At 45.1% G+C, this 117264-nt stretch overlaps 1 protein-coding gene and 2 long non-coding RNA genes across 42 annotated transcripts; 1 reads left to right on the top strand and 2 right to left on the bottom strand.

Annotated features, from left to right (window-relative positions):
- Positions 1–22145: 22145 nt before the first annotated feature.
- Positions 22146–94920, bottom strand: ATP2A2 (ATPase sarcoplasmic/endoplasmic reticulum Ca2+ transporting 2). Of its 40 annotated transcripts, none has more exons than XR_013401385.1 (23): positions 94165–94262; positions 93606–93749; positions 92890–92907; positions 92725–92807; positions 83366–83470; positions 78700–78838; positions 52221–52301; positions 48496–48581; positions 46928–47392; positions 42455–42543; positions 41862–41964; positions 40689–40820; positions 35083–35205; positions 34765–34983; positions 33167–33502; positions 31695–31915; positions 30703–30905; positions 28232–28317; positions 27823–27956; positions 27091–27208; positions 26885–27005; positions 25406–25800; positions 22146–22938 (listed from the first exon to the last, which is right to left on the bottom strand). XR_013401385.1 is itself a non-coding variant. In XM_077955006.1 (23 exons), exons 2-22 carry the CDS (start codon positions 93721–93723, stop codon positions 25781–25783), a joined length of 3000 nt encoding a protein of 999 aa, XP_077811132.1. In that variant the 5' UTR covers positions 93724–93834; positions 94103–94262; the 3' UTR covers positions 22146–22938; positions 25740–25780. The 40 variants fall into 40 exon arrangements, 38 of the variants coding, with proteins under 38 accessions (XP_077811132.1, XP_077811135.1, XP_077811161.1 ...); XM_077955006.1 differs by having other exon boundaries at positions 25740–25800; positions 93606–93834; positions 94103–94262; XM_077955009.1 differs by having other exon boundaries at positions 25740–25800; positions 93606–93834; positions 94118–94262.
- LOC144333057 (uncharacterized) lies at positions 53838–74922 on the bottom strand. Its single transcript, XR_013401399.1, has 2 exons — positions 72028–74922; positions 53838–54743 (listed from the first exon to the last, which is right to left on the bottom strand). It is a non-coding gene; the product is annotated as an uncharacterized LOC144333057 (long non-coding RNA).
- Positions 58860–62003, top strand: LOC144333061 (uncharacterized). The gene is made up of 2 exons (XR_013401403.1): positions 58860–61221; positions 61528–62003. It is a non-coding gene; the product is annotated as an uncharacterized LOC144333061 (long non-coding RNA).
- Positions 94921–117264: the final 22344 nt, after the last annotated feature.

The raw sequence follows: 117264 nt of genomic DNA, 5'->3' as shown, positions 1-117264 counted from the left end.
AATCCAGAGGCCTGGCCCAGGCCCAGCGGTCTGCAGCTTTCACTTCCCACCCTGACTTCTATTCTATGCAGGTGTTCCCTGAACAAATATTGAGAAACCTGGGAGAGGGGAGCTCGAAGTTCCCAGCAGCTGCAGGCCTGACCCCAGAGGGCCCTTAGGAGATACACTCTGCAGCTGCCCGTGGGTGGGAAGAACCGGCCTCCGAAGGCCTCACCTGTGGCTTCCTGCGTTCCCAGTCCTACACCGGCTTACCTGTGGCAGGCCAGGGCCTGTGCGGAGCTGCTTCCCAGAGCTCAGGTGAGCTGGCCCTGTGAGCAGCTCTCTGGGGTTGTGCTCAGGCCTGCATTCCCTGCTGACGACAGGCAGTGAGTCCAGACTCCACATGCACCTCACCTTGTCCTCCAGGCACGGCTGTGGCCAGGTCACCAGGAAGCCCTGTGCTGGGAGGGGCCATTGAGGTAAGTGCCTTCCTAAGGTTTTCCACTTTCTGCAGGAGCCTCTCTGCCCCAGGGCAGCAGGAGTGGCCTCAGTTGTCACCTCCCCTCTTGGGGTGCGGTGCAGGTCTGCCGTCCAGACGCCTCCAGGCCTGGGCAACCTCAGCACCCCTGCCCCTGCCGCACCTGGGCCACCACCAGCCTGGTCTAGGGTGTGGGGTTTTCCCAGATTGCTGTGGAAGGTCATTGGCAGCACAGCACTCGGCACCAGCAAGGTCAGAAACAAACCAAGAAGCCCACAGTGCAGCCTCCACAGCAGCCATGAAAAGAAAACATGAATTTTATTTTATTTTATTTTTTTATTTTTATTTTATTTTATTTTTTTTTTTGAGACAGAGTCTTGCTCTGTCGCCCAGGCTGGAGTGCAGTGGCGCAATCTCGGCTCACTGCAAGCTCCGCCTCCCGGGTTCACGCCATTCTCCTGCCTCAGCCTCCTGAGTAGCTGGGACTACAGGCGCCCGCCACCGCGCCCGGCTAATTTTTTGTATTTTTAGTAGAAACGGGGTTTCACCGTGGTCTCGATCTCCTGACCTAGTGATCCGCCCGCCTCGGCCTTCCAAAGTGCTGGGATTACAGGCGTGAGCCACCGCGCCCGGCAAAAACATGAATTTTAAAATAACAGTGCCACCATGCACTGCTGGTGGGAATTTAAGGTGTTGCAACCACTGTGGAGAACAGTCTGGCGATTCAGAAATTCAAACAGTACTACCTTAGGATCCAGCGTTCCACCTCCAGGTGTATACCCAAAGAAGTGAGAGCCGGAACACCAAAAGATTGCACATCCATGTCCACGCAGCACTGTCCACAGTAGCAAAAGTGGAAACAACCCACGTGTCCTTAGATGAGTGGATAAACAAACCAAGGTGCGTCTTTCGGTACAATGGAATATTACTCAGCCTTGTAAAGGCAAGTGACACATGCTACAACGTGGAGGAACTTTGAGAACGTTATTCTAAGTAGTAGAAGCCAATCACAAAAGGACAAATGCTGTATGACTCCATGAATCTGAGGTGTGCCTGGCACAGTCAGATTCATAAAGACAGAAAGTAAATTAGAGGCTGCCAGGAGCTGAGGGGAAGGAATGACTTAGTTTCTAATAGGGACAGAATTTCTGCTTAGAATGTTTAACAAGTTCTGGATATGGTGCAGATGGTCGCACATTTTATGTTATATATGTTTTATGACAATTAAAAAAAAATGGCCTGTAAGCCTGCCATCTGGATAACCCCAGTGAACACATCTTAATTTATGTGAAATATGGTGTGTACTTGTAATATATATGTGTTACATAAAATTACACATGGTTAGGCCGGGCGCGGTGGCTCAAGCCTGTAATCCCAGCACTTTGGGAGGCCGAGACGGGCGGATCACAAGGTCAGGAGATCGAGACCATCCTGGCTAACACGGTGAAACCCCGTCTCTACTAAAAAAAAAAAAATACAAAAAAAAAACTAGCCGGGCGTGGTGGCGGACGCCTGTAGTCCCAGCTACTCGGGAGGCTGAGGCAGGAGAATGGCGTGAACCCGGGAGGCGGAGCTTGCAGTGAGCTGAGATCCGGCCACTGCACTCCAGCCTGGGTGACAGAGCGAGACTCCATCTCAAAAAAAAAAAAAAAAAAAAAAAATTACACATGGTTTAAAAAATTCAGGCCAGCTGCAGTGGCTCACATCTGTAATTCCAGCACTTTGGGAGGCCGAGATGGGCAGATCATTTCAGCTCAGGAGTTCAGGGCCACCCTGGGCAACATAGTGAGACCCCATGTCTACAAAAAAATTTTTAAATTAGCTGGGCATGGTGATACATCCCTATGGTCCCAGCTTCAATGCACACGGGAGCTACTTAGGAGGCTGAGGTGGGAGGATCGCTTGAGCCCAGAAGGTGGAGGTTGCAATGAGCTGTGTTTGCACCACTGTACTCCAGCCTGGGTAACAGTGACACCCTCTCCAAAAAAAAAAAAATTTAAACCATGAAAGGCATAAAATTAGAAATACATGTACTTTCCAATCCACTGAATTTATTGTCTCTCCCCAAAATAAGTTTCTGGTTCTACTTTTGTAAAAATAGTTTTGTGCTTTTTCTTAACTATATATATTATAAAAAATATTCTGCCAGGCACGGTGGCTCATGCCTGTAATCCCAGCACTTTGGGAGGCCAAGGCAGGTGGGTCACCTGAGGTCAGGAGATTGAGACCATCCTGGCTAACACGGTGAAACCCCGTCTCTACTAAAAATACAAAAATTAGCCGGGTGTGGTGGTGGGGGCCTGTATTTTCAGCTACTTGGGAGGGTGGGGCAGGAGAATTGTTTGAACCCAGGAGGTGGAGGTTGCAGTGAACCGAAATCGTGCCACTTCACTTCAGCTGGGATGACAGAGTGAGACTCCGTGTAAAAAAAATAAATAAGTAAGAGGCCGTGCTGTGCATAGGGACATTCTGTGCAGTGTCAGTGCACCCCTTAATCGTCGTACTGCAGAATCCATTCTGCAGAAGGAACAATTTCTGCAACCCTTCTGCTACTGGTGAACACTTATTTTCCAGTCTTGTACATAATTATTTCAGTCTGTGCTGTCATGAACATGTTTTGCCATAATATTCCAGGGATATGCATAAGTCAAGTTCCTTGCAGTGAAATTCCTGGGTCTCAGAGTGTGTGCATTGACATGTCTCATGGGTGCTGTCGGGTTACCCTCCAACAAGTAACAGGTGTGAGTGTCTGTTTGCATGCCCCTCATCAGCACCACTGTCATTAGGTGCTTTCGTTTGGTTTTTATTGTTTTTCCAACCTCAGATTTGATCAGTACTCCCTTGCTTTTATTTGCTTTAGCTACTATTCTTTTTTCTTTCTTTCTTTCTTTCTTTCTTTCTTTCTTTCTTTCTTTCTTTCTTTCTTTCTTTCTTTCTTTCCTTCTTTCTTCTTTCTTTCTTTCTTTCTTTTTTTTTTTTTTTTTTTGAGACGGAGTTTCACTCTCTCTCTGGCACATGATTACAGGCATGTGCCACCACGCCTGGCTGATTTTGTATTTTTAGTTGAGATGGGGTTTCTCCATGTTGGTCAGGCTGGTCTTGAACTCCTGACCTCAGGTGATCTGCCTGCCTTGGCCTCCCAAAGTGCTGGGATTACAGGCGTGAGCCACTGCACCTGGCCTTTTTTTTTTTTTTTTTCCTAAGACAGTCTTGCTCTGTCGCCCTGGCTGGAGTGCAGTGGCACAATCTTGGCTCACTGCAACCTCTGCCTCCCAGATTCAAGTGATTCTCCTGTCTCAGCCTCCTGAGTAGCTGAGATTACAGGAATGTGCCACCACACCCATCTAATTTTTGTATTTTTAGCAGAGATGAGGTTTTGTCATGTTGGCCAGGCTGGTCTCAAACTCCTGACCTCAAGTGATCTATCTGCCTCGGCCTCCCAAAGTGCTGGGATTACAGGTGTCAGCCACCACGCCCTGACTAGCTGCTATTTTTTTGTGTGTATGACAAGAGTCTTGCTTTGTCACCCAGGCTGGAGTGCAGAGGCGTGATCTTGGCTCACTGCAACCTCTACTTCCCGGGTTCAAGCGATTCTTCAGCTTCAGCCCCCTGAGTAGCTGGACTACAGGCTTGTACCACCATGCCTGGCTAGTTTTTGTATTTTTACTAGAGATGGGGTTTTACCATGTTGGCTGGGCTGGTCTCCAACTCCTGACCTCAGGTGATCCGCCTGCCTTGGCCTCCCAAAGTACTGGGATTAGAGGTGTGAGCCGCTGCACCTGGCCCCTAGCTGCTATTTCTTTCTTTTTTTTTTTTTTTGAGACAGAGTCTCACTCTGTCACCCAGGCTGGAGTGCAGTGGTGCTATCTCGGCTCACTGCAGCCTCCACCTCCTGGGTTCAAGCAGTTCTCCTGCCTCAGCCTCCCGAGTAGCTGGGATTACAGGCATGTGCCACACACCCGGCTAATTTTTGTATTTTTAGTAGAGACGAAGTTTCACCATATTGGTCAGGATGGTCTCGAACTCCTGACCTTGTGATCTGCCTGCCTTGGCCTCCCAAAGTGCTAGGATTACAGGTGTGAGCTGTGGCGCCCAGTCCCTAGCTGCTATTTCGTGAGTACTGCTCTGAGCAAGCCCACGAGACATGGCCTTTGCCTACATTACCACATCTCAGCCTCATACCCCCTGAAGTTGGAGAGGTAGAATTGGCCCCTTTCACAGATGAGCACACTGAGTCTCAGATGGACACATTAGCTGTTTTCGTCTGTCCAGAGCCTCCTGCCCTGGAGCTTTAGTATGGTCTTAATGGATCTCTCCACAATTGTATAATATATTCTGTTCCTGAGAAAACAGCCGCACTGAGCCCGCCTCACCGTCTGTTGCTGCAGGCCTCAGCCTTGCTGTGTCTAAAGGCTGCAGACAGTCTGGCAAGGACAGCGTGTCACGACACAGCTCTCGCTGGCCCCTTAAATCTTCCAGTGTCTCTCTCTTTGTAAACAACCCTCTGGTGACCTCCTTTGTGCTATTTTTTCTCCTTCTTTGGGTAAATTCTCAGCAGGGGAATTTTGGAGTGACAGTATAATCTTCTTTGGAACTTTCAAGGGGCCTGACTGGCTTGTCCTCTCTGTGTGGCAAACCCATACGCCCAGGTTGGCCCGGCAGCCTCCCTGTCTACCCAGGGAGCCCCTCCTTGGGCTTCAGGTTAGGGGCAAACCAGGAGCTCTGCAGTCTCTGAGCGTCTACCATGCTTCCTTTTGCTGGAGCTGGGAGCTTGTGCGCTCTGCGGTCCTCCCAGGCCTCCCCCTTAGGCTTCTCCAGGCTGTGGGATTTGGGGTCCCTCCCCCTTGCCTGGCTCTGCAGTTGGGGTGTTTCCTGGACTGAAGTCAGTTCCTCCCCTGTTGAGGGGTGAGGGAGACTGCGCTTGATGAGGTTTTGTGGGGGGGCAGGAGCTGGCTGCTTGTATCATCCCTGAGTCCCCCTCCTTCTTTCAGTGCCACCTCCTAGGTACCCACCCTCCCCACTAGGAGGGCTGAGGCCTGGGGGAGGGCCTCTCTCCACCCTCAGGGGAAGCCTCCACCTCATGGCCTGTCACTGGCTGTGTGGCCGTGGGCAGCTCCCTTAGGTTCTCAGTGCCTCCGCGTTCCTTTGGTACAGGACTCAGAGAGTTGGGTCCCCCACCCTGTTGTCAGGTGGGGGCATAACATGAAAGGGGATTTGTAGCAGGGGTGGCAGCACTTGAAGCCCTGGGTAGGGAGCAGCCTCTGAGGGCTAAACCTTCGTCCTTGTCAGAACAGCATCCCTGAGGATGGTGACCTTGCCTTCTGCCCCGTGGGCTAGGACCCCTTTGGCACTAGATCAGTGGATTTGACCTGAACCCCTAAGTGCTGGGCCTGGTCTTGCATAAGCAAGAGGCCCAGGGAAGTTATTTTTTTCATTTTTGGGTCATCCTCTACCCATGACCTAGTCAGCTGGCCCCTCGGCCCCCAGGCCCATCTTCCCTGTCTGTCTCCACGGGGCAACAGAGGTTTGGTCTAGAAATTGAGTAGGAACCACAGCCAGCAGGGGTCTGTCCTTCAGAAAAGGTGGCTCCCAGACTGAAGCCCCAGCCTTGAGGGGCCCAAACGAGCTGACCCCAGGACCCTTGCAGGCCCAGGCCACTCCCAAATCTGTGCTCCTGCTGTTTGGTGAAGCCTACTAGTGTGACAGGAAGGGCCAGAGGTGACCCCGTGTACATCCCCCTACTGGAACTTGTTCCAGAATGTTGGGCATATACACATGCCACGCAGTGACCTGGGGGCAGCTTCTGTCCTCCTAGGGGAGGCCAGGGAGGGGCCCTCTCTGAGTCAAGGCTGTGTGGAGACCCCTGGGCAGATCTGGGAGAGTGGTCCCCATGCATAATGAACCTCCAGTGAGCCCAGGCCACGAGCCTGCCTGGGGCCTGGCAGGGATTTCTTGATTATTTTAATAAAAATGGGACATTGGTGAAATACAGCGTACATACAGAAACATGTGAAAGCATAGTAAAAGTATTTACAAAACCACAGGAAAAATGTACACCGCCACTTAGGTAACAAAACAGAACATTTCCAGGACCCCCACAGGCCTGTGCACCAGGCTGATCCCAGCTGGCCCTACCCCTCTAGCCCCACCCCTGCCAGAAGTACCCATGAGTCTGAATTTTGTTTTATTACTTCCTTTATTTTGTGACCCTGAAAGTCTTTTGAAGCTTGAGTAAATAACAACCTCATTTCTCTTGTCTGTAAAAAAATACCATTATTCCCTTGTTTCATTTTTATTTTTACCACATTTTTATCCTAAACAATGCTTTTTTTTTTTTTTTTTTTTTTTTTTTCCTTTTGTGGCAGAGTCTTGCTCTGTCACCCAGGTTGGAGTACAGTGGTGTGATCTTGGCTCACTGCAACCTCTGCCTCCCAGATTCAAGCAATTCTCCTGTCTCAGCCTCCCAAGTAGCTGGGATTACAGGTGCCCACCCCACCATGCCCAGCTAATTTTTTTTTTTTTTTTTTTTTAAGGCAGAGTCTCAGTCTCTCGCCCAAGTTGGAGTGTTCAGTGGCACGATCTCGGCTCGCTGCAACCTCTGCCTCCTGGGTTCAAGCAATCCTCCCACCTAAGCCTCCCAAGTAGCTGGGATTACAGGTGTGCACCACCATGCCCGGCTAATATTTTTTTTTTTTTGTATTTTTAGTAGAGACAGGGTTCTACAGTGTTGGCCAGGCTGGTCTCAAACTCCTGACCTCGTGATCCACCCACCTTGGCTTCCCAAAGTGCTGGGATTACAGGCATGAGCCACTGTGCCCGGCAATTATTTGCTTGTTTTGAACTTTGTTGTATGTTGTTCCATGGTATCTTTTATGTATGTATGTATGTATGAGATGGACTCTAGCTTTGTCACCCAGGCTAGAGTACAGTAGGGCGATCTTGGCTCACTGCAAACGCCACCTCCCGGGTTCAAGTGATTCTCCTGCCTCAACCTCCCAAGTAGCTGGGATTATAGGCATACGCCACCACACCAGGCTAATTTTTATATTGTTAGTAGAGATGGGGTTTCACCATGCTGGCCAGGCTGGTCTCGAACTTCTGGCCTTAAGTGATCTGCCCACCTCAACCTCTCAAAGTGCTGGGATTGCAGGTGTGAGCCACCGTTCCCGGCCCCTATTTTTTTTTTCTTTTTATTAAAAAAAAAAAAAAAAAAAAAAGCATCTAACAGAGATGGGGTCTCACTATGTTGAGCAGGCTGGTCTCAAACTCCTGGCCTCAAGCAGTCCTTCATCTTAGCCTCCCAAAGTACTAGCATTACAGGCATGAGCCACCACATCTGGACTAATGTTTTGTAGAAATGGGCTTTCACCATGTTGGCCAGGCTGGTCTCAACCTCGTGAGCTCAACCAATCTGCTTGCCTTGGCCTCCCAAAGTAATGGGATTATAGGTGTGAGCCACTGTACCCTGCCTAGACTATTTTTAATAGATTATTTTTAGAACAGTTTTAGATTTGCAGAAAAATTGGGCACATAGCACAGAAAGTAACCACGTTCCCTCCACACAGTTTCCCCTATTGTTAATATCTTACAGTACCATGGAACATTGATTTATCACAATTAATTAACCAACATTGATACTTTTTTTTTTTTTTTTGAGATGGAGTCTCGCCCCATTGCCCAGACTGGAGTGCAATGGCGCAATCTCGGCTCACTGCAAGTTTCATCTCCTGGGTTCAAACAGTTCTTCTGCCTCCCAAGTAGCTGGGATTATAAGCGCCCACCACAACGCTCAGCTAATTTTTGGTATTTTTAGTAGAGACGGGGTTTCACCCTGTTGGCCAGGTTGGTGTCGAACTCCTCACCTTGTGATCCACCCACCTCTGCCTCCCAAAGTGTTGGGATTACAGGCGTGAGCCACCATGCCCGGCTGATACATTATTATTATTATTTTTTTTTTTTTTTTTTTTTTTTGAGACGGAGTCTCGCTCTGTAGCCCAGACTGGAGTGCAGTGGCCGGATCTCAGCTCACTGCAAGCTCCGCCTCCCGGGTTCACGCCATTCTCCGGCCTCAGCCTCCCGAGTAGCTGGGACTACAGGCGCCCACAACCGCGCCTGGCTAATTTTTGTATTTCTTAGTAGAGACGGGTTTTCACCGTGTTAGCCAGGATGGTCTCGATCTCCTGACCTCGTGATCCACCCATCTCGGCCTCCCAAAGTGCTGGGATTACAGGCTTGAGCCACCGCGCCCGGCCGATACATTATTATTAACTGAAGTTCATGGTTTATTCAGATTTGCTTTTTTTTTTTTTTTTTTTTTTGAGATGGAGTCTCGCTCTGTTACTAAGGCTGGAGTGCAGTGGTGCCATCTCGGCTCACTGCAACCTCTACCTCCTAGGTTCAAGCGATTCTCCTGCCTCACCCAACTAATGTTTTGTGTTTATAGTAGAGTCAGGGTTTTGCCATGTTGGCCAGGCTGGTCTCAAACTCCTGACCTCAGGTGATCCACCTGCCTCAGCCTCCCAAAGTGTTGGGATTACAGGCATGAGCCACCACACCCAGCCCAGATTTACTCAGTTTTTTTCCTAATGTCCTTTTTCTGTTCCAGAATCTCATCTAAGATTCCACATTAGTCATCATGTCTCCTTAGGCTCCTCGTGGCTGTCAGTTTCTCACACTTGTTTTTTTACTAACTTTGTCAGTTTTGAGGAGTACTGGTCAAGGGTTTTGTAGGGTGCCTTATTCATTTTTCATTGCGATATAAGAATCTGCGTGGATATAAGGTATCCATTTTATTCTGTTGATGGACTTTTTTTTTTCTAACTTTTTGTTTAAAACTGCTTCTGCTATGTATTTTATTTTTACAGAAATATGTAATGTACAAATCAGCATGCTCACCTGGAGCACTTGGTTCCATTTCCTCACTGGCTTTGGGTCTTACTAATAATTTTCTCCAACACACTGTGTGTGAGATGACATAGTTACTGTAATTTAGATTTTCCTGTTCTGTAATGATATTTAACAATATTTTATATATTTAAGAATGATTTTGCAGAGGAATGATTTCCTCTTCTCTGAAATTCCTGTTGTTTTGCCTACCTTTCTATTGGATTATCTTGTTCTCATTCATAGTCATTCTTTGTATATTCTAGATATAGTTTAGAACACGAGTTGGCAATATCTTCTTCCAGTTTATGGCTTGTCTTTGTCATTCTCTTTATAGTATCTTTTGGTTAGCAGAGGGTTTTAATTTTAATATAGTTGAATCTTTCTTTGTGGTTGCGCTTTACAATTTTTTTTTTTTTTTTTTTTTTTTGAGACGGAGTCTTGCTCTGTCGCCCAGGCTGGAGTGCAGTGGCACCATCTCAGCTCACTGCAAGCTCCGCCTCCCGGGTTCACGCCATTCTCCTGCCTCAGCCTCCCAAGTAGCTGGGACTACAGGCGCCTGCCACCACGCCTGGCTAACTTTTTATATTTTTAGTAGAGACGGGGTTTCAATGTGTTAGCCAGGATGGTCTCGATCTCCTGACCTTGTGATCCACCTGCCTCAGCCTCCCAAAGTTCTGGGATTACAGGCGTGAGCCACCGCACCCGGCCACAATTCTTTTTTTTTTTTTGAGATAGAGTCTCTGTCCCCCAGGCTGGAGTGCAGTGGTGTGATCTCTGCCCACTGCAACCTCCACCTCCCAGGTTCAAGCAGTTCTCCTGCCTCAGCCTCCCGAGTAGCTGGGACTACAGGCATGTGCCACCACACCTGGCTAAGTTTTTTGTTTGTTTGTTTTTTTGTTTTTTTTTTTTAGTAGAGACGGGTTTTCACCGTGTTAGCCAGGATGGTCTTGATCTCCTGACCTCGTGATCTGCGTACGTCGGCCTCCCAAAGTGCTGGGATTACAGGCGTGAGCCACCGTGCCCGGCCTGTGTTTTACAATTCTTAAGAAATCCTTACTTACTCAAGGTCAAAATGTACTCTCTATAATATGATGTAGGGATTCAATTTTATTGGTTATTATTATTATTTTTTGAGACAGAGTATTGCTGTGTTGCCCAGGCTGGAGTGCAGTGGCGTGATCTCAGCTCACTGCAATCTCCTCCTCTCAGGTTCAGATGTTTCTCCTGCCTCAGTCTCCCGAGTAGCTGGGATTACAGGTGTGCTCCACCACACCCAGCTTATTTTTTTGTATTTTTAGTAGAGATGGGATTTTGCTATGTTGGCCAGGCTGGTCTCAAGCTCCTGCCCTAACGTGATCTGCCCACCTCAGCCTCCCAAAGTGCTGGGATTACAGGCATGAGCCATTACTCGTGGCCTATATATGTGTCCTTTTAAGATTCACACATAATAAGTCAGAACAGTTTTCTTTTTTTCTTTCTAAATAGACTAGACAGCAATTTTCAAAAAGGGAAATTATGAAATTTCCCCACCCTGCCTACCTTCTAGTTGCCTCTCTAGAAGCAACCATAGTTACTAATTTCTCATGTATTTTTCCAGAAATAATTTGAAATCACGTAAGTGGATATGCATATGTCACCCCCCTTTTATATTTGCACAGTTAATCAGCAGAGTTTACAAAAAGTAAAGTCTTTTTTTTTTTTTTTTTTTTTTGAGACGGAGTCTGGCTCTGTTGCTTAGGCTGGAATGCAGTGGTGCACTCTTGGCTCCCTGCAGCCTCTGCCTCCTGGGTTCCAGTGATTCTCCTGCCTCAGCCTCCCAAGTAGCTGAGATTACAGGTGCCTGTCATCATGCCAGACTAATTTTTGTAGTTTCAGTAGAGACGGGGGTTTCACCATGCTAGCCTTGCTGATCTTGAACTCCTGACTTCAGATAATCCACCCGCCTCGGCCTCCCAAAGTGCTGGGATTACAGGCTTGAGCCACCACGCCCAGCCAAAACTCTCATATTTTTTTTCTTTTTTTGTTTTTGAGACAGTGTCTTACTCTGTCACCCAGGTTGGAGTACAGTGGCGTGATCACAGCTCACTGCAGCCTCAACCTCCTGGGCTCAAACCATCCTGCCACCTCAGTCTCCCACTTAGCTGGGACCACAGGCAGGTGCCTGCACATCTGGCTAATTAAAAAAAATTTTTTTGCCAGGCACAGTGACATGTGCCTGTAGTCCCAGCTACTTGGGAGGCTGAGGTGCGAGGATCGCTTGAGCCCCCGACTTCTGGGCTGCAGTGCACTATGCCAGTCAGGTGTTCGCGCTAAGTTTGGCATCAATATGGTGACCTCCGGGGAGTAGGGAGCCACCAGGTTGCCTAAGGGGGTGTGAACTGGCCCAGGTCAGAAACTGAGCAGGTCAGAACTCCTGTGCTGATCAGTGGTGGGATCATGCCTGTGAATAGCCACTGCACTACAGCCTGGGCAACATAGCGAGACCTTGTAATTAAAAAAAAAACTGTGGCTGGCCATGGTGGCTTATGCCTGTAATCCCAGCACTTTGGGAGGCCGAGACGGGCAGATCACAAGGTCAGGAGTTCAAGACCAGCCTGATCAACGTGGTGAAATCCCTTTTTGTCTCTACTAAAAGTACAAAAATCAGCTGGGTGTGGTAGCACGTGCCTGTAATCCCAGCTACTCAGGAGGCTGAGGCAGGAGAATTGCTTGAACCCAGAAGGCGGAGGTTGCAGTGAGCCGAGACTGCGCCACTGCACTCCAGCCTAGGCGACAGAGCGAGACTCTGTCTCAAAAAAAAAAAAGGCTGAGGTGGGTGGATCACCTGAAGTTAGGAGTTTGATACCAGCCTGGCCAACATAGTGAAGCCCCGTCTCTACTGAAAATGCAAAAAATTAGCTGGATCTGGTGATATGAACCTGTAATCCCAGCTACTCGGGAGCCTGAAGCAGGAGAATTGCATGAACCTGGGAGATGGAGGTTGCAGCGAACCAAGATTGTGCCATGAGACACAATCCTGGTTAAGTCTCAGTTTTTAATAGAATCTATTTCTTAATAGATTATGATTGATAAATATCAAAAAATATAAATGTTAAAGTTTGTACATTCTTAGTCACAAATCAAGGCATTTTGAGTAATTTCCAAACTTAACAAAATACATTTTTATGATTTCTACTTATTTATTTTCTTGAGACAAGGTCTCACTCTTGTGCAAGCTGGAGTGTAGTGGCATGATCGTGGCTCACTTCAGCATCAACCTCTCGGGCTCAAGTGATCCTCCTGCCTCAGCCTCCCTAACAGCTGCGACTACAGGCACACGCCACCACACTCGGCTAATTTTTTTTTTTTTTAAGACGGAGTCTTGCTCTTTCACCTAGTAATTTCCAAACTTACAAAATTTTTTTTTATGATTTCTATTTATGCGCCACCATGCCTGGCTAACTTTTGTATTTTTAGTAGAGATGGGGTTGCACCATGTTGATCAGGTTTACCTTGAACTCCTGACCTCGTGATCTGCCCACCTCAGCCTCCCAAAGTGCTGGGATTATAGGCATGAGCTACTGCATCCGGCCTTGGCTAATTTTTTGTAGCGACAAGTTTCTCACTATGTTGCTCAGGCTGGTCTCAAACTCCTGGGCTCAAGTGATCCTCCTGCCTCGGCCTCCCAAATTACTGGGATTACAGGTGTTAGCTACTGCGCCCAGCCTCTACTTATTTTGATGGAAAAACATCCAATTTAAACTTTACCAACACTCACTGGCTCACTACTGGACGTGTTTTTCTCTCCTCCCCCTGCAGGGAGCCCTGTTAGAAGTACAGATGCTAGGCTGGGCGTGGTGGCTCACACCTGTGATCCCAGCACTTCGGGAGGCTGAGGCGGGCGGATCACAAGGTCAGGAGATCAAGACCATCCTGGCTGACACAGTGAAACCCCGTCTCTACTAAAAATACAAAAAGAAAATTAGCCGGGCGTGGTGGCGGGTGCCTGTAGTCCCAACTACTTGGAAGGCTGAGGCAGGAGAATAGTGTGAACCCGGGAAGCGGAGCTTGCAGTGAGCCGAGATGGTGCCACTGCTCTCTAGCCTGGGCAACAGTGCGAGACTCTGTCTCAAAAAAAAAAAAGTAGTACAGATTGCTTTCCAAAATAGGAACGTCTCAGGCATGCTAAAATCATTCTCCTGGAATAGAGGAACAGGAATAACATATTTAGTATATTCTTAAAATGTTGTTATTGATTATATTTGAGGTTGGAATCTATCATCTTATCCTTTCTATTCTGTAATTTTACATTCCTTTTTTCCTTCAGCCAGCTTGCTAGTCTTGCCTGTGTTTCTGTTCCTTTAGTGGTTATCTTAGGAATTGCAATGTACTTATTTAACGTAGCCACACCTAAAGTTAACTGATGTCTTTACTGTCTGTCCTCTTGGATGACAAAAGCTCTCAGATCATTTAGACTCTGTTTACCTCCATCCCCATCTGGAGTTTCCCTTAGTGTGGGTCTGCCAATGAAGAATTGTTTGTTCCTTTCCTTTCCCCTTTCCTTTCCCCTTTCCTTTTTCCTTTCCTTTTTCTTTTCCTTTCCTTTCCATTCTTGACAGGGTCTCACTGTATTGCTCAGGCTGGAGTGGTGTGATCTCGGCTCACCATAACCTCCATCTCCCAGGCTCAAGTGATTCTCCTGCCTCAGGCTCCTGAGTAGGTGGGATTACAGATGTGCATAACCACCGCCCAGCTAGTTTTTATATTTTTAGTAGAGATGGAGTTTCACCATGTTGAGCCAGGCTGGTCTCAAACTCTTGACCTCAAATGGTCCTCCCACCTCAGCCTCCGAAAGTGCTGGGATTACAGGCATGAGCCACTGCGCCCGGCCTGAAGAACTCTGTTTTTGTCTGAAAATATCTTTATTTCACCCTGAATACTATATGCTTAAATACTACATACTCTCTCCAGGTTGCCATTAATCGCCTTCAGCACATGAAGCTGTCATCCCGTTGGTTTCTGGCTTTCATTGTTACTGCTCTAACGTCAGTCTCCTTTGAAGATGATGTTTACCCCTGCCCCATCCCGTCCCCTACTGCTCTTAAGATTTTCTTTGGTTTTCTGCAGTTTATTATACTATGTCTAGGGCTGGAATGATTGACTTCTCTCTCTCTCCTTTTTTTTTTTTTTTTTTTTTTTGAGATAGGATCTGGCTCTGTCACTCAGGCTGGAAGTGCAGTGGTGCAATCTCAGCTCACTGCAACCTCTGCCTCCCAGACTCAAGCCATCTTCCCACTTCAGCCTCCAAAGTAGCTGGGAATACGGAATACAGGAATGTACTACCATGACCACCTAATTTTTTTTTTTTTTTTTTGGTAGAGATGGGTTTTTGCTCTGTTTCCCAGATTGGTTTCAAAGTACTAGGCTCAAGCAGTCCTCCCACCTTGGCCTCCCAAAGTGCTGAGATTACATATGTGAACCACTGTACCCAGCCTGGATTTCTTTTTATTTATCCTGTATCCTGGACTGAAGCGATCCTCCCACCTCAGCCTACTGAGTAGCTGCACAGGCATGCGCCACCACACCTAGTGAAAAAAATTTTTTTTTTTTTTTTTTGAGACGGGGTCTCGCTCTGTCACCCAGGCTGGAGTGCAGTGGCCGGATCTCAGCTCACTGCAAGCTCCACCTCCCGGGTTTACGCCATTCTCCTGCCTCAGCCTCCCGAGTAGCTGGGACTACAGGCGCCTGCCACCTCACCCGGCTAGTTTTTTGTATTTTTTAGTAGAGACGGGGTTTCACCGGGTTCGCCAGGATGGTCTCGATCTCCTGACCTTGTGATCCGCCCGTCTCGGCCTCCCAAAGTGCTGGGATTACAGGCGTGAGCCACCGCACCCGGCCGAAAAAAATGTTTTTTAATTAGCCAGATGTGACAGCATGTGCCTGTGGTCCAGGCTGGAGTGCAGTCATATGCTCATGGCCATTGCAGCTTCCACCTCCTGGCCTCAAGCGATCTTCCTGCCTCAGCTTCCCAAGTAGCCAGGACTATTCTCATACTCCTGGGCTCAAGTGATCCTCCAACTTCAGCCTCACAAAGTGCTGAGATTACAGGCATGAGCCTCTGTGCCTGGCCCCCTTTTGATGGTACAATGAAATGTATATTTGACTTTGTCATTTTTCTCAGTCTGTCTTCTAGATATCTTACCTTTCTTGCATGTTTTCTAGCCTTTTCCCCCATCCTCACCTTCTGCTGCGTTCTAGTTAATTTATTCTCATCGACCGTTTCATTATTATTATTATTATTATTATTATTTTTTTTTTTTTTTTTTGAGACGGGGTCTCACGCTGTTGCCCAGGCTGGAGTGCAGTGGCGCAATCTCGGCTCACTGCAAGCTCCGCCTTCTGGGTTCACGCCATTCTCCTGCCTCAGCCTCCTGAGTAGCTAGGACTGCAGGCGCCCGCCACCGCGCCCGGCTAATTTTTTGTATTTTTAGTAGAGACGGGGTTTCACTGTGGTCTCGATCTCCTGACCTTGTGATCCGCCCGCCTCGGCCTCCCAAAGTGCTGGGATTACAGGCTTGAGCCACCGCGCCCGGCCCTCATTATTATTATTATTATTATTTTTTGAGACAGAGTTTCACTACTGTTGCCCAGGCTGGAGTGCAATGGCACGATCTCAGCTCACTGCAACCTCTGCCTCCCAGGTTCAAGTGATTCTCCTGCCTCAGCCTCCCAAGTAGCTGGAATTACAGGCTTCTGCCACGATGCCGGGCAAATTTTGTATTTTTAGTAAAGACAGGGTTTCTCCATGTTGGTCAGGCTGGTCTCAAACACCCCACCTCAGGTGATCCGCCTGCCTTGGCCTCCCAAAGGGCTGAGATTACAAGTGTGAGCCACCACACCCAGCCTCATTCATTATTTTGCTCTGTCAATTCTGTTGCCACATACAACCATGAAGTTGTTTTTTTTTTTTTTTTTTTTGAGACAGGCAGCGTCTTGCTCTGTTCAGGCTTGAGTCCAGTGGTCCAATCAGCTTACTGTGACCTCAAATTTCTGTGCTCACATGATCCTCCCGCCTCAGGCCCCTCAGTAGCTGGGAGTACAGGCATGTGCTACTATGCCAGAATAATTTTTAATTTTTTTTATTTTTTGAGATGGAGTCTCAATCGCCCAGCCAGGCTGGAGTGCTGTGGTGCGATCTTGGCTCACTGCAACCTCCGCCCCCTGGGTTCAAACGATTCTCCTGCCTCAGTCTCCCAAGTAGCTGGGCTCACAGGTGCCTGCCACTTCACTCGACTATTTTTTTTTTTTTTTTTTTTTGGTATTTTTAGTAAACACGGGGTTTCCTCATCTTGGCCAGGCTGGTCTTGAACTGCTGACCTTGTGATCCACCCTCCTCAGTTTCTCAAAGTGCTAGGATTACAGTCGTGAACTACCGTGCCTGGCCAATTTTTAAATTTTTTGCAGATTCGAGGTCTCACTATATTGGGCTGGCCAACCTTTTTTTTTGGTGAGACGGAGTCTCCCTCTGTTGCCCAGGCTGGGATGCAGTGGTGCAGTCTGGGCTCGCTGCAAGCTCCACCTCCCGGGTTCACGCCATTCTCCTGCCTCAGCCTCCCAAGTAGCTGGGACTATAGGTGCCCACCACCACGCCCAGCTAATTTTTTTTTTTTTTTGTATTTTTAGTAGAAACGAGGTTTCACCATGTTAGCCAGGATGATTTCAAACTCCTGACCTTGTGATCCGCCCACCTTGGCCTCCCTGTGCTGGGATTATAGGCATGAGCCACCATGCTCAGCCTTTTTTTTTTTTTTTTTTTTTTTTTTTGAGACAGAGTCTCTCTCTGTCGTCCAGCCCAGAATGCAGTGGCTTGATCTCCGCTCACTGCAACCTCCATCTCCGGGGTTCAAGCGATTCTCCTGCCTCAGCCTTCCAAGTAGCTGGGATTACAGGCATGTGCCATCATGCCCAGCTCATTCTTTTGTATTTTTAGTAGAGATGGGGTTTCACTATGTTGATCAGGCTGGTCTTGAACTCCTGACCTCAAGTGATCCAACTACCTTGGCCTCCCAAAGTGTTGTGATTACAGGCGTGAGCCATTGCACGCGGCCCCATTCATTTTTACATTCTGATGATTATACTTTTCTCACTTTCCTGGTTTGATGACCTCAACAATTTTGAGGAGTACCACTCAGGGATTTTTCGTTTGGGGATTGGTCAGGTGTTTTCTCGATGATTAGACTGAAGTTGTGTATTTTGGGAGGAAGACCACAGAGGTAAAATTCCGTTTTCATCACTTGAGATCAAGGGCCCATGCTTTCAAGATGACACCTCTTGGCTGAGGTAGCATGTCAGGTCTCCACAGTGACGGGCACTTTCCCATCCCCACTGTATGTGCTCTTTGGGACATTGCGCAGCCCACAGAGGAGGCGAGCCTCCACCTCCTGAGGCAGTGTCCATGTAAATTACTTGGAATTCTGCATGGAAGATTTGTAGTCACCCCCATTTATTTATTTGTTTATGTCAGCGTGGACTCATGGATATTTATACTTTGGATTCTAGTCTAATACTATATTTTGTTGCTCACGTTCTTCGGCTTTGGCTGTTGTGGCTTTTTCAGTTGGCTCCTGTGTCCCTTTCACATAACCACATGTTTTTTGCTGTTTTTGAGCCCTTCATTTCTGGCGCTCCGGTATTCTCCAGGCACGTGCTGTACGTTTTCTGTCCCATCTCTAGAATCAGCCATTTCTCCAAGGAGCCCTTTTTTATTGGAGAATGGCATTAGAAACCTAACACTGGGGCCGGGCGCAGTGGCTCACGCCTGTAATCCCAGCACTTTGGGAGGCCGAGACGGGCGGATCACGAGGTCAGGAGATCGAGACCATCCTGGCTAACCCAGTGAAACCCCATCTCTGCTAAAAAATACAAAAACTAGCCAGGCGAGGTGGCGGGCGCCTGTAGTCCCAGCTACTCAGGAGGCTGAGGCAGGAGAATGGCGTAAACCCAGGAGGCGGAGCTTGCAGTGAGCTGAGATCCGACCACTGCCCTCCAGCCTGGGCGACAGAGCAAGACTCTGCCTCAAAAAAAAAAAACAAAAAAAAACAAAAAACTAACACGGGAAGCCCAGTGTGTTCATTGCCGTCTGAGCTGACAGTACAAGGAAATGCATGTGTGCAGTGACCTGTGTATATACACATCAGTCAGCAGTTTTTCTTTTTTCCTTTTCTTGAAACATGCTCTCACTGCATCAGGCTGGAGTGCAGTGGTGTGATCTTGGCTTCACTACAGCCTTGTTCTCCTGGGTTCAGGTGATCCTCCTGCCTCAGCCTCCAGAGTAGCTGGGACCACAGGCATGCACCACCATGCCTGGCTCATTTTTAAAATTTTTCGTAGATACGGGGTCTCATTGTGTTGCCCAGGCTGGTCTCAACTGCTGGGCTTCTTATCCTCCTGCCTCAGCCTCTTAAAGTGCTGAGATTATAGGCATGAGTCACTCACTGTGCCTCATCACTATCAGTATTTCTATATGAAAACATCCATACATATGAAGCTAAATATGACTTCATCCTGTATCTCCAGCTCTAATTCATTACCACATGGATTATTCTAGCCTCCTCCCCTTGCTTATCTTAGCTTCTCCCCTTGCTTCCTATTTCCTCCCACTCCAACAGAGAGAAACCTGGCTTCCACCATCTGCCATCTATATGCAGCATTTTGTTATTCTCAGCAACTGTCATTACTAGAAACTGTTAACTTCCGTTTTTTTAAAATGGTAGATAATAATACAAACTACTCTGTAATTGAATATTTCCCTGGGCAGACAACGTATATCAGACATCATTCCTTGCTCGTACACACGTGTACCTTGCCTTTTTCAAAGGCTGCATGGTATTCCATGGTTTGAATGCTCTCTTAACTTATTCAGTTCTTGCCTCTTGATGAACATCAGCTTATTTCCAATCTTCTGCTACAAGCGTACAGTAGGGATTATACTTTTTGAACATAAGGGAGGATTTCAGGAAAGTGAAATGCTTGATCAAAGGATACAGATGTTTAAAAATCTGAAATCTGTGTGTGGTAGCTTATGCTTGTAATCCCAGCAACTAGGGGAGCTGACATGGGTCACTAGAGGCCAGGAGTTCAAGACCAGCCTGGGCAAGTAGCAAGATCCCATTTCTAGCAAAAATTATAAAATTCGCCAGGTGTGGTAGTACGCACTTAGCAACCCAGGAGGCTGAGGCAGGAGGATCGCTTGAGCCCAGGAGGTTGAGGCTGCAGCGAGCCATGATGGCACCATTGCACCCCAGCCTGGGAGAGAGACTGTCACCTCCCACCCTCCCCAAAAATGAAAATCTGACACACAAACAGGCATTAATGAACACCTCCATCTACACCTTCCTGATAGGTAAAAGCTCTACCTGCCTTTCCTCGTCTCAGCCCGTCTCCCTCACTGAATTAACCACTGTCGACTCGGGCTTTCACAGCCTCTGGCTGATGTTCACAAACTCGTTACCAATCTGTTTGGTATCAGTCCACGTTGACGTACGCTCTGGTGTACATGCTTTCTCTCCTTAGCTAGCTTGGCCTGTGGGCCACGTTTAGAGAATATGACGTGGTATTATTGTGCATATTGATATTTTGCTGCACTTGGCTTCACTGTTCAGGATTTAAGTTGATACTGTAGTTCTAGCTTATTTCATAGCCGAGTATCATAGGCCTGAATGTACTCACCCATTTTCCTGCTGGTTTCATTTTTCTCCAAAAACTCTGCTGTGGCTCTTCCCCATGTGTGATTCTCTAGGCGTATCTAGGAGTGGACCTGCTTAGGGTGGGGGTGGGGGTGAGGGTGTTGAGAGCACGTCTAGGCTGAGTGATTTTGGTCATTCTTTAGAATGCACGCTCGCAAGCTGCTCCATCCTTGGCATCAGAAGACCCACTTCTCGAGATGTTACCTCGTGATTTTGCCAGTGGAGTTGAGCATCTTCTCACATGAGCTATTCATTTTCTCTCATTTATACCATTTAACCATGTTTCTTTTGGGGGTGTAGTTGCATTTTCCAAATATTTTGATCCATTTGCAATTTATTGGGTATAAGGGATACAGCTTTTTCTCAAGATGACCACCCACATAATAATCCAACTTTTACCTACTAAACTGAACCACCACCCTTCTCAAGTGATGCATTGAATTACTATAGCTTTAAGAGTTTGGTGTGCTTCCTTGGTTTTTGTCTGCCTGACGTTTGTTAGGATCGGCCTAAGGCCACCACTGGTATTCTCATATATCAGTATGAATTATGTGTCACTCCCATTCAGCTGTCAATTTTCCCTGAATCATTAAACATTTTTTTTTTTTTTTGAGACGGAGTCTGGCTCTGTCACCCAGGCTGGAGTGCAGTGGCGCGATCTCGGCTCACTGCAAGCTCCGCCTCCCGGGTTTACACCATTCTCCTGCCTCAGCCTCCCGAGTAGCTGGGACTACAGGCGCCCGCCACCTCGCCCGGCTAGTTTTTTGTATTTTTTAGTAGAGACGGGGTTTCACCGTGGTAGCCAGGATGGTCTCGATCTCCTGACCTCGTGATCCGCCCGTCTCGGCCTCCCAAAGTGCTGGGATTACAGGCTTGAGCCACCGCGCCCGGCCAAACATTTCTATATAGGAACAAGATAGTTCCTATCTAGGAACATTGACCCAGTATGACCCCTGGTTGTTTTTTGTTCATTCCAAGGCATTTTTTCCTTCTCATGCCCGATTGTACTGACTAGCACCTCTAGAACAGTGTTTGGTAGTGGGCAACAGTGGACTTGGAATGCAACTCTAAAGCGTTAACACTTTTGGTTTCTTGTTATAATAAATGGTACATAGGGATAATTTTTAGAAGATGGATGTTAAATTTTATCAAATTTTTTTTTCTCCATCAGCAGAACTGATCAGTAGTCTCTAGCTGTGTCACCCAGGCTGGAGTGCAGTGGCACGATCTCGGCTCTCTGCAAGCTCCACCTCCCGGGTTCATGCCATTCATTCTCCTGCCTCAGCCTCCTGAGTAGCTGGGACTACAGGTGCCTGCCATCATGCCCAGCTAATTTTTTGTGTTTTTAGTAGAGATGGGGTTTCACCGTGTTAGCCAGGATGGTCTCGATCTCCTACCTTGTGATCTGCCCACCTCAGCCGCCCAAAGTGCTGGGATTGCAGGCGTGAGCCACCGCGCCTGCCCAGAATGGATAGTTTTAAAAATTAGATTTATAATCATCCATCTATCCTTGTATCCTGGTATTTTTAAAAGTGATAAAAGAATCATCTTAGGGAATTTGCAAAACCAGAAGCCCAATCCCAAACCCATCACTGCCAAATAAGCACTAAAGTAACCAGTAAATGAATTCAGTTCTGTTCACCTCTCCATCCCATACCTGTCAGCAATGGGGAGTGTGGAAGTTTTGGATCTGAACAGCCTAAGAAGCATCTCTCCGTTGCTAGTCTCCAAATCTTTTCAGGCTGCTAACAATGTAGAGCGCGGAGTCTTGGCTTTCTTCACCACACTGACGAGTGAGGCCTTGTGTGTTTAAGACCCCACTGGTGACACTCAGCTTCCCTATCCTTAAAGGGCAGGGAGCCAGGGTGGGCTTCACATGGGCGGACCTGCTACCAGTTGGCCTGTCTACTGTGTAGTCAAGTCCAAGAGGTTCCCGTCCCCTCCAGTCACACGGCCTCCCTGCCCAGTGTGAGCCTCCCCTGCTTCCCCACAGAGGGGCAGGCCCGGGTGTGGAGTGGAGGCCCTTGGTGCTCATCACTCCCCCTCCCACAGGAGAACAGTCACCACCACACTAATAATTTATTATAGAATAGATTTATTTACCTGAAACCATGTCTGTGCCACGCTCATTGTTACCAGCACAGAAAGAAACAAACTGATCTCTATTTACAGTCTAAAGTCAAACATGCGTTGTGATAAATTGACATTTAGCATTTTATTAAGATAAATGCATCACAATATTTGTATTGCACCAACCTGTCTACTTCTGATTTCATTAAATAAGTTACATTTAATATAGTGCGAAATAGCTGTCTACACACTCAGAAAATAACTGAAAACTGGAGGCCTACACTTTAACCATTCAACACCTGTAGTGTTTTTAATGAATTTATAAATAAGCAAACTGTACAGGGCCAATTAAAAAGTAGCATGTTCCAATGTCACTGGAGAGGAATCTGGCTACTTACAACTGAAGGCATGCATTACAATTGAATACTGTACATTTATATAAACTATGACATTTTGCAGAGAAATGTGGCGACTTGGCTGACGGCTTCCAAGTTCTTAGATAAGGTTTCAGAGCCTCATTCCTCTTGCAGCAAAGAAACCAAACTTCTCTGGAGAGGCTTTCTGATTAAGCTAAATTGTACATTTGTAATCATTATTTTGATTTAAAAGCTAACAACCCCATTGGTAATACACATTTCCTCCACATAACACACAGTAAGTTGGGAACTTTTTTACTTTTCTTTTTCCCCAACATCAATCATGCAGAGGGTTGGTAGATGTGTTGCTAAAAACGCACATGCACGCAACCGAACACCCTTACATTTCTGCAAAATGGTTTAGGAAGCGGTTACTCCAGTATTGCTGAAAAGGAAAGAGAGAGGAAATCAGCTTCATGAAATACAGGGAGGAAACGTTAGAATACCTATTTAAATAGATGAAGATCAATAGCGACAGATGAAAAGGAACATTCAGCTTGATCTTTTCAAGGTTTCAAGACCAGCATTTCTGATTTACTGTCCCTGAGGCGCCGCCCACACAGGGTAGCATCTAGAAGCACTGGCTCAGTGACACAGACTCCTCGTGTCGTCTGGCTACAGAATAAAGGTTCTGGAGGAAAATCCCATGAGGCAGACACAATCATTGCAGGTATGAAAGCAGCGAGACAGGCAAAAGGACAAGGTCTTGGTTAGTGGTGCAGAGGGTGAGGTTGATGAAGTGAGCAGCCAGTAGCAGCACAGCCTTCCTGTCCCTACCCCGTGGGCACCCGGCCTCTGGCTGCTGGCCTGCCTTGCCTAGCCCTAGAGGGGCAACTCCTCCACATCATTCTCCTCAGTAAGGGAGGGTGAAGCCTACCCTTCTTGCTAACTGCAGGGGGTGTTTGGACAATTTGGTGGTTACAGTCACAGCGCAACTGCTGCCTCTGCTCACAGGCACTGCAGACGTGGTATGCTCTGGACCTGGGCAGTGGCTAGATGCTTGGTAGACACTGAGCTAACGCTTGTGGTCTCAGATCTCCTGAGGTCTGCCTGCCTCAATCAAGGCTGAGGCTCCAGTCCGGGGGGATGTGGGAGCAGCTGTTGTGAGGGAAGTCGGCCAGATGCCCTGCTTGCCTGGGAGCTCACTGAGCTCAAGGCACGGCTTCCTCCAGAATGGATCATCTGCATTCTGCAGTAATGATTTCCCAGTTAGGTTATGTATGAGATTGTTGTTGTTCTGGGCAAAGCTCAAAGAGGCCAGGGGAGGCACAGGGTGGCAACAAGTGACACTGATGGCTGGGCCTTCAGCCACCTGCCCATCAGGAAAGAATGTGGAACTGAGTTTCAAACAAGAGCCGCCTGACAGTAGGCGCACTGTGGGGCTGGGCAGTTGCTGCCTCACTGCTGGGTGAGGGCCTGAGGCCAGGGATGTGCTAAGACCACGGTGCTGGACCTGGTCTTTATGGATTGACCTGAGGAGGAGATGCTGAAATGTTTTCACCCGGCAAAGCCTTACAGTGAAATGGACCAAGTGGCCCTGCTCAAAGCAGCAGTGGGCCTAACCCGCTCCCAGCTGTCTGGGCCAAGGGAAGTGGGTCCCTCCATGGGCTCCTCTGTGGGCGGGAGGGGTCTGAAGCTGAGAAACCATGAAGCTAGCCAGGGGCTGTGTGACAGCAGGCCACACTACACTTTTTGTAAAGGCCACTAGGTTAAGGAACTGAGTCAGGAAAAGCTGAGTTTTGTTTCCACTGAATAGTAATAGTGCAGCACTCAAGTCAGTTTGCAGCCCAGAGATGCATTCCTTGCATTTGGCCCATTCAACCCATTTCTTGTTACATCTCATGATGCTCAAACTGGCAAAATTTACCCCCTGCCCCAAATGTTCCCTGCTGGGCAAAGCAGCCTCCCTTCCCGAGAGCCACAGCTGCCTGCAAGCAGCCTTGGAGGCCTCACAGTAAGCCTGATTTGCCTTGAATACCTGGGCTCAAGCAATCCTTCTGCTGTGGCCCCCAAAGGGCTGCAACTACAGGCATGAGCCACCACATTTCCAGCCACGGAGTGTGCTTTTAAGAGTTGGTCTCCAGGTTCCACCTCCACCCCTTGAACATAGCCTTCTGAACTAAGCAGCACCTTGTCCTGCTTGATGTCTCCTAACCCTCCCCAAACTCCATCTGCATTACATCTACTGGTCATCCCAGTAACCAGAGCCTAAGTACATTTTCAAGAATATAGTCGAGGCCTCACACCCTGGCCAAGGAGTAAGTTGGTTTTTGGGCTGTGCAGAGCCATGTCCTACTAACTGTGCTTTAACATCCCCTGGAGTGATACGTCTTAGCCACAAAGGACAAGACCAAGCAAGGGGGGTGGGGGAGTGGGGAAGTGGCCTATTTAAGATGAACCCATTGATACCCAGAGTTCACTGGTTCAGTTACTTGCTTTCACTAGTTTTTAGCTTTTTAATGAACAAGTAGCAATGTTCTGGGATGATTCCTGGCAGCTGTGAACCCTCATTTTAGCACTACAGACGGCACAGCTCCTTCAGCCTGTTGGTTTGGCTGAAATGCCTCTCCCCACTCTGGCTTTTGCCTGGCTTGGGCCCTCCCGGTCATCTTGTGGAGCCGCTGTCCTAGGCAGCCTGTGGAGGTCTATGAAAGCCACACCTCCAGCCAGCTGATGCCGCACCCAAGTCACATGGCAGGTGCCACAGGCAACCCCGCTGCTCACAGGACATCAGGGAGCACAGCAGCCTCTGACATGGGGGTGGCTTATAAGTTAGTGACATACAGTTATCTCACTTGGTAGCAGTCACCTTTAGGCTAAAGCATCCAAATCCCAGGGAAGAAAATACTCACGTTAGTTGATGGATGTTGGAAGGCATTGGAGGAAAACACCACAGTTAGGACTGTTAATGACTTACACACTGTTGGTGAGACTCATCTTGAACATGCGCAAACATTGATCGTAGTAACGGTGGTGGTGGTTAGTGCCACATTCAAATAAAAATAGTTCTATACAATATGTTCATTTGGTCATGTGCTATTTACAGATTTTACAAAACACACACATACACACGCACACTTGCCCTTATGTTCTCTACACCAGGCCAGCAGAAACTTGCATAAAATGTACACCACAGATGACAATTAGTGCCTGTACATTAAGAATACAATTCCTATGACTACCTACGCAGCAGAGCAGGAGCCTTCTTCCCCTCAAGCAGAGTACAACTAAAGTTCTGAGCTAAGAACTGGAGAGAAAGTTGGACATGTCTGTTAGTCCCAGGTAAGCCACTTAAGAGTTAAAGACAAGACAGTTATTTTTCTCTGTCCATTTAAAATGTTTTATTTTTTTAAAACTAGATTGTGATGTGCCACTGAAATAGGCAATGTTGGCAAAACAATGTCTGTTACAATAAAATACATTAGACATTTAAATAAATAACCTTAAAAACTATGTGAAGGGACATAAACCCAGTCGATTGAATCTGAAACAATGTTTTCTGCACAAGCGAGTACAGGCATACCTCTCATTAAAACTGATGTAAACTGAACAAACCATTGCAATCCTAAAGAAGCAGCCAAGCAGGGCAGGGGTGAGGTGGGGAGAGGTGGGGGGGGGGGTGGGATGGGGTGAATGGAGGCCGAAGTGGGTGAGGGAAGTAGCAAACCAAAACAATACTGACTGAGGTAGCAAGACTCTGCTCAGTGCAGAAAAATTGGCTTATGAATAAAAATTAGACTCTGATACCAAATTAAATCCAGATCATCATGCAAAAGACACAATACATGCTATTTAGTTTTAGGAAAAAAACCACACACATTCATTTCCTAAAATCTGCTGCCAATTAATTTGCTGACAATGTCTGCTGGCTCAACTATTTTTTTTTTATACAAGGATGAGTATTAAACAGAACACTGTACATGCTTTTTCATCTACAAAAAAATATTTGCATAAAATAGTGTTAGTTCTCTGTACATGTCAATGGACACTTTAATTATGTGTATAAAAAAGGAAAATCTTGCCCCACTGGAGTCAGAAAAAGCAAAACAAAATCTAGAGTATGAAACCTCCATCACCAGCCAGTATGTTCATGTGAAAATTCAGCAGAAATAGACAGTTGCTTTAAACAATAAAAAAAATTAATTGATTAAGTTAAACATCTTCTTTATGGAAAACTGTCAGTCAAGACCAGAACATATCACTAAAGTTAGTGTCTGTGCTATAGACCCAGATCACCAGGGGCATTATGAGCAGCACAAACGGCCAGGAAATCCCATCGGTGCATGCCGAGAACGAGCAGGATTTGGTGGCAGGCTGCACACACTCTTTACCAGGTTCCAGGTAGTTGCGGGCCACAAACTTGAGCGTCTCGTCCATGAGAATCACGGGCAAGGAGATTTTCAGCACCATCAGCCACTGGGTCACGTTCAGCGGTGTGATCTGGAAGATGAGCTGACACACAGAGAAGATGCGTCATGCCTCCAGTCTCCCCAGGAAGGTGGCTGGTCCCCAGCCCAAGCCTCACCCAACCACTTACTGGCAAGGGTTCGACATAGAGGATCAGGAAGTGGAGTGACATGGACAGGCAGATGGAGCCCACGAGCCAGATGTTCTCCCAGGGGGGCATCCTCAGCAAGGACTGGTTTTCGGACAAGCTGCAGAGCAAGGAGAGGTGGGGGAACGTACCCTCAAAGGCAAGGCATATGTCACAGTGGTAGTAAGACCCTGTTGGACTACACTTCAGTAAGGTGGCTATTAATCTGGCACCATCCACTGACCTAACTCCACTAACTTTCTACAGTGGCAAAGCTGAAGAGAATGTCCTAATGTAGGACAAACTGAGTTGTATGTCTATGTTCTGGCATAGCAGACCCCATCTTAGTGGGTTCAAAGCTGTTCCCAATTGCCCTGGAGACATGGGCTATTTAGAAATTTCCATTTTTGTCACGGGCTTAATTGGATGGTACCATTTGTGTGAAGGGGTGAGGTTCCTTCCCTGTGGGTGCTGGCATACAGGGGTACCAAAGTTCCTATTTTTGGCCCCCCACGGTTTCTTTTAAGGAAGAACTCCAAAGAAACACAGGGCTAAGCACTCCCACTACTTCCTGGAGGTGACGACAGCTCATGCTTTTAAAACTGGTGTTGCCTGTTCTCCTTTCTTTTTGGAAGGGAAGAACTGTCCTGTGATCCTTAATCAACCGTGACTACACACAATTCCCCAGTGCCCTGGCAGCATGCTCGCCTCAGCCTGCCGTGAAGGTGCACTAACCTGTTGAGGGCATTACACATTTCTATAGTTACTAGAACAGAGAGCGCCATTGTCATCGGGTATGGGGATTCAAAGATTGCACAATCCACGCCTTCAAAGTCCGGGTTGTCCTCTTTACACTGTAGGAAATGACTCTGCAAGAAAATCCAAATTCCTATCAGCCTAGTGTATTTTCCAAGTCCAGGCACCAACCCCATACCAAGCCTAGCACACAGACCAGCCTGAGTGCAGAGCCAGCCAAAAGGTTCACCCCAATTTCTCAGAGAAGCCCTGGTCCTTCAGAATCATCTTAGATGTAACTGTTTATCATTTGAGTCTTAAGATGATTTGACAGATACCCAAACTACAAAAAGGTCAAGGCCTCACAACACTTCTCATGTAAGGTACAAAAAGAAAAGTGACTGAGTACCAGCTGGTAGAAGGTCACTCTTGGACCACCGTCAGCAGCAATGAACCACCATGCAGCAGCACCCACGGTAGCAGCGCCGACGTAACCTGGGAACAAATAACGACGCTGATGCACTTGCCTCTGCAGGGCTCGCTGCCACCGAGGCCATGCAGGCCAATCCCCACAAGGATGAAGATTAAAGACATGGGACGGTAACGGTAACCAGAGCCTGTGGTGATACCACCATCTGCTCACGCCTGGTAGCCAGAGCAACTAGAGCCTGGTTTCTGAAGGATAGGGGTATTTCTGGTACGTAAGAACTGGATAACTTTTCCTCCAGAATGTGTGAGAAAAAGCACTTGCTCCATCCTGTGCCAACCTTTCCCCTTGCCATGCCTTCTCCTCTCAGCAGGTAGTACTTCTTTTTTTTTTTTTTTTTTTTTTTTGAGACGGAGTCTCGCTCTGTCGCCCAGGCTGGACTGCAGTGGCGCGATCTCGGCTCACTGCAAGCTCCGCCTCCCGGGTTCACGCCATTCTCCTGCCTCAGCCTCCCGAGTAGCTGGGACTACAGGCGCCCACCACTGCGCCCAGCTAATTTTTTCTATTTTTAGTAGAGACGGGGTTTCACCATGGTCTCGATCTCCTGACCTTGTGATCCGCCCGCCTCGGCCTCCCAAAGTGCTGGGATTACAGGCGTGAGCCACCGCGCCCGGCCTAGCAGGTAGTACTTCAAGGCTGCAAGTGTGTGTGTGTCCTCCACGTAAGGCTGCACAGTGTTGGGGGACTAGATCACACCATGACTTTTGGGCAAACTAATGCTGCTACTTGTACACAGATTTATTTGCTCCATTAGAGGGCCAGCAACAGCTTTCTAGGGAAATGCCGTCAGGAGCTAGGGTGGAACACTGAGCAGCATGGCCCTGCCCTCAGCAGCTCCTGGGATTTCCCCCAGTATTAGCTTTGAGTTTAGGAAGTTTACTGCAAAGAAACAACAAGGTACAGCAGAGAATACACAGAATACAGACGAGGTGAATATCCCCATGTGGTAGCACCAAAAATAACAAGTGCATATACCCACTAACCCACGAATTATAATGGAGCATGAAGGCTGCTGGCTGCAAGGATGAGGCGCTACGCATGTCCAGATATGGAAGAATCTGACAAGCAGGAAGAAGGCAAGACAAGGGTCAGCATGGAGGTGTGCACAGCATGCTGCAATCTTTCTGGAAGGGCACAGGGTACATGAGCACCTCAACGCCAGAGGGAAGTGACTGGCCCAAACCCTTTCAACTCTATGCCATTGTGTGCTTTTTGAATTTTAAGTCATGTGAATATATTATGAAAACACAGTGCCTTCCTATGGGATCCCAGGGAAGTGGTTTCACCTTACTTTCCCAATCTATGAAATGTGGAAGAACCAACGGCACCTGGGGTGAGGAATATGAGGGCTAAATAGATGATCTATGTATAAAAGGGACCAGCCACTGCGCAGTCCTTCTTTACTTATGGAAACAGGGACTACATTTTTTTTTTTTTTTTTGAGATGGAGTCTCGCTGTGTCACCCAGGCTGGAGTGCAGTGGTGCGATCTCGGCTCACTGCAAGCTCCGCCTCCCAGGTTCACGCCATTCTCCTGCCTCAGCCTCCGAGTAGCTGGGACTACAGGCGCCCGCCACCACGCCCGGCTACTTTTTATATTTTTAGTAGAGACGGGGTTTCACCATGTTAGCCAGGATGGTCTCGATCTCCTGACCTCGTGATCCACCCGCCTCGGCCTCCCAAAGTGCTGGGATTACAGGCTTGAGCCACCGCGCCCGGCGGGACTACATTTTTTTTATCTTGGTGACAATTATCTATTCAAATCCCACCTATGAACTCTTAGAAGGCAGAACCCAGCATGAATCTTTTTTTTTTTTTTTTTTTTTTTGAGACGGAGTCTCGCTGTGTCTCCCAGGCTGGAGTGCAGTGGCGTGATCTCGGCTCACTGCAAGCTCCGCCTCCCGGGTTCACGCCATTCTCTGGCCTCAGCCTCCCAAGTAGCTGAGACTACAGGCGCCCGCCACCTCGCCCGGCTAGTTTTTTGTATTTTTAGTAGAGATGGGGTTTCACCATGTTAGCCAGGATAGTCTCGATCTCCTGACCTCGTGATCCACCTGCCTCGGCCTCCCAAAGTGCTGGGATTACAGGCTTGAGCCACCGCGCCCGGCCATCATTCTTATCCCTTTGCACACAGGGCTAAATCTGAAAATGCTGATGTTTAATTGCTCATTCACAAAAGCCCAAGTAAGGGCAGGATGCTCAAACTGGAACTAACTGTGAAAGGACTTTAGTAAATTGGGTGTATAGTTCATCGAACTGTAAGAAGGCATCTCTGTCTTTTGCTACCCTATACAGGGATAGAAGAAAAAATATGCTTTTAAGGGATGAATTTACAAAATTTCAGATCACAAACATTTTGTTTAAACATCAGTAATATAAAAAAATTGTACTCACAGCCAATAGCCAAGTAACGGAAAAAGAGCCATCCGCTGATCAATGGTTCCTTTGGGTTCCGGGGAGGTTTATTCATGATGTCCAGATCAGGAGGGTTGAACCCCAGTGCAGTGGCAGGCAGGCCATCTGTCACCAGATTGACCCAGAGCAGCTGAACAGGAATCAAAGCCTCGGGAAATCCAAGGGCTGCTGTCAGGAAAATACTGTTTCCAATCAAGAAAAGAAGACAGAGAGCCCAAATGACTTCTGGCCACTATTTAAAGAGCATCATCACCCCCTCCTCCTCCAGAAAAATAAATGACAACAACGATTAAATAACTTCAGGTAATCCGTAAAACACTTATACCCAATTTTGAATTAAAGTTCACTTTTACTTAGTTTATTACTTAAATTCAGATGACTGAGGCCGGGTGTGGTGGCTTATGCCTATAATCCCAGCACTATGGGAAGCCAAGATGGGCAGACTACCAGAGCTCAGTAGTTAAGAGACCAGCCTGGGCAACATGGTGAAACCTCATTTCTACTAAAATACAAAAAACTGGCCGGGAGTGGTGGCACATGCCTGTAATCCCAGCTGTTTGGAAGGCTTGAACCTAAGAGGTGGAGAGGGCAGTGAGCTGAGATCGTGCCACTGCCTGAAGCCTGGGTGACAGTGAGACTTGTCTCAAAAAGATAAATAAAAATTAAAAAATAAGCTGACTGAGATAAAGCCAACTTTTGGAGGGCAAGAATTTCACATGACTGTCTGGTTAATTTAAGCTCAGTTTCATGTTAAAGAGGATTCTTTGCATGTTGCGGCAGCTGCAGACAACCCTCCCGAGGGCCAAAGCACCACTGCTTCCATAAGGCATTTCTGTCTTGCCCACTCCCCTCTTCCAACTCAGGCACAAAGACCAAAGCTGCTGCAATCTGGAGAGCAAACTGGGAGAACTGGGCTCCACGACCCATTTAGATAAAGGCATACAGTAAGTGATGCTGTCACAGAGACCTACCAGACAACTTCCCCAACGTTGGACGAGATGAGGTAGCGGATGAACTGTTTCATGTTGTTGTAGATTGCCCGCCCCTCCTCAACGGCAGCCACTATGGTGGAGAAGTTGTCATCCGCCAAGACCATCTCAGAGGCAGTTTTAGCCACCGCAGTGCCAGAGCCCATAGCAATGCCAATCTCAGATTTCTTCAGAGCAGGAGCATCGTTCACGCCATCACCAGTCTGAAAGGGAAAGCAATGGTTGGGTCAGCCAGTTGGCATGGCACACTCACACCCCTGGGCAAAAGCCCACTGAATGGGAACCAGGAGGAAAATGAATAGAGCCGTAGGTCTCTTGACAAAGAGTTATAGAATTTTTGTTTCTTAAGTTGGTGTCACAAAACACATTTTACCTAGGAAATGTAAAATTACCAAATAAGTTTACTGAAGTGGGACAAAGGGGACTTCAAATTTATCTGTATTATCTTACTAAAAACAAAAACAGAACCTATGTGGCAGTCAAGAGGAAGTACTTGTATCCACATGGATAAATTTTAAGTAGAAAGGTGAAGATTGCAAAAATATGCAAATTTTTATGTTTCTGAGATGGAGTCCTACTCTGTCGTCCAGGCTGTAGGGCAGTGGCACACTCTCGGCTCACTGCAGCTTCCGCCTCCTCGGTTCCAGTGGTTCTCCTGCCTCAGTCTCCCAAGTAGCTGGGATTACAGGTGCCCACCACCACACCCAGTAATTTTTTGTATTTTCAGTAGAGACGGGGTTTCACCATGTTGGCCAGGCTGGTGTTGAACTCCTGACCCTAAGTGATTCACCTGCCTTGGTCTCCTAAGTGTTGGGGTTACAGGCGTGAGCCACTGTACTCGGCCAAAAAATATGTCTTCAAAAACATGCAAAAATAATATTGTCTACAGACACAAAACCAGCACTCCCATGTTTTTAATATTTTTGCTGAATTCCAACTTCAGTTACCTCTGGGGGAGAGGAGAGTACACTTACAGTATGTTTCAAAACTAGTATTTTTTTTAAAGAGAAGAAAGTAAATTTAACATAATATATCTGGATGAAAATCAGGTGAGGGGAAGAATACTGGAAATGCTTCATTAACAGCCAGCTCTTAAAGAACATCCAACTTAAAAGCAGGGCAATCCAAACACAAGGTGACAGACTGATTACATCCTCAATTTTTGGAAAACTTAAGATAAAAACACGTCTCCTTTAAAAAAGAGACTAGGATCACCAGATTGTTCCTCTGGGACTGATCTGGAAGGCCCTTCAGGGTTTTAAATGACTCTAGGATCTTCCCTGCAAGTAGCACACAACATGCCAATCACTGATTCACTGAATTCTAGAGAAAATACCCAAATCATGACAAATTCCAAATTAGGGAACTATGACAAAAAAATCCAGTGGTCAAAATTAGAGTTCACTGTGTGCTTGTGTAGCCCGAGTCACCTGTACATGTTCAAACATGCTCACCATAGCTGTAATCTCATCAAAAGACTGAAGAAATTCTACAATTTTAGATTTGTGGGAGGGTTCAACTCGAGCAAAACAGCGGGCGTTCAGGCAGGCATCTCGCTGGGCAGAGGGGTTGAGTTCATCAAACTCCCGGCCTGTGAAAGCTTTTGACGTCACATCCTCATCCTGCCCGAAGATGCCGATGCGGCGACAGATGGCCACAGCAGTGCCCTTGTTGTCCCCAGTGATCATGATGACCCGGATGCCTGCTTGCCGGCACAGCTTCACGGAGGAGGCCACCTCGATTCTTGGAGGATCCAGCATGCCCACGCAGCCAACGAAGGTCAGATTGGTCTAAAATAAGAGCATCACTTTAAATAAAAGTGGCAAATTCTAGGTTTTGTCCCCCAGTTTGAAAAATGCCCAGTTAAACATTGAGACAGGCTTCTGCATTTTCTTTTCTTTTTTTTTTTTCTGAGGCGGAGTTTCACTCTTGTTGCCCAAGCTGGAGTGCCATGGCACAATCTCAGCTCACGGCAACCTCCGCCTCCCGGGTTCAAGCAACTCTCCTGCCTCAGCCTCCAGTGTAGCTGAGACTACAGGTATGCTCCACCACACCTGGCTAATTTTGTATTTTTAGTAGGGACGTGGCTTCTCCATGTTAGTCAGGCTGGTCTCGAACTCAGGTGATGTGCCAGCCTCGGCCTCCCAAAGCGCTGAGATTACAGGTGTGAGCCACTGCGCCTGGCCAGTTTCTGCATTTTCTTTTTTTTTTTTTTTTGAGACGGAGTCTCGCTCTGTAGCCCAGGCTGGAGTGCAGTGGCCAGATCTCAGCTCACTGCAAGCTCCGCCTCCTGGGTTCACGCCATTCTCTGGCCTCAGCCTCCCGAGTAGCTGGGACTACAGGCGCCCGCCACCTCGCCCGGCTAGTTTTTTTTGTATTTCTTAGTAGAGACGGGGTTTCACCGTGTTAGCCAGGATGGTCTTGATCTCCTGACCTCGTGATCCACCCGTCTCAGCCTCCCAAAGTGCTGGATTACAGGCTTGAGCCACCGCGCCCGGCCAGTTTCTGCATTTTCTTATGAGGAAAAAAAAAAACAAACCACTACACTCCTGTTACCAAACCATTCTTTAACTCTTGTGCTATTCTGAGCCCACTATACCAAAGCTTCTTCATTTTGTTCACAGCTTTAGGATGTCACATCCTTGATCTTAAAGAATTCTATTCTAAGCAGAAAAGTGGAAGGAATCTCCAACTTGGACCTTTTGACCTTCAGTAACTAATGAATATTCTAGAAATATCCCCACTTAAAAAAAAATCATGATTTAGATGAGCTGCAAAATGGGGTTTACAAGCTTATTTAAGCTCATCTTGATTATTCTACTTTGAAAATATTCTACTTTGAAAATAACAGACTTTTATGAAATTATTAACTATGTATGTTTGAAGCGGCAATCTAAATTTTAAGGGTGACACAGCTGGCATGGAGAAAAACAAATAACCACACCTCTTTCTTGGCAAAAGTGAGAACTGTTTGACCTTTTGCTTGAAGGAGTACTGTTTAAACACAATGAATCGTGCCGGGTGTGGACAAAGAAACTTTTCATTAGCTAACCTCATATTTAATAAAGTTGGCAGAGTCTTCAAGGTGCATTTCTTCTCTTCTCAGTGGGTTGTCGTGAGTGGCCAGGGCCAGGCATCGCAGGGTGTCGCTGCCACTACCCCACTCTCGAATGACAGACATGATCTTCTGTTTGACTCCAGAGGTCATAGGAACCTTAGTACTTCCAACTCGAATGTGGGTGCACCTGTCAATGACACCTTCAGGAGCACCCTGGAAATGTTACAGATTTAGATCAACAATTTTGTTTTACTGGTTCACCAGGATCTTAACCCTGGTAAGAACATCTCAATTGCAATCTGCCATACTTGCCTTCACAAACATCTTGCTCATTGATGTCCTGCTTGGTTTATTTGGTGTACAATAAACCGACATTGACTTTCTGTCACGTGAAAACTCGAGAGTGAATTCCTTTTTCATCAGCTGTTTAATGACCTACAAAGGGAACAAATATGGAATACTACTGGGTGGCAATTTCTGAACTTTTTTACCTAACAAACAGTAAGCACCTATTACATGACAGATGCTAGGGATATAGCAATAAACAAAATGGACAAGTTTTTGCCCTCATGAAACTTGTCCCCTATTTTAGGGGAGAGAGACTAAGATGCAAAAGTAACACAAGTGCTATGGAGAAAAAGGGAAGGGGGAGAAAATTTGCGTATGTACAGATCATACTGTTACCTAAAGTGGTCAGAAGACAGTGACATTTGAATAAAGATGGCCCCATGGGGCCTGAAAAGATGTGCATGAACCCGTTGGGTGGTGGTGAAAACCCACCAGGCAGAGAACGGGAAGTGCAGCCTGGCAAGTCCTGGAATGGTGAAGGAGTGCCAATGTGGCTGGAACAGAGTTTACATGAGCAAAAGGTGAGACAGGTAATGGCAGAAGACGGTAGAAGCAGGTCATAATACTTCAAAAGTCATTATGGGGCATTTGGCTTTTATGACAAGTAAAAAAGGAAGACAATGGAGGGTCTCAAGCTCTAGTTGTCAAGAATTGGCTGAAGGTGGTCAGGTGCAGTGGATCACCCGAGGTCAGCGGTTTAAGACCAGCCTGGCCAACATGGTGAAACCATCTCTACTAAAATTACAAAAATTAGCCAGGTGTGGTGGCAGGCGCCTATAATCCCAGCTACTCAGGAGGCTGAGGCAGGAGAATCGCTTAAAGCCAGTGGGGGCATAGATTCTAGCGAGACGAGATTGCGCCACTTCACTCCACCCTGGACGAAAGAGCAAACTCCGTCTCAAAACACAAAAGAATTGGCTGAAGGGAGACAAGGAATGCCATTCAGTACAATGACACTGACTTGAACTAGGTAACATCAGAGGTGAAGAGATGGCCCCAAGCAGAGCTGTCCACCAGAACTTCTGAAAGATGGCAGTGCTGTGGCCACTGTTCATGTGGCCGTCACATGTGATGGATAAACACTTTAAGTGAATATGGCTAGGGCACCTAAGGAAGTGTTTTTAGGTATTCTAAGTAGTTTTTTTTTTTTAAAGTATTCTAAGTAGTTTTAGATAGCTAGTGCCTACTGATTATAGTCATGAGACCAGAAGAGATCATGGGAGTAACTATACACAGAAATGGCTGAGGACTATGGGGCCTTCACCTCCTGGTGCTATGTGAAAGACCCAGCTAAGAAGACCTCGAATGAGAGGCCAGAGAGGGAGAGCAAGTGTGGGATCATGGAAGATAAGTGAAGAGGTGCTTCAAAGAGGGAGCGAGTGACAGCACCAACAAAATAGGTAAGATGAGGACTGAGAATTAACCTTTGGCTTTACACCATTACCTACAACTAAAGATACCCCTTCTCTTCCAGTTTTTATACTTTTCTTGCCCTATTACACAGACCAGGAATGCCAGTATAATACTGAGTAGAAATGGTGAGAATTCTGTTGTGTTAGCATGGTCTCTGTATAAACACACCATCAGCGTTGAAGACATGCTTTTACAGTCTCAGTTTGCTGTGATAGATGAGTTTCATCATATGCACCTACTGAGGTGATCTTACCATTTTTTTTCCACCTTAATTTGGTTAATGTAGGGAGTTAATTACATTAATTTGCTCCCACTGACACACATTTAAAAAATCATCACAGAAATTCCCAAGAACATCAGCATCTAACCTAGGACGCTACAAGAGGACTGAAACCTGCTGAACTGACTAGACGGGGATCAGGGCCCTGCAGCAATCCTGCTGGACTGCCAGCCACTGAACTGCCTCAGGCAGCAAAGGAATGGGTATGAGTGCTACGCTGGATTCTGTATCATCTCAATCACATGTGTGTTTAGTTTCAATTAAGCATTTGCACTAATGGCACTGGGATGACTAGAAGAACACACAATGCTTCTGAGGAAGGCGTGGACCTACCCAGGTGAGAGGTCTTGGGAGTGGGGGAGGGAAATCACTTTCTTTCAGTACTATGCTGGCCAAGAACCACGGACCTAGTCAAACAAGCCATGGGGCCAAAACACTGGACCTGCTCTCTCTGCTTCTAAACTACACATGGGCTCCTGCTGTCTCAAGTGGGAAGGGAGGCAAAGAGCTTGTGTTTGGAACTCCTTAGTGAACGAGCAGCATGACAGCTGTTTCTGATCCCTTGGTGAAGGGATGTGAAAAAGATGGGACAAGGGAGCTCTGGAGCAGGGAGACATGAGGATGACAGTGTTGCCCGTACTTGTGTGGTCACTGGCTAGTGAGCCAGTGCTGGTTCAGCCCTATGACATGACTTGTTTCCCATCACTGGGCAGGAGTAGTCAGAGGTCTAGAATCAAACGACTCAAACCCTCAATCTGTGAACTGAGTTTTCAGGCTGCCTCAGATTTTTAGTTACACGAACTAATAGATCACAGGCAGCGTGGCTCTGCCAGGATCCACCTACTTGCTTACTGGCAGAGTGAATGGTCTAAAATGGAGGCAAGGAGCCTGGACTGCTTCGGGTTCATGGAAGACACATGGGTAAAGGGAAGAAGCCAAAGGAGTGGTCCAAGGCCTTCATGGCTCTGAGATTGCTATTTGCGAATTGTGTATCAGTTTACTGAAAAGGAAATCTGTACTTCAGCTGAGACAGTCAATTCCAGTGTGAGTTTTGTTTTCTCAGGACAGTACAAAGGAGACAAAACGCTGCCTCACACTAACTGGAAGACCATGCCACACAGGTCATGGAAGGGCTCGGTGTCCCTAACTGCAGGCTGGACAGGAAGCTCTAGAACTTTTCATCCTGAGATTCTGTGTGGTCACTAAAATGCTTGACATCTGAGGTTATGAAGAAAACAGGTATACTCCTCCCCCACCCAACTCAGGCTGTACTACCCCCCAATGACACAATGCCTCCTCATTTACCGTTATTACTCAGGAAGGGATGAAACAGTTTATGACATACAAAAAGCATTAAACGTGGTGACAATTGATCATTTTGCTAAATGAGGCCTGCCTTTATACAGCTTTGTATGACAACTAGAAAAGGCTGAGTTTTACCTCTCCTTCCCCAGACCTGTTCCTTCAGGCCTGCAGGACCTCTCCCCTTCCCATCGCTCCTTATTCTACCTGGGAACCCTAAGTTACAACAATGTCCTATAAAGAGGCCGCAAGTACTGACTGGCAGCCCCATGGTGATGACAGACAGGTAGGTCTGACGCTAAAAAGAGGTATGTTCGGCAGAACCCAATTCCATGGGAATCCAAGCTCCACAGCTAGGAGACAGTGGGCACTGAGGATGAGGCTCTTTGTAGGCAAATGGTCTGGTGGACCTATTAGAGGACCATGTGGCTGTGCAGACCCTGGACTGCAGACAGAGGGTATTCACTCTTAAGATAGTGTAGGAGGGCTCTTGCCCAACAAGCAATCAGCCTATCTGCCATATAAAAGGAGCAGCTGCTGCCGCCACACAGCCCAGGAATGATGTTTCCTGAGTGGTGGTATGTGGGGGTCAAGAACCAGACATAGACTTTGGGAGCCTGACTTGTGTCCCTAAGCTCCTTCTGCTCCTCCTTGGCTGCTTTGAGGGCATCACACTCCTTCCTCCAACACATCCAGCTTCCACAGTTCCCATTCTTGAGCTGCTTCTGTAGCTTGCTACTTCTCTCCCACCTGTCCCTGGCACCCACATGACTGACTGACCCACACAGACTTTGTGTATTGTAACATCTTTTTTTTTTTTTTTTTTTTTTTTGAGACGGAGTCTCGCTCTGTCGCCCAGGCTGGAGTGCAGTGGCCGGATCTCAGCTCACTGCAAGCTCCGCCTCCCAGGTTGACGCCATTCTCCTGCCTCAGCCTCCCGAGTAGGTGGGACTACAGGCGCCCGCCACCGCGCCCGGCTAGTTTTTTGTATTTTTTAGTAGACACGGGGGTTTCACCGTTTTAGCCAGGATGGTCTCGATCTCCTGACCTCATGATCCGCCCGTCTCAGCCTCCCAAAGTGCTGGAATTACAGGCTTGAGCCACCGCGCCCGGCCGTATTGTAACATCTTATCCGCATATCGCTTCTCATCCAAGCAATCATCTACCACTTTGGCCAGGATAGGATAAAGGGAGTTACCCTTCAAGTTGAGCCACTTCAGGCCTTAGTTTTTTTTAGATGGGGTCTGGCTCTGCTGCCAACGCTGAAGTGCAGTGACGCTGCAACCTAAACTCTTGGCCTCAAGTGACTCTCCCGCCTCAGCTTCCCAAAGTGTTGGGATTACAGGTGTGAGCCACTGCACTCGGCCCATTTCAAGTTCTTAAGCTGAGCCAAGTGACAGGCAGGGGGATGAGACTTTTAAGGAGACCCAGGTGCTAGAGACTCAATGGATGGCCAGTGTCCACCAGCAGCCATTGCAAAGTGTTTCTACTGAGGTCTAAGCTCCCTAGGCTTGTGAGGCCACAGAAATCTAAGGGCAGTACTGCAGGAGTAGCAGCTCTCTGACAGGAACCTCACACTCAGGTCCAACTCACTGTGGAGACTACCATCCTTGCTACTGGCCCTTGTCATAGTGATGCTGGTCGAATGAGCCCTGGCTCAAAGACTCTGACAGGCAGAAAGAAAAAGGCTCAGAGGCCACTCATTTGTTCAGTGTATAGTGCACAATGTCCGTGCCCTCTGCCACTGCCACCACCACCACCACACTGACCTTTGGTATTTGGTTATGCTGGTCTCATCAAATGATTTAAGAAATGTTTGATGCCCAGGCACGGTGGCTCATGCTTGTAATCCCAGCAGTTTAGAAGGCCGAGGCGGGTGGATCACCTGAGGTCAGGAGTTCGAGACCAGCCTGGCTAGCATGGTGAAACCCCATTTCTACCAAAAATACAAAAAATTAGCCAGGCGTGGTGGCGTGTGCCTGTAATCCCAGCTACTAGGGAGGCTGAGGCAGGAGAATCACTTGAACCTGAGCAGCGGAGGTTGCAGTGAGCCAAGCACTCCACGCCACGGCACTCCAACCTGGCGACAGAGAGAGACTCCATCTCAAAAGAGAAAAAAAAAAAAAAGTTTAACTGAACAGGAAAAGAAAGTGTGGTAGTGTCATAGCTGTCAGGGGAAATAAGGTCAAAGGAAAGTTTTAAGATAGAAAGACACTATTATTTCCTCTATGCTGAAGAACATCTAGTAGAGATGGAAATCAATAATGCAGCAAAGATGTTGGGAGGAGGTGGCTTCTGCTAGGAGCAAGAACACTGTTCACAGCACTATGGGAGAAGGCAGCCCCTGTGGGCACAGATGGTCGCTCACGGAAATTAGCTATTCATTGCTTTTATTTTCTTGTCAAATACCCAGGAAGAGCATCTTACGTGAGAGGGAATATGGGGAAGGAAATATTGTAAGTTTGAGAAGATAAGGTATAATCAGTTTTCTAAGAGAGTAGGACAGTGCAGACACTAAGTGTATATAGTACGACTCATAAGCAGCATGAACAATAAACCAGGCTCAAATACTTACTGAGTTGCAGGCATTTGCACGTTCTATTTTAGAAAGACCCTTCAATTCGGTATCAAATACATTCATCTTCTCTACTAGGCAAGTGAGAGCAGTCTCTGTAGCTTCTCCAACTTTTTCATATACACCCTTTGCCTGTATTGGTTAAAGGCACAGAAAGTAGAAACAAGGGAGAAGTACATAGATAAATTTCTCTTTAATATTTTTTTCCACAAAAGCACAATCTGCCCTCTATTACAACCTTTTTTTTTTTTTTTTTTGAGAGGGAGTCTCGCTTAGTCGCCCAGGCTGGAGTGCAGTGGCGCGACCTCTGCTCACTGCAAGCTCCGCCTCCCTGGTTCACGCCATTCTCCCGCCTCAGCCTCCCAAGTAGCTGGGACTACAGGCGCCCGCCACCATGCCCGGCTAATTTTTTGTATTTTTAGTAGAGATGGGGTTTCACCATGTTAGCCAGGATGGTCTTGATCTCCTGACCTCGTGATCCACCCATCTCAGCCTCCCAAAGTGCTGGGATTACAGGCGTGAGCCACTGCGCCCGGCCCTATTACAATATTATTGTAAGGCCATTTTTATCCTTCTCTGGAACAGGTAACCCAGATAATTAAAAACATACTCAAAGTACAGGTATGCATGTGATCTTACTCTAATAAGTAGGTTTTTCATTTCCCTTAAACATAAGATGACATCAATAACAGTATTTATTATTTCACCCAAACATAAGAAGCCACTGATCGCACTATTAATTCAAAGAGCGCCTTCACATAATAATGTAATTCCATGTCACTGCTTATCATTCTGAAGAGTTCACATTCTGTCTCTGACAGGGACTGGCTTGCCTTTGAGACAGAAACATACCCTTTGCTTTCAGGACAACATTTTCTATCCTGGGTTTTATTCATTTATAGTAAGTATGCTATCAACAGATAAGAACATCACATAATACTACAACTTTTAGTTAACTAACTGCAATGCTCAGTCACAGAGGATATGTGAAAGGCTCTCAGCTTTCTTTGGTGAGGTCATGCTGGCCCCGCCATAAGGTCCTGAATGGAAAGGGGAAACAAAATCAGGCACCCGTGACTTTCGAAAGGGAGGAAGGAAGGCTAGACTTTCATTCCACCCACCCCACCCCTGAACTAGGAACAGCCATTTCTTCTAATTTATGAAGAGACTTACCTCATTGTAATCCAAAGCAGAGTCATTACAAAGAGCACAAATTGTTGCTAATTCTACCAGCCCATCATACTGGTGACATTTCACTGGTTTATCATCTTTATGCCTGCCCAAAGAGAAAACACTCTTAGAGCAGGGTGTGGTTGCCGCTATTGATTCCCCCCCGCCCCCCAATTGTTTAATAATGAAAACAGAATTTTTGGGACAATATACTGGAAAAAATTCCAAAGAATCTGATGCCAGAGCCAATATTAGACAAAAACAAAAGAGAGAATGCATCTCTGATATCAGAAATCAATCAGTAAAAAGACCAGAAATTCTTAGTCAATTCAATTCTTCTATCACTGGCATCAGCGAGTAACAAACACAGATCCCTCTTGAAAGTTTGGAGCCCAGAAGATGCAAAAAGATGACTGGATTATAACCTTTGTTTCGTCTTTCAAAGTTTCTGTTTTAAAAACATTTACTACTTTAGTAATAAGTGTTGTCTTGCGCCACATTCAGAAAGCTGTCTTAACTTTGTAGACATGCTGCAAATCGACACAAATACTAAACTGCCACACGGGATCCTTTAAATAAGGAGGAGGGTTACTCACACTTCTCCAATAGGTGCATAAGTTGATCCAGTTATGGTAAATTCATTAAGGGAACAAGTATCACCTTCCACTCTGTCCAGAATGAACATCTGTAGGGGTAGAGGGCATCACAGTATTTAAAAGGGATTTTAAAGAAATACTACACAAATAAACTACCTTTGTTAGCTTAAGACAAAGGCAAACAACCTTTTTCATTTACAAAAACAACTTTAATAAAACTCACTGAGGCTCACTCAGCATCAGCAGTACTGTCCCTTACTCTAACTAGCTTAATTATATTAGACTGCCTCACCCATCACACCCCCGACCAATCAAACAGTATGAAAAACAGCATCACTGAGGTGCTGAATGAATGAGCAGCAGTGGCACCAAAGACAAAACAACCCACACAAAACCCAAGTTATGAGGACTACCGGTCAGCAAAAAGGTCAGTTCCAGAGACAAGTTACTCTTTAGATTGCTCAGAACTCCAGATTTCAAATGGCTGGCTTTGAGAGTGGTATTAGGCAGTCCTGCCTTAGAGCTAAGCACAAAAGCTTGGGAAGAATAAACTCACATTTCAGAGTTGCATAAACATTTCCCGAGTAAAATAAGACAAAGTGCTTCTCTGCTCCTTCCCACTTATTTTTATTGTGGCAATAGCTCATGTTCTATGAAGCTGCATAACTATATGTATACAGTAAGGAGCCCGCAGAGCTGAATGAACTGATGTTCCCTAGACAATACAGATGGAAGCATGCTTAGGAAAGGATTAATTTTATTTTTTAAAGTGACATAAGCTATTTTCTTAAAGATAATTTTTCCACTGCTTGATTTGCAATCACAAATTATAATTCAGAAGCCCAGTTTGGAAAAGTAAGATTTAGGCTTGCTTGTGTTTTCTTTGCAAATGAAAAGTTTTAAAACCTCCTCTAAAAAGAAAAAATTACAGAAAGTGATGTCAAAACTATAGTTTCTCATGCTTTCTCTGAAATATGAGCAATTAATAATCTGATCAAATCATTCTCTAAGGGGAATTTTAAAAATGTAAAACTCAAGTTAAAAAGGCCATGTTGAGCCGGGCGTGGTGGCTCACGCCTGTAATCTCAGCACTTTGGGAGGCCAAGGTGGGTGGATCACGAGGTCAGGAGCTCAAGATCAGCCTGGCAAAGATGGTGAAACTCCCTCTACTAAAAATACAACAAATTAGCCGGGCGTGGTAGTGGGCACCTGTAATCCCAGCTACTCGGGAGGTTGAGGCAGAGAGGTGCTTGAACCCGGGACGCGGAGGGTGCAGTGAGCTGAGATTGCGCCACTGCACTCCAGCCTGGGCGACAGAGTGAAACTCAACACCACCACCACCACCACCAACAAAAAGCTATGTTGTAAACATCATTTCAGAGCAATTTGTCTTGCATTCAATAAGGAAATTAATCTTTATTTTAAAATAACTCTTTTTTTGAGGCGGAGTTTCGCTCTGTCGCCTAGGCTGGATGGAGTGCAATGGCATGACTTGGCTCACTGCAACCTCCACCTCCCAGGTTCAAGTGATTCTCCTGCCTCAGCCCCCCAATAGCTGAAATTATAGGCACCTGCGACCACGGCTAGCTAATTTTTGTAGTATTAGTGGAAACAAGGTTTCCCTGTTGGTCAGGCTGGTCTCGAACTCCTGACCTCAGGTGATCCACCCGCCTCGGCCTCCCAAAGTGCTGAAATTACAGGTGTGAACCACCGCGCCCAGCCAAAAATGTGAAATTCTCTGAGTCTATACCAAAGCCCAAAATATTCTAAAAGACATTCAGAATTTGAATCTACATGAGCTAAATCTAAATGTACTTAGACATTTTTGACTGTGAGCAAGTCAACCATTTAGGATATGCAGGATGAAAATCTTCCTAAGTCAAGGGCAGTTATGCAATACCCACTGCAAGAAGCCTCCTGCAGAATACCAATTAGCACCAGCTTTCTGTTGTGAGGTAAAGCTTCACTCAGAACAGGCAAGCTTTTTCTTTATTAAAACATTTAAAGTCAAGTCATTCAAGGGAGAATAGAACAAAAGAATTTTTATAATGAACTGGGAAACTGACATTTTAAAAATTACAGTTTTATACATGGCTTACTTTCATGGACATAAAGACTATTCTGAGGAATTAACACTTTCAGGCTAAGTGAGACACAAAATAGTAAATAAGAAAATTCCCTTTCTCTTCCTGAAACAACCAGTATGATAAACCTGACTTTTTAGCCAATTCATCCAACCTTTTGGTTCCAAAAAGTAAGAACTTAAGTAGCTCAGTCAAACACCTTAATATCCTGGAGAAACCTAAGACAAACCTAGAAGCTTTTCACTTTGAAAGTTGGAATACCCCAGTTCTGTCAATTCTAAATGTGGGTTTGGACTCACAAGGAGCTTGCGGGGGAGGGAGAACCTGTATCTAAAAAATCATCATGAACTTAAAATTGGCAAGATAAAAATTCACAGGGCTTCACTGATTATAAAACAATTTCCGATGTTAAAAATAATTATCTAAAACCTGACGATAAGGCCAAGATAACTACATCCTTTCAATATCATACAGAAGCATTATTTAACAAGCCCATTCTAAGAAAACATAACACTGTGCTATTAAATGCTCATATTATATGAGGTTTCCCTATAATTCAGCTGTATAATTATTGCATTTATTCAGTTGTTACTTTTCTAACAGCAGGTTTAAATCATTTATTTTATCCAAGGGTGGTCAAAAAATATACGATGGCCAGGCAAGGGGACTCACGCCTATAATCCCAGCACTTTGGGAGGCCGAGGAGGCGGGTGGATCACTTGAGGTCCGGAGTTTGAGACCAGCCTGACCAACATGGAGAAACCCTATCTCTACAAAAATACAGAAACTTAGCCAGGCATGGGGGGCACATGCCTGTAATCCCAGCTACTCGGGAGGCTGAAGCAGGAGAATTGTTTGAACACAGAAGGCGGAGGTTGTAGTGAGCTGAGATTGGGCCATCACACTACAGCCTGGGCAATAAGAGTGAAACTCTGTCTCAAGACAAAACAAAACGAAAACAAACTATATATATATATATATATATGTGTATATATATATGTATATGTATGTATATATATATACACGTATATATATGTATAAACTATATATATGTATGTATATATGATGAATACACACAATAAAGCAAGTTAAAAGCAATTTTAGTCAGCCCTCTGTATCTGTGGGTTCCACATCCACTGTCAACTAAACAGCAGATAGAAAAATAACTGCGTCTATACTGAACATGTACAATTTTTTCTTGTCATTATTTCCTAAACAACACAGTTTAACTATTTACATATCATTTATAATATTACGTTAGGTATTATAAGTAATCTGGAGATGATTTCAAGTATACAGGAGGATGAACAAGGTTATATGCAAGTACTGAAGCATTTCATTTCAGAGACTTGAGCATCTGCAGAGTTTGGAATCTGAGGGAGGTCCTGGAACCAATCTCCAGTGAATACTGAGAGATGACTGTATCTACTTTTTAGGAAAAAGCATGCTTCATTCAACATGTGATAGAAAAACCAACTAGGACTTCAGGTAGAGAGGTTAACTAGCAGCTTTCTCTAGAACTTGTCTGTTAACATACACCTAGAGACAGAGGATCAGGAAAATAACAAAGGAGGCTGAGTGTGGTGGCTCATGCTTGTAATTCCAGCTCTTTGGGAGGCCAAGGCAGGAGGATCACTTGAGCCCAGGAATTCAAGACCAGCCTGGTGACATAGTGAGAACCTATCTCTACAAAAAAAAATAAAAATAAAATAAATAGTGGGGCATGGTGTCATGCACTTGTGGTTGTAGCTACTTGCAAGGCTGGGGTGGGAGGACTTGAGCCTGGGAGGTTGAGGCTACAAGTGAGTCACAGCTGTGTGTCTTTTTTTTCTTTTCTTTGAGATGGAGTCTTGCTTGTCGCCCAGGATTGAGTGCAGTGGCATGATCTTGGCTCACTGCAACCTCTGCCGCCCAGGTTCAAGCAATTCTCCTGCTTCAGCCTCCTGAGTAGCTGGGACTACAGGTGCATGCCACCACACCCAGCTAATTTTTGTCTTTTTTGTAGAGATGGGGTTTCACCATATTAGTCAGGTTGGTCTCAAACTCCTGACCTCAGGTGATCCATCTGCCTTGGCCTCTCAAAGTGCTGGGATTACAGGCGTGAGCCACTGTGCCCAGTCTTTTTTTTTTAATTAAAGGAAAATATAATTTCTCTAATTCTCTTACATCTAATACAAGTACATCAGCCATGCAGATGTCCTGTATTTCGTGAAACAGTTTTAGGAATTAAAGATTAGATCCTCTCAAATATTAGAAATTAAGCTCAGGCTATACACACAGCCCACAGAAAGGTATGAAATTACAAATCAAAAGTTTTGATGGCATGAAGGCATATTGGTAGGATGAACAAAGAAACACCACAGGGAATATTCTAAACTACTCCTCTTACCCTGCAGACTGACATCTGGTTTGTTGTAAGTGTACCAGTCTTGTCCGAGCAGATAACAGAAGTACAACCAAGGGTTTCCACAGACGGGAGGCTTCGAACAATAGCATTTTTCTTTGCCATTCTGCGAGTTCCAAGAGCCAGGCAGGTGGTGATGACTGCAGGCAGACCTTCAGGAATGGCTGCTACAGCCAGGGCCACTGCAATTTTAAAGTAGTAAATAGCACCTCTGATCCAGGACCCTCCATGAACTGGGTCATTGAAGTGACCGATATTTATGATCCAGACTGCAATGCAAATAAGGGAGATGACTTTGGAAAGCTGTTCCCCAAATTCATCTAGTTTTTGCTGAAGCGGTGTTCTCTCCTGTTCTGTTGCCACCATTTCATCCCGGATCTTGCCAATTTCAGTGTTAACTCCAGTTGCTACCACCACTCCCATAGCTTTCCCAGCAGCAATGTTTGTACCCTAGGACAGAAGTAGAGAACTGGTCACAAGATGAATACCACATCCCAACTTAAATACTGACACTGGATTTTGACTAGGGCACCCAGATTCTCAACACATTCTACTAGGCCTTCCACTGGCTACTGTTCAAGCAACCAGCCATACAACTGTGACAACAGGCAATGCTCCATGTGGTACTTACTTATACCAGGCAGCTCTGTAATGACCCACCTAGATTTCTATTTGCAGACCATCTTCAAGCAGTGCTCTAACCCTTCTGTGTTCCCAATTTTTCCAACTCGTATAGTTCAACTCTAAGCATTCTCCACCTCTGGCTCCAACAACTCAAGGCCCCTACTTTTCTCACTGTAATAGGAAAGGCAACTAGCCCCATGGGCTATCTTGAGAACCCCTAATCATGTGCCAGCATCCAAAAACCAATGAAATTAAGTGCGAGCAGTCTCTCCTATGCCATTTTAATTTCTAGTGTTATAAGAGAAGGACATGGCTTCATTATTTTCAGGGTAACTCTATTTACTTACTATGGGTAGTAGTCAGGCTCTCATACAAACCCACAAATGTCCCCAACTTAAAATCATTACAGATTCCAAACCAAAAATCCATGCATTTCCTCACTCTTCAAAAAATTTTTCTCATCAACAGAAAAACTGAAATAGTAAAATGAACATTCATATACTTTGCACTTTGACTCACCAGTATTGTTTGCCACATTTGCTTTCTCTCTCCCTAAACACACACCTTCTTATTGTGAACCACATACAAATAGCAGCTGTCATCTACATAATTTTGAAAATACCCTTTATTGGCTAAGGCTTTTCCAAACAAATCTACTTTTCAACTATGTTTGCAAGTAAGAGTTGGAAGATGTTTGAGCTGGTCTTTTTTTTTTTTTTTTTTTGGTCCCCCAAAACTTGCCAACTAAAAGACATCTAACTCACATGTTATGTTACTGCCATATTCTGACAGCTAAGACTGACCATGAAAAGTGTGATTATCCTTTAGAATGATAGCCAGTGATGGCTGGCAGTGAAAAACGTAACATTTGTGGACCATGAGGCTTTAGAAATGTCTCTAATTAAAAACACATTTCATAAAGTACTTACAGAAAACAGCATGTTCTTTTTATCTTGGTTGACAGCTCGTGGGTCAGGGACGGGGTCAGTGTGCTTGATGACAGAGACAGACTCACCTAAGCGGGTTGTGAGACAGAAAAAACAGATCTCTGCGACCCACACTAAGAACCTAGACTCTCATTCATGCCCACCCATTACCACTCTTGGGATAATGTCAGTGTGAGAAAAGGGGCAAAAGGCCAAATTCATCCAAAGGAGGTAAGCTGGGAAAATTTAGTAATGGAAATTAATACCAGACCAAAGGGTGTCAGGATAAAAATCAACACAATTCCAAAATAAAAAAGTGAATTTTCAAGTAGAATCCTCACTGATTACCTTTATTTTCTGGAGTAACTGTTCAAATTAATTCATTTTTCGGTAATCATTTTATACTCTGATACTGTGACTATATTATTTACATATTTGTTGTATACTTTAATAAATACTTTAACATGTATACTGATACTTCTTTCCCCGCCCCCCCCGAGACAGAGGTCTTGCTCTATCACTCAGGCTGGAATGCAATGGCACAATCACAACTCACTACAGGCTCAACTTCCCGGGCTCAAGCCATCTTCCCAACGTGGCTTCCTGAATAGAAGGGCACCCAATACCATGCCAGGTTAATTGTTCGGTATTTTTTTGGAGAGACGGGGTTTTACTCTGTTGCCCAGGGTGGTCTCCAACTCGTGGATTCAAACAATTTGCTCATCTTGGCCTCCCCAAAGTGCTGGAATTACAGGTGTGGGCCACCACATCTGGCTATACTCTGAAGTAGCAATTAGCAAGTGTACTGGAAAGATCACACGGTAAATAAAGAACTACTTCTTTTTTTTTTTTTTTTTTTTGAGATAGAGTCTTGCTTTGTTGCCCAGGCTGGAGTCCAGTGGCACAATCTCGGCTTACTGAAACCTCTGCCTCCCGGGCAATTCTCCAGCCTCAGCCTCCTGAGTAGCTGGGATTACAGGCATGTGCCACCATGCCCGGCTAATTTTTGTATTTTCAGTAGAGACGGGTTTTGCTATGTTGGCCAGGTTGGTCTCAAACTCCTGACCTCAGGTGATCTACCCACATCCGCCTCCCAAAGTGCTAGGATTACAGGCATGCGCTACCATGCCCGGCTGATTTCAATTTAAAAATCACGTCACAGATATACAATTAGGGTCAATCTGAGTAAAATATGTCTCTAAATAAGTCACAGGTAGCAAACTTCACTCTCAATATTTGACCAAAAAAATTGATTCCACAAGTTAGCCAAAAACTACATTATGATTACTTAACAAGGCCGGACGCGGTGGCTCAAGCCTGTAATCCCAGCACTTTGGGAGGCCGAGACGGGTGGATCACGAGGTCAGGAGATCGAGACCATCCTGGCTAACACGATGAAACCCCGTCTCTACTAAAAAATACAAACAACTAGCCGGGCGAGGTGGCGGGCGCCTGTAGTCCCAGCTACTCGGGAGGCAGAGGCAGGAGAATGGCATAAACCCGGGAGGCGGAGCTTGCAGTGAGCCGAGATCGTGCCACTGCACTCCAGCCTGGGTGACAGAGCCAGACTCCGTCTCAAAAAAAAAAAAAAAAAAAAAAAAATGATTACTTAACAAAAGAAAATATTCGAGAACCTCTATGAAGTTCAAAAATTTTTTTTTAAACTTTTAAAGTTTTTTATTATAGGCTGGGTGTGATCACTTATGTCTGTAATCCCAGCACTTTGGGAGGTTGAGGCGGGCAGATCACTTCAGGTCAGGAGGTAAAGACCAGCCTGGCCAACAGGGCAAAACCCTATCTCTACTAAAAATACAATTAGCCAGGTGCGGTGGTGTGCGCCTATAATTCCAGCTACTAGGGAGGCTAAGGCATGAAAATTACTTCAACCCCGGAAGCAGAGGTTGCACTGAGCTGAGATCGCGCCACTGGGCGACAGAGTACAACTCTGTCTTAATTTAAAAAAAAAAAAAAAAAAAAAAAGTTTTTCATTATAGAGACTATAACTGCTCTCTCAAACGCTTGGCCACAAGTGATCCTACTGCCTCAGCGTCCCAAAGTCCTGAAATTACAAGCATGAGCCACCGTGCCCAGCCTAAAAAGTTTTTAAATGCCTGTAATCCCAGCACTTTGGGAGGCCAAGGCGGGCGGATCATAAGATCAGGAGTTCGAGACCAGCCTGACCAACACAGTGAAACCCTGTCTCTACTAAAAATACAAAAATTAGCTAGGCGTGGTGGCGCACGCCTGTAATCCCAGACACTCAGGTGGCTGAGGCAGGAGAATAGCTTGAATCCAGGAGGCAGAGATTGCAGTGAGCCGAGATCGCGACACTACACTACAGCCTGGGCAACAGAGCGAGACTCTGTCTCAAAAAAAAAGTTTTTAAATGGCAACTATGTCTTTAGGGCACACTATGAGAATTTCACAAATATAACCCAACCATTTCCCCAACATTTTATGGCTTAATTGGCCTCCAGTTTGTTGTTGCTAATGAGAGTTTTAATAAGTAAGCTATTTATAAAGAAACAATACCAAAAAAAAAATAGAGCCCAGGTTACTCACATCACTGTCTCCACGACATTAGTTGTTTTTCAAAACCGATAATCAGATAAATCTTGAGAGCCTTTAGACTTTATATTTACTATTTAATCCAAGTTAGCATTGTATTTAAAGTTAATTCTTCTGATAAACTTACTTCCAGTTAATATGAACCCTCCACCCTACACTGTACTTTTATCACACAAAAACGGGAAAATGTTTCAAACAATTGTGCAAACTCCAGGTAGTACAACTTTCATCTCTTATGGGGCTAACTTTTGTTAACTGTGTATCTGGATATTGTAAAGACGGACGCAACATTAGCACTCCTCCAATGAAAAAAATTACAGCACTGGAGTCTATTTTTCTTGCCTGGAAAAAGGACATCGAATAAGTAATTTGCTTTCCACAAAACAGACAATTCAACCTTAAGATTATTACCAATGGTAATGAACAAATTACAACTTTTTTTTTTTTTTTTGGAGACAGAGTCTTGCTCTGTTGCCCAGGCCGGAGCGCAGAGGCATAAGCGTGGCTCACTGTAGCCTTGACCCGGGCACAAGTGATCTTTTCACCCAGCCTCCTGACTAGCTGGGATTACAGGCCTGGCTAATTTTTGTATTTTTTGTAGATATGGGCTTTTGCCATGCTGCCCAGGCCGGTCTTTAACTCCCGGGCTCAAGCCATCTGCCCGCTTCAGTCTCCCAAAGTGTTGGAATTACAAGCGTGAGCCACCGTGCCCAGCCATTTTATTTTGTTTTTAAATCATGCCTTTAAAACCATATTGGCAGCCAGATGCAGTGGTTCACACCTGAAATCCCAGCACTTTGGAAGGCTGAGGCAGGTGGATCACCTGAGGTCAGGAGTTCAAGACTAGCCTGACCAACAAGGTGAAACCCTGTCTCTACTAAAAATACAAAAATTAGCTGGGCATGGTGGCAGGAGCCTGTAGTTCCAGCTACTCAGGAGGCTGAGACTGGAGAACATCCTGAACCTGAGAGGTGGAGGTTGCAGTGAGCCGCAATCACGCCACTGCACTCCAGCCTGGGCAACGGAGCGAGACAAAATAAGTATCTTAGAGAGGATTAAGATGGGATACTATAAAGGGACAGTGAGGCAAGAGCCAACTCTATTGGCATGGGACATGAGAAGGTCTTCAGAAATTCAATGACCTAATACATCATATTTACCTGTGAGAATCGACTGGTCAACTCTTAGTGTGGTAGATTTGATGGAAGTTAACCTTATATCAGCAGGAACTTTGTCACCAACTAATTAGGAGAAAAAAAAAGGCAGCTGAAATGAGCAACTTTTACAACTATGTTATCTAAAGATGAATTTGTCTCCAAATCAATTTTTAAAGATAATAAATGATCTGCATATAATACAAATACATAAAATTCTGTTAAAGCAAGCAATGTGATCAGCCTTTCTTGGGGTAATAAAAAGCTTTAGATGGATTCAAGATTTGAATTAGGAAGGAAGAGAATGAGGCTTAAGGAAACCTAACTACATACATTATTCTAACAAGTTTTGCTCTGTATCTTCAGAGAGGCCTTTAAGCTTTCACTTTAAAGAATACTTTCCTAGTTAGCAATAAGAAGTGACATATTTTCTTAGGTTTACTACATATATGCAAGGCACAGCAAAGAGAATAAAGTTGTGTATGCCATGATTCATTCCATCAAAAAGGCTAAATTATTGCGAACAGGAAGCAAATGGCCCCCTTTAAAAAAGATACTCGGCCGGGCGCGGTGGCTCAAGCCTGTAATCCCAGCACTTTGGGAGGCCGAGACGGGCGGATCACGAGGTCAGGAGATCGAGACCATCCTGGCGAACACGGTGAAACCCCGTCTCTACTAAAAAAATACAAAAAACTAGCCGGGCGAGGTGGCGGGCGCCTGTAGTCCCAGCTACACAGGAGGCTGAGGCAGGAGAATGGCGTAAACCCGGGAGGCGGAGCTTGCAGTGAGCTGAGATCCGGCCACTGCGCTCCAGCCCCGGCGACAGAGCGAGACTCCGTCTCAAAAAAAAAAAAAAAAAAAAAAAAGATACTCGGCCGGGCGCGGTGGCTCACGCCTGTAATCCCAGCACTTTGGGAGGCCGAGGCGGGCGGATCACAAGGTCAGGAGATCGAGACCACGGTGAAACCCCGTCTCTACTAAAAATACAAAAAATTAGCCGGGTGCGGTTGTGGGCGCCTGTAGTCCCAGCTACTCAGGAGGCTGAGGCAGGAGAATGGCGTGAACCCGGGAGGCGGAGCTTGCAGTGAGCCGAGATCGCGCCACTGCAGTCCAGCCTGGGCGACAGAGCGAGACTCCGTCTCAAAAAAAAAAAAAGATACTCAACGAAACACATGGCAAATGCAAAATCAAACTATACTAACACTTTTTTTTTTTTTTTAAAAGACAGGGTCTTGCTCTGTCACCCAGGATGTAGAGATCAGTGGGGCAATCGCAGCTCACCGCACCCTTGACCTCCCACTTCAGCTTCCCAAGCAGGACTACAGATACACATCACCTGGGCAACAAAGCTACTCTCCATCTCAAAAAGCAATATAAAATAAAATGTTTATTTCCAAGTTAGTCTTAGCTCTTTCACTGTTTCAAACCCTTTGATATGCTCGTATAACACGTAATTAATCATACTAAAATGACAACTTCCAAAGGTATAAAGAAACACCTCTGGGAAGGTGTAGCAAACTAGTAACACTGGGCAGCTGGGGCATATATCCTTTGATACCTTTTGAAATATCAATTAATGGGAGGCTGAGGCAGGAGAATGGCGTGAACCCGGGAGGCAGAGCTTGCAGTGAGCTGAGATCGCGCCACTGCACTCCAGCCTGGGCGACAAAGTGAGACTCCGTCTCATTAAAAAAAAAAAAAAAAAGAAAAAAAAGAAAAAGAAATATCAATTAAATGAATAATAAACCTCTTGCATAACCTGAAGATCTTTAAGTCAATTGAGTCTTCTTTCCTAGGCCAACAAGGTCCTTTAATAGCTCTAAAAGGGCCCAAATCTCAGCCCCTTTCCTTGATGTGTATCAAGTGAAATGCCACAACATAGCCCAAGTAACAGATAAAGCTATGCACCTTGAGAATAGTGCCCAGCCCTCTGCTGGTATTCAAATATTGCTTAATGAGTGCACAATCACACGAAGCAGCTGGGACATAAAACAGCTGTCCACTAATCCCAACACTTTGGGAGGCTGAGGCAGGAGGATCACTTAAGGCCAGGAGTTCGAGACCAGCCTGGCCAACATGGCAAGAACCCATCTCTACTAAAAATATAAAAAATTAGCCGGGAGGAGTGGTGGTGTGCCTGTAGTCTCAGCTACTCAGACGGTTGCAGTGAGCCGAGTTCACACCACTGCATTCTAGCTTTGGAGACAGAGCGAGACTTTGTCTCAAAACAACAATAACAACAAAACAGCTGTCTGTGATTTTCTGAAAGATAATTAATGTGGTTTTCTAAGTCTTATGCAAGGGCAGCTACAAATTAGGTAAGCAAATTCTCCCATACTTGCAGATGGCATTTTTAAGTCAAATCATTTTTCAGACTTACTCTCCATACTGAATTGCATGTTACCAGTCATATACAAAATGGCAAAATAACACTCCTGTCCAAGAAGTAAACATTGAACTTCTTATTTTTTATTTTCTTTTCAGAGACAGTCTTGCTCTGTCGCCCAGGCTGGAGTGCAGTGGCATGATCTCGGCTCACTGCAACCTCCACCTCCCGGGTTCAAGCAATTCCCTTGCCTCATCCTCCTGAGTAGCTGGGACTACAGGCGTGTGCCACCACACCTGGCCTAATTTTTGTATTTTCAGTAGAGACAGGGTTTTGCTACATTAGCCAGGCTGGTCTCAAATTCCTGACCTCAGGCAATCCACCCGCCTTGGCCCCCCAAAGTGCTGAGATTACAGGTGTGAGCCACCACACCCGGCCAACATTGAACTTCTTAAACCTTCAAATTAGTTCTGATTTTTCTCCACTTCGGAGCTTAAGTTCTGGGAGAATATGATTTATTTTTTAAATTTGAGTGCATAGAAACAACCCTATAGCCTAAGTAAGCAATGTGGTCACAAGGTGGCACAGAGTTTGTCAATATATAATCTCAAGAGGCAAAGATCACCCTTGCATTTGACTGCAGGGACACATAAGCTAAGGTGAAATTCCTGCTGGAAGTGCTTATGCAATGAACAGCAATATTCAGACTGAATCAATGAGAACCTTTCATTTTAATATAATTCTGCTCTAACTACACTGAAGAGAGTACATCTAACAGATAATTTACGACAACAAAGTAACTATATTCTAAACTTTAGTGGTCTTTAACAGCTAACACGCCCTATACTGCACTATTTCTGCCCGTCATGATTAACCTGATCTTACATGCCCTCAAACGTTTCAAAAAGAGGACAAGTACAATGATGAATATTATGACCCTAAATGGAAAATTTATTTCCAAATGTTCATTTGGTGTCTGAGGATCTGATTTATGTCAATGTCATGATCCTATGGAGTAGTAGAAGACTTCTGTCCAATGTGAGATAGTGGTCGTCAATCTATAAACACTATTTTATTTCTGCACTGTAACTGATAAACACAGATTTAAACAATTCAATATATAAACCCTAGCTCATACTCTCATATACTTGACAAATTTTAAAAGACCAACAAATCTAATATTTAAATTGAGTACAACCTACAAGAGGATGCAAAAGCAATGTTTTGGCATGTATTTTGCTGTGTTTCAGCGGAAGCTCAGAGGATTTGAAATAAATAGAAAATGTATTTTTCAGGTAAGAAACACCAAGGTTAAATTTCCCGGATAACACTGCCAACATATTACAGGTTGAGTATCCCTTACCCAAAATGCTTGCAACCAGAATTTTAAAATTGAAATTTGGAGTGTTTGATTTATATTCTTACTATTGAACATCTCTAACAAAAAGCCCAAAATCTGATATGCTCCAATAAGCATTTCCCTTGAGCATCATATGTTGGTGCTCAAAAAGTTTCTGATCTTTAAGCTTTTCAGATTAGGGATATCCAATCGTTATCTAACAATATAGTACATATATACTATTATATATATATTTAGTATTGGTCCTACCTAACACTAATAGTTACACCTACAGGACCAACAGGTAGTACAGGACTATAGGTCTTACCTATTGGTTGTATAGTATAAATATACAGTATGTGTAGTATATATTTATTATATACAGTAAGGCCTGACACGGTGGCTCAAGCCTGTAATCCCAGCACTTTGGGAGCCCGGGGCAGGTGGATCACGAAGTCAGGAGATCGAGACCATCCTGGCTAACAGTGTGAAACCACGTCTCTACTAAAAATACAAAAAAATTAGCCGGGCGTGGTGGCGGGCACCTGTAGTCCCAGCTACTTGGGAGGCTGAGGCAGGAGAATGGTGTGAACCCGGGAGGCGGAGCTTACATTGAGCTGAGATCGCGCCACTGCACTCCAGCCTGGGCGACAGAGTGAGACTCCATCTCAAAATAAATAAATAAATTATATTCAGTATTAATATATACTATATATTATGTATATGAAAAATTATATTTATACTGGCATTATAAGGAAACCAACATGTACTCTTTCCCTAAGGGTCTACTAAAATATATGAAAGGTGTTTCTTTGCTGTGCAGAAATTGTATTGATACACATTTAACTGTTGGCCAAATACTGAGGAACATCTTAAATGCCAACGCTAGAGGAACAAATGCCAGAGGAACAAATGTCAAATGCCTGGGAAGCCTTTAAATACTGACCACAGCTGTTGTGAATGTTTCCATCTTACAACTTCCATTCTAATTAAGTGGCAATTAAATATTTAGAAACAACAAGAAGAGTTTTCTGGGGGTCTTTTACAAATTCTTTAAGAGTATGATTAAATGCATTTGGAGTGGGGTCTAGGAATCCACATTTTTTTTTTCATTTTTTATTCTTACAGACAGGGTCTCACTCTGTCACCCAGGCTGGAGTGCACTGACGTGATCATGGTGAACTGCAGCCTTGAACTCCTGGGCTCAAGTGATCTTCCCACCTCAGCCTCCCAAGTAGCTAGGACTACTGGTATGTGCCACTGCACCAGGCTAATTTAAAAATTAAGAATCCATATTTTTAAAAAAGTTCTACAAATATACTAGAAAAATTAATACAACAGAAAAATGTAGTAACTAGGGTCATGGATCCTATGAACCACTTTTCTGTTTGCTGTTTCTCATCTACCAGGCACACCAACTCGAAGCTAAAAAGCTTCAAAGCCTCCCAACACTTGGGAAATGTGCTACCTTAGAGTTTCTATGTTTAATTGGCTTCTATTAGAAACTGATCTTTGTAGAAAGATACTGAAGAAATGTAAATCCAAACCGGTTTTAAAAACCTGCCATAGACTGGGCGCGGTGGCTCACGCCTGTAATCTCAGCACTTTGGGAAGCTGAAACAGGCAGATCACCTGAGGTCAGGGGTTCGAGACCAGCTTGGCCAACATGGTGAAACCCTGTCTCTACTAAAAATACAAAAATTAGCCAGGCGTGGTGGTGGGTGCCTGCAATCCCAGCTACGTGGGAGGCTGAAGCAGGAGAATCGCTTGAGCCCCGAGGCAAAAGTTGCAGTGAGCCGAAGTTGTGCCACTGTACTCCAGCCTGGGTGGAGGACTCCATCTCAAAAACAAACCAACCAACCTGCCATATTCTAGTATTTTCTTAGCTAGAAGGACCATCACATCATCTTGACCAATCAATGTCCTCTTCATTTTATGCACATGAACTCAGGCTAGGAAGTAAAAGGAGCCTTCTCTAAGGAAGCTCAATTAATGAAAACCTTTGTTTAACTTGCTGTGTGACTGTTATATTCCTTTTGTTGATATTAGAGTCAATTTAGGGTTGACTCTATTAGGAAAACAGGTTCTCTTAGAGTTAAAAGATCCATGAAAGTAAAGGTCCACTGAATACTTTTAAAGTGAAGACACAACAATCTCCCTTTGTCTGGAGAGGCTTCTGTGAATTTCAGACAAAGGATTTTGTACATGAAGAGCAGGCAAGGCTGTTCCGATGATCACATCCTGTAACATTTCCCCAGTGAGGCATGTCAATGCCCTTAGGGCAAGTGGTAGTGGAAAATTCTCACTCTTGCCAAAGGGATGCTCCGCAATTTTTTCTTTCAAAAGTTTTTCTCTGACTCTTTGGATGGAGGCAGGTATAATAAAAGAATAAATAAACTCTGAATTACCTTCCATTTAACACCTGACACCTTTCAAATTCAGCTCTTGAAAATCCACAGCTCTTTAATTTGCTATTACAATAAAGATTTCCAATCTGAACAAAATCCTCACAGTATACTTGAAGTTGGGTTACCAAGGGTGCAAGTAAGAGTTCATTAAATTATCAGTTTGCCACATTTTAGAACTCAATGCAAGCGTTCTTTTAACCTTACAAGAAGTGTTTATAAGCCATGATACTTAAACATTTTGTGTACCACTTATGTCAAATATAAATACTAATGGTTAAAACTAGCATTATTCACGCCGGGCATGGTGGCTCATGCCTGTAATCCCAGTACTTTGGGAGGCCAAGGGGGATGAAGCACTTGAGGTCAGAAGTTTGAGACCAGCCTGGCCAACATGGTGAAACTCTGTCTCTACTAAAAATATAAAAATTAGCCTGGCATGGTGGCTGGCGCCTATAATTGTAGCTACTCGGGAGGCTGAGGTTGCAGTGAGCTGAGATTGCGCCACTGCACTCCAGCCTGGGTGACACTGTGAGACTCCATCTCAAAAAAACACAAACAAACCAAAAACCAGCATTATTTTTTTTTAAATTCTTTTTACTAATCAATTGTATTATGCATTTAAAAAAACCTAATTTATTGTGGCAAATACCAGAGTTATTAAAATCTTTTATAAGAAAAACACTATGTAAGACCAGAAATTACCTTCTAAATACCACTATTGTTTTTGAATCTAAATGGCTCCTAGTTTAAAGCAAGCCATAACAGAATTATCCTAAACTACTTAAACATTTGTGACTCAAACATTTTCACTGTGTTTCCAATTTGAGTCATAAATTTTGTAGTTTAGCAGACTGAATGAAATTCTTCATTTGAGAAGCTCTACTTGACTACTTTAAACTACTTCCAGGCCTCACGGTGAACAGGGAAGGAACATTACACAATACCATAGTATACTACTATGGTTTGCTTCCAATCTGTTTCTTAGACAGTACTGTCTTTAAAATGGCAAATGTGATCTCCTCCTGTTCTAAAATCTTTCAACAGCTTCTTTGGCATCCCAACCCGGGCTTATAACAGCCTCCACGACCCAAGTGCTGTTTGCATCTCACCCTCTCACCTCCCTCTGAGCATCACACACTATGCTCTTCAGTTCCCCTAACTTGTTTCTGGGCCTTCACATACCCTTCCTTCTCCCATAAATAGTAAGGCTTTCCTCTAACTCCCAGATTAGGCTGGCATCCCTCACTGTGTGCCCACAGAGCATCCTGTCCTCTCCTTACACTCACATGGTTTTCATGAATCTTCCCCACTAAAACCAAAAGCTCCATAAAGGCAGAGTCACTCAGACACCAATGATTTCCTAGCCCTACCACTATACCTGGCACACAGTGGATGTCGAATAAAATATTTGTCAGTGAATAAAGTACTTGGTACACATATTTCCTTTAGTATACATGTATCAAAAGACTTCTAATTACCAAGTTGAAGAACACACAAAGCTAGAAACAATAAAAAATTAGGGTCCAAAGAGATAACAGCTTTGGTTAAGCTAAATGAGGTTCAATAATGGTAGTTGTTTAAATTCTACAGTTAGACTAAAACCAAAATAATCCATGCCAGGAAAAGTCTAGAAATTTAGGAATGGGGGGATGGGAAGAACACTCGAGAAAGACTGTGATTTTAGCTGGTAGAGTAATTAAGGCTGCCAAAGAAGTTTCCATAGACTGTCAGAAGACAAAAAATGTCTAGAATGACAACCAGACTCCATTTACATAACTGCATTCAATCTGGGTACCAAAGAGAACTACCAAGATGATAAAGGGTTTGAAACAAACGCTAAGACTAACTTGGAAATAAACATTTTATTTTATTTTACTTTTTGAGATGGAGACTAGCTTTGCTGCCTAGGCTGAAGTGCAGTGGCATGGTCTTGGCTGGCTGTAACCTCCACCTCCCAGGTTCAAGTGATTTTCCTGCCTCAGCCTCGCGAGTAGCTGGGATTACAGGTGCTCACCCCCACACCCAGCTAATTTTGTTTGTTTGAGATGAAGTCTCACTCTGTCGCCCAGGCTGGAATGCAGTGGCAAGATCTCGGCTCACTGCAACCCCTGCCTCCCGGGTTCAAGGAATTCTCCTGCCTCCCTCCCAAGTACCTGGGACTACAGGCATGCGCCAATGTGGCTGGCTAATTTTTGTATTTTTAGTAGAGATGGGGTCTCACCACATTGGCCAGGCTGGTCTCAAACTCCCAACCTCAAGTGATCCGCCTGCCTCAGCCTCCCAGGGTGCTGGGATTACAGGCGTGAGCCACTGCACCCGGCCAAAAATAAAAATTTTAGGATACAACATACTGCTAACATTTGACAGTCCTAGGACTGCCACAAACTGCCACATGCTCCTGGATAAGTTACAAACTCTGAGTTTTAGTCTTCTCATCCCCTAAAATAAGGTTTCATAAGCTCCCCTCCAGATCTAAACTGGTAATAAATAAGATTTCTATGTGGTCCCAAATTAAAAAGCTAACATATAAAACAGACAAAATATACTTTAGCTCATAAGGAGTATTTTATAATGAACTGACTAAAAAAATGACATTGGTCATTAAGCAAGCAAGTTTCCAGTTACTAGAGTTATAAGGGGTAGAAAGGTAACCAATTCATTAGATGTTGCAGAGGCAACCATGCACTAAGCAATGTTAGAGTACTCCCGCCTACCTACCAACCGAGATTTTTATCACGAAAGAAAAATGTGCACTCAAAAGGTCAAACACCATTCCTCTTCCCTTCTTTCAACAAATATATAGTTAACAGTATATCTTCTGAACATCTCTTTATGTGTAACATTTACTAAAACGTCCTTAAAACAATATCAGACCCTTTATATTTATACACACTTGTCTCATTTTAAAAAGTGGCTGTATAGTAATAATAAGCAGTGAAGCCGGGCGCGGTGGCTCACGCCTGTAATCCCAGCACTTTGGGAGGCCGAGGCGGGCGGATCACAAGGTCAGGAGATCGAGACCACGGTGAAACCCCGTCTCTACTAAAAATACAAAAAATTAGCCGGGCGCGGTTGTGGGCGCCTGTAGTCCCAGCTACTCGGGAGGCTGAGGCAGGAGAATGGCGTGAACCCGGGAGGCGGAGCTTGCAGTGAGCCGAGATCGCGCCACTGCACTCCAGCCTGGGCGACAGAGCGAGACTCCGTCTCAAAAAAAAAAAAAAAAAAAAAAAAAAAAAGCAGTGAAATTTTGAGACTATTATTTCTAGACCAGGTACTGCTGGAAGAGCTTCATAGGTTACTAATTCAATCTTCACAACTCTAAGGAAGGCTCTATTATCTTTACTCCCTCCCTGTTTATAGATGAGGAAAATGAGGCACTAAAAGGTACCTCTTCAAGGTCACAGTATTTCACACCCATACCATGAACTAAATGAATCACCCTCCATTTTTATGGCTATCTAGTTATTTCTAACATTTCCTTTTACAGTGTTACAGGATTAACATCTTTGCCCATATCTTTTACTTTTGCATACAAATACATACTCCCACCAAGTTTATGTCCCTCCTATTTCCCCATTCTCTCAATCTTGTATTTTTCTGGCACTGGTAATGCCAAGCCCTTTGTTTTACCTTTTTTTTTTTGAGACAGAGTTTCACTCTTGCTGCCCAGGCTGGAGTGCAATGGCACGATAGCAGCTCACCACAACCTCTGCCTCCTGGGTTCAAGCGAATTCTCCTGCCTCAGCCTCCCGAGTAGTTGGGATTACAGGCACGCACCACCACGCCCAGTTAATTTTGTATTTTTAGTAGAGACAGGGTTTCTTCATGTTGGCCAGGCCAGTCTCCAACTCCCAACCTCAGGTGATCTGCCCGCCTCGGCCTCCCAAAGTCCTGGGGTTACAAGGTGTAAGCCACTGCACCTGGCCACCAAGCCCTTTGTTTTTCATGCCTGTAACCCCAACGCTTTGGGAGGCTGAGGGTGGGTGGATCACTTGAGGTCAGGAGTTTGAGACCAGCCTGGCCAACATGGTGAACCCCCATCTCTATTTAAAAAAATACAAAATAGCCAGGTGGGGTGGTGCACACCCATAATCCCAGCTAATGAGAAAGCTGAGGCAGGAGAATCACTTGAACCCAGGAGGTGGAGGTTCCAGTGGTCTGAGATTGTGCCACTGCACTCCAGCCTGGGTGACAAGAGTCTCTGTCTCAAAAAAAAAAAAAAAGTTCCATTATCTTTTAATATAAAAGTTGGTCATAGTTAAATCTGGCCATCTAGTGTTAATGCTTAGGAAAGGTGGTTCCCATGGCCGGCCACGGTGGCTCACTCCTGTAATCTCACCACTCTGGGAGGCGGAGGCAGGCGGTTCATGAGGTCAGGAGATCGAGACCATCCTGGCTAACATGGTGAAACCCCGTCTCTACTAAAATATACAAAAAATTAGCCGGGCATTGTGGCGGGCACCTGTAGTCCCAGCTACTCGGGAGGCTGAGGCAGGAGAACGGCGTGAACCCAGCAGGCGGAACTTGCAGTGAGCCGAGATCACGCCACTGCACTCCAGCCTGGGTAACAAAGCGATTCCGTCTCAAAAAAAAAAAGGAAAGGTGGTTCCCAAACCACATGGTTTCTTCTCCTTTGTCCAAAATCTTCATCTCAGTAGCAAGAATGAAAAGGTTGGCACTTCCAGGTACTGTGACTACCACTGAATCATGGGGAGTGGAGAGTAGGTGATTACAGGAAATGAGGAAGGAAATGCCAGCCCCATGAAAACCAGGTCAGGCTTCAAGATCAACTGGCCTATCATGGTCTGATGGTTGAGATCTCTCATTTCTCACAGTTCTTAATGTCTTAGCTATTCTGACAGTGCTCAGGAGCTCTCAAACTCAAAAACTCTCTGCTTCTAATTCATCTATGCTGATTTTTGTTTTAGACTATTTTGCTCTTCTGCTTATCCATTTTCTAGACTAGTAAGTTATACTCTGGCTTTGGAAACACAGGTATGGCTTCCAGGATCTACAGAACAACTGAAACAATTTCTCTTTTTTTTTTTTCTTTTGAAACAGAGTCTCGCTCTGTCCTGGAATGCAGTCGTGCAATCCTGGCTCACTGCAGCTTCCATCTCCTGGGTTCAAGCGATTCTTGTGCCTCAGCCACCCAAGTAGCTGGGATTACAGGCACCCACCACCACACCCGGGTAATTTTTGTATTTTTAGTGAAGACGGGATTTCACCATGTTGGCCAGGCTGGTCTCGAACTCCTGGGCTCAAGTGATCTGCCCGCCTTGGCCTCCTAAAGTGCTGGGACTACAGGCATGAGCGACCACGCCCGGCCTGTACTTCAGTTTTTATTTATTTATTTATTTATTTATTTATTTATTTTTTTGAGACGGAGTCTCGCTCTGTAGCCCAGGCTGGAGTGCAGTGGCCGGATCTCAGCTCACTGCAAGCTCCGCCTTCCGGGTTCACGCCATTCTCCGGCCTCAGCCTCCCGAGTAGCTGGGACTACAGGCGCTGCCACCTCGCCCGGCTATTTTTTGTATTTCTTAGTAGAGACGGGGTTTCACCGTGTTAGCCAGGATGGTCTCGATCTCCTGACCTCGTGATCCGCCCATCTCGGCCTCCCAAAGTGCTGGGATTACAGGCTTGAGCCACCGCGCCCGGCCTGTACTTCAGTTTTTTTTGTGTTTTTGTTTTTGTTTTTTTTTTGAGACGGAGTCTTGCTCTGTAGCCCGGGCTGGAGTACAGTGGCCGGATCTCAGCTCACTGCAAGCTCTGCCTCCCGGGTTTAGGCCATTCTCCTGCCTCAGCCTCCGGAGTAGCTGGGACTACAGGCGCCCGCCACCTCGCCCGGCTAGTTTTTTTGTATTTTTAGTAGAGACGGGGTTTCACGGTGTTAGCCAGGATGGTCTCGATCTCCTGACCTCGTGATCCGCCCGTCTTGGCCTCCCAAAGTGCTGGGATTACAGGCTTGAGCCACCGCGCCCGGCCTGTACTTCAGTTTTTAAAACCAAATAGCTAGAATCCTGAGGTGGACTTTCTAAGGAGGAGGACAAATGAACCTCCTGAAGTTGCACATAAGATTTTCAATATATGTTTTTGGGGAAGAAAGTCCATAAATTTCATTAATTCTCAAAGGGACTGTGATCTAGAAATGATTAAGATCTGCTCTAGAGCTTTGCTACTCTAATTATTGACCTGGGAGCATGTTAGAAATGCAGAATAAGCAGGCCGCATTTCAGATTGAACCAATCAAAACATACATTTTAACAAAATCCCCAGGTAATTCCTACACACATGAAGTTAGAGAAACACTGATCTAAGCAGTGTGTGAAATCTTAAGGCTCCCCACCCCCCACCCTTTTTTTGGGGGACAGGGTTTTACTCTGTCACCCAGGCTGGAGTGCAGTGGGATGATCACGGCTCACTGCAGCCTCCTGGACTCAAGCCATCTTCCTCTACCTCGGCCTCCTGAGTAGCTAGACTACAGGTACACACCACCACATCTTGCTAATTTTTATTTTTATTTTTATTTTTTTTGAGACAGGGTCTCATTCTGTCACCCAGGCTGGAGTGTACTGGCACAATCTTAGCTCACTGCAGCCTTGACCGCCCAGGCTCAAGTGATCCTCTCACCTCAGCCTTCCGAGAAGAGGGGACTACAGGAGTGCGCCACCATGCCCAGCAAATTTTCATTTTTTATTTTTTAAGAGATGGGGTCTTTCCATGTTGCCCAAGCTGGTCTCAAACTCCTGAGCTCAAGTGAACCTCCTGCCTCAGCCTCCCAAAGCGCTGGCGTGAGCCATGGCGCCCAGCCTCACTATGCAAGTTTTTAAAACTTTTTTGTAGAGACAAGGTCTCAGTATGTTGCCCAGGCTGGTCTCAAACTCCTGGGCTCAAGTGATCCTCCTGCCACGGCCTCCCAAAATGCTAGGATTGCAGGGATAAGCCACTGCACCCAGCCAACACCCCCTTAAAAAAAAAAATCTCATTTTCATGTTTTACAAAAGACTTTGGTACAGAGATTGTTGTGGCCCAAAAAACCCAAAATATTGGCTGGATGCTATAGCTCACACCTATAATCCCAGCATTTTTATTTGGAGATGAAGTCTCGCTCTGTCGCCCAGGTTGGAGTGCAGTGGTGTGATCTCGGCTCACTGTAACCTCCGCCCTCTGGGTTCAAGCAATTCTCCTGCCTCAGCCTCCCAAGTAGCTAGGATTACGGGCGCCTGCCACTGCACCCGGCTAATTTTTGTATTTTTAGTAGAGACGGGAGTTTCACCATCTTGGCCAGGCTGGTCTTGAACTCCTGACCTCGTGATCCACCGGCCTTGGCCTGCCAAAGTCCTGGGATTACAGGCTAAGGCAGGAGGATCACTTGAGGCCAGGAGTTCAAGACCAGACTCAGTGACACAGTGAGATCTCGTGTCTATAAACAAACAAAAAACCAACCAACCCACAAAGATAGTATGCCAACTCCTCTACTCTACAGCATACTCTATTTTGTGTTAAAGAGCATTTAATGTTTGCTAAATGTTTAAAGCCAATCAATTTCAATCCCAACAGGTTTCTAAAAGCGAAAAAAAAGTCCACATACTATCTAAATCACACTTTTAGAGCAAGAAAGCTCCTTAAAACATTACTCCAATTAACTAATTCTGCAGAGGTTAATGTACATAGTCCAATGTCATGCAGAACTAGGATCATAATCCAGGTTCTTATATGAATCCAGTCATCTATTTCACAACTCTGCCTTTTACTCAACTGTCTCAAATGCAGTTTATACTTGCTACTAAATCTCAGTACTACATGTTGACTGTCTGAAGTGAAACTTTCCTTCCTTTAAATTGCTGTCAAGTTTAAGAATTATTATTTTTATTCCCAAGTAAATCTTGAAATTGCTGGCACCACTGTTGGCTATTAAGTCTTCATTTTAGGAAATAAAATTATCAATTTCTGTACAAGTGCTAAGCAAATGCAATTTTATGTTAAGATCGTGTTACTTCCACTACTTACATAATCTTACAAGATGATTCGCTCCAGAGTATATACTGCAAGACAGAAGTCATCTGAGGATATTATTTCCTAGTGCTATTCATCAACTCTGGGTTACCAAGATACGTAAAGTTTGTTTTAAACAACCCTGAAAACAGTGTTCTTGAGAAGTTAATAAATAACCCCTGGGGCATATACTAGAAGCCCCAAAATTCTAAAACTAAGACTTCTGGCCAGGAATGGTGGCTCATGCCTGTAATCCCAGCACTTTGGGAGGCCGAGGCAAGAGGATCCCTTGAGCCAGGAGTTTAAGACTAGCCTGGGTAATACAGGGAGACCTTGTCTCAAAAAAACACCCCATAAAACCATGGCCGGGCACAGTGGCTCATGCCTGTAATCCCAGCACTTTGGGACGCCAAGGGAGGCAGATCACTTGAGGTCAGGAGTTCGAGACCAGCCTGGCCAACATGGTAAAATCCCGTCTCTACTTTAAAAAAAAAAAAAAAAAAAAGGAAAAAGAAAACAGAAACGACTTAGGCTATTATAGCTTGATTCACTTTCATAATGTCAGCAGACAATACAGAAAGCTTAAAAACAATGTGCATTTCTCACAAGATTATGTACTTTTGGTTTCCATCCATCCAGAGAAATATTTTCTTGGCCTTAAGATAACGCAGAATTACTGTGGCTTCATAAGACGTGAACATGTGGGTCATTTTCTCTCTCTTTTTTTTTTTGAGTCAGGGTCTCACTCTGTTGCCCATGCTGGAGCGCAGTGGCTTAATTTCAGCTCACTGCCGCAGCCTCGACCTCCTGGGCTCCGGTGATCCTCCGGCCTCAGCTTCCCGAGTAGTTGGGACTACCGGTGTGCACCACCACATCTAGCAAATTTTTGTATTTTTTGTAGGGATGGGATTTTACCATGTTGCCCAGGCTGGTCTCGAACTCCTGGACTCAAGTATTCTACATGCCTTGGCCTCCCGCAAAAGTGCTGAGATTACAAGTGTGAGCCACTGAGCCCAGCCTGTGTGTGGGCTATTTTCTCCATGTTTTTATTTGCCGTATCAATTTCATTTGGCTCTTGTGTTCTAGATACTTAAGATTCATGTTAGCATTTGCTGTGTATGCTTACCCGATTTCTCTTTGGAATGATTAACTGGTATAGCAACACCTAAAATTTAGTTTCCCGGTTAGGCACGGTGGCTCATGCCTGTAATTCCAGCACTTTGGGAGGCTGAGGCGGGCGGATCACTTGAGGCCAGGAGTTAGAGACCAGCCTGGCCAACGTGGTGAAACCCTGTCTCTACTAAATACATAAAAATTAGCTGGGTGTGGTGGTGGGTGCTTGCAATCCCAGCTACTAGGGAGGCTGAGGAAGGAGAATCGCTTGAACCCAGGAGATGGAGGTTGCAGTGAGCTAATCGGTCACGCCCTTGCACTCCTGCCTGGGCGACAGAGTGAGATTCCGTCTCAAAAAAAAAAAAAAAAAAATTAGTTTCCTTAACTCTTTCCATATCTCCCTCAAAAAACCATCTATTCCAGCTTAGTCTTTGAAAAATTCAGCCAGAACCATCCTACCAGATATCTTCCAAAAGCTGACAAAGAAATTTTAAAGTCAGGAGATGACCCTTACATTCCAAACAGTGACTACAAAAAGGTCTGTTCCTTTCTGCAAATATAAAAATAGTTAAGTCAGTACTTTTTTATTTTCAGCTTCAAATTAGTTTACAACTTTCTCCAGTTTTCCAACACATCTGAAAGACCCCTTCACATCCAATTTCATAATGTAAATGAAAATATAAAAGTTACCAGGTCTAAAAGCACAATTTATGCCATTTAATCTTTCAGGCTACGCAAATAATAACTTCGACTGACAAGAAAAAATTCAGAATTGAAGTTCACTCTATAGTTTCACAAAACTGAATTATCAGGCTAAATGCTAGATTGCATGGTCAATTTGATTACTAATTCTAAAAGAGATAGAAGTTTAAAAGGCTCAACATGTATAGTCTTCATAAAATAAATACCTATTTATCTGGCCCAGGTTACATAGTCACAGTAAGCTTTTCCAAAATGTTCCACACACTAGTTGTAAATGCCTTAGAATTACATCTTACCCAATTCAATGACCTGGCTGGTCCTAGTAACCCAGCCAACTATCATGTCTAATTTGGATATAAGTTTACAAACACCACGAAAGGTCACCAGAGCATACTGACAACCTAAATATTACAACTGGGCCGGGCGCAGTGACTCACACCTGTAATCCTAGCACTTTCGGAGGCCGAGGTGGGTGGATCACCTGAGGTCAGGGGTTCGAGACCAGCCTGACCAATATGGAGAAACCCTGTCTTTACTAAAAATACAAAATTGGCCAGGCATGGTGGCACATGCCTATAATCCCAGCTACTAGGGAGGCTGAGGCAGGAGAATCACTTGAACCTGGGAGGCGGAGGTTGCAGTGAGCCGAGATCGTGCCATTGCACTCCAGCCTGGGCAACAAGAGTGAAACTCCGTATCAAAAAATAAATAAATAAATCTTACAACTGTAACAAGGCTTCCTCAACATGATAAAGGGCACCCATGTATGAGACCCACACCTATGTCATACTTCATGGTGAAGGACTGGACGCTTTCCCCCTACGATCAGTAAGACAAGGATGTCTGCTCTTGGTACTTCAACGTTGTATTGGAGATTCTAAGCAGGGCAATTAGGCAAGAAATAAAGGGCATCCAGACTGGAAAGAAGTAAAAACATTCTCATTTGCAAATGCATGATCTTGTATTCAGAAAATCTTAAGGAACCCATAAAAACTATTAAAACGAATGAGTTCAGCAAGATTGCAAAGTATAAGATCAGTACATAAAAAACAACTGTATTGCTACATGCTAGCAAAGAACAATCTGAAAATGAAATTGAAAAACTGAAAAAAGAATTCCTAACTCAAGGAAGATTAAAGACTTAAATGTAAGGCCGCAAACTGTAAATATTCTAGAAGAAAACCTAGGAAATACTCTTCTCAACACTGCCCTAAGCAAAGAATTTATGACTAAGCCTCAAACGCAAATGCAACAAATAACTTGACAATTGGGACCTAGTTAAACAAAAGAGTTTCTGCACAGCAGAAGAAATCTATCAACAGATTAAACTGACCATCTACAGAATGGGAGTAAATAATTGCAAACTATGCACTCGACAAAGGACTAATATCCAGAATCTATAAGGAACTTAAATCCACAAAAAAACCCCCAAATATCACTGTTGAAAACTGGGCAAAGGGTATGAAAAGACACTTCTCAAAAGACAACAATCGAGTAGTCAACAAACATACGAAAAAACGCTCAACATCACTAGTAGAGAGATGCAAATCAAAACCACAATAAGATAGCATCTCAAACCAGTCAGAGTGACTATTACTGCTAGGCACGGTGGCTCACGCTTGTAATCCCAGCACTTTGGGAAGCTGAGGTGGGAGGATCACTGGAGCCCAGGAATTCAAGACTAGCCAGGGCAACATAGTAAGACCTCATCTCTACGAAAAAAATTAAAAATTAGCCCATCATAGTGGTGTGTGCCTACAGTCCCAGTTAACTTGGAAGGCTCAGGTGGGAGGGTCACTAGAGCCTGGAAAGCCATGGCTGCAATGAGCTATAATCATGCCACTGCGTTCCAGCCTGGTCAACAGACTGAGACCCTGCCTCAAAAAAAAAAAAGGAAAAGAAAACAAGAAGAAAAAACAAGGGGGGGAGAATACTTATACACTGCTGGCAAGAATGTAAACTAGCTCAGCCCCCGTGGAAAGGAGTTTGGAGATTTCTCAATAAACTAAAAACAGAATGACCATTCAACCCAGCAATCCCATTACTGGGTATATATCCCAAGAAAAAGAAATTGTGGCCAGGCGTGGTGGCTCACACCCATAATTTCAGCACTTTCGGAGGCCGAGGCGGGTAAATCACTTGAGCCCAGGAATTCGAGACCAGCCTGGGCAACATGGTGAGATCTTGTCTCTATGAAAAACACAAAAATTAGTAGGGTGTGGTGGGCACCTGTAGTTCCACCTACAAGGAGGCTGAGGTGGGAGGTTGCACTGAGCCGAGATCACACCACTGCACTCCAGCCTGGGCGACAGAGTGAGACCCTATCTCAAAAATAAATGTGGTATATATACACCATGGGATGCTACACAGTCATGCAAAAGAATGAAATCATGTCCTTTCCAGCGAAATGGATGCAGTCAGAGGCCATTATCTTAAGTGAATTAACCCAGAAACAGAAAACCAAATACCGTATGTTCTCACTTGTAAGTGGGAGCTAAACACTGGGTACACATGGTCATTAAGATGGTAACAATAAACACTGGGCACTCCAAAAAGTAGGAGGAAAAGAGGGGCAAGGGCTGAAAAACTATCTGTGAAATACTATATTCATCATCTGGATGACAGAATCAGCAGAAGTCCAAACCTCAGCATCACACTTTATATCCACGTAACAAACCTGCACATGTACCTTGAATCTAAAAATTTTAATTAAAAATAAATACCACCAATAGGCCAATTTCAAGTTACAAAAAATTATTCCAATTACAAATATTTTCCCCCAAAAAACCAATGCAATACTTAATAAACTTAACAAAAGAAGCACAAGACTTGTACACTGACAACTAGTGTTGAAAGAAATGACAGACCTTAAAAAAAAAAAAAAAAAAAAGGAAAGACATCCCTATGCTCATGGATCCAAAGACTTGCTATCAAGACACATGGTACTGACCTAAAGACAGAGACCAATGGAGTAAGAACAGACAGTCTAGAAATAAATTCTTGCATTTTTAAATTAGTTCCATCAACTAATAAACATTATTCAGCAATAAGGAATGAAATACATGCTATATTCATGAACAAAATATAACACTATGCTAAGAGAAAGCCAGTCACAAAGACTGATTCCATTTATATGCAATATCCAGAAAAACAGATAGTAATCCACCAAACAGATAATAAACTGTGGTTGTCAGGAACTGGTGGGAGGAAAACAGGGCAACAACTGCTGATGGGTATGAGTTTTTTTGAGGGTGATGAAAATGTTCTGGAATTAAGATGATAATGAAGATCACACAGACCTTGAATATACTAATAATCTGGCATTCAATAATTGCATTGAAGGCCAGGTGCAGTGGCTCACGCCAGCACTTTGGGAGGCTGAGGCAGGTCGATCACTTGAGGCCAGGAATTCAAGACTTGCCTGGCCAACATGGCGAAACTCTGCCTCTACTAAAATTACAAAAAAATTAGCCAGGCATGGCCGGGAGCGGTGGTTCACGCCTGTAATCCCAACACTTTGGGAGGCCGAGGAGGATGGATCACAAGGTCAGGAGTTTGAGACCATCCTGCCCAACATGGTGAAACCCTGTCTCTACTAAAAAATACAAAAATTAGCTGGGTGAGGTGGTGCATGCCTGTAATCCCAGCTACTCAGGAGGCTGAGGCAGGAGAATCGCTTGAATCAGGAGTTGGAGGTTGCAGTGAGCCAAGATCATGCCGTGCACTCCAGCCTGGTGACAGAGCAAGACTCGTCTCAAACAAACAAACAAACAAACAAAACAAGCAAGCAAGCAAGCCAGGCGTAATGGCCCACGCCTGTAATCCCAGCTACTTGGGAGACAGAGGCAGGAGAATCACTTGAACCTGGGAGGTACACAGATTGCAGTGAGCCGAGATCACACCACTGCACTCCAGTCTGGGTGACATAACAAGATTCTGTCTCAATAATAATAATATAATAATAATCGTATTGAACACACACATACACTTCAACTGTTTCTTCTGCACAGCAACTGTTTCCATTAGGTGAACCTATCATATACTTCTGATTTCAAATTTCATTCATAGAGAACTTACGATAACATTACAACTGTTAATATGACAGTTCTGTCCTTAAGGTGCTCACTGCCTAGTAGTATAATGACAGTATTTAATAAAATGTCCACATGTATTCTAAACCTAGATGTCTGTTTTGCATTCCTGTTAGAAAGGTCACAATTTAAGAAGCAAGCAAGCAGCACTTATGAGCCCAATGTCTCACATAGCTGGGCTTAACTAAAATAATAGTAGGTCAGGCATGGTGGCTCACGCCTGTAACCCCAGCACTTTGGGAGGCCGAGATGGGTGGGTCACTTGAGGCCATGAGTTTGAGACCAGCCTAGCCAATATAGCAAAATCCCATCTCTACTACAACTACAAAAATTAGCTGGGTGTGGTGGTGCACACCTGTGAGCCCAGCTACTTGGGAGGCTGAGGCACAAAAATCACTTGAACAGGGAGGCAGACGTTGCAGTGAGCTGAGATCATGCCACTGCATTCCAGCCTGCACAGCAGAGTGAGACCCTGTCTCAAAAATAATAATAATAATAATAGTTAAAGAAAAAGAGCCCAACATCCAAGCAATGTATATGCTTTTAAACAATTACCATATTGTGGGGGAAGAGCTGGGGCAAAAAAAGTGGTAAATAACTACCAGAATCAGCACTATCCCTGAAGGATTCAGAAACAGGTGAAAGGAAAATGGATTTAAATTTGTACTCCGCTTGGTAGTAGTAGTATATTCACCTAAGGGATTTAAACTCAGGGTTTTTTCCAATATTAAATTCATTGTCTTTTGAATATTCAAATACAGGGAATGGTTGCCAGGGGCCAGGGAAGAGGGTAACAGGAAGTTAGCGTTTAAGAGGTACATTTCAGTTAGGGAAGATAAAAGTTCTGGATGGTGACAGTCCCAAAACAATGTGAATGTACTTAATGCCACAGAACTACATGCTTAAAAATGGTTAAAATGGCTAATTTTATAATATGTATATTTTACCACAATATAAATAAGGAAAAATCCCATTAGACTGAAAATCTTAAGTCACATACACTACAGATCAAACATTATTTGACCTTTCTAAACTATCAAATGCAACAACAAAACTATACTACAATATACAGAACGAAATTTCAGTGTGAAAAGCGAGATAGGTCAGGGTAATAACCAAAGCTTCGCCACTATGAGATCTGTGCACATAGCAAATTTATTAATAAATTCTAAAAAATTTGCCTAACCTTCCAAAAAAAAATGTGGCTTTGGTGGTACTGAAAACTGCAAAAAAGGCCTGGATGTTTGCAGCATGAAGGAGCAACATAAGATGAAATCATAGAAGAAAGCAGGAGGTACACACACACAATGAAAGTTTATCAGGTCAGAGAATTTTGTATTTTAAGTGCAATGGGAAAGTCCCTTAAGGGTTTTTCAGCAGATGAATAAATAACACAACCTTTAAGAAACCACTCTGGCACTTGTGTGGAGAATGGACTGGAGGAAGACAACAAAGGAAGCCAGAGCCTAGTTAGGAGATGATGACAGCTGCGGTGTGAGATGATGGCTAGACTAGTGTGCTGACTGAGGAAACAGAGTTCACGAACTTGGGTGTGTTCTGGAGACAGAATCAGTGGTCTTACGGACAAATCACAGGATAAGAGAGGGGGGAAAAACATCAAGATGACTTCCAAGTTTCTCAGTTAACTAGGTTAGAGTGTCTTACAAGAGACGGGAAGGACTGGCAAGAACCAGGATTCAGAGATACAGAGAAATCAAAGTCACCAATTGAAGAGAAGCTGGCTTTTGTTTGTTTCTTCAAAAAGGATGGTGCTTTGAGGTATCACGGTTATGGTTTCCTCTGAAGCTGTCTACCATTGCCATCTACTGATGCTAACTGAGGATAATAGCTTTGGTGGTAATTTCTCTAAGTCTTCTAGTAGACTCAACACACTAAAATAGCCCAACAAGGCAAAGCGTAGTGGCTCACACCTATAAATCCCAGAACTCTGAGAGGCCAAGGCAGGAGGATCACTTGAGGCCAGGAGTTTGAGAACAGTCTAAGCAACATAGATAGACCCTGTCTCTATTTTTTAAAAAAAATTAAACAAGAAGCAGCTGAAGAAATGGTAAGCATAAAATCAAACAGAATCTCATACACATATTTAGGTGATGTCATCTACAACCTCCCCCACCACATATATTTGTGGAAAAACAATCTCCTTTCCAATGTTTCCTTCTACAGGTAGTAGAGTACCATCACACCCAGTCACGTAAACTAGAAATCTTGTCAGTATCTTTGATTTACATACTCTCCTATCTATTCAGTTATCAAAATTTGTTGTTTTGAGCCAGGCACAGTGGCTCACACCTGTAATCCCAGCACTTTGGGAGGCCGAGGCAGGAGGATCACAAGGTCAGGAGATCGAGACCATCCTGGCTGACACGGTGAAACCCCATCTCTACTAAAAATACAAAATATTAGCTGGGCGTGGTGGTGGGCACCTGTAGTTCCAGCTACTTGAGAGGCTGAGGTAGGAGAATGGCATAAATCTGGGAGGCAGAGCTTGCAGTGAGCCAAGATGGTGCCACTGTACTCCAGGCTGGGCAACAGTGCGAGACTCCGTCTCAAAAAAACGCTGGGCATGGTGTCATGTGTATTACCAGCCACTCAGGAGGCTGAGGCAGGAGGACCCCTGAAACCAAGGAGTTTGAGGTTGCAGTGATCACACTACTCCACTCTAGCCTGGACAAGAGAGCAAGCTCCTGTTTCCAAGTTAAAAAAAAAAAAAAAGGCCGGGCGCAGTGGCTCAAGCCTATAATCCCAGCACTTTAGGAGGCCGAGACGGGCGGATCACGAGGTCAGGAGATCGAGACCATCCTGGCTAACACGGTGAAACCCCGTCTCTACTAAAAAAATACAAAAAACTAGCCGGGCGAGGTGGCGGGCGCCTGTAGTACCAGCTACTCAGGAGGCTGAGGCAGGAGAATGGCGGGAACCCGGGAGGCGGAGCTTGCAGTGAGCTGAGATCCGGCCACAGCACTCCAGCCTGGGTGACAGAGCGAGACTCCGTCTCAAAAAAAAAAAAAAAAAAAAAAGAGAGAGAGAGAGAGACAGAAAGAAAGAAAACAGGGAGGACAGAAAGAGGGAGGGGAGGGAGAGGAGGAAAAGGAGGGGAGGAAGTGGAGGGAAGGAAGGGAAGGAGGGAGGGAGAAAGGAACTGCTTTAGGCAGGGCTTGGTGGCTCACTCCTGTAATCCCAGCACTTTGGGAGGCTGAGGCGGGCAGACCACCTGAGGTCAGGTGTTAGAGACCAGCCTGATCAACATGGAGAAACCCCGTATTTACTAAAAATACAAAATTAGCTGGGCATAGTGGCGCATGCCTGTAATCCCAGCTACTTGGGAGGCTGAGGCAGGACTGCCTGAGCCCAGGAGTTTGAGAGACCAGCATGAGTAACATGGCAAGACCCATCTCTACAAAAAAATACAAAACTTAGCCAGGTGTGTGGTGGCTCATGCCTGTGATCCCAGTTATTCAGGAGACTGAGGTGGGAGAATCACTTGAGCCCAGGAGGTCAATGCTGCAAAGAGCCGTGATGGTGCCACTGCACTCCAGCCTGGGCAACGAGAGCAAAACTCCATCTCAAAACAAAACAAAAAAATCTGCTGCTTTGTAACTAAGTCAGAGGCTTACTTTTTGAACTACTCATGATCAGAATTCTGTACTCAGTGGAGATTCAGAGTTAATATTCTAGGTTGAGACCTGACAAAAACTTTTTTAAAGAGTGCCCCCAGATGATTCTGATGTGCACTCCTGCTTAAGAGCCACTATTCACGAACTCAAAAATCTTTCCTTCATTATTCTTAATGTTACTGTCCTCATTATCTCTTGTCTAGACTACTAAAATAGCCTCCCTGTATCTCCAGCCTTCCCCATTCTGACCTATTTTCTTCATCACTATCAGAATTCCCTAACTCAAATATTTTTTTGTTATTAAAAAAAATGTGGGCCAGGCGCAGTGGGCTCACGCCTGTAATCCCAGCACTTTGGGAGGCTGAGGCAGGACTGCCTGAGCCCAGGAGTTTGAGATACCAGCCTGGGCAACATGGCAAGACCCGTCTCTACAAAAAAAATACAAATCTTAGCCAGGTGCGTGGTGGCTCGTGCCTGTGATCTGTTATTCAGGAGGATGAGGTGGGAGAATCACTTGAGCCCAGGAGGTCAACGCTGCAGTGAGCTGTGATGGTGCCACTGCACTCCAGCCTGGGTGACAGAGTGAGACCCTGTCTTCCCCTCATCAAAAAAAGTGACAACTGGTAAATTCTGAATAAGATCTTACATACTATTGTATCAATTTCCTAATTCTGATAATCATACTGAGGTTATATAAGAGAACATCCTTGATGTTATACAACAAATGTTATTTAGGAGTAAAGGGGCATCATGTCTGCAATATACCCTCCAACAGTTCATACGAAAATGTGTGTACACAGAGTGAAAGAATAATACACCTGTGATAAAATGTTAACATTTGTGTCAAAACAGAAAATTTTGTGCTTTGAGATGGAGTCTGGCTCTGTCGCCCAGGCTGAAATGAAATGGTGCGATCTCAGCTCACTGCAACCTCTGCCTCCTGGGTTTAAGCAATTCTCCTCCTCAGCCTCCCGAGTAGCTGGGACTATAGGCGGGAGCCACCACGCCCAGCTGATTTCTGTATTTTTAGTAGAGATGGGGTTTCACCACTTTGGCCAGGATGGTTTTGATCTCCTGACCTCATGATCCACCTGCCTCAGCCTCCCAAAGTGCAGGGATTACAGGTGTGAGCCACCGCGCCCAGTCAAAACAGGAAGTTTTAAGAAATCCAATAGCCAAGACACTTCATTCTGAGTTGTACTTTTCTTAACACTATACTTAAGGAAGGTGTTAAATCATTTACACACACCATTTACACACAAATACTACACAGTCCCAAATAATCTATTTACTGGCATATATGTAACACTATCCTTTTATTCTGGAAGAACAACAAAAATTTCTGGATGAGAGAATATGACAAGGCAATTTCCTTTCAGAGGCCAAAGTTGTAGAGCATGGGTTAAGGGATGCAGCTCTTTGAATTCTTTTCATTAAAATGAGTAAGACAATAAAAGACAAAGCACACCCTTCCCAAGTCAGTATAAAAGCATTACTATGAGATAATTCACAAATAGCAACAAAGTAAATAGTATACTTAACTCAGAAAGGTATGAAAAGCCAGATAATCTGAATAATAGTATGTAATGACTCTCTAAGTGAAACAGCCAAAACGAGCAACCCACCTAGACTACTCTGGTTGGTCCCAGGGGTGTTGTGATTTTGGACTGTCAGAAATATGACTGCTGGGCACACCTGTAATCCCAGCACTTTGGGACACCAAGGCAGGATCACTTGAGCTCAGGAGTTTGAGACTAGCCTGAGCAACATGGCAAAACCCCCCCTCTACAAAAAATATAAAAATTAGCTGAGTGTGGTGGCATGCACCTGTGGTCCCAGCTATTTGGGGGGCAAAGTGGGAGGATTGCTTGAGCTTGGGAGGTAGAGGTTGCAGTGCGTTGAGATCATGCCACTGCACTCCAGCCTGGGTAACAGAGAGAGACTCCCATCTCAAAAAAATAAAATAAAATAAAAAAACAACAGCACTAATCTAGAGCAGTGAGGATACTGACCCCTTGGAGGTCTGTGGAGAGTTCTGGACTCACAGTGAATTCATGGACTCTTTGAAGCTGATCTCTGGAATTCAGGCAGAGACTCCTGGCTCAGGGTAACACATAAGTATTTTTAAGCATATCTTTTTTTTTTTTTTGAGATGGAGTCTCACTCTGTCATCAAGCTGGAGTGCAGTGACGCAATCTCGGCTCACTGCAACCTCTGCCTTTCGGGTTCAAGCGATTCTTCCTGCTGCAGCCTCACAAGTGGTTGGGACTACAAGCATGCGCCACCACGCCCAACTAATTTTTGCATTTTTAGTACAGACGGGGTTTCACGTTGGCCAGGGTAGTCTCAATCTATTGACCTCGTGATCTGCCTGCCTCGGCAACCCAAAGTGCTGGGATTACAGGCGTGAGCTACCACGCTGGGCCAAGCATAGCTTTTAGAGTCTAGAAATTACCCTTGACCATGAACTCAATTAGATAGTTGTAGGTATGACTTAACATTTGTGCCAAGAACCAAAATAGGAAAAACAGTGTCGTCATTAGCCAGTATTCTAACAAATTGCTCACTATAATTAACTGTCAAATCAACATTAGGTTTTACCTCTCTAGCACTTATGTTCTACAATGTATTTAAACAAGTAGAATTCAAAATACCTTGTTTAAAAATAAAAACCAAAAGCCTTATCAATGACAGGAAGGGAGGTGCTAAAACACTTCAAAATAATTTTAGAGAATGCAGGATTTGTATGAATGGCACTAAAATGTGTTAATTGATACATGAAAACAATTATTTTAAATATAATTATGAGCCTTGAGAAAAAGACTACATTCGGAAATACAATCTAGAATAAAAGAAAAATGACCAACTCAACTCACCAGCAATTTCTACAATATCACCAGGAACTATGTCTTTAGCTTTAATCCGCTGTACACTCTTTCTGTCCTGTCGATACACTTTGCCCATTTCAGGCTCATATTCCTTAAGGGCTTCAATGGCATTTTCAGCATTTCTTTCCTGTATAAAAGAAAACAGAATAGTAGTAAAGACCTGCCTGACACTGCAATTATTTCTAACCCAAGGAATAAAATTTTAGAGGTCTCATCTTTTAAAAAAATTTAAAAAAAAAGTAAAAAAAAAAGAAGCCCACTAGTAACATTTGCACTAAACAATTCACATCTACGGCAACAGACACAAGGACACTTATTATTTTGTATTAAAAACAAAACGTAAGTACACTCAATTAAGGTAAGGGGATAAAACAACGAAGGAAAGCAATTATAGACTCTGCTGTCCCTAAGACTGTAAAACACAGCTTTCACCTTTAGCCAAATCCCCCTGCCATTTAAAATGAATTCTGTCTCATGAGAAGCAGTACAGCCTAACAGTCTGGGCTCGGGAGGCTGAGGCAGAAGAATCGCTTGAATCCGAGAGGCAGAGGCTGCAGTGAGACGAGATCCTACCACTGCACTCCAGCCTGGGCAACAGAGCAAGACTCTGTCAAAAACAAAAAAAAACAAAAAACAAAAAACCACCCAACTCTAAGCTAAGCTGCCTGGGTTCAATACAGGCTCTTAGCAGTTACATTACTGTATAGAGGTTACACAACACACAAGTTTACTTTCTATAAAATGACAACACTAACAGCTCCTACCTCAAGGTTTGTGAGGATAAGAAGTCATATGTAACATGCTTAGATTGTGTTTGGGCACACAGTAAATGCTATGAGTGATGAATCTCTCTCACAAATTCTAAGAACTATCCCTCCAGTTGTAAAGACCAATGAATGGCTGAACTCTCATCAGAGCACTGCCAGTCACAAGTTATATATTTCTCATGACATCATATATGAACTATCAACCATTAGTAGTCACCGTAATTTTCTTCCCGATTTCAAAATGGAAGTTGTAGAATCAAACCAGCCTAAAGAAAATCAAACGACACAAAGATGAAAGCTGGTAACACGTGTACCTCGGTTTTGACGTATATACCCCTGAAAAAGTATTAAAAAACCTTAAATTTGGGAAATTCAATCAATCTCAAATCAGACATTCTTACTCTTCAAGATCATGTTGGGCAGAATTTAACTGGACTGCTCAAGATTAAACAAATATCCCATGAGCACTGTATTTTGCATATGCTTAAATTATGAGCTGAGCACAGTAGCTCATGCCTGTAATCCCAGCACTTTTGAAAGGCAGAGGTAAGAGGATCGCTTGAGCCCAAGAGTTCCAGGCCAGCCTGGGCTGAACGTAACGAGACAGTGCCTCTACGAAAAATGCAAAAATTATCCTGGTGTGGTGCCATGCACCTGTAGTCCCAGCTGCTCAGGAGGCTGAGGTGGGAGGAGGATCTCTAAGCCTGAGACAGAGATTTCAGTGAGCTGCGATCATGACACTGCACTCCAGCCTTGGCAAGAGTGAAGCTGTCTTGGGGGGGAAAAAAGATAAATTATCTCTGACTCTGAGGACAAAGATGACAATTACAATCAATGAAAAGGCCGGGCATGGTGACTCATGCCTATAATCCTAGCACTTTGGGAGGCTGAGGTGGGAGGATCGCCTGAGGTTGGAAGTGCGAGACCAGCCTGGCCAACGTGGTGAAACCCTGTCTCTACTAAAAATACAAAAAATTAACCAGGCGCGGTGGTGCGCGCCTGTAATCCCAGCTACGTGGGAGAATCTCTTTAGTCCGGGAGGCGGAGGCTGCAGTGAGCCGAGATTATGCCACTGCACTCCAGCCTGGATGACAGAGCGAGACTCCGTCTTAAAAAAAAAGAAAGAAAGCCTTCCTTGATGACACTGGTCAGAAAAAAAAATAACATGCCCCCCATACTACCTTACACTGTCATAATTTTCCTTACTTTCCGAAGGCCAGAACCCTCTATCGCTGCTCATACCATTCAGTATACTAAAGACTTAAGAATGTTCTTTTTCTAAAAACTCAAATCTTTTTTTTCTGAGACAGAGTCTAGCTCTGTCGCCCAGGCTGGAGTGCAGTGGCACGATCTCGGCTCACAGCAAACTCCGTCCCTGAGGTTCAAGCCCTGCCTCAGCCTCCCAAGTAGCTGGGGGCACATGCTACCACACCCAGCTAACTTTCTGTATTTTTAGTAGAGACGGGATTTGCCATGTTGGCCAGGCTGGTCTCGACCTCCTGACCTCAAGTGATCCACCCCTCAGCTTCCCAAACTGCTGATACTACAGGCATGAGCCACCAGGCCCTGACCAAATGTAGTTTTTTTTCAGAAAAACATGAGAAGGCAGGGCGCGGTGACTCACACCTGAAATCCCGGCACTTTGGGAGGCCGAGGCTGGCGGATCACAAGGTCAAGAGATCGAGACCATCCTGGCTAACATGGTGAAACCTGTCTCTACTAAAAATTAAAAAAAGGCAGGTGTGGTGGCTCACGCCTGTAATCCCAGCACTTTGGAAGGCCGAGGCAGGCGGATCACGAGGTCGGGAGATCCAGACCATCCTGGCTAACACAGTGAAACCCCGTCTCTATTAAAAATACAAAAAATTAGCTGGGTCTGGTGGTGGGTGCCTGTAATCCCAGCTACTTGGGAGGCTGAGGCAGGAGAACGGCGTGAACCCGGGAGGTAGAGCTTGCAGTGAGCCAAGATCACACCACTGCACTCCAGCCTGGGTGACAGAGAGAGACTATGTCTCAAAAAAAAAAAAAAAAAAAAGAGCCAGGCGTGGTGGCAGGCACCTATAATCCCAGTTACTCGGGAAGCTGAGGCAACAGAATTGCTCAAACCCAGGAGACGGAGGTTGCAGTGAGCCAGTATCACACCACTGCACTCCAGCCTGGGCAATAGAGGGAGACTCCATCTCAAAAACAAACAAACAAAAAAAACAAAAAAAAAGAGAGAGAAGAATATAGCACAATTATAAATTTCTAAGTAGGCCATCTTTCTATGAGTCTACCACATAAAGATCGTTAACATTTATTAGTAAAGATTAGAAGTTTACAATTTCAACAGGACTAAGTATGTTTATAAGATGTGTCGGGCATGGTGGCTCACGCATGTAATCCCAGCACTCTGGGAGGCCAAGGCGGGAGGAATAATCAACTGAGGTCAGGAGTTTGAGACCAGTCTGACCAATACAATGAAACCCCGTCTCTATTAAAAATACAAACATTAGCTGGGCATGGTGGCACGCGCCTATAATCCCAGCTACTCGGGAGGGTGAGACAGGAGGATCACTTGAATCCAGGAGGTGGAGGTTGCAGTGAGACTGCACCACTGCACTACAGCCTGGGCAACAAGAGTGAAAGTCGGTCAAAAAAAAAAAAAAAAAAGGCCGGGCATGGTGGCTGACGCCTGTAATCCTAACACTTTGGGAGGCCAAGGTGGTTGGATCATCTGGTCAGGAGTTCGAGACTAGCCTAACCAACATGGTGAAACTACTTAAAATACAAAAATTAGCTGGCGTGGTGTCAGGCGCCTGTAATTCCAGCTATTCAGGAGGCTGAGGCAGAATTGCTTGAGCCTGGGAGGCGGAGGTTGCAGTGAGCCGAGATCGTGCCATTGCACTCCTGCCTGGGCGACAGACTCCGTCTCAAAACAAAACAAAAAAAGTGTCTACTTCAGTCCTCAAAGGGGTGATTATATCCATCAAATACCTAAAAGATCAACAATTAACATGAATCTTCAGTCTCAGAGTCTGTAGTAAGCACTGAAAGGGAAACAATTTTTATAGCTAAACCTACCAAAAAACCCAAGGAGAATAAAAATGACATGGAGCTTTTAAAGTTTGTCACAGGAAGCAACTAGGAGACATAAAGATAGATACTGGTTCTCACATTCTCATTTCCTTAAGCAGCTTCTCTCACCCACTTTAATTCCTTGCTACCAAAAAGAATGAACAATTTTTTTTATGAGACACGGTGCTGCTCTGTTGCCCAGACTGGAGTGCAGTGGTATGATCACGGCTCACTGTAGCCTTGACCTCCTGGGTTCAAGCAAACCCTCCCATCTCAGCCTCTTGAGTAGCAGAGACTACCGGCCGGTGCCACCACACTTGGCGAAAAATGAGCAATCTTAACTGCAAAGTTTATATGCATAAGGTCAAACATTTGCAATTAATTAAATTAATGGGCCGGTCATGGTGGCTCACGCCTGCAATCCCACCACTTTGGGAGGCTGAGGAGGGCGGATCACTTGAGGTCAGGAGCTCAAGACCAGGCTGGCCAACATGGTGAAACCCTGTCTCTACCAAAAAATACAAAAATGAGCTGGGCGTGGTGGTGCATGCCTGTAGTCCCAGCTACTTGGGAGGCTGAGGCACAAGAACCACTTGAACCCGGGAAGCAGAGGTTGCAGTGAGCCGAGACCACACCACTGCATTCCAGCCTGGACAACAGGGTGAGACTGTGTCAGAAAATATTAATTAATTAATGGAATAAAGGGAAAATACATGTAAACTTCCTGCAGACATATTTTTACTCAATACATCAGGAAAAACAAAGATTAATACAGCCCTAATCACTTATATAACTTATTGAAATTTTGCAGTACAGGAATTTTTGCTTACCTGCCATACACCCACAATTGCATTGGCTACTAATATGAGTAAAATTACAAAAGGTTCTACAAAGGCTGTAATTGTTTCTTCACCTTCTTCAAACCAAGCCAAAACCTGGAAGAGAAACGGCACATTAGAATTTGTGTCTTTTTAGGCTTAATGTCATTTTTTAAAAAAGTGGCTAGCACTGGCCGAGCATGGTGGCTCAGGCCTGTAATCCCAGAACATTGGGAGGCCGAGGCAGGCAGATCACCTGAGGTCAAGAGTTTCAGACCAACCTGCCCAACATGGCGAAACCCCATCTCTACTAAAAATACAAAAAATTAGCCGGGCATGGTGGTGGGTGCCTGTAATCCCAGCTACCGAGGAGGCTGAGGCAAGAGAATCACTTGAACCTGGGGAGGCGGTGGTTGCAGTGAGCCAAGGTCATGCCATTGCACTCCAGCCTGGGCAACAAGAGCGAAAACGCAAAAAAAAAAAAAAAAAAAAAAAGTGGCTAGCACTAAAGGGATTATGATAGACAAAATCTATTTTCTTTCTCTAGAAACAAATGGTAGCAAAATGCAATTATATAAACAACCGGCTATATCTTGTTCATAACAATTATTCGAAGTCAAGACTATACTTCAGCTGGGCACAGTGGCTCACACCTGTAATCCCAACACTCTGGGAGGCTGAGGCGGGCAATCACCTAAGGTCAGGAGTTCCAGACCAGCCTGGCCAACATGGCAAAACCCCTTCTCTACTAAAAACACAAAAAAATTACCTGGGCATGGTGGTGCGTGTCAGTAATCCCAGCTACTGGGGAGGCTGAGGCAAGAGAATCACTTGTACCCAGGAGGCAGAGGTGGCAGTGAGCCGAGATCGTGCCATTGCACTCCAGCCTGGGCAACAAAGCAAGACTCGGTCTCAAAAAACAACAGAAAAAAGCTGGGTGCGGTGGTTCACCCCTGTAATCCCAGCACTTTGGGAGGCCAAGCCAGGGGGATCCACCTGGGGTCAGGAGCTGGAGACCAGCCTGATCAACATGAAGAAACCCTATCAATACTAAAATTACAAAATTAGCGGGGTATGGTGGTGCATGCCTATAATCCCAGTTACTCAGGAGGCTGAGGCAGGAGAATCACTTGAATCCAGGAGGCAGAGGTTGCGGTGAGCCAAGATCGCACCATTGCACTCCAGCCTGGGCAACAAGAGCGAAACTCAAAAAACAAACAAACAAAAAACTATACTTAGCTGGGTGTGGTGGCTCAAGTCTGTAATCCCAACACTTTGGGAGGCCGAGGCAAGTAGATCACCTGAGGTCAGGAGTTCAAGACCAGCCTGGCCAACAAGGTGAAACCACCTCTACTAGAAACACAAAAAATTAGCCAGGTGTGGTGGTGCACACTTGTAGACCTATCTAGTTGAGAAGTTGAGGCAGGAGAATCCCTTGAACCTGGGAGGCAAAGGTTGCAGTGAGCTGAGATCGCACCACTGCACACCAGCCTGGGTGTCAGAGCAAGACTCAGTCTCAAAAAAACAACTACATTTCTTAAAAATACCTTATCTTCTGATGTAATAATTCCATTTTAGAATCCAAATAAAATCTGGGGAGAGGGAATAAATTCCATTCATTTTATATGTATCTATTTAGAAAAAATAAAACTTCAATTCTTGATTAAAGTAAAAGGTGATCATCTAAGTCATGTTCATTTGGTTATTATTCATATTAAGTAATATCCATGTGACATAAATTCACAGTATAAACAACCTGATCATTGACTTAAATTTTAGAGCATATATAAACTGTTAATTCTAGGCCAGGAACAGTGGCTTATGTCTGTAATCCCAGCACTTTGGGAAGTCAAGGCAGGAGGATCGTTTCATGCCAGGAGCTTGAGACCAGCCTGGGCAACATACTGAGACCCTCATCTCTATAAAAGAAACAAAAAACCAGTTAATTCCCTATTTATTTTTAGTGGTACTACTGAAGGCTGTTTCAGAACCACAAAGCTGTTGGGAGATCCGAAGTGTATTTTGTAGATTATCTTCCATAAGACATCTATACAGCAACACAGCACTTCAGAGATAACTTAAGTCCAAAAATGTAACTGGTCACAGAGCACTGCCCCAAGAAAAAGGGGCAGACGATTAAACTTTTAGCTCACACAACTATAACCTTGTTAAGATTTAAAAACCACAGAGTAAGAGTCACATTGCACTTCTCAATCCAACAACTATAAATGTGGTAAAAAGAGAGAACCCACCACAATGAATACTAAGAATAATGAATATGGTAAAGAGTGGTCTATGTGGTTAAAAATTTTAAAACCTCTTTTTGTGGAAACTTACCAATCCAGAAACAATGTTAACCATATCTAATGATTTAATCTTGGAGGTCGAATTTTTTTTTAATTAAAAAAAATTGCTTAAAATGTTTGCATATTTCACAATAACATCTTCTTTAAAAGATCTACTCAGTAAATCATGAAAGCACTCCTCCAAATGATTTATGGCAATAATGAATCCAAATGACTCATTAGAAGAAGGTAACCATGAATAAGAAATATCTGAGCAGGACAAAAAAACAAAAACAAAAACAGGAGGCACCAGGACCAACCAAGTCCTGACAGATGCCAATCACCACCAACGTCCATTAAGCTAGGGCAAGAGAAAATCAGAATGAGTATGATAAATGTTACTGTATGCTCTCAACAGGGCGTTCTAGTGTTAAGGCCAGGAATAATGCCAGAATGAAAACTTCTCTAGGAAGTTATAAATTTTGATAGATGCAGGATCACAGCTGCTCTGATATTAGACTTTCAAACATTTGCCAAGGAGAGCATATCAGAAATAAGAAACTTTAATTCGCTCTTGGGGGAGAAAAATCACTCAACTTGAAGAGTAACTATGACCTTTCCAAAAGGTCAGTGAGGCATTAGCAACTGTAAGATAAGCTTCACACCTTGTTAAAGTGGGTATGAATTTCCCTCTTGGCAGTAAAGCCTGGGGAACAAACTTAAAGCAATATCCCCTGTCAGCTAGAGCAAAGGGAAAGACAATAGCAAGCAGTGATGGGACTGTCAGAGCAAATCTCTGCTTTAAAATATTACAGGCCAAAATGAAGAACAAGCGTATCAGATTATGTTGGGCAGTCCTTCACAGTTCTGTTCTATTGGTAAGAAAACCTCTTGCCTTGTATAAGGAGAAAGAGGACTGCTGACAAAAGAATCCACGAGACTGGGAGGGAGATGGGGTAAGAGAAAGGGGACGAAAACTGGATGAGTGACATTACTGAAATGCAAGATCCCTTACTGCAGTATTATAGCACTGGAGTAATGTGAGTTCATAATTATGGTTTGCCAGAAGTTATACAAAGTATATTTATACAAGGAACTGGGAAAACGTTTCTAAAAATCTTGACAATAGGCTGAATATAAAGAATTATCTGTTTCAAGCCAGGTGCGGTGGCTCACACCTGTAATCACAGCACTTTGGGAGGCTGAGGTGGACAGATTACCTGAGGTCAGGAGTTCAAGACCAGCCTGACCAACAGGGCAAAACCCCATCTCTACTAAAACACAAAAAATTAGCGAGGTGTTGTGGCGGATGCCTGTAATCCCAGCTACTGGGGAAGCTGAGACAGGAGAATCGCTTGAACCCGGGAGGCAGAGGTTACTGAGAGCCGAGATCACGCCATTTCTCTCCAGCCTGGCTGACAAGAGCAAAACTCCATCTCAAAAGGGGAAAAAAAAGAATTATCTGTTTCATCTGGGTGAGGTGGCTCATGCCTATAATCCCAATGTTTTGGGAAAATCTTTAGAGGCCAGGAATTGGAGACTAGCTTGAGTAACATAGCGAGACCCTATCTCTATAAAAAAAAATTTTTTTTAATTAGTTGGGCATAGCAGGGCATACCTGTAAGTCCTCACTACTCGGGAAGATTGCTTGAAACCAGGAGTTTGCAGTTATAATGGGCGATGATCGTGCCACTACTACATTCCAGCCTAGGTGACAGAGTAAGACTTCGTCTCAAAAAAAAAAAAAAAAAAAAAAAAAAGACAAAGAAAGCATGATGGCTCACACCTATAGTCCCACCTATTTGGGAGGCTCAAGAATCAGGCTTCAGCCCATGTGTCTGAGGCTGCAGTGAGCTATAATCACACCACTGCATTCCTCCGCTGGGTGACAGAAGACCCTATTTCCAGGAAAACAGAAAATTTTAAGCAATGTGTAAAAAGGATTATCTGGGCTGGGTGAGGTGGCTCATGTCTGTAATCCCAGCACTTTGGGAAGCTGAGGCAGGCGGATCATCTAAGGCCAAGAGTTGGAGACCAGCCTGGTCAACATGGAGAAACTCCGTCTCTACGTGGTGGCGCATGCCTGTAATCCCAGCTACTCGGGAGGCTGAGGCAGGAGAATCACTTGAACCTGAGAGGTAGAGGTTGCAGTGAGCTGAGATTGCACCACTGCACTCCAGTTCTGGGTGACAGAGCGGGACTCCGTCTCAAAAAAAAGACAGCAAAAAGGTAACAAGCTTCATGAACAGCAGCAAAGAAAAGTGAAACAGAAGACCACTGCCCCATAGTTTTAGACATAAACAGTGTTCCTTCTTCCCTTTGCTTTGTGCTAAATACAATAATACCTGTCTTCTGGGACTTACATCAAACAAGTTCAGTGCTTCAAATATGCCAGTATTATTCAAGGTAACCATTTGCTAATGAACACTCAACTACTTTAAACTGCTTAAAATAGAGTAGGGATAGAGTATCCTCCAATTATTATCTACAAGATTAATCTCTGTACAGCACTGAAATACTGTACAACACTCTGTACTGCATTATACTTCTGATAACTATAATAAAGCAATTTTTTTTTTCTTTGAGATGGAGTCTCACTTTGTTGCTCAGGTTGGAGTGCAGTGGCGCAATCTCGGCTCACTGCAACCTCCGCCTCTCGGGCTCAAGTGATTCTCCTGCCTCAGCCTCCTGAGTAGCTGGGACTACAGGCACCCACCACCATGCCTGGCTAATTTTTGTATTTTTAGTACAGGCAGGGTTTCACCATGTTGGCCAGGCTGGTCTCGAACTCCTGACCTCAAATGATCCACCCACCTCGGCCTCCCAAAGCGCTGGGATTACAGGCATGAGCCACTGCACCCGGCCAAATAAAGCAAATTTTAATCCAAGGTAAAAAGCACGTTCTGCTGTAAACTGGAAGACAGTCATGATGTTGTGACTCAGATATCTATACACTGTGATAACAGGAAGAGCTCTTAGTATCATAAAAAGAAAATGAAAGAAAAAAGTGCTTAAAAAAATCGTAAGCACATTTTGCTCCTAGTATTCTCAGAAACTTGTACTGTGCCTTTGGGCCCTCAAACAATTGCTCAATAAATGAAGAAATTTACATCAAGTTTTTTTTTTTAAAAAAAGAGGAAATGGAAATTAAACATTTCAAAAAAGATACAAAGAATTACCAATAAATGTTACGATAATTTCTGGGGGGGAACAATTCTTTCAGTCATTAATAAAATGCGAAAAAATAAAAAGTATGAATTAGAACTCATTCTCTTCTGATCCAGATATAAAGCTATGTAAAAACATTCAATGTTTGCAGGCATGAGAAAACAATCTTCTTTTAAAAAAGTACTCTATTAAATCCACCTTTCAAACCATTAAGAAAAGCTCTAAATAAACTAGTTAAACCAATCAGTAATTTGCCCTTCTTATCCCATTTTTAAAATCAAAAATTAAAAGAAACAGAAGAAAATTAAAATCACTACAAATCCAGTATCAAATACTTTGAGTATTTTCTTCTGAGAAATTACAGTAAAAAGGTCTCATATATTTTCAGAAAATTCTACTGAAACAAACTCACCCAAATATTTGTGACATCAAAAGCACTAACTTAGGCCAGGCGCAGTGGCTCATGCCTGTCATCCCAGCACTTTGGAAGGCTGAGGGGGGGCAGATCACCTGAGGTCAGGAGTTCGAGACCAGCCTGGCCAACAAAGGGGAAACCCTGTCTCTACTAAAAATACAAAAATTACCTGGGCATGGTGGTGGACACCTGTAATCCCAGCTACTCAGGAGGCTGAGGCAAGAGATTCACTTCAACCCAGGAGGTGGAGGTTGCAGTGAGCCGAGATTGCGCCACTGTGCTCCAGCCCGGGCAACAAGAGTGAGACTCTGTCTACGTATTTAAAAAAAAAAAAAAAAAAAAGCACTAACTCTAAAAAATAAGGTACTTTTCAAGGGGGTCTAGTAGCAAGAAAAAAGACACACACATGCAAATGGTCAAATGTAACGTAAAGGCTGAGAAGTGCCATAGCCTAGAAAGTTTTATTAGCATTTTAGGGTCAATCTAAGTAGCTGACATGGGAAATGAGGGTGGAAGGTAGAGAAACCTATGCAAGTTATTACCATATTAATTATGACTTTATGATTTAAACAGATGGGAGTGAGACCAACATGGCCTTAATGCCTACCTCCTTCAGGTCTTTTCGCTAATGTCACCTTCAAGGACTTCCCTGACCACCCAATTTGAAAACTGTACCCCCTTTCACATGCTCTGATAATCCGAACCCCCTTGTTTTATTTTTCTCAACAGTATTACCCTCCAGCTAGGGCTCCCTCTCCGTTTTATTCACTACTGTACTCCCAGTGTCTGTGACAGGTGCTCAATAAATATCTTAACAAAGCAGGAAGAGAGAAAAGGGCAGGCTTTCCAGTCAAGCAACCATATGATGTGTTACATTTAGAGCAAAGTTGGTAATCAAGAAGAGAATGAAAAGATAAAGTGAATGATGGCGGGGGGTCTTGAATGTCAAATTAAGCAATTTCTAATGTTCCTATGCACTGGGAGATGAAGCTTACTTCTTTCAATCCAAGTGACCGTTTCAAAAAAACACTTTGGCCAATATTACAAATTAAACTAGATCCCTACAGGTCACAAGCATAAAACATTAATGCAGCTTCCTATTTTATGCCACAGCAAAATATTACTATAGTTAACAATTTACTACTTAGATATTTGAAATCACCAATATTCTTTTTAATATGAGCATGACTTGATGATGCATGATGTATATAAGAATCCCTAGTCACTTCTCCAAAAAAACCTGAATAGTCTACCATGTTTTTTCTGTTACATCAATAGGAATAAACAAACTGATACAAAAGAGTCAGGGCTCTTTCTTTTAAAAGATAGACTGGAGGAATGAAACACTAAAGACAATGTAGCGGCACTACCCAACCCCACATGAAGAAAATCAACACAACAGGTCTTATATCTGCAATTCCTTGATCAAACAAACCAAAGCAAATTAATTCTATAGAAGTACTCTCGAAACACTTATTCTTTTGCTATTTACCAACTCATAAAATAAAAATGTAACATAGTTCATTTCCTGAGCAGTAACTCCACAGTTACCAAAAAGGAACTCAAATTTCAACTCCAAAATATAGCTCTATAATGCTCCAAAAAGCCAAGGTCCTACCTTATTAAAAAAATTAAAGCATTTATTTTAAAACCTGCTTGAAATGCCTACAAACTAAAAGCCTCTAATTACTTCAAAGTAAAAAACAAACAAAACCCACACACATCATTAATTTAAAATGCTAATATAAAATCAAACTGGCCACTCAAAAGAGAGACCCAATGCAACCTCAATAGTAACACCAGTAGCGTGGTTTCCTATACTGCTTCAACTTGTAACACACAGAATTCAATAAAACTGTATTTTGCTTCTGGCTCGTATATGTCAGCTGATTAACTTCTAAGAAGTTCCCAATGACCTTATCGGATCCCATTATTTAACTGCCAATGCTATTTCAGAATTATGTACCCAGTTAAATACAAATCTTACACTACCTCCAAATGTATCATTTATTTTGCCCCATGACAATGTATTGATAAACTACAGTTAATCAAACAGCTCTACTCATTTCCCTTAATTGGTAAAACAGCAGCCATTTTCTGGGGGAACATTTTTTAATCAAGGAGAAACATTATGTCAGAGGTACACTGTGATTGACTCACAATGCTGAATGGTTTGCTATGTAAGTCCCCATTTTAATCAATGAAAACCACAGAAAAGGTTCTTGGGGACTGAATTATTAATGGCTACACACCACTTGGCTAATATGGCCTAATACAGTCTCACAGCAGGATTTACATAAAAATTATTCCAAAAATTTATTTCCTGCTGCCACTATCTACTTAAAAGATGGGTATAAATTTAATCTTTTCCTCATCTGAACTAGATAAATGCCCACTGCTTTATTTTGTTCTCAAAATAGCCCTCTATGGTATGGTTGTCACAAAGACTGAGGCTGATCCCTGGGACCTGCATATACAAGTATGTACAAAACCGAAACCGTGAAGTTTTGTCAATTTTGTTTTAACTAGAAAGAAGTACTACACTGGGTGAATTTCACTTATTGTGGTTTTTGTAATACTGTAATTCAAGAATAAAAGGCATCTCATGCTACTAGGATTAGGAACATCTGTGTCCTATTCATGATTATTCTTAGGAAAACTACCAAGCAGTCTACTGCCCAAGGAAAAAAAATGCAACAAAAAATTAATACCGAACATTTAAAAAAAAGTTAAAAACCTAGAAATATACTTGCCACCCCAACACCTTTTTTCTGCTGTAGTTCTTTGCATTTCACTAGTTTCTTAGCAACCGTATAGCACTCAAGTGGGTAAGCACACACAGAACAAGAAAAAACACCATGCTGGTTTTTTTCCTTTAAGATCTAAAACCAACTGTACCTTGTTACTGTACCTTGTAAAGAAACCTTGTTCTTCCAACCTAAGAATCACTTAAGACAGGGGTCCAATTTAGATAAATATACCACCCTAAAGGTCAGTGACCAAATTTGGTCAACAAGGGTGCCATCACAGCCGTCATCATTCTTGTCACCGTCAGGAACAACTGTCACCTTGCCATTACCAGGAAGGGAAAGCAACTGGAATATTCCTTTTGTAAGTTCTATTTACAGACTACAAAGAGTCCAACATCATCTTAGTATGATCTTACAACACGGTAACAATGGAAGAACCCAAAACATTAAAGGCTTCCCAGTGAAGAACTTTTTGATATTAAAAGCTGATAAACCACAAGAATTTGTAAGACCATGCCACACTCTGGGACAACTCCTAATTGCATTATAAATGTCAGGCATCTATTTTCTGAATATTAATGGCTTCAAGTGTTTTGTTCGTAATTTTAAAATGCCCAGATTGTTTTTAAACATGGAGACACAGCTTGTAACTCCCAATATGTTTTCACCCAATGGACACCATTTGTTTTCTGATTTATCTATGGAATACTTTCACCTTTCTGGGGGAAAGAAAATAAATTTTTTCATACTTACAAAAGATATACATGCTGCCAGTAATAAAATCCTAACTAGCAAGTCTTCAAACTGCTCAATCACAAGTTCCAGCAAGGTTTTTCCTGTAAGAAACAAACACATGTGTTGTAGCTGTCATCTTACCATCAGCACACCAAAAGAGGGAAAAAAAAATGTTAAGATTACCTTCTTCAGCCGGTAACTCTGTAGAATGTAGAAATTCGCCAGGCAATGTGTCAAGAGGGAGGTTAAAAAAAAAGAGAGAGACATTTTAGCACTCCGTCTTTCTAAAAAGAACTGCTACAATTCTAAGCATCAGTATCTTCAAAACACAGACCTAGCTATAGGAATATCCAATTTTTTTTAGCAGAAGGTATACTACAAACATATCTCAAGAAAGCATGCACTCTTTGTAATCAATGGCCTGAGGTCTAGCCCTAAGCGTGAAATCACTTAGGGCTCCTGAACCGAGGAGTGGTTTCAGCGATGTCATCACTTCTGCCAGATGTGTAACTGGGTAGGACAAGAACGGTCAGAGGCTTTCCAACGACCTCGACGCCTCATAAATCGGCAGGGGACGAGAAAACGTCTTGCCGGGCTCAACCCAGCTGCAGGAGCCTCGTCCCTCCCTCCACCGGGACCGGCTGCTGCTGGAGAGAAGCCTCCGAGCCTTGCGCGCCGAGAAGATCCAGGGCCCGAGACGTGAGGAGGTCCAAGGGAGGCGAGGCGAGGCGAGACCCGCAGCCCCTTTCTCCCCTGCGGGGCCGCCGCGCCGGCCCGACCCTCCGCCCGCAGCCGTCGGCGGGCGCGGAGCCGAAGCCCACGAGGTGGAGCCCGGTCAGCCATCTTCCCTGGCTCTCCGGGCCGCACCGGGCCCCTGTAGCCGAACGCCCGGCACCTACCGTTGGAGCCCCATCTCTCCTTGAGCTTCTTGACCTGCTCCAGGCTCAGCCCCGTACTCTCGTTGACGCCGAAGTGGCCCAGCACCTCCTCTACCGTCTTTGTGTGCGCGTTCTCCATGGCTTCGGAGGCCCGGCCGGCCTCGCCTCCCGTCCCCGCGGCCTCCTCGCCTCCGCCTCGCACTCCGGCCGCGGGCTCGTGCCACCCCGGGAGCCCAGGCGCGGACGGGCGCTCCCCTCCTCCTCCTGCGGCCGCTTCCGCCTCGCCGGGCGCTGAATCACCCCGCGCCCCCTCCCCCAGACAACCGCCCCTCGCGAGGCCCCGAGCTCCGCAGGGCGGGTGGGGGGCTCCTGACCCTCCCTCCCCTCGCAGAAGGGAGGGCCTCCCTCGCCCTCAGCCGCCCGCGGGGAGCGCAGGCCGCGGCCCCCGAGCCCCCTCCCCGTTCTCTTGAGGCGATCAGAGGCCCCGCCCGGGCCGGAGGAGGGGGCGCCCGGCCGACCTCCGAGGGCGGAACGCGGCAAGGGAGGCGAGCCGGCGGGGCGGTGCGCGGCAGCGCTCGACCGGGTCCCTCAGCTCCGCACGCACGACAGCGGCGGAGGAAACTGCGGCGAAGGAGAAGGAGGTGGCGTCGGGGACGGCTCCGCGGCGGCTGCTCTAATAGCATTTATCGGCCGCTGCCTCCCCTCTCGCCGCCGCCGCGGCATGTGGACGCCGCTCATTGGCCGAGAGCGCCCAGCGCGGCGCGGGCGGCGCGGCCCCGCCCCCTCCCCCCGGCTCCCTCCTCCCGCGCGCCTGGCGCCCACGCTGCCGCGCAGGCCCCGCCCCCTCCCGCGCGCCGCCCCTAGGAACCCGGATCGAGGCCGCGCGCGCCGCGGTCCCGGGGTTGGCGGAGGGGGAGCCGGGGTCCCTCCTAGCTGCGTGCGGTTCTCTGGCCCACCCACCTGCGGACGCAGGGTGGGGCGCTCACAGTGCGCTCGCTGCTTTGGGGCCGGTGGGCGGATGGTTGGAAGGCGAGGCCGAGGAGCTTGGAGCGCGGTCCACGCGGGGCGTCCTCGAGGCGCGCTCGGGCTGGTTGGTGTCCTTGGCTCGCCTCCTCGCCCTCGGTCGCCCGGGCTGCGCTCTGCATCCTAATCTGTCTCCTTCGGAGCCCCCCTCAGGAACCAAGGGGAGGAATTCCGCAGTTCCCTTCCTACACAACCCAAATCCTTCATCTGTCTCCTCGGGAACACCGCATCCCACACCCCCTGCCGCCAGCTCCTTCGCACGCCAGCCCCGATTCTACCCCAGCGGGTTCTGGGCCCTGACGAGGGAACCCCCCTCGCGGGGGGGGAGGGAGAAGAGTTGATTTTATTATTAATAGCTCACGCAGCGCTTGTTAGGTGTCTGCAGGGCAGTCACAGGTCACACCGCTGGAGCTGCCACACAGCAGCTAGACTTGGGCTAGGAGGTGCTTCGCTGTGGCTTTCAGATGAAGGCCGGTTCATAGACTCACTTCCCTCGACAGGAGAAAAGGGGACTTGAATCCAAAGCCTGCTGTTAAGCCACGGATGATTTGCTCTGCTTGGAAGGACGAAACGCAGGTCACAGCGAGATAAAGGGAATTTTGCCAATATAAATTAGCTACATTACTTAACAAGGGGATGGGAAATTGCATGGAATTCATGAACAAAACATTAATATATTCGCTTCACAAAGAAGAGCAGCTTTCTTCAGGGAGTAGGTTGCAGAATGAAGCATTTAGTCCACTTTTGTGTTTAGCAATAATACACCATCCACATGAGCAAAAGCAGAGCAGAAAAATCACCTCAGTTGTCTCAAGTGGCTAGGCTTCAGGACTTAAGATAAATTCCTTCAACAGGTGCAAATTACAGTGCATCAGCAGCTGAAAAAAATGAGGCACGTCATGTCATTTAATTATTTCCAAGGAGTGGAGGTTGGCATGTAGTTTTGATTGATACTTGGAAAAGAAGCAACAAAACCCTACACGAAACAAACAAAAATTCTCCTGTATGGCAACGCACTGAGAGAAGCCAGGTGGAAACTGGTTAGGTCACAGGATCAAAGCCGCTTCAAGAGGGGCACATGACTGCACGGTGGGGGTGTGGTCATGGAGGGCTGGTTGTTGTTGCCCTCTGAGACCAGCTCCGCACCATTTCCTACCAATTCTTCTCCCTTACCTCTCTCTCTTTCAGGACCGATAGAAGACTGCAGGCAAGAGAAGGATGGTTTACCTTACTCAGTCTGGAAATTAGCTTAGGCATTTGATGTTGAATATTCTGTGCCACTGTCACTGCTTGGGGTTGTAAGCACCTCTGGTGCAATTATGAGCTTCTGGAGGAGTTCCTGACCCCAGCCTTTGTATGGAATGCTCTTCCCACAGATCTTCACTTGTGTCATTCTCTTTCTTTTCAAATTGCAGCTTACATGTCCCCTCCTCAGAGATGTCTTTGCTGTCTAAAGTGGCTACCTAGGCACAGTGGCTCACGTCTGTAATCCCAGCATTTTGGGAGGCTGAGGCAGGAGGATCCCTTGAGCTCAGGAGTTTGACACCAGCCTGGGCAATATATCGAGACTCCATCTCTACTAAAAAAAATAAAAAATAAAACAAAAATTAGCTGGGCGTGGTAGCCTGCGCCTTTAGTCCCAGTTACTCAGGAGGCTAAAGAGGGAGGATCGCTTGAACCCAGGAGGTCAAGACCAGTGATCTGTGATCACACCACTGCACTCCAGCCTGAGCAACAACAGAGTGAGACCCTGTCTCAAAAAAAAAAAAAAAAAAAAAAAAAATTAAAAAAAAGTGGCTACTCTCGGCAATTCACCTTCCATCACATTCTTCAGTTTTCTTCTTTTTTTTTTTTTTTTTTTTTGAGACGGAGTCTCGCTCTGCCGCCCAGGCTGGAGTGCAGTGGCCGGATCTCAGCTCACTGCAAGCTCCGCCTCCCGGGTTCACGCCATTCTCCTGCCTCAGCCTCCCCAGTAGCTGGGACTACAGGCGCCCGCCACCTCGCCCGGCTAGTTTTTTGTATTTCTTAGTAGAGACGGGGTTTCACCGTGTCAGCCAGGATGGTCTCGATCTCCTGACCTCGTGATCCGCCCGCCTCGGCCTCCCAAAGTGCTGGGATTACAGGCTTGAGCCACCGCGCCCGGCCTTTCTTCTTTTTTTTCTTCTTTGAGACAGAGACTCTGTCACCCAGGCTGGAGGACAGCAGCACAATCCCAGCTCACTGCAACCTCGGCCTCCTGGGTTCAAGCAGTTCTTCTGCCTCCACCCCCTAAGTAGCTGGGAATACAGGTGCACACCACCATGCCTGCCTAATTTTTCTATTTTTAGTAGAGACTGGGTTTCACTATGTTGGCCAGGCTGGCCTCGAACTCCCGACCTCAGGTAATCCACCTGCCTCGGCCTCTCAAAGTGCTGGGATTACAAGCATGAGCCACCGTGCCCAGTCAGTTTTCTTCAGAGTGCTTACTTGTGATGTTGTATTTTGGTTTAGCTGTTAACTGCCTGTCTCCTAGTGTCTCATGGAGCTCTAGGACAGAAGCTCCATAAGAACAGGGCCTTGTCCATCTTGTCCATCCTCAGTACAAAGAACAGTCTATGCTCCTTATTTATTAAATGCCTGCTGTTTGAATGAATGAATGAGTCCCACCATCCCTAGCCCATAAGCGACTTGCAAAGGGCCTCCCCCATAGGAGGGCCTCAGCAAATTTTCAGTGAACTCAAGTTCATTGATTTCCAATTTGTGAAATAAATTAGAGGGCCTCTCTGAACTACTTGCCTCATGAGAATGGCTGTGAAGTGTAGTCAGTTTAAAACAAACATACAAAAACAAAGCTAAACAGCATTACAGGTTTCTCAGAAAGGAGGAAGGTTCAAGTTCACATTGGTACTGTTACCACACTGCCATTGCCCTCCTAGACTGTTCTCCGCAAGCTTTCTATTTACTGGAGGCTGGAATACTCCCTTAAGCTGAAACTGTGATTTTAAGCCCAGAATTGGACCCCTTATACATCATCATAACAATTATGCTCTTGGTTCCTCAACCTGCTGGTGTCTCTGAAAGCTGTTGTTGATGGGTTGCCAAAATTTATCAGAAACGCAGTCTCCCAAAGGCAGAAATATCTACTTTCTTTCATGTAGAAATAAACTTGTGCTTAATTTATTTTATGCATCTTGTTATACTTGCTTCTTGTTAACAAGGGTTTTTAAAAGTAAGAATAGGTTTTAGAAATACTCTATTTTTCAGCAAGAATTGCAGGCACATTCAATCAATTGAGGACGGAGAGAAAACAGAAACTGATTCAGAAAGATGGATGATTTGATCAAAGAACTTCAAAGGCATTAATAAAGGAGGACATTAGCTGCTAAAAGGCAAGCTGGTTTAAAAAGCAAGTTAGACAGAAATGGACAGTGGAAATGAGTGACTTGTAAAAGAGGCCCCAGCCAACTTCCCAGTGCTGTAAAGCAGTGGAGATTGCAAAAGGCAGTCCGTTCTGTATTTGGACAGCTCTAATCATTAAAGCAGTCTCATTCTAGGCTGAATCCACCTCCCATTGGCTAACTTCATCTATACATTGGATCTTGTTTAGCTCTCTGGAACCATTCCAAATGAGTTTAATTCCTCTTTGGTGTGAGATTCCTTTGAGTATTTCAAGCTATCTACTGTGTTAAAAAGTCTCTTCCCAGCCGGGCGTGGTAGCTCACGCCTATAATCCCAGCACTTTGGGAGGCCAAGGCGGGCGGATCACAAGGTCAGGAGCTCGAGACCAGCCTGGCCAACATGGTGAAACCCCATCTCTACTAAAAAAAAAAAAAAAAAAAAAAAAAAAACAGAAATTAGCCAGGCATGATGGCATGCGCCTGTAATCCCAGCTACTCCGGAGGCTGAGGTGGAAGAATTGCTTGAACCTGGGAGGCAGAGGTTGCAGTGAGCCGAGATCGTGCCACTGCACTCCAGCCTGGGTGACAAAGCAAGACTCTGTCTAGGGAAAAAAAAAATAAAGTCTCTTCCCAGCTTCTTCCTAGATCATGAGTTTGTAATCCCTCAGCAACTTTGTCATCCAGTTCTAGAGGTACCCAGTACTGAGTACAAAAGTCTGGGCATGGGGCCGGGTGAGGTGGCTCACGCCTATAATCCCAACACTTTGGGGGGCCAAGGCGGGTGGATCACATGAGGTCAGGAGTTTGAGGCCAGCCTGGCCAACATGGTGAAGCCCTGTCTCTGCTAAAAATACAGAAATTAGTTGGGTGTGGTGGCATGCCCCTGTGATAGCAACTGCACTCCAGCCTGGGCGACAGAGCAAGACTCTGTATCAAAAAAAAAAAAAAAGAGTCTGGGCATGGTCTTGCAGAGGAGTTGTCATGCCCACCTTTACACTGGATCTTTTCCCCTGCACACTGTAGATTTGTGCTAACAGTCAACTCAAAACAGAGTCCTTTCTATATAAACTACAGTCATTAAATCTCATTGTGCACTTGCACTATTGATTGTTTTTAACCCAGGCACTGAACTCTGCATGTACTTGAATGTTCTCATGCTCTAGACCCATGTTTAGCATCTGTTCTGGTCTTTTGAGTTCTTCATTTTCAAGTACTTTAGCTCTATGTCCCAGCTGTGGGTTACATACAAATTTGATAAGCATGTCTTCTATGTCTCTATCCAGTAGAACTTGTAGACACTCATTCCAGATTGAAAATATCCAATTAAATGTGTTTAATTGTTCAACTATTATAAAAAATCAACTTGACTACAGTGTCCAAAATCAGTAAAGTGAAAATTTTCTAAGGCACTCCCTGTCTTCTTATCTTCTATAATACTTTATTACACAGTGTTGGAACAGATAATTTTTCTTTTGGTTGAGTGCCTGATGTAGTCAGCTTGACCTAAGGGTCATGTTATATGAAAACACCCATTTATGTACCAAAATCAGAACTGACACAGTCAGATGCTTACACTGAGACACCGATGAGAACTAAGGCTGTTCAACCAAGTTACATCTGTCATCTCTTATGGGGCACATACTTGTTGAGTAGAATGATGAGAATTGCCTGCAGTATTTAAATTGATGATTAGGCAGACATTAGTCTACCACCCACCTTTCTCTACTTTGTCCATAATAAGTTAATGAGAGGACTGGCCGGGTGTGATGGCTCATGCCTGTAATCCCAGCACTTTGGGAGGCCAAGGCAGGTCGATCACCTGAGGTCAGGAGTTCAAAAACCAGCCTGGCCAACATGGTGAAACCCCATCTTTACTAAAAATACAAAAATTAGGCAGGCATGGTGGCAGGTGCCTGTAATCCCAGCTACTCAAGAAGCTGAGGCAGGGAGAATGGCTTGAACCCAGGAGGCGGAGGTTGCAGTGAGCCAAGATTGCGACACTGCACTCCAACCTGAGCAACAGAGCGAGACTCCATCTCAAAAAAAAAAAAAAAAAAACCGGGTGCAGTGGCTTACGCCTATAATCCTAGCACTTTGGGAGGCCAAGGTGGGCAGATCACAAGGTCAAGAATTCGAGACTAGCCTGACCAATACGTGAAACCCCATCTCTACTAAAAATACAAAAGTTAGCCAGGCGTGGTGGCACACGCCTGTAATCCCAGCTACTCAGGAGGCTAGGGCAGGAGAATCGCTTGAATCCGGGAGGCAGAGGTTGTAGTGAGCTGAGATTGCACCACTACACTCCATCCTGGGTGACGGGGCGAGATTCTGTCTCAAAAAAAAAAAAAAGAGAGGAAGATTCAGAGACATTGTCCATAACAGGCTCCAAATCCACACTCTAGTGCTCTTTTCACAGAAGTGCAGAAATGCATCCACTTTGATGTGGCTTATGTTACTGAACATACACCAGCTCCTAGTGACCACCACTTTTTCTACATGCCCATGAACTATAACTTCAATATCTGAGAATTTGTCAAACTTAACAGCATGTCGTTTCCGGAATCTGCCTTCCCTGTACAGTGCACGATTATAAGCATTATTTAGACGGCCGAGTGTTAAAAATCCAACTCACTATCTTATGCTTATAAAAAAAGGGACTTATAGGGAATAGACTCCAAATTTAGAACAGCTTGATCCAGGTGCTCAAAAAAAGTCACTGAGAATCTCTCTCCACTTCTTAGCTCTGCCTCTTTCCTATTTATTTATTTATTTGGGTTTCCCTCTTGTTGCCCAAGCTGGAGTGCAATGGCGCAATCTCAACTCACTGCAACCTCCGCCTCCGGGGTTCAAGTGATTCTCCTGCCTCAGCGTCCCATGTAGCTGGGATTACAGGCGTGCGCCCCTATGCCCAGCTAATTTTTTTTATTTTTAGTAGAAATGGGGTTTCACCATGTTAGCCAGGCTGGTCTTGAACTCCTGACCTCAAGTGATCCACGCACCTTGGCCTCTGAAAGTGCTGGTATTACAGGTATGAGCCACTGCACCCAGCCTTTTTTTTTTTTTTTTTTTTTTTTGAGACAGAGTCTTGCTCTGTCGCCCAGGTTGGAGTGCAGTGGCACGATCTCGGCTTACTGCAACCTCCACCTCCCAGGTTCAACTGATTTTCCTGCTTCAGCCTCCTGAGCAGCTGGGATTACAGGCACACATCACCATGCCTGGCTAATTTTTGTATTTTTAGTAGAGACGGGGTTTCATCATGTTGGCCAGGCTGGTCTCAAACTCCTGACCTCAGGTGATCCGCCCATTTCAGCCTCCCAAAGTGCTGGGATTACAGGCATGAGCCACCACGCCCAGCTCTTCCTTTGCTTTTTACTCTCAGGCAGCCTCTCCTGGTGGTGGCAGACATGGTTCCAGCATCTCCGTTTTCCAATTCTCTGGTTTAGTGCTTTCGGAGCACTAAACTGGAGAGAAAGGCCTAAGATTTTCTTTAGGATTTGTGCACACCCCTGGAAGCAAAGACTATGGTCAGTGCCATATGAATTGCACGAACTGAGATGGGGGAAGAAGTAGTTCCCTACAGGGGTGGTTTTCACGCGCATGCCTCAGCATCACCGGGAGGGCTTCTGAAAACACCTTTTGCTGGGACCTGCCTCCAGAATGCTCATTCAGTAGGTCTGGGGTGGACCCCAGAATTTGCATTTCTGACTTCCCCGGTGATGTTGATGCTGCTAGTTCAGGACACACATGCTGGAAAACGAAGCCTCAAAGGAAAATCTGGGTGCTGTTATCAGAAGAAAGGGCTGCAAATGTTAGACCTGCCAAACAACAAGTGTTCACTGAGGAAAGTCAAAGACCTCACTGGTCTGAAGGAAGCAGAGGTGACGAGCACAGGGCTGGGTGTGGTGGCTCACTCATATAATCCCAGCACTTTGGGAGGCTGAGGTGGGCGGATCATTTGAGGCCAGGAGCTGAGAACCAGCTTGGTCAACATGGCAAAATCCCATCCCTACTAAAAATACAAAAATTAGTTGAGTGTGGTGGTGCGCACCTATAATCACAGCTTCTTGGGAGGCTGAGTCAGGAGAATTGCTTGAACCAGGAAGGCAGAGGTTGCAGTGAGCCGAGATTGCACCACTGTACTCCAGCCTGGGCGACAGAGTGGGACTCTGCCTTAAAAAAAAAAAAAAAAAAAAAAGGGAGTAACTAGCACAGCACTGAAAACCCTGTTTGGAGATGACCTACATTCTTCCATTGCAGTTTGCAGTGTCATCTGCTATACATCCACCAAGACCTCTCCTCCAATTCCAAGCTCTTGACGCAATGACTCATTATCCCTTCCTTGGGACCTCTCCTCAGGCTGTGCCTTCTGCTTGGACCTGCCTGGTGAACATCTGTCACCCTTCAAGATGAAGGCTGAGATTCCACCTCATCTTGGAAGTCTTGCATGATAGCGGCCTTCTCCAACACTTCCATCATCAGTAGCCCAGAAGTCTCAAACAGCACTTTGTTTATTTGTTTTAGACAAGATCTCGCTCTGTTGCCCAGGCTGGAGTGCAGTGGCACAATCTCAGCTCACTGCAACCTCTACCTCCCAAGTTCAAGTGATTCTCCTGCCTCAGCCTCCTGAGTAGCTGGGATTACGGGCGTATACCACCATGCCTGGCTAATTTTTGTATTTTTAGTAGAGACTGAGTTTCACCATGTTGGCCTGGCTGGTCTTGAACTTCTGACCTCAAGTGATTCGCCCACCTCAGCCTCCCAAAGTGCTGGGATTACAGGCATGAGCTATCTGTGCCTGGCCTCAAATAGCATTTTATATCACTCAACTTGAGTATAGTAACCTGGGTTTTCCTTCCCCTTCTCTGGTTGGTTGTTTTCAACCTCCTTTTCATGTGCCGCCTCCTCTTCTACTTAACTTTATTCTTTTTCCTTTTGAGATGGGGTTTCGCTCTGTTGCCCAGGCTAGAGTACAGTGGCACCATCATGGCTCACTGCAACCTCAACCATTCGGGCTCAAGCAATCCTCCCACCTCAGCCTCCTGAGTACCTGGGACTACAGGCATGTGCTGCCATACCCTGCCAAATTTTTTTATTTTTTGTAGAGATGGGGAGTCTTGCCATATTGCCCAGACTGGTCTTGAGCTCTTGGGCTTAAGCAATCTTCCCACCTCCGCCTCCCAAAGTGCTGGGATTATAGATGTGAGCCACTGTGTCCAGACTCTTCTACTCAACTTTAAACCTGGAGTGTCCCAGGGCTTAGGAAGGACATGGCAGTCTTCCTACCTATAATCTTTCCTTAGTCCCACTGCTTTAAACTTCACCTACATAATGGGTTTGTTTGTTTGAGACAGGGTCTCACTCTGTCACCCAGGCTAGAGTGCAGGGGCGCGATCTTGGCTCACTGCAACCTCACCTCCCATGTTCAAGCTATTCTCCTGCCTTAGCCTCCCAAGTAGCTGGGATTACAGGCATGCACCACTACGCCTGTTTAATTTTTGTATTTTTTGGTAGAGACGGGGTTTCAATGTGTTGGCCAGTCTGGTCTTGAACGCATGAACTCAAATGATCCGCCTGCCTCGGCCTCCCAAAGTTCTGGGATTACAAGCATGAGCCACGGCGCCTGGCCCACCTACATATTGTTGACTACACATTTGTATGTCTGGATGCATATACTCAGCTGCTGATCTGACATCTCCACTTGACTGGGTCATGGACTCACATTTGAGAGTGACAGGAGGAGGGCCAGTAGGGTGGTCACTTCCCTCTGAGAAGTGAGCCAGGAATAATACAGAGCCCCTTGCAAATTTAGAGCCAAGAAGAACAGCATTTTGGGCAGAAGGAATAGCAAATGGGCAAATGCACATATGAGTAATACTCCTTCCTTCATGGCACTTAATCACCCTAAGTCCCTTGTTTATTGTCTCTCCTCTTCCACCAGATTATAAACTCCAGGAGAATAGAAATTGTCAGAGGTGTGTGAACCAGCGCAATTCCATCTAGAATAGGAGCTGGGTAAAATGAGGCTGAGACCTACTGGGCTGCATTCCCAGATGGCTAAGACATTCTAGGTCACAGGATGAGATAGGAGATTGGCACAAGGTACAGGTCATAAAGACCGTGCTGATAAAACAGGTTGCAGTAAAGAAGTGGCCAAAACCCACCAAATCTAGGATGGCAATCAGAGTGACCTCTGGTCGTCCTCACTGCTACACTCCCACCAGCGCCACGACAGTTTACAAATGCCATGACAGCATCAGGAAGTTACCCTATATGATCTAAAAAGGGGAGGCACGAATAATCCACCCCTTGTTTAGCATATCATCAAGAAATAACCATAAAAATGGGCAACCAGCAGCCCTCGGGGCTGCTCTGTCTATGGAGCAGCCATTCTTTTATTCCTTTACTTTCCTAATAAAGTTGCTTTCACTTTACTCTGTGGACTCGACCTGAATTCTTTCTTGCGCAAGATCCAAGAACACTCTTTTGGGGTCTGGATCGGGACCCTTTCCTGTAACAGAATCCTACACACTTAGAAGGCATGCAATCAAAACTTCTTGAATAAATGCATGATAATTATTTGCAATGAGGACCTTGAGTCCTTCCTTATTTATTTTGTGCCCCCAGTGACCAGTGTAGTGCCAGGCACATAGCAGATGCTTAGTGAGTATCTACTAAATTAATTAGTGAAGCCCTTTGCTTCCTTTGCAATTACTGCTCTGAAGAAAAAAAATGTTGCCATCTTAAAAAAAAGGAAGAAAAGAAACCCATATAGCAGTGCCAAACAAAGTACTGTGGAATGGTTCTCAAAACCATAGCTCCCTGATGGGATAATGTAGTTTAAATATAGCAGCTATTTTTCCCTCTAGTTGGTTTGTTCTTTGATTTTTGTGGAAAGATTTCAAAAGTTCTCCTCCACTGCCCTCCTTCCTCACCCCCCAAGGTGCTTAGATTTTAAACGGTGAAACACTTAAAATGCAGAGTTGGCCTGGCCTCCTGAGCCTGGTAGAAAAACGAAGAGTGATTAAATGCAATTTTAATTTTAAAGGATGAGTTCTCTGACTCTCCCTTCCCTGCCGGGTGCCAGGGTGTTGCTCTCACAGTAGTGGTAGCAGCCCCAAGCAGGTTGAGTTTCAGTCTGGCAGAAATCCAAGGACAGTGCACGCAGCAGATAGGGTTGCTGTGGACAAATTCCTAGAATAGGATCTTTGTTCCCAAGCTGACCAGCTTGCTCCCTTGATGTCCCACAATAGAAAAAAAAAAAGGCGGGGGGGGATGGTGGTGGAGGCATGTTTAGGTCTCCTATTGTGATCCTGCTGTAGTTACCTGATAGTTCACGAAAGATCCCAGGAGGTTGGCTGCCCTCCCAAGTTACCTTGTGATTCTCTCCTGATTTCGAATAGGGGGAGGGAGGAGGACACCATGTATCCTAAGAGAAGCTTGTCTGACATGCCTGATCCGTTCCATCTGGGAAGATGCATCATGAACCCCATCTGGCTCCAGCAGTCTGGCTAAGGCTGAGGCTGAGGCAGCCGTGGGCTCCCAGCACACCCCCACCAGCTCCATCCCTCTCAAGTCCGCTCATCCTTCATCTTCCCCTGAAAGAAACAGATCACAGCTCCTGTCATTTGCAAGACCTCCCCTGACTCCCTATGCTCTGGCCTTCTTTTCTGCAATCCCCTCTGCTCCTTCTCCAACTATGGCTTCTCTGATCTCCCAGCCCTCTGCAGATGCCGTGTTGATTGGAAGCCCTCTGCAGATGGCAGGGCCCCTGTGAAAATCCAGTTCTTTCACCTGATCCTCCTGCACCACCCAGAGTATGTCCTGATTTGGGAGACATATACACCCATTGTAAGGTCCTGTTCCGTGTCTTGCAAGCTGGAGTCTAGAGGTACTGGACAATCGTTCCCATTCTCTTAGCTGCTTCCCATCTCAACCGGTAGAGCCATGGCCTCTTTGGCCTTCAACCTTAACATTTAAATCTTCTCATGGGGGGCTCAATCTGCATGGATGGGGGATGGGTGGAGTCCAAGAAAGCAGAGGCTTGGCTGGAGACGTTTGCAAACATTAGACGTTTCTCTTCCATGACTCATCGGAGGAGAGCAGTCCTCCCTCTTCCTGGAATGCAGCAAACCCTTGGCCAACTCCTACCCCCATCCCATCCCCAAAATAAAACAACCCACACCTAGAGCTCTGTCCTCAGAAATCAGATTTCCCTCAAACATCTGACATGGCAACTTGGGGGCGGGGAGCATTTTGAGACCACAGAACAGCCTCTAAGAGGATTCTCTGACCTGAGGGGAGAGGGGGCTGCAGTCACAGTACATGTGTCATTAGGATGGGTCTTTTCCAGAAAGCGCCTTCACCCTCCTCTCCTCCCCACACCGTTCTTCTTAGTTACCTCCCTATATAAAATTAGGGGTAGACGACCGTTGGACCATTCCAGCAAGGCTTGATTTCATTGGTACATAAAAGGGTTCTAGAAAAAAAAAAAAGGCTGATGCAGATAAAAAGGAAGGAAGGAGGCAGGATGCGGTGAATTACACCTGTAATCCCAGCACTTTGGGAGGCTGAGGCGGGCGGATCACTTGAGGTCAAGATTTTGAGATGAGAGTGGCCAACATGGTGAAACCCTGTCTCTACTAAAAATACAAAAATTAGCCAGCGTGGTGGCGCTCGCCTGTAGTCCCAGCTACTTGGGGGGCTGAGGCAGGAGAATTGCTTGAACCCAGGAGGTGGAGGTGGCAATGAGCTGAGATCGCTGCACTGCACTGCCTGGGTGACAGAGCAAGACTGTCTCAAAAAATAAAAATAAATAAATAAAGAAAAAGAAGGAAGGGACAAAAAGGAAGATATCATTTAGTAGACATGCATTTGCTGTGCATGCAATGTGCTGGGACCTTTTCACATGTTGTCTTAGTGTTTGTCTGGTGGGTATCATTATCATTCCTATTTTTCCAGGTACTGAAAGTTGATTCTCAGAGAGGTTAAGTGACACAAATTAGAAATCACTATTCAATAAACATCTTTGGGAATAGAAGATTATTTGTATGGAGAATAATTAGCTTGGATCTATTTCTAACACAATGAAATGCAATCTGGCCGGGCGCGGTGGCTCACGCCTGTAATCCCAGAACTTTGGGAGGCCAAGGTGGGTGGATCACCTGAGGTCAGGAATTTGAGACCAGCCTGGCCAACATGGTGAAACCCCGTCTGTACTAAAAATACAAAAAACTAGCCGGGCGGGCATGGTGGCAGGTGCCTGCAGAGGCAGGAGAATCACTTGAACCCGGGAGGCAGAGGTTGCAGTGAGCTGAGATCGCACCATTGCACTACAGCTTGGGCAACAAGAGTGAAACTCTGTCTCAAAAAAAAAAAAAAAAAAAAAAAGAAAAGAAAAGAAATGCAATCCATTTCATATTGGAAAGAGTGTTAAACATTTTTTTTAAAAGTATGTAAAACAATGAAAAGAAGCAACAAAAGTATATAGGTGTGGAGGTCAAAGAGGGTGGATCACTTGAGGTCAGGAGTTCGAGACCAGCCTGGCCAACTTGGCGAAACCCCGTCTCTACTAAAAATACAAAAATTAGCGGGGCATGGTAGCACATGCCCGTAATCCCAGCTACTCGGGAGGCTGAGGCAGGAGAATCATTTGAACCCCGGAGGTGAGGGTTGCAGTGAGCTGAGATTGCAGCACTACACTCCAGCCTGGGTGACAGAGCAAGACTCCATTTTGGAAAAAAACAAAAACAAAAACAAACAAACAAAAAACCATATAGTTGAGGAGGGGAGAGAAAACTTCTACGTACTTCAGCTATAGAAACATTTTAAATTTGCATAATAAAATGTTATAAAACAAATGGAGGGAATGTATGCATGGGGTTTTAGAAAGAAACTAGATGACTCCTGAAAAACCTTTTAATGCTAGGAATCTGTGATTCTCTGACTGCGCAGAAGCACTCAGAGACACACAAAGATTTTCATTATAGTAAATATTTCCTCAGCTGGTTCTTGGACCAGTTTAATTTCCTGATCCCAGATCTGTCCCTACTTCCCGCCATGGCAAGGGGAGAGAGGATCATTCTGAGTCACTGAAATGCATCTCTGTCCAGGGTGGGGAAGGGACAGCTGCTTAATTTGCAGCACATGTTGCTGAGAAAAGAGGCAAAGCAGAGTTCCCCTTCCACTGAAAGCTGCACAAGGAGTCTTCCACCAGCAGAATGCAGTGACCTGAGCTGGAATTCTGCCAGGACAGTGGGATTAACTTCCCAAGTGCTGGCCAAAAAGGGCCCCGGGATTTTTATTTTTATTCATTTTCCATTACAACTGCACAGCAACGCAAACAAGCCCCACAACAATGTGAGCCACCAAGAGTCATTTTCCTTTGCTGGGTGCCATGTCAATACCACACATCTTGCTGACCTCATTTTACCGAAGTTTTAAGATGCGGAGCTTGATTACTTACTTCCCTGCTGACGATAATGGGAGAAAGGCATTATGATTGCCCAATTAAAGCTGTATGCTTTAAAGGCAAAATAAAGCAACACATGCACACGGAGTTCACTGTACCCAGGGATAATAATTTAATGGGAAGAAGTGGAAATCCAAGAAAATGTAGGTCTAGCTCCCCGAGTCCCCTAAGATCAGGGGCCCAGAGGCACGGGGATTGGAGGAAATCTGACTACAGGCAATTAAATGTCAATTTAAAAGGGAGTCCAGTGGGGAGGGAAAGGAAAGGGCTTAGTGCACTAGAACCAGGCTCCAGGCTGATGAGACCCCTCAGAGAGGGCTTTGCACATGTTAGACAGGGGAAGTGTTTTAACTTGTGATTTCCCCTGTTTTTCCAGTCACATGATTCAATATTATCGCAGTCTTCAAAACATCACCTTTTGGAAAACATGGAGAGACAAATTCAGAGAATTGAAGGCACCAGGTAATACTGTATGCTCTTAGGTAAGCTACTTAATCTGTGTCCCTATTTCCTCAATTATAAAGAGTGGATAATTGAATCTACCTCATGTAGTTTTCGTGTGAGGTACATGAGAGACTGTGCATGTGATGTGCCTCGCATATGCCTGGCAGCACTAGTAGAGAGACATTGCACACGCCTTTATCTTAGGCTGATCTTAAGGCCCAACCCTCCTAAAACATAAACCATTTGGTTTAATCTTGTAACAACAAACATACCCCATCTATGCACCATTTAGAAATAAAACATTATTGGTAGAACTGAAGTTCCTTGTATGTTCCTTAAAACTCATTCGCGACCTTTCTTTCCCAGTGGTAATCTCTATCCTGAACTTGGGGTTTATCATTCTCATGCATATTCTTGTATTTTTACTGTAGATATGTATATCCATAAACAATATAATAGTAATGGGCTAGGCATGGTGACTCACACCTGTAATTCCAGCACTTTGGGAGGCCGAGGTGGGTGGATCACATGTGGTCAGCAGTTCGAGACCAGCCTGGCCAACATGGTGAGACACCATGTCTACCAAAAAAAATAAAAAATTAGCTGGGTGTGGTGGCGCGTGCATGTAATCTCAGCTACTCGGGAGGCTGAGACAGGAGAATTGCTTGAACCTGGGAGGCAGAGGTTGCAGTGAGCCGAGATGGTGCCACTGCATTCCAGCCTGGGCGACAGAGCAAGAGTCTGTCTCAAAACAAAACAAAACAAAACAAAACAAAAATTGCAAACTGTATTATTTGGTATTTTTCATAGTTTACACAAACCTTACCAATTTTGTACATATTTGGCATCTTGTTTTGTTTAACTCACTACTATGGTTTTTTAAAAAATTTTATTTATTTTATTTATTTTTTGAGACAGAGTCTTGCTCTATCACCCATGAATGATCTCTGCTCACTGCAACCTCTGCCCCTCAGGCTCAAGCAATTGCCTCAGCCTCCCGAGTAGCTGGGATTACAGGCATGTGCCACCATGTCCGGCTAATTTTTGTATTTTTTGTAGAGATGGGGTTTCTTCATGTTGCTCAGGCTGGTCTCGAACTCCTGAGCTCAAGTGATCCACCTGCTTTGACCTCCCAAATTACTGGGATTACAGGCATGAGCCATGGCGCCTGGCCGGCTTTTTTTTTTTTTTTTTTTTTTTTTTTAGGTTTATTCATATAAAGCTAAAAATACAAGTGTAGATACATGTAACTCTACTGACTTCCGTTTTTTTGCTTTATAGTTACATATATATTTAAAATAAACAAGTAAAAGAACAGAGAAAAAGCTGAAATTCTCATTGTTTCCTTCCCTCTGCAGTCTCTCTTTTAACTAGTTTACAATGTTTCCCAGAGAAAATCAAAGATGAAATTTCACTTTATCTTTCTTCTCCAAAAGACTCAGCTCTGTTTTTCTCCTGTTTCCAAAACGGATAAGGCTTCTTTTATGGCTGTTAAATTTTATGCTATAGGTACCTGTCTACTCTGCACTGTGGAGGATTTATCATTGCGTGATAATCAGGTCCCAGGCCCTCTTTCCTACCGTGAAGGCTGTTTCCGTGTTGAAGACAGTGAAGGCTGGCATTGCCATGGGGTCTGGCACTGTGGGGATACTGGCTGATGACCATTTATCAATTGTCAGTTTTTTTGTTTTGTTTTCAAACAACGTCTTGCTCTGTCGCCCAGTCTGGAGTGCAGTGGCGTGATCATGGCTCACTGCAGCCTCGACCTCTGGGGCTCAAGCAATTGTCTCACCTCAGCCTCCTGAGTAGCTGGGACCACAGGTGCACACCACCATGCCCAGCTAAATTTTTAAAATATTTTGTAGAATGGCGGGGTTGGGGGGAGAGGTGTCTCTCTATGTTGCCCAGGCTGGTCTTGAACTCTTGCACTCAAGTGATCCTCCCACCTTGGCCTCTCAAGGTGCTGGAATTACAGGTGTGAGTCATCATGCCTGGCCTCAACTGTCAGACATTTCTTTTTTTTTTTTTTTGACATGGAGTCTCACTGTGTCACCCAGGCTGGAGTGCAGTGGCGTGATCTTGGCTCACTGCAACCTCCACCTCCTGGGTTCAAGCGAGTCTCCTGCCTCAGCCTCCCGAGTAGCTGGGATTACAGGCATGCAACACCACATCCGGCTAATTTTTGTGTTTTTAGTAGAGACGGGGTTTCATGTTGGCCAGGCTGGTCTTGAACTCCTGACCTCAGGTGATCTGCCCACCTTCGCTTCCCAAAGCACTGAGATTACAGGCATGAGCCACAGCACCCGGCCAATTGTCAGACTTTTGATAGAGCTTTAATATTAAAAGAGAATTGAGTAAAACCTGCAGGTCAGCAGAAATTTTTCACTCAGCCATTCCTCTTCCCGATACCCCATTTGGAGTATTTCCGTTACCTTAAAGAGAGAATGGTGTGAATGTCCAGACATTCATATCACCTTTCCTTTTTTTTTTTTTTTTGAGACGGAGTCTCACTCTGACGACCAGACTGGAGTGCTATGGTGTGATCTTGGCTCACTGCAACCTCCACCTCCTAGGTTCAAGCAATTCCCCTGCCTCAGCCTCCCAAGTAGCTGGGATTACAGGCACTCGCCTAATTTTTGTAATTTTAGTAGAGGCAGGGTTTCACCATGTTGGCTAGGCTGGTCTCGAACTCCTGACCTCAAGTGATTCGCACACCTCGGCCTCCCAAAGTGCTGGGATTACAGGCGTGAGCCACTGCGCCCTGTCAATTGTCAGACTTTTGATAGAGCTTTAATATTAAAAGAGAATTGAGTAAAACCTGCAGGTCAGCAGAAATTTTTCACTCAGTCACCCTCTCCCAGATTCCCCATTTAAAATATTTCCCTTATCTTAAAGATAGAATGGTGTGAATGCCCAGACATCTACACGTCACCTTTCCTTTTGATTTTTGCTCTGAGCTACCTCAATCATTCTAAAACTTTAAGTTTGCTTGGAAATTACTGTATAGGGCTGCTGTTTGCACTATATCATGTATGTTGTATTTTGTTAGCAATTTAAGGTACTTTCAAAGGTTGTTTGACTACAGCTAATTTTCACCTTACTTATATATGATGTAATTCCTTTGGAGTAAGTTTTCAGTAAATGCTAGTTATTAATTTTGTCACTCTTATTGGAGAGCTGAAGTGCATAACTGATTTGCAAAAGTACTGAAGAACAAAATCGGTTTGGGGTATCATAGAAAATGGCCAATATGTGTGAAGATGGTGCTTCGAGATTTCCAGATAATCTGTTCCGGGTGGACCAGGCGGCCTGGTGAGGTTTGGCAGGGGAGCCTGCCAAGCCATGCATGTGGGGTACACCAGCACAACAAACAGGCTTCCATCCCAAGATTCATTGCCAAGCCAGCCTTTGGCACATGTGTAATTCAGTTTACCTCCTTTTTTCTTTTGTGGTCAAAAACATAGCATAAAATTTACTATCTTAACCATGTTTAAAGGTACAGTAGTACAGTAGTGTTAACTATATAAGCACCTTGCACAACTGATCTCTGGAAGCTTTCCATCTTCCAAAACTGAAACTGTATATCCATTGAACAACTCCCCATTGCCCCCTCCCTCGGGTCCCTGGCAACCACCATACTACTTTGTTTCTAAGAGTCTACTTTACATACCTTACACAAGTGGAATCACTCAGTATCTGTATTTGTCCTTTTGTGATTATCTTATTTCACTTAGCCAAATGTCCTTAAGATTTATCCATGTTTTAGCAGATGACAGGATTTCTTTCTTTAAGGCTGAATAGTAATTTTTTTTTTTTATTGTGAGACCGAGTCTCACTCTGTCGCCCAGGCTGGTGCGCAGTGGTGCAATTATAGCTCACTGCTGCCTTGACCTCCTGGTCTCAAGCGATCTTCCTATCGAAGCCTCTCAGGTAGCTAGGACTAAAGGCATGCACCATCATGCCCAGCTAATTTTTAAAAATTTTGTGTAGGGGCAGGGTCTCACTATGTTACCCAGGCAGGTCTCGAATTCCTGGACTCAAGCGATCCTCCTGCCTCAGCTTCCCAAAGTGCTGGGATTACAGATGTGAGCCACCTGTGCCTGGCCATTATTTTTCACTTCCTAAAATTGGGAAGCATTGCTACTTGCTATTTTCGTCCTCTTTCTTCCAAGGAGGCAGATGTAACTGTCAGAAGGAGTCTATCGACCTCATTCTGTCATTCTGTTCTTGAGGCCACTGAAGGGGATAAAACCTGCTCTTAGAGGCCCAAGGGCATGGAATCTAAACCGTTGCTGGAAACTTCTCAGTGCTCCTGCTCCTCAGGGTTACCTGCTCTAAGTGTTTAATATCACTGAACTTTAAAAGGGAAAGACCCCGAGTCACACAGCATTCAATTTCCAAGTCACAGAAGGATGGGTGCTTGCTCAGATCTTCCCTCTATGCCTCATATAAGACCAGAAAGTTTCAGTCTTTTCTCTTTTCTTCTTTTTTGAGACAGGGCCTCGCTCTGTCACTCAGGCTGGAGTGCCGTGGTACGATCTCGCTCATTGCAACCTCCACCTCCCAGGCTCAAGAAATACTCCCACCTCAGCCTCCCAAGTATACAAAAAATATGAGAACATAGCCAGGTGTGGTAGTGGACACCTGTGGTCCCAGCTACTTGGGAGGTTGAGGTGAGAAGATGGCTTGAACCCAGGAGGTCAAGGCTGCAGTGAGCCATGCACTCTACCCTGGGCGACAGAGTGAAACCCTGTTTCAAAAAAAGAAACAAAGAAACATGGTCAGGCTGGAACCTATATCAATTGTATCAATTAACTGACCTATCTTGAATTAGCCTTGGAAAAATGAGGTGTCATCCCTAAAGGGGGTTCATGAAGAACCTAATTTCCCTCTTTGGAGCCTAAGGCTCTACCAAAAAGACACCCAGTTGGATAACTTGGGAATAGGGAAAGATAATAGGATCTGACTCCACAGGAACGTAATGAAAATTTATTAGGTCTTTTTTGCCCTTAATTTTCCCCCATTTTGGTCCATCCTGTACACATCCTGCCAACTTAATTTTTTTTTGAGACGAGTCTCGCTCTGTCACCCAGGCTGGAGTGCAGTGGCCGGATCTCAGCTCACTGCAGGCTCCGCCTCCCGGGTTCCCGCCATTCTCCTGCCTCAGCCTCCCAAGTAGCTGGGACTACAGGCGCCGCCACCACGCCCGGCTAGTTTTTTGTATTTTAGTAGAGACGGGGTTTCATCGTGTTAGCCAGGATGGTCTCAATTTCCTGACCTCGCGATCCACCCGTCTCGGCCTCCCAAAGTGCTGGGATTACAGGCTTGAGCCACGGCGCCTGGCCTCCATAAATATATTTTAAAAGGAAATATTTAATTATGAAAAAAAGAAAACCAAGATTACTTGCCATATGTAGAAAATAATTGTGAAAGTAAATAAGTAAATACATAAATACAATGAAAATGTTCTTATTAATAAATACTGTCGCCTGTAATCCCAGCACTTTGGGAGGCTGAGGTGGGCGGATCATGAGGTCAGGAGATCGAGACCATCCTGGCTAACACAGTGAAACCCGGTCTCTACTAAAAAATACAATAAAAATTAGCTGGGTGTGGTGGCGGACGCCTGTAGTCCCAGCTACTCGGGAGGCTGAGGCAGGAGAATGGAGTGAATCTGGGAGGAAGAGCTTGCAGTGAGCCGAGATCACGCCACTGCACTTCAGCCTGGGTGACAGAGTGAGACTCTGTCTCAAACAAATAATAATAATAATAATAATAATAATAAATAAAATAAATACTGTCCAACACTGGTGACTACCAGATTCCGCTCATTTTGCTAAAAAAGGGAGGTTATCAACAAGTTTAGAGATGTTAAAAAAATCAAGCCAGCACCAAACTGGGACATTCTCTCAGTTAATCAGAAGGGCTGAGAGAGGGCAGGAGTTAGCTTTTCCTTTCTCAACTCAGTGTTATCTTAACACCAAGCTCCTGTATCTCCAACAGTCACCCAGTGTGCCATCTTCTCACAGACCTCTAGAAGCAGGATTTCATGTTTTGGAAAACACTGTTGATCCCATTCTCTCTTTCCTCTGTCCTTTCTGATTGGTACTTGTGATGGTCAGTTTTTTGTCAACTTGGCTAGGCTATAGTCTCCGGTTATTCAATCAAATGCTACTTTAGTTGTTGCTGTGTAGGTATTTTGTAGATGTGATTAATGTTCATAATCAGTTGATGTTAGGCTGAGCACAGTGGCTCACACCTGTAATCCCAGCACTTTGGGAGGCCGAGGCAGGAAGATCACTTGAGCCCAGGAGTTGGAGATCAACCTGAGCAACATGGTGAAACCCCATTTCTACAAAAAATACAAGAATTAGCCAGGTGTGGTGGTGTGCACCTGTAATCCAGCTACTCAGGAGGCTGAGGTGGAAGGATCATTTGAGGCCAGGAGATTGAGGTTGCAGTGAGACATGATTGTGCCACTGCACTCCAGCCTAGGTGACAGGGCAAGACTTTGTCTAAAAAAATAATAATGAAAAGTTGACTTCAAGTTAATGATTTGAGATGTCCTGGGTGGGCCTGATCCAATTAGTTGAATGACTTTAAGAACAAGGCGGAGGCTTCCCCAAAGAAGAAATCCCCAAAGAAGAAATGGCAGCTTCAGGTCCTGGCTGAGTTTTCAGTCTGCCCTTCCTAACGGCCCGCTTCAAGAATTGAGAATTTTCCTAGCCAGCCCCTACAATCACGAATAAGCCAATTCTTTGCAGTAAATCTCTTGCCACATAGCTCCATCTCCTACTGGTTCTGTTTCTCTGGTGAAGCCCTGCTTGGTGCATACCCTATACATGTGTTCCATAGCAGCTAGAACGATCTGGCTATTCCCAAATGCGCCAGCTGCCTTCTCACCTCTGTGGTGTTGCCTGCTTCTCACCCCCTTGAGGGAATGTCTGTTTCTGCAAGGCCACCGTTCATGTCTTACATCTTGCCTTCAAGGCCCACCTCGAGTAGCTGTCTCTGTGAAGCCTTCCTGGGGTCTCGGGTCTGTTGTAGCCCTGCCGCTGAATTGAACAGCACCGTGGGTGCTCACTCACGTGGGCCTGCAGGCCACCTTTATCTCGTTCTGACCCTAAAAGGGCTTCTACATCTGTTTCTCTAACCCTAGCTGCTTCTCTACCCGGCAAATGTCCTTGGATGCTTGTTTATTTTTGTTTTTTGTTTTTTTTTTTTTTGAGATGGAATTTCACTCATGTTGCCCAGGCTGCAGTGCAGTCACGTGATCTCGGCTCAGTGCAACCTCCTCCTCCCAGGTTCAAGTGATTCTCCTGCCTCAGCCTCCTGAGTAGCTAGGATTACAGGCATGTGCCACCACGCCCATCTAATTTTTGTATTTTTAGTAGAGACAGGGTTTCACCAAGTTGATCAGGTTGGTCTGGAACTCCTGACCTGGTGATCCACCCACCTTGGCCTCCCAAAGTGCTGGGATTACAGGCGTGAGTCACCATGCCCAGCTGATGCTTGTCTTTGAGGCCACTGAAGCTCTGTCAGCAAAAGTGGAGGGCCACCTTTAGCTTCCTGCCACACCTCATCATTCCCGTTCCTTCAAATGGCCAACCTTTTCATGGAGTGGAACACCCACCCTGCCCCACCCCATCTTGGGCTGAGACACCCCACAAGAACAGAAGGGGGCCTTCTGAAAGGGGACTCAGTAGAGGACAGTTGAAAACACGATCCTGCTGTAAGACACTCAGGAGTCCAAGGGCTGAGGAAATGTTCTCCTGTCCATTCCTGAGGCCGGCTTCCACCTTCTCCATTTTCCCAACCTGCAGGGATTTGAAGTGCCCTCCGCTTCCACTCAGGGAAGATCTGATAGAACTGAATGTCCAGGCCGGGCACGGTGGCTCACGCCTGTAATCCAAGCACTTTAGAAGGCTGAAGTGGGTGGATCACCTGGGGCCAGGAGTTCAAGACCCACTTCACAAACAATGCGAAACCCTGTGTCTACTAAAAATACAAAAATTAGACAGGTGTGGTGCATGCCTGTAATCCCAGCTACTTGGGAGGCTGAGGCATGAGAATAGCTTGAACCCACGAGATGGAGGCTGCAGTGAGCTGAGATCACACCACTGTACTCCATCCTGGGCAACAGAACTGAATGTCCAGTATATGGGCCAAAGATCCAAGAGAAAGAAAGATCTTAAGTGGAGGAAGCAGGGAAATGGGAGTGAGTTTGGCCTGGGAGAGAGTCCCTAGAAGGGAGAGTACCAAGTTCTTCAGTGACAGGGAGAGGTGCAAGCTGATGGGAAGCCTGGGAAGGATGCATTCAGTGTTCCTGGAGCAGCTGGCAGGACGGGGTAACTGCAGTGCAGTGGGG

Source organism: Macaca mulatta, chromosome 11 (assembly GCF_049350105.2).
Source record: "Macaca mulatta isolate MMU2019108-1 chromosome 11, T2T-MMU8v2.0, whole genome shotgun sequence".
In the NCBI taxonomy this organism is placed as follows: Eukaryota; Metazoa; Chordata; class Mammalia; order Primates; family Cercopithecidae; genus Macaca; species Macaca mulatta.
Note: the sequence above shows the minus strand (reverse complement) of the source record. Positions and strands in the feature narration are given on the sequence as shown.

Excerpts from the sequence above, each read along its gene's own strand:
- ATP2A2 (XM_077955016.1), bottom strand. The coding sequence starts at position 93,723 with ATGGAGAACGCGCACACAAAGACGGTAGAGGAGGTGCTGGGCCACTTC. Across the intron at positions 83,471-92,724 it reads TGGCAGCATGTATATCTTTT|GTTTTGGCTTGGTTTGAAGA; the intron begins GTAAGTATGAAA and ends TTTCTCTTCCAG. Across the intron at positions 47,393-48,495 it reads AAAAGAACATGCTGTTTTCT|GGTACAAACATTGCTGCTGG; the intron begins GTAAGTACTTTA and ends CTTCTGTCCTAG.